A 112,608-nucleotide genomic window follows, 5' to 3' on the forward strand; every position below is an offset into this window, starting at 1 on the left:
CTCTGTGAGGGCATCCCATGGACTTCCGGTGTTGTCCCTGCGTACCATTACGTATTATGACTACCTCTGCCTGTGCAGCCATATGCATGACTGTGTTCTTGCATACAGGCCTGCAGGTAAGACTGTCTGTGTCTGACGGTCGGGCAGCCGTACAGCTGCTGAGGAGCAAGTGGCTCACTGCAGGCCACGTGACGGGTTTCTTGTGCTGTTACGGTGCGTGTAGCAAGCCCTAGGCCTTGGCGAGTGGGTTGAACGTGTGGCTGGCATCCCCGTACCAGCTTCTCTTAACCTTAGCATCCTCCTGCTGCCAACCCCTCTGCCCTAGGAGCCCGGCTCATCGCTCACCTACCCCAGGGAGCAGTCACTCTGAGCCAGCCAGCGTGTGAGAGCAGCCGGCAGAGCTGGAAGACAGCGTGTGTCTGTCTCCCCAGCCTCTTGTCTGGCAGCTCGGAACCCTCATCCTGATGCCACCTTGCCTCCCATTAGGGATCAGCTCTGTTTGTTTGGGTTTGATGTGTCTGTTTGGGTCCAAAGCTCTGCTCTTTCCACAGCAGTAGGACGTTGAGTTTCAATGTCCAGCCAGGCTTGTCCTTGTCCTTGTGATTTTCCCCCCCACCCATTGTACACACACACACACACACACACACACACACACACACACACACATACACACCTGTGGCAGAAAGGACAACAGGATCTGGGCATAGGGCTTCGCTCCAGATAGGACAGGCACACAGTCTGGCACTTGCTAGGGTGTGGCACCATCCCCCTTACTCAGGGGCGTCCCTCCCCATGGTGCTATGGGAGGAAAGAGTCCAGAGCAGCCTCTCTCGGAGCGGTCCTCTCTGTCTGGGCTCTGGCTCTGGCTTCCTCCTACACAGCCAGTTCCAGGAGCCTTTCCTCACCCCCTCCCCCTTTTATTTCTCTTCCTCTCTCCCACCATCATGGGACCCCCCAGTCCCTAGCTCCCAAATACTACCACTACCACCACAGGTTGGTATCTCTGCCATCTCTGCCTGTACATAGCCAGGGAGCCATGGGGAACAGGGTAGCCGCCATAAAGGTCATCTCTAGGAAGGAAGAGGAAGCCCCCTTCCTCTGATCCCCCCCCATCCCTCCCCCGGCACCTACCACCCAATCTTTTCCACATAGATAGTGACTCAGGACTTACACACACACACACACACACACACACACACACACACACACACACACACACACACACACACACAGAGGGGGCCTGGGATGTGGACGGAGCAGAATCAGTCACTGGATGGGTATAACAGATGTGACGGACAGACTTATGTCAACAGGTCGAGATGGTTACCTACGCCTCTCCCCACCCCACCCCTACCATGTGCACCCCTTCCCGGCCCCTCCCTAATCCCACCCCATCCCCAAGGTGGCCACCTCCTCTTTTCCACTCCATAGGATGCTCACCTCTCCAGATCAGTGGCCCTTTTTGCTTATCCAAGTGCACCGCACCCCCCCTACTCCCCCCCACCACACCCTGCTCCTGCCTGCCTGGAGGGTGGGCAGGCTGCGGGACACCTGCTGTAGTGCCCGGCTGGATTCAGCACCACGCGGCCGGCGGACAGCTCCCGGGGAGGGGAGGGGGGGTGTGGAGGCCCCCAGGGTTAGGTTCAAGAGCTGGGGATGAGGTGAGAGGGGCTGGGATCCCAGGGAGGGAGGTGGAGGATGGATGTTTGGGGGAGACCCAGAGTAAGGAGAGCCCTGGAGGTGGGGCTGGGGGCGGGCCCCGGGGAAGGGAGGGGGGTTGGTGGTGGTGGTGGTGGTGGTGGTGGTGGGCGGGGCAGGCTGCGATTGAAAGCAGCTGGGCGGGCTGCACGGAGAGCACAGAACCCTGCGTGCACCGAGAGCCGGGCAGCCAGGGAACCGGAGCCCCGTGCACCGCCTCCCCGCACCAGAAGAGCCAGAGAGCTGGGCGCGCCAGGTAGGGTGAGCCGGTGATGCTTCGCTCCCACGATCGCCCGGGCCCTCTGCCTATCTTGTCTGACCCCCTTACCCCACGTCCCCCTCCACATCCTGCAGAGGGGGTGGGGGAGGCCAGGGGGGAGTACCTGAGCCCCGGAACATCCAGAAGAATAGTCTCCAGGGGGGAGAGATGCTCATCCTGTCTTGTTCCCCCCCTCTCCTCTTCCCCCCCCTCCCCAGGTCCTCCTGCTCCTCCAACATCCTCGGGTCCTTCTGTCTGTGCGTCTGTCTTTGTCTCAGCCTCTCCAGCTGGCTGGTCCCCCAGCCCAGATCTTTATTTATTTAGTTAGTTTAAAATCCCTTAAGCTCTCAAACCCCACCTTGGGCTGCCCAGCCTCCTTCCCCCTGGGTCTCTGGTTCCATCTAGGCCTTCCCTGGCTGAAATCCTCACCTGAGTCCCTTGCCTCTCTCCTGTTTGCCCGGTTAAGCCGAGATATTTCTTTCGGGGTTCCCTCTCCGCCCCCCACCTCCAACACACACACACACACACAGAATCTCAGTCTCCTTGTCTTGTCACCAGTGAGGATCTCCTGTCTTCAGTGGCCAAGACCTGGGAGAGGAAGGGACCCGTGGGTCCTTCAACTACTTGCTGTCTTCTTCAGCCTCAATTTCCTCTTCTGCTCTGAGGACACGCGTCTATCCCTCTCCCAACCTTCCTAAGCCTGCATGAACCCAAAAGCCTGTGTGGGGTGGGTATTTGCAGTGGCACCTGGGGTTGTAGAGGCTAGAATGCAAAGTGGAAGAGGGAGGAAAAGGAGGGTCTCGTAAGGGGACAATGGGTACAGGTGACAGAGTGGCAGAGTGGAAGAGGAAGGAAGGAGGTCTCTAAGGGTTAAGGAGGGACGGTCTGGAGGCTGAGGTTGAAGAGGCTTGGAAATGCTGACTTTTCTCTGCAAAGTCACAAACATCATCCTACTTAGAGGTAGAGGTTCCAAAATTCACCTCAGCACTGTTGGCCGATTCTAACCCAACCACGTATTCCCACCCGCTCACCCGGGGTACACACACACCTTCCTATCTATTGTCCCTGTTGTGTTAGAACCTGTGGTTACTTGGCCATCCCCCCCCCTTTTTTTTTTGCCAGTCCTGGGGTTTGAACTCAGGGCCTGGGCGCTGTCCCTGAGATTCTCTGGCTCAAGGCTAGCGCTCTATCATTTGAGCCACAGCACCACCTCGGGCTTTTTTCTGTGTAGGTCATACTGAGGAATTGAACCCAGGGCTTCATGCATGCTAGGTGAGCACACTAACCACTGAGCCACCTTCCCAGCCCTTACGACCCTTTTCTAGAGTCCACCTCTTTCCAGATCTTAGAATCTCCATTCCTTTTGCAGTCAGGAAACTCTGGTTCTTTTACAGACCAGAGGCTGGCACTGTTGAGTGTCCACCCGGGCTCCAATCTTCCCAGAGTTAGAAACAGTCCCTGGGAGACTCCTTCTTTTTCCCTGGCAGGTCCCCCAAGCATCAATGCCTACCTCTTCCACTTCCCTAGATCCTTAAGTTTGTAACTCTTGACATCGGACCTCAGGCTCCTTGGAGGCTTGTGGAAGAATCCTGGGCAGACTTGGGTTTCCTTTGGCATCCACTGGGATTCCCTGGCCTCTAAATCTGTCTTAGGCCTCCACTTCCTACTTTTCTTCACCCCTCTGCTGAGTTTGGACGCACCACGAGCTCAGATCAGGGCAGGGCTGAGAGGCAGGTTCAAAAGGGGATGATCTAGGAAGTTCTGAGCCTGTTTAGTGACACCATCGTCTGCCAAGTTCCTGACTACCTGTGGGGAGGGGCAGAGTCCCAACAGGAAGCTGGAAAGAAAAGCCACTCGGGTCTCAGGTTCCATTTCTGTCTGTCTGTCTGTCTGTCTGTCTGTCTCTTTCTGCAGGAGCTGAGTCCTTTCTCATCTCTCTTCTTGTCTGTCCTTTGCCCAGCTCCTGCTCCCTCTTCTCTCTGCCTTTGCTGCTTCTGCCTGCCTATCCATCCCCTGAAGACCCAGGTCTCCTTTGTGGGGAGGGAGGCCATGGGATCCCTGCTTGGGCTCCTGGCCCTGCTGCTGCTCTGGGGTGCTATGGCTGAAGGCCCGACCAAGAAAGTGCTGACCCTGGAAGGGGACCTGGTGCTGGGTGGGCTGTTTCCAGTGCACCAGAAAGGTGGACCGGCTGAGGAATGCGGTCCGGTCAATGAGCATCGGGGCATCCAGCGTCTGGAAGCCATGCTTTTCGCCCTGGATCGCATCAACCGGGACCCCCACCTGCTACCTGGGGTGCGTCTGGGCGCCCACATCCTGGACAGCTGCTCCAAGGACACACACGCCCTGGAGCAGGCACTGGACTTTGTGCGTGCCTCCCTCAGCCGTGGGGCGGATGGCTCCCGCCACATCTGCCCCGACGGCTCCTACGCCACCCACGGGGACGCCCCCACCGCCATCACCGGGGTCATCGGTGGCTCCTACAGTGACGTCTCCATCCAGGTATGTGGAAGTGGCGACCCACATGAGAGGGAGGGAAGTTTGAGGTGACCCAGAATTCTTGCTGAGCTGGGGGTTCCTTCCAGGCTGGGATCAGCAGCTTTTTAGGAGTTTTAGAATAGAAGGAAAAGCAAGTTCCCTAGTAAGCCAGGCACCAGTGGCTCTGGTGCTGGGAAGGTGGCTCAGTGGTAGAGTGCTTGCCTCGCATGCATGAGGCCCTGGGTTCAATTCCTCAGCACCACAGAAGCAGAAAAAGCCAGAAGTGGTGCTGTGGCGCAAGTGGTAGAGCGCTCGCCTTGAGCTGAAGAGCTGAGGGACAGCGCCCAGGCCCTGAGTTCAGGCTCCAGGACTGGCAGCAAAAAGAAAAAAAAATGTCATATTTGGGGTCAAGATTGTCATACAATTTTAGAGATTATGTAAGATAAAAATAAAATAAAATAAATGGAACTGGGCACCGGTGGCTCACACCTGTGACCCTAACAACTCAGAAGGCTGAGATCTGAGGATCGCTGTTCAAAACCAGCTCAGGCAAGAAAGTCCAGGAGACTCCAAAAAGCTACCAAAAAAAAAAAAAAGCCAGGCGCCGTTGGCTCACACCTGTCAGCTACTCAGGAGGCTGAGATCTGAAGATCAGGGTTTGAAGCCAGCCCGGGCAAGGAAAGTCTGTGAGACTCTTATCTCCAGTGAACCACCAGAAAACTGGAAGTGTCGCCGTGGCTCAAGTGGTAGAGTGCTCACCTTGAACTGAAGAGCTCAGGGACAGTGCCCAGGCCTAGAGTTCAAGCTCCTTGACTGACCAAAAACAAAAAACAAAAGCAAAACAAAACAAACAAACAAAACCAAAGCCAAAGCCAAAAACTGCTGTGGCTCCGAATACTAGAGTGCTAACCCTGAGCGCGCGCGCGCGCACACACACACACACACACACACACACACACACACACACAGCTCAGGGACAGTAGCCAGGCTCTGAGTTCAAGCCCCAAGACACACACACACACACACACACACACACACACACACACACACACACGCACACAGCTCAGGGACAGTAGCCAGGCTCTGAGTTCAAGCCCCAAGACACACACACACACACACTAAACAAATAAATAAAGTCAGAGTTCTCAGTTCAACCTGTCAGATTGTCTCACCCAGGATTGGAGAGGGGGTGGCCACATCTTCACTGCCCATACCTAGTCTAGCCTATCGGAAGGTGAGGCCAGAACTGAGATCGGGGAACCATCAGAGGGGCTGTGGCTAGGGCCTCCACTTCTTTTAGGAAACTGGAAGAGGATCTTGCCATGGGAAGGCCAGGACCCCTTTCTTGGTGGCACTAATTGAGGAGAAATGAAGCAGAAGTAAGAATCCCTCAGGGGCTGGGAAGGTGGCTCAGTGGTTAGAGTGCTCGCCTAGCATGCATGAAGCCCTGGGTTCGATTCCTCAGTACCACATACACAGAAAAAGCCAGAAGTGGCGCTGTGGCTCAAGTGGTAGAGTGCTAGCCTTGAGCCAAAGAAGCTCAGGGACAGTGCCCAGGTCTTGAGTTCAAGCCTTAGGACTGACAAAATTTAAAAAAAAAATCCCTTGGCAAGGGGAGACCTGAATTATCTTGCTGGTACAAACTAGTAGAGATGGCTGGGTAGCAGCATGGACAAGCATGTCTGTGGCAGCATTTACATCGGTAGCCTGGCTGGCCCAGGGATGCGTGTTCAGGTACCTCTGGGGTGCTTTCCAGTACCCCTCCATTCACAGTTCTATTCAGGAAACCAATGCCTTCCTTCCTGTGTTAGAACCCCTCCCTCAACAGCAGCTTGGTTTTGTTTGCGGTTTTGTTTTAGTTTTCCTTGTCTGGATCCATGAGAGGCTCAACCCTGTCTTCTTAGACTATACCTGTCTATTAATGATTTCTCTTCCTTCCTGTCCTCTCTCCCCACCCCCCCCCCTTTTCTCCTCTCCACCTTAGAAACAGAAATTCCCTTCTACTGGTGGACAGAGGCAATATAAGACTCTGTGGGGTGTGTGTGTGTGTGTGTGTGTGTGTGTGTGTGTGTGTGTGTGTGTGTGTGTGTGTGTGTGTGTGTGTGTGTGTGTGTGTGTGTGTGTGTGTGTGTGTGTTTCAACTCAGGGCCTGGATTCAATCCCTAATCTTCTTTTGCTCAAGGAAACGCTCCATCACTTTGATCCACAGCTCCATTTCCAGGTTTTGGTGTGTGTGTGGGGTAGTACATTGGAGATAAGAGTCTCATAGACATTCTTTCCCAGGCTGGCTTTGAACCACGATCCTCAGGCTCTCAGCCTCCTGACTAGCTTGGATGCCAGATGCTGAGCCACCAGCTCCCAGTTCCCAAAGACTCTTGAAAGAGAGAACCCTCAGAGCTGTCCTGGGGGGGGGGTCGGGGAGCGGGACCGTAATGTGGGTGGCTTCTTCGGCCTCTGGACTCTGATCCTCACTCTCTCTCCCTCTATTCTAGGTGGCCAACCTCCTTCGGCTGTTTCAGATCCCACAGATCAGCTACGCCTCCACCAGTGCCAAGCTGAGCGACAAGTCCCGCTATGACTACTTCGCCCGCACGGTGCCCCCAGACTTCTTCCAAGCCAAGGCCATGGCTGAGATTCTCCGCTTCTTCAACTGGACTTACGTATCCACGGTGGCATCCGAGGGGGACTACGGGGAGACGGGCATCGAGGCCTTCGAATTGGAGGCCCGGGCCCGGAACATCTGCGTGGCCACGTCGGAGAAAGTCGGCCGGGCCATGAACAGAGCTGCCTTTGAGGGTGTCGTTCGGGCTCTGTTGCACAAACCCAGCGCCCGGGTGGCCGTCCTGTTCACCCGATCTGAGGATGCCCGTGAACTCCTGGCTGCTACCCAGCGCCTCAACACCAGCTTCATCTGGGTGGCCAGCGACGGCTGGGGGGCCCTGGAAAGTGTGGTGGCCGGCAGCGAGAAGGCCGCCGAAGGGGCGATCACCATAGAGCTGGCCTCCTACCCCATCGGTGACTTTGCCTCCTATTTCCAGAGCCTAGATCCCTGGAATAACACTCGGAACCCCTGGTTCCGGGAATTCTGGGAACAGAGATTCCACTGTAGTTTCCGCCAGCGAGATTGCGCCACGCACTCGCTGAGGGCCGTGCCCTTCGAACAAGAGTCCAAGATCATGTTCGTGGTCAACGCCGTGTACGCCATGGCGCATGCATTACACAACATGCACCAGGCTCTGTGTCCCAACACCACCGGCCTCTGCCAGGCCATGAGGCCCGTCAACGGGCGTCGACTCTATAAGGACTTCGTGCTCAATGTCAAGTTTGACGGTAATGGCGCTGGCGGGGGCCATCAGCCCGCTGGCCTTCACAGGTCCATAGGTGCCATTATGTGACTAAGAAAATAGGATACTTTACGTGGACAGATGGGCTGGGAAGGTGGCTTAGGGGGTAGAGCGCTTGCCTAGCATGCATGAAGCCCCGGGTTCGATTCCTCAGTACCACGTACATGGAAAAAGCCAGAAGGGGCACTGTGGCTCAAGGGATAGAGCTCTAGCTATGAGTAAAAGCAGCTCAGGGACAGCGCCCAGGCCTTGAGTTCAAGCCCCAGAACTGGCAAAACAAAACAAAAAACCCACAAAAAAACAAAGGTGGAGCTGTTTACCCCTTACATAAAAGATGAGGTAGTGTTTGCCAGCAACCTGCACCTGTCTCCCTGTTGACTTCAAATCAATTGTAGATTACTTATACCTAATATAATGCAAAAAGCAGTGTATTTGCAAATGCAAATATTCTATGGTTCTTATATATGTTATATATTATATATTTTTATTATACTGTATCATTAGTAATAACAAGAAAATAAGTCTATGCTTATTAGGTATGGCTACAACCATTGCAGGCCTAATCACTCATCTACATCTATCTCTAGCTCTATCTCTCTCTATATAGATATAGCTCCACATATCTATAGAGAGATTGAAATGTATAAAGCTAGATAGATCTCTATATTGACATATAGATCTGTCTAGATATAGCTATATATACATATTCAGACATTTTTATGTATGTATATATATTCATGTATACATATACAGATATTTCTGTATATAGACATCTATAAATACATAGATATACAGATATGTATACAATGAGTATGTATGTAGTGCAGTATTGGATTTGAACTCGGGGCTTCATGCTGTAGACAGGTGCTCTACCATGTAAATCATGCACCGGCCCTGTTTGGTTTCATTATTTTTTTAATTTTTTTTTTTTGGTCGGTCGTGGGGTCGGGCCTGGGCACTGTCCCTCAGCTCTTCAGCTCAAGGCTAGCGCTCTACCACTTGAGCCACAGCACCACTTCTGGCTTTTTTTCTGCTTATGTGGTGCTGAGGAATCGAACCCAGGGCCTCATATATGCAAGGCAAGCGCTCTACCACTGAGCCACCTTCCCAGACCCTTGGCTTATCGAGTGAGATGGGGTCTCTTACTGTAATCTTCCTGAGTAGCTGAGATTATAGGATTTTTTTTAAAGGCTATTTAATTTGGCTCTATAACTGTGGCACCTGTGATGGATGTAATTCCACTAAGATCTACACTTGACGTTATACTAGGATTAATGTCAGGATTAGGGTTGACACCTGGCATCTGAGCAGATGTCAGAGCAAATCCATAGTCAGCCTGCTGAGTTTGAGCTTGATACAGACATAGGGTCTAGAAAAACTTAGGCTTAAGCTGGGAAGGTGGCTCAGTGGTAGAGTGCTTGCCCAGTATGCATGAAGCCCTGAGTTCGATTCCTCAGTACCACATACACAGAAAAAGTTGGAAATGGCGCTGTGGCTGAAGTGGTAGAGCGCTAGCCTTGAGCCAAAGACGCTCAGGGACAGTGCCCAGGTCCTGAGTTCAAGCCCCAGGACTGGCCAAAAAAAAACCAACAAAAACTCAAGTTTGATATTGGATTTGGATTCAATAATTAGTGGTGATCTCTTTTGAATAAAAACGGCTGGAGTTGCTGGGTGCTGGTGGCTCACACCTGGAATCCTAGCTACTCAGGAGACTGAGCTCTGAGGATAATGGTTCAAAGCCAGCCCAGGCAGGAAAGTCTGCGAGACTCATGTATCCAATTAGCTATCTGGGAAGGTGGCCTAGTGGTAGAATGCTTGCCTAGCATGCATGAAGCCCCGGGTTCGATTCCTCAGTACCACAGACACAGAGAAAGGCAGAAGTGGCGCTGTGGTTCAAATCAAAATGTGTTTGAGTCAGTTGCTCTGGACAGGGGGCTGGGCTGTGGGGTCTCATGGAAGAGGCAGAATTAAAATTCCCTCATGCCAATCCCACCCATCCAACCCCTTTCTTCCTTCCCTCTCCCATCAGCCCCCTTCCGCCCGGCTGACACGCACAGCGAAGTCCGCTTTGACCGCTTTGGGGATGGCATTGGCCGCTATAACATCTTCACCTATCTGCGGGCCGGCAGCGGGCGCTACCGTTACCAAAAGGTGGGCTATTGGGCGGAAGGCCTGACTCTGGACACCAGCCTCATCCCGTGGGCCTCCGCCTCATCCGGGCCTCTGCCTGCCTCTCGCTGCAGTGAGCCCTGTCTCCCCAATGAGGTGAAGAGTGTGCAGCCGGGCGAGGTATGCTGCTGGCTTTGCATCCCTTGCCAACCCTATGAATACCGCGTGGACGAGTTCACCTGTGCCGACTGCGGACTGGGCTATTGGCCCAATGCCACCCTGACTGGCTGTTTCGAGCTGCCCCAGGAATATATCCGCTGGGGGGATGCTTGGGCCGTGGGACCTGTCACCATTGCCTGTCTGGGTGCCCTGGCCACCCTGTTCGTGTTGGGTGTCTTCGTGAGACACAATACCACCCCTGTGGTAAAAGCATCCGGCCGAGAGCTGTGCTACATCCTGTTAGGGGGCGTTTTCCTGTGCTATTGTATGACCTTCATCTTCATTGCCAAACCGTCTACCGCAGTGTGCACCTTGCGCCGCCTTGGTTTAGGCACGGCCTTCTCCGTCTGCTACTCAGCCCTGCTCACCAAGACCAATCGGATTGCTCGTATTTTCGGGGGGGCCCGGGAGGGGACCCAGAGACCCAGGTTCATCAGCCCAGCGTCCCAGGTAGCCATCTGCCTTGGCTTGATCTCGGGCCAGCTGCTCATCGTGACCGCCTGGCTGGTGGTGGAGGCTCCAGGCACCGGGAAGGAGACGGCGCCCGAACGGAGAGAGGTGGTCACGCTGCGGTGTAACCACCGGGATGCCAGCATGCTGGGCTCCCTGGCCTACAACGTGCTGCTCATTGCCCTCTGCACGCTCTACGCCTTCAAGACGCGCAAGTGTCCCGAGAACTTCAATGAGGCCAAATTCATCGGCTTTACCATGTACACGACCTGCATCATCTGGCTGGCGTTCCTGCCCATCTTCTACGTCACCTCCAGTGACTATCGGGTAAGCCACCTGCTGCGGGGGGAAAGGAGGGAGGGGGAGACGGGGAGGAGATCCCAGAGCCTGGCCTCAGTTTCCTTTGAGGCTCTAAAGAAGTGAAATGCTGCCAGGCGCCAGGGGCTCACGCCTGTCATCCTGGCTACTCAGGAGGCTGCGATCTGAGGATCGCAGTTCAAAGCCAGCCCAAGGCAGGAAAGTCTGTGAGACTCTGATCTCCAATGAACCACCAGAAAACTGGAAGTGGCGCTGTGGTTCAAGTGGTAGAGCGCTCGCCTTGAGCTGAAGAGCTGAGGGACAGCGCCCAGGCCCAGAATTCAGGCCCCACGACTGACAAAAAGAAAAAAGAAAGAAAGAAAAAGCCCAAGGCCATTTAGTCTAGAGTGCAGAACAGAGTCTAAAGAGACAGCCTAAATAATTAAAAGAGCAAAAGGGTTGCGGCACAAACCCTGGTGCAGGGGTGGGTTGGCAAAGCGCTGAGGGTGGCTGGGCTTGGCCGCCCTGCCTGCACCTGCTCGGGCCACCTGCTAGGGTTGAGGAAGGAATCTGCTCCGACTCAGCCTGCATTTGCATCTGATTTGCATTTCCATGTCAATCATAGGCCGCTGAGGGCTCACTGGAGACACAGCCAATACACAGTATGCAACCACACGTGTACATACACCCGAGCATGAACACCTACACCTGCATACCTGGAAACACACACATATACCAGTATACACACACTTCTGTCTATACACGCATCCAAACTTAACTCACCACCCAAATACTTGCACACCTATCTGGACACACTTCTACATACATGCTTGGATCTAGATGCGCTCCAGTCCTACACACACATACACACACACTTTTTTTTTTTTCTGTCATTCATGGGTCTTGAACTCTGGGCCTGGGCGCTGTCCCTCAGCTCTTCAGCTCAAGGCGAGCGCTCTACCACTTGAGCCACAGCACCACTTCCGGTTTTCTGGTGGTTTATTGGAGAGAAGAGTCTCACAGACTGAGAGTCTCACAGACTTTCTTGCCCGGGCTGGCATTGGACTATGATCCTCAGATCTCAGCCTCCTGAGTAGCTAGGATGACAAGTGTCAGCCACCAGTGCCCAGCTACACTACACACACACTCTTACACACGTGAGTGTTCACTCCACAGCTGATATCCTAGGAAAATGGTTCACTGGGCCTGATGCTTGGAACTATGTTCAACCTTTCTAGAAATTGCTTGGACTTTGTCATATATACCAGGACTCAAAGGATGTTTCCTGGCCAGGCATCGGTGGCTTAATGCCTATCATCCCAGCTACTCAGGAGGCTGAGATCTGAGGATCATGGTTCAAAGCCAGCCTGGGCAGGAAACTCCATGAGACTCTTATCTCCAATAAACTACTTAGAAAACAAAGTGGCGCTGTGGCTCAGGTGGTAGAGCGCTCGCCTGGAGCTGAAGAGCTGAGGGACAGCGCCCAGGCCCAGAGTTCAAGTCCCAGGATCTGCACAAACAACAATCAGCGTATTACCATCCCTGACTTGGGCCTGCTCTTCCTCCCCGGCCCCCCACAGGTGCAGACCACAACCATGTGCGTGTCGGTCAGTCTCAGTGGCTCCGTTGTGCTCGGCTGCCTCTTTGCTCCCAAACTCCACATCATCCTCTTCCAGCCACAGAAGAACGTGGTGAGCCACCGGACCCCCACCAGCCGCTTCAGCACCACTGCCCCCCGGGGCAGCTCCAGCCACGGCCAAGGTCAGCACCCCACACAACCATCCCCACCCACATCTTCAGGTACGGTGGCCGCTCCCCAGGTTGCTCAGATTGCTTTCTGTGCGGGGAGGGGGGAGGGATGGCGGGAAAGGGGGGGGTCCGGTAAAGGGGTACCCATCAGATGATTCTGGGCACAGAGGGAGATATAGGAGGGGAAGGGGGAGGGCCAGATGTCTTCTCCCCAGACCTCTACTTCCCTCCATGGGAAAACCTCCCCTCCCGCGGCCCCCCCCTCACCCCCAGAAATCTCTGCCTTTCTTCCCCTAGGCACTGGCTCCCAGTTTGTCCCGACGGTGTGCAACGGCCGAGAGGTAGTGGATTCTACCACGTCATCACTTTGAACACCCCTCTTTCTCTCCCCCACCCCCACTCCCTCCCCTATTCCTGCCCTGACATGGCTGCTCCCCTAAACCCAGTGTAGACCCATCATCATCCACGGCCAAGGAGGAAGTCAGCTGGAATTCTGCAATAATGCCCCGCTCCCCTATTTCCTACTGACCCATCTCTTTGCAATGCCCCCCACTCTCAACCCCTTTTAGAGTCAGAGGCTTGGGTCCAAACATTGGGGGAGCATCTATCTTCAATGGTCATCAACTACCCTTTGTAAGCTATGTCTCCGGCTTCTCAGGCCCAGGGTTGGGGAGACAAGGGAGAGGAAAGCCAGGGTCTCCTCACACCCCCCACAACACACACACACATGCCCTGGAACAAAGGTGATTGAGAACTTGCAGGTCCCGGGTTCTCAATGGGCACAGGTGCTTCCAAGCCCAGCCCCTCCCCCACAGTCCCCTCCCCCCCTCTCCCTCCCCCATCAGGCCTTTTTATTTATTTATTTATTTTATAATCAGTGACTCTGGGATGGAGAGAATGGATCTGATCACGCCCATTTCCTCCTCTCTCTCTCTCGACACAGTAGTTTGGTCCTGTGGTTTCTTTTGTATTCTCTGTAAATAAAGTGTCTTTGTTTAAAAAAAATAAATAAATAAAAGAACAACCCACTCTTTGTGGTTGGTCCTACAGCCTCACACCTTGCCGAACTTCCCAAACCGAATGTTTTTGGTTCGTCTTTTTTATTGGTGTTATGAAGGTGGTAGACAGAGTTTCAGAATATATTCAGAGTATACTTGGGGGGGGGAGCGGGTATAATGTCGCTAATTCCCTTGCTCACTCTGTTTTTCTCCCATCCTCACCCACTGGTTATACAGTTTTTTTTGTTTTTTGTTTTTGTCAGTCCTGGGGCTTGAACTCTGGGCCTGGGCGCTGTCCCTCAGCTCTTCAGTTCAAGGCGAGCACTCTACCACTTGAGCCTCAGCGCCACTTCCGGCTTTTTTCTATTTATGTGGTGTTGAGGAATCGAACCCAGGGCCTCATGCATGCAAGGCAAGCGCTCTACCACTGAGCCACCTTCTCAGCCCCTATACAGTTCATTTTCCACCTAGTATCTAGTGAGCACTACCGCTGCATTCGTTCACCCTTTGCCTCTCTATTTCTGGGCCCCCATTACCCTCCCAAAGACAGACAAATGAACAAGACAAAAAGGAGGGGCTGGGAAGGTGGCTCAGTGGTAGAGTGCTTGCCTTGCATGCCTGAGGCCCTGGGTTCGATTCTCCAGCACCACATAAGCAAAAAGAAAAAAAGCCAGAAGTGGCGCTGTGGCTCAAGTGGTAGAGCGCTAGCCTTGAACTGAAGAACTGAGGGACAGCGCCCAGGCCCAGAGTTCAGGCCCCATGACCAACAACAAAAAAAAAAAAGAAAGAAAGAAAGACAAAAAGGAAAGAAAGCTGGGTACTGGTGGCTCACACCTGTCATCCTAGCTACTCAGGAGGCTGAGATCTGAGGATCACAGTTCAAAGCCAGCCCAGGCAGGAAAGTCTGAGACTCTTATCTCCAATAAACCACCAGAAAAAGAAAAGAAAAGAAAAAAACAGCAAGAAAGAAAAAAAAAAAAACCCTCTTGTTTCTATTTCCTGGATCAAACCTAATATTTATTGATTCTGCTCTGGACCTTTTTTTTTTTTTTTTTTTTTTTTGTCAGTCGTGGGGCTTGAACTCTGGGCCTGGGCGCTGTCCCTCAGCTCTTCACCTCAAGGCTAGCGAGTGCTCTACCACTTGAGCCACAGCGCCACTTCTGGTTTTCTGGTGGTTCATTGGAGATCAGAGTCTCATAGATTTTCCTGCCCTGGCTGGCTTTGAACTTCGAGCCTTAGATCTCAGCCTCCTGAGTAGCTAGGATGACAGGCAACAGGTGTGAGACTCTGGTACCCAGCTATGCATTGTGCCTTTTACTAGGGAATGTCAGCGACCAGGACCAACCTAATGCTGCTTCCTTGGGTCTGTTTTCCAAATTTGCCATCTGGGGATCACCAGCAGAGGGCACCAATGCCCAGCCACGGCCTTGGGACTCAGGGTAAACCGTGGCTGCCCTCAAGTGGTCCAGAGGGTAATGAGTACTGAACCAGAAGAATGTGGTAACTTGAGGGCCTGCGATATAGCACGTGAGTGTGTGTGTGTGTGTGTGTGTGTGTGTGTGTGTGTGTGTGTGTGCATCCTGGGACTTGAACTCAGGGTCTGGGTGCTGTCCCTGAGCTAGAGCTCTACTGTTTGAGCCACAACTCCACTTCTAGCTTTTTCTTTTTCTTTTTTTCCTTTGTGTCAGTCGTGGGGCTTGAACTCAGGGCCTGGGAGCTGTCCCTCAGCTCTTCAGCTCAAGGCAAGCGCTCTACCACTTGAGCCACAGCGCCACTTCTGGCTTCTTCTGCTTATGTGGTGCTGAGGAATCGAACCCAGGGCCTTGTGCATGCAAGGCAAGCACTCTACCACTGAGCCAGCTTCTAGCTCTTCTACTTCTAGCTTTTTTTGTCATTAATTTGAGATCTCATGGACTTTCTTGCCCATACTGGCTTTGAACTTGAATCCTCAGATCTCAGCCTCCTGAGTTAGCTAGGATGACAGGCATAAGACACCGGCGCCCAGTGACATTTGTTATTTTTGAGTGAGTTCATTTGCATGCACAGGAGGCTGGTGAGGCTGTGGAAATTTGGGTTGACAATTTTAAAAAATGGAAACAAAAAAAAAAAAGGAAATGAAAGTAACAAGAATGGCCTCTCCCTCCCTCAACCAACATGTTGGGATGCAGGAATGAAAGCTAAAATGTTGAATGCTTAGTTAACTATGAAGGTCATAACCAATGAATATCTTTTTGTCAATCGTGGGGCTTGAACTCTGGGCCTGGGCGCTGTCCCTCAGCTCAAGGCAAGCGCTCTACCTCTGGTTTTCTAGTAGTTCATTGGAGATAAGAGTCTCACAGACTTTTCTGCCCGGGCTGGCTTTGAACTGTGATCCTCAGATCTCAGCCAGTCATGATGCTTGAACTCAGGGCCTGGGCACTATCCCTGAGCTTCTTTTGCTCAAGACTGGGACTCTACCACTTGAGCCACAGTGCCACTTCTGGCTTTTTCTGTTTATGTGGTGCTGAGGAATTGAACCCAGGGCCTCATGCATGCTAGACAAGCACTTTACCGCTGAGCCACCTTCCCAGCCGATCACGCTATATTTTCATCTGCTCATTTCACCCAGAATCCCCTGAGTGAATGTTGACCAGACCAATACTCACTCCCTCCTGCCACGCTCTGCCTTTACCTCTGCTCTCTGGCCTCTTCCTCAGATGTAAGGGATCATGGGAGGGAATGGAAGAGAGGAAGAAATCACCCAGGGTCTTATAGCCCTCTAAAGATGTCCCCACCCCAAGTTCCAGGCAAACAAAAAAAAAAGAGGGGAGTCTATTGCTCTTGCTCCCATGGTTCAGTATGGAAGTTAACACAAAGAACTGAGAACCTCTGCTGAGATCTGACAATCCAGTTCAAAGCCAGCCTGGGTAAGAAATAAAGTCCATGAAACTCTTAGCTCCAATGAATCACCAGGAAACCGGAAGTGGTGCTGTGGCTCAACGTGGTAGAATGGTAGCCTTGAGCTGAAGAGCTCTGGGACAGGGCAGAGAGAGAGAGAGAAATAGGAACTTCTGAACCTTTGGAAGAAAGTTGTTTTGGGGACCCCCAAAAGATAAAGCTGAGAAATAGGAACCGAGGATGGGGGGGGGGGAAGGTGATGTCAGACCCAAGAAGAACAAGGAAACCAATCTTGAAACCCTTAAAATGCTTGCCAAGAGGTTGAGTTGTTTTTCAATTCACATGAATTAGTGGTTTAGTACTGTTATTGAGGCTTGGATTCAGGGCCTCTTGCTCTTGTCTTTTTCCACCATACCTCCACTCTGGCCCCTTTTCCTTTTTCTTTTTGCTGGTTAATTAGAGAAAAGTGTTTCACAGACTTTTCTACCCAGACTAGCTTTGAATGTCGATCTTCAAATCTCAGCCTTTTAAATAGTTCAGATTCCAAGCATGAGCCACCAGTTCCTGGCTCCGATTTTTTTTTTTTTTTAAGAAAAGTTACTTAATTCTTTCTGGGGGAAAAAAAAATAGTATATGCTCCCTTTAAACAGTTGGGGCTTTGCAGAGAAGCACCAAAAAGAAAATCAAAGTATTGCCTCAAGTTTCAGGATACAAATTTAACCATCATTAACATTTCTGGTACAGCATGCTAGACATATTTCTATGCATTTTTTTACAGATAGAAAGATAGAAATATACCATATGTCTATTTTTTTAAGTGAAGGTTTAATTTTACTTGAGTCTAATTGAAGAATATGCATCTGAAGTAAAAACGGAAGTTCTAGAACTTTACATATATATATCCTCACCAAAAAAAAAGATATATGTATATATATACTTATTTTTCACCCTCTTGGAAGATCCTTCTAAGTTTAGGAAAAATGGAGGGTGACATTTAGAAGTAAATAGCCTTTAATCTCAGGGAATCTGGAGAGAGTTTGCAATCTATTGCTATTTGGGGGGGCTGGGAAGGTGGCTCAGTGGTAGAGCGCTTGCCTTGCATGCATGAGGCCCTGGGTTCGATTCCTCAGCACCACATAAGCAAAAAGAAAAAAAGCCAGAAGTGGCGCTGTGGCTCAAGTGGTAGAGCACTAGCCTTGAGCTGAAGAGCTGAGAGACAGCGCCCAGGTCAAGAGTTCAGGCCCCATGACCGACAAAAATTAATAAAAATGTTATTTTGGGATGTGTGTGTGTGTGTGTGTGTGTGTGTGTGTGTGTGTGTGTGTGTGTGCGCGCGTGCGTGTGCGTGTGTGTGTGTGTGTGTGTGTGTGTGCTGGTTACTGGGGCTTGAATTCAGATCCTTAGCGTTTTCACTCCAGACAGACACTCTACCACTTGAACCACGGCTCCACTTCCGGCTTTTTGCTGCTTACTGGGAGACAAGAGTCTCATGGACTCATCTGTCCTCGCTCGCTTAGAACTTAAGTTCCTCAGATTTCAGCCTCTTAAGTAGCTAGGATTACAGGTGTGACCCACCCGCACTGCATTTTTCCAAAACATTTCATTCAATCTCTCCCCACTCTACCCTCCCGTCCTAAGGAGGAGAAATGACACCCTGCAGTATTCCTCCCGAACAGGTTTACTCAGGAGAACACAAATTGGCTTAGACAGGAGAGCCAGCAAGGCAGAAGCCTGCTAGCCCCACTGAGGCAGGCCCAGCAGAGGGGAGGAGCCTGTGGCAGAGCCCCGCCCACCCCCACCCCATCTCTGGTTCCCCAGGGAGGGGAACTTCCAGGTGAGGGAGACACAGCTACAGCTCTTTCCTTCCAATTCTGCTCTGGCCTTCCCCAGGGAGCCTGGCTGGGGCCTCCTCCTCCTCCTCCTCCACCCTTTCCTCCCTACCCATGAGGCAGTGCGTCTCTTCTGCTGCTCTTCAGTGGAGGAGCCCTGGGCTCCCTGTCAGCACTTCATTGGCCCTCAGGGCCCTGGGGCCCAGGCTGTGGGTGGAATCCCCACACCTTCCCAGCTGGCTTTGGCTACAGCCCAGACTCCCTGGAGTTCTGTCCTGAAAGGAGATGAGCCACAGAAACATAAAATCAAGTTCTCCTCACACCGTGAAGGGCCCCCAAAATGAGGCCGACTGAGGGGTTATAACTTGACCTGGGCCCTGGAATCTTTCTTGTTTAATCAATCATGGGGCTTGAACTCGGGGGCCTGGGTGCTGTCCCTGAGCTCTTCAGCTCAAGGCGAGTGCTCTACCACTTGAGCCACAGCACCACTTCCGGTTTTCTGGTGGTTCACTGGAGAGAAGCATCTCAAAGAACTTTCCTTGCCCAGGCTGGCTTTGAACTGCCATCCTCGGATCTCAGCCTCCTGAGTATCTAGGATGACAGGTTTGAGTCCCCACCGGTGCCTGGCTTGGAATCTCTCTTGACTGATCATTTATGTCTAGCGATGGTGCTCACACCTGTCATCCTAGCTACCCAGAAAGCTGAGATCTGAAGACTGAGGTTCAAAGCCAGCCCAGGAAGCAAAGTCTACGAGACTCTAATTGCTAATCAGCCGCCGAAAAGCTAGAAGTGGAGCTGTGGCTCAAGTGGTAGAGTGCTAGCTTAAGTGGTAGAGTGTTAGCCTTGAGCACAAAAGCTCAGGGACGGTACCCAGATCCTGTGGATCTGGACCAAAAGAAAAACAAACAAACAAAAAGACTAATTATGACATTAGGAGCAGGGACCCAGAATGGATCCCTGGGTCCAGGAACTAATAGACTATGCTAAAGGAACTTTCTGGGGAAAGACAGAAATGTGAAGGCCTGAAGCTTCCTCCATAAATGGGGCTTGAACTCAGGTCCTGGGCACTGTCCCCAAACTTCTTTTTGCTCAAGGCTATCACTCTACCACCTGAGCCCCAGCACCATGTCCGGCTTTTTCTTTTTCTGCTCTTCAGCTCAAGGCGAGCGCTCTACCACTTGAGCCCCAGCACCACTTCTGGTTTTCTGGTGGTTCATTGGAGATAAGAGTCTCTCAGACTTTCCTTTCCTGGGCTGGCTTTGAACCACGATCCTGATATCAGCCTCCTGAGTGGCAGGCGTGAGCCACTGGTGCCTGGCTACTTCTAGCTTTTTCTGTGTATGTACCACCGAGGAATCGAACCCAGGGCTTTAGGCCTACACTCTCCCCCAATGAACCACCTTCCCTCCGGGGGGGGCCCCCGTAAATGAAATCTCCAATCTGTGATCAGTAGGGTCTTTATTGGGAGAGAGATCCAGTCTCCTCAGCTGCGCCAGCACCCCTCACACCTCCTTTAGGTCATAAGGATTTCAATGTCCAGCTCCAGCCGGCTGGCTTTGACCTCGTAGCGGCCCTGGATGAGGCCCCGGGTCTGGCGGCTGTACCATCTCCAGTGAGACTGGATGACGCAGGCCGCCTGGCGAACTTGGAGGAACCACCTGCGGGCCTGCCACATCCGAACCTGAGCCTGCATCTTCACCACGGCCCACTCCTGGCAAGAGTAGAGTCTTAACGCTAGGCGGCGTCTTTGCTCCATCGCCTTGGCCTGCAGGGATCTCCACCAGCATTGGATCACCCAAGCCCTGAGGGCCGCGTGTAACAGTGTCCGGCGTACCACGATACCTCGCCACCATGACTGGATCTTGATGGCTGTCTTCTCTAACTGATGAAGAGCGGGAGGAAGAATATGGAGACTCTCAGTAGGGCTATTCTGTTTTGTGGGTGCCCGTCCTGGGGCTTGAACTCAGGGCCTAGGCACCGTCCTTGAGCTTTTTACTCCAGGCTAGCTGCTCTACCATTTGAGCCACAGCGCCATTTCCAGTCTTCTGAGTGGTTTATTGGAGATCAGAGTCTCATGGATTTTCCTGCCCTGGCTGGCTTTGAACCATGATCCTTGATCTCAGCCTCCTGAGTAGCTAGGATGACAGGTGTGAGCCATCGGTGCCTGGCCCCTGAGCTTCTCTGTCGCAAGGCTAGCACTCTACCACTTGAGCCACGGCACCACTTCTGGCTTTTTCTGTGTATGTGGAGCTGAGGAATTGAACCCAGAGCTTCATGCGTGCTAGGCAAGCGCTCTACCACTAAGTCACATTCCTAGGCTGGCTTTTTTTTCCTTCTTCTTAATTAGAGATAAGAGTTTCACGGCCTTTCCTGTCTGGGCTGGCTTTGAACCACAATCCTCAGATCTCAGCCTCCTGAGTAGCTGGGATTACAGGCATGGCCATTGGTACCTACCTCGCTCGATGTTTTTGTTCAAGGTCAGCACTCTACTACTTGAGCCACAGTTCCACTTGTGGCTTTTTAGTAGTTCACTGACGATAAGATTTTCCCAGCCTTTCCTGCCCCTGATAGGCTTCGAACCATCATCCTCAGATCTCAGCCACCTGAGGAGCTAGGATCATAGATGTGAACCACCAGCACTCAGGGGCTCCATTTATTTCCGCTTCCACTCACCTTTAAATATTGCTCATCATCTGTTGGGTGGGCCTCTTCTGCAATGGTCGTACTCACAATGTTCGTGGTCATGTCCCTGGTCTTTGGAGTCCACTCATTTATCAGGTTGGACAGCTTAGTCTTCAGCCCCGCCTTCAACTGTTAGCCACACCCCCCCATCTTTGGACTCCGCCCACTGGCACTCAGGATCCACCTTCCCAGGCCCTGTCTGTCCTTTATAGCCTTTGCTGTGTCTCCATAGGGATTAACAGCTGCTGACCACTAAATTCCCATCAGGCCTCGGGGTGGACTACAGTTATATCCCTTGATTTCTGTTTATTTCTCAGGCCCAAGGGTCATCTGAAACCTTGCTCTTTCTTTTATTTTTGTTGGTCGTGAGGCTTGAACTCTGGGCCTGGGCACTGTCCTGAGCTGAGGCTCTTCAGCTCAAGGCAAGCGCTCTACCACTTGAGCCACAGCGCCACTTCCATCTTTTGCTGCTTGTGTGGTGCTGAGGAATCAAACCGAGGGCCTCTTGAATGAAAGGCAAGCGCTCTACCACTGAGCCACCTTTCTGGCCCCTTAAACTTTGCTCTTTCTACACTTTGTCATTATTTAATTCTGTTCCTCCTGGTGGCATTGGAGGGTCACACAAGAAATAAAGAGTCTTATTTGGAGCTGGGAAGGTGGCTCAGGGACTGGGAAGGTGGCTCAGTGGTAGAGCGCTTGCCTTGCATGCATGAGGCCCTGGGTTCGATTCCTCAGCACCACATAAGTAGAAAAAGCCGGAAGTGGCACTGAGGCTCAAGTAGTAGAGCACTAGCTGAAGATCTGAGAGACAGCACCCAGGCCCAGAGTTCAAAACCCACTACTGACACACAAAAAAGGTCTTATTTATTTATTTGTTTTGCCATTCCTAGACCTGAATTCAGGGCCTGAGTGCTGTCCTTGAGCTTTTATGTTCAAGGCTGGTGCTCTACTACTTGAGCCACAGCTCCAATTCTGCCTTTTTGGTGGTTCATTAGAGATCAGAGCCTTACGGACTTTCCTGCTCTAGCTGGCTTTGAACTGCAATCCTCAGATCTCAGCCTTCTGAGTAGCTAGGATGACAGGTGTCTGGCATTCTCTTTTCTTTTATTCTCTCTCTCTCTCTCTCTCTCTCTCTCTCTCTCTCTCTCTCTCTCTTTATATATATATATAATTTGTTAATTTGCTAATCCTGTCAGTTGACTTTTTTTCTTTCTCTCGACATTGTCATTTTCATCTCTTGGAAGTTCAATATGGGTCCGTTTTAAATATCTTCCATACCTCTATATTTAACTTTTTGACCATATGGATTTCCGTTACAGTAACTACTTCAGTGTCCTTGTCTTGTGAGTCTTGATATTTGGGTCAGTTTTGATTGACTGCTTTCCACCCACGCCACACATGCAGTGCACTTGGCATCCTTCTATCTCTTTGTAGGTCTGGGAATTTTTGAGTAGATGCTAGACACAGAATTGTATTTTGTGGGATGCCAGATATTCTGGCGTTCCTATAAATAGTCCTGTCCCTGTCCCTCTGTACCTAGAAGACCACAGTTGAGTTATTTGAAAACTGTTGGACCAGCCCGGTGCTGGTGGCTCATACCTGTCATCCTAGCTACTCAGGAAGCTGAGATCTGAGGATCACGGTTCAAAGCCAGCCCTGGCAAGGTAAGTCCATGAGACTCTTATCTTGAATAAACCACCAGAAAACCAGAAGTGGCGCTGTGGCTCAAGTGCTAGAGCACTCACCTTGAGGTGAAGAGTTGAGGGACAGCACCCAGGCCTATGACCCTCCCGCCCCCCCAAAAAAAGACAAATGGAGTTGTAGCTCAAATGGTATGGCACCAGCCTTGAGTCAAAAAGCTAAAGGATAGGCCCAGGAACTGAATTCAGCCCTAGTACCTGCACACACACACACACACACACACACACACACACACACACACACACACACATATACGTACGTGTACACACGCATATGCACACACACACAATTATGTATTTCCTGTAAACAGGATTTTTTTGTGTGTGGTTTTGGTTGTTGTAGAAATTTGAGTCAAATTTGGTTCAGCCTAGATCCAGTTATTGTTTGAGATGGAGTCTTTCTTTTTGTCTGGGATTATAGGCATGAACCACTATACCCAGCCTGCCTTCCTTTTTATATCTGGCAGAGTCTCACTGTGTTTTCTAGGCTGGCTTTGAATTCTACATCCTTTCCCTACCCCAAATAGCTAGGATTATAGGCATGCACAACCATGCCAGGCTGGGAATAATTCTGTAGGGGGAAAAAAAACCCCACAGAATTGCTAAAGCAAAGGGGCTGTGCATTTTCAGTTTTGGTAGGTATTGCCAAATTGCTATCCAAGAAATTTTTGCCGATTTACATTCTATTATCATATAGTACTATTTTTCTCCTCACTTGCCAGTACAAATGACCTGTCACCAATATGTTCATTTATTCTTTTATGTATAAGTTCAGGCAAGTGTGCATATGTTCAGAATATTTTTCTCCAGCTGTTTTCTTTTTCTTTCTTCTGCTCAAAGCAAGTGCTCTACCACTTGAGCCACAATTCCACTTCCACTTTTCTAGTCGTTAACTGGAGATCAGAGTCTCATGAACTTTCCTGCCCAGGCTGGCTTTGAACTGCAATCCTCAGATCTCAGCCTCCTGAGTAGCTAGGATTACAGGCGTGAACCTGGTGTGCCCAGCTTCTACTCTGAAGCTGTGTGCTCATGTTTATTGAATAAAAGGGTGGTTTTTCTTCTGTTTTGTGCTAATTTGAGATGTCTTGGTTGAATCTTTTGCCCTACAGTGATCTTGTGGTGTGGAGTTTTAACTCAGTTGCCTTAGTTATTAATTTCAATGGCTGCTGAAACTTCAAAAGGCTCTTATTAAGGCCTGAAACGGGACTTGAACACTGGTAGCTAGTACTCCTAGCTACTGAGAAGGCTGAGATCTGAGGATCATGGCTCAAAGCCAAGTCTGGGCAGAAAAGTCCATAGAGACTCTTGTCATCAATAAACCAGTTAAAAAAAAAAAAAAAAACAACCAGCAGTAGCCAGGCACTGGTGACTGATGCCTGTAAACCTAGCTACTCAGGAGGAGATCTAAAGGATTGAGGTTCAATCCTTAGATTGAACCTGCCTAGTCCCCAGGAGACTCATCTCCAATGAACCACTCAAAAACCAGAAGTGGTGCTATGGCTCAAGTGGTAGAGCGCTCGCCCTGATCATGAAGAGGCTCAGGGACAGCACTCAGGGCCTGACAATGGACAAAGAAACTTCCACAAGTGGAGGTATGCCTCAAATGGTAGAGCACCAGCCTTGAACAAAAAAAGCCAAGCAAAAGCACAAGGCCCTGAGTTCAAGTCCCACTACCAACACGCTAAAATAAATAATAATACCTGCAACTTGGAGGGAAGGCAATTTGATTGGTTTCTTCATTCAAGACATTTACTTTCCAGTCACATTCTTCACTTCCTGCCTAGGCTGCCTGGAAATCAGGATCCTCAGATCTCATCCTCCTGAGTAGCTAGGATTACAGGCGGGAGTCCAGGGTACCGAGTAACCTTTAGGTTTTTTTAATAAGTGGATTTTTTTAAGCAGTGAAAGGATTATATTTCCTACATTTTAGGTCTTCAGCTATGGGAATTTTTTATGAGTGAAACCACATTCCTCTCAGCCACAAAATTACAGAAAGAAGGAAATGTTTCAAAAAAAAAACAGCTGTTTTCTGAAAACCTTTTCCCCCAGTTACCTAAATTCGGCTGACCGCGCCCGCCCTCTAGTGGAGAGAATATATCAGCTGCAGAGTTTCTTCTGGTTGCTTGTGCTGTGTGTGTGTGTGTGTGTGTGTGTGTGTGTGTGTGTGTGTGTGTGTGTGTGTGTGTGTGTGTGTGTGTGTGTGTGTGTGTGTGTGTATACATGCACCACACCTGGGGCTTGAAATTCAAGGCCTGGGCACTGTCCCTGAGCTTCCTTTGCTCAAGGCTAGCACTCTACCATTTGAGCCAGAAAGCTACTTCCGGCTTTTTCTGTGTGTGTGGTACTGAGGAATCGAACCCAGGGCTTCATGCATGCTAGGCAAGCACTCTACCACTAAGCCACCTTCCCAGTCCTAGAATTGTCTTATTCTTGGTTTTAACACATGCCTACCACAGTACTTTGATACACAGGGGTTTTATCCTTTTTTTGGGGGGGGGGGTTGTGGGGCTTGAACTCTGGGCCTGGGTGCTGTTCCTCAGCTCTTCAGCTCAAGGTGGGCGCTCTACCACTTGAGCCACAGTGCCACTTCCAGTTTTCTGAGTGGTTTATTGGAGATAAGAATCTCACGGACTTTCCTGCCTGGGCTGACTTTGAACCTCGATCCTCAGATCTCAGCCTCCTGAATAGCTAGGATGACAGGCGTGAGCCACCGGTGCCCAGCCTTATCCTATTTTATGTGTGTACCAGTCCTGGGGCTTGAACTCAGGGCCTGGACTCTGTGTCTGAGCTTGTGTGCTTAAGGCTAGTGCTCTACCACTCAAGCCAACACCTCTACTTTTGGCCTTTTGGTGATTCATTGGCGATGAGTCTCATAGACTTCTCTGCCTGGGCTGGCTTCAAGCTACGATCCTCAGATCTCAGCCTTCCAGATAGCGTGTGCCTGGATGCAGTTCTCTTTTGCATATGGTACTTTGGTGCCAACCTCTGCCAAGTGTTGTGGGGCTTTGATCCAGGACCATGTTGGTACTGTATCTTCCAGATGGTTAGCCTTTTCCAGGAGAAATAAGGAACTATCTCCAACTAGAAGCTGGGTTCCACACTGAAATCCTGGTGAGAAAGAACTCCAGTGTGAGGGAGTGAGGGGGGGAGGGGAAAGGGGGACACTCTGGCTCTTTCCCCAGAAAGATCTGGATGGGTTTGTGTGTGTGTGTGTGTGTGTGTCAAACTTTCAAGTCTTCCCTTCTGCACGCCACCTTTCTGATATCAACAAAACAAGAACCCAATAAGCCGGGCAGCCGGTGGCTCACACCTGTCATCCTAGCTACTCAGGACACTGAGATCTGAGGATCCTGGTTCAAAGCCAGCCCGAGCAAGGAAAGTCCGTGAGACTCTTCTCTCCAATGAACCACTCAGAAAAACCGGAAGTGGCGCTGTGGCTCAAGTGGTAGAGTGCTCGCCTTGAGCTGAAGAGCTGAGGGACAGCACCCAGGCCCAGAGTTCAAGGCTTTATGTTGGACCTCGTCCAGCCCTTCACCCTCTGGGGCTGTAGAGCTCAGCTTCTTGCTCCTGCATCTCCTTTCAGGACAGAACTCCAGGGAGTCTGGGCTGTAGCCAAAGCCAGCTGGGAAGGTGTGGGGATTCCACCCACAGCCTGGGCCCCAGGGCCCTGAGGGCCAATGAAGTGCGTAGCAGGGAGCCCAGGGCTCCTCCACTGAAGAGCAGCAGAATAGACGCACTGCCTCATGGGTAGGGAGGAAAGGGTGGAGGAGGAGGAGGAGGAGGCCCCAGCCAGCCTCCCTGGGGAAGGCCAGAGCAGAATTGGAAGGAAAGAGCTATAGCTGTGTCTCCCTCACCTGGAAGTTCCCCTCCCTGGGGAACCAGAGATGGGGGTGGGGGTGGGCGGGGCTCTGCCACAGGCTCCTCCCCTCTGCTGGGCCTGCCTCAGTGGGGCTAGCAGGCCTCTGCCTTGCTGGCTTTCCTGTCTCTCCGTCGCTGTGGCTCCCTACCTCTCAGTGGGTTCTTAGAGTCCGTGCTGGCTTCAAGTCCCAGGTCTGAGGCCTGGGGAAGGGGCTATATTCTCTAGGAGGGATACAGGAGGGTCTCTGTAGGCCTCGGGTCAGGAGATGATTTCCTCCCCACTCCCAACCCCCCGAGTGAGCCTGGAGGATTTTTGTTTTTGCCAGTCCTGGGACTTGAACTCTGGGCCTGGGCGCTGTCCCTCAGCTCTTCAGCTCAAGGTGAGCGCTCTACCACTTGAGCCACAGCGCCACTTCCGGTTGTCTGGTGCTTCATTGGAGATCAGAGTCTCAGGGACTTAACTTCCCCGGGCTGGCTTTGAACCACGATCCTCCTATCTCAGCCTCCTAAGTAGCTGGGATGAGAGGCATGAGCTACCAGCCCCCACCTGGCTGGCTGGGCATTCTTCAAGCTCTGTGGATAGAAGATCTCACCAAGGTGCGGCGGACAACTCTGGGCTCTGAGGGGTTAAGTGAAGCACTGGGTGGTCTCCAGGGAGTCATTCTTTCTGCTCTATAAATGATCCAAAGATGCACTGGAAATGAAATCAGACTCTAAAGGGGGTGGGGCCATGGAGCATCTGCCAGGCCTGGGGTTTTAGATGGGAAGCCTGGAGGGGGGGGAGGGGAGGGGAGGAGGGGCAGGGCAGGGGCTCCACTTGGCAAAGCCACCTCCCAGGTAGATGGCACCTGCCAGAGGAGTCACAGAGCAGGTGACAAGAAGAGACAGGAAGTCACCCCCCCCATGTTTTCCCATGATCCTCAAAGCCTGTTAGACCTGCCACAGGGCAGGTAAAGGTGGTCTGTGGTCAGCCTGGGTTTGGGATGATTTAACTGGGAACAAGGGAGTGCTTGCCTAGCATGCATGAAGCTCCAGGTTCCATTCCTCAGTACCACATCCACAGAAAAAGGCCACACAAGTTGGGCTGGGAAGGTGGCTCAGTGGTAGCGTGCTTGCCTTGCATGCATGAGGCCCTGGGTTCGATTCCTCAGCACCACAGAAGCAGAAAAGGCCGGAAGTGGCGCTGTGGCTCAAGTGGTAGAGCGCTCACCTTGAGCTGCAGAGCTGAGTGACAGCACCCAGGCCCTGAGTTCAAACCCCATGATGGAAAAAATAAAAGTCAGCATAATCGTCTCCTCATTTTTTTCTCCTCCTGGGGCCTTTTGGCCATGGTGCTGTTCTTTCAGCAGGATAATCCTTTTTTGGTTTGTGTCTCTACAAGGGCTTGAATTCAATGCCTGAGGTTTTTTTTTTTTCCCTCAAAGCACCCTCTACCACTTGAACCCCTGCTGCATTTCTGCCTGGTTCATTGGAGGCTGGGAAAGGGTCTTATGAACTTTCCTACCCAGGCTGGCTTTGAACTGGAATCCTCAGATCTCAGCCTCCTGAGTAGCTAGGAGGACAGACATCCAGCATTTTTGTTTGTTTGTGTCGGTTGTGGGGCTTGAACTCTGGGCCTGGGCACTGTCCCTCAGCTCTTCAGCTCATGGCAAGCGCTCTACCACGTGAGCCACAGTGCCACTTCCGGTTTTCTGGTCGTTTATTGGAGATAAAGAGTCTCCCGGACTTTCCTGCCCAAGTTGGCTTTGAACTACGATCCTCAGATCTCAGCCTCCTGAGTAGCTAGGATGACAGGCGTGAGCCACCAGCACACGCTGGCACCCAGCTTTATCTCATACCTTTGAGCTTGGAACAGAGTCATAACCAGCCTTATGACATCATAGCCCTCGCCTTTGTCACCACCAGCGCTATCCTCGAAAGAGGACAAGGAGCAGAACCGAGAGGCCAATGATCCCTGAGCCACAACCCTCCCACTATGGGCAATGTGTTTCACGTAAGATTTTTTACTCCTCAGGGGTGGCAAGCTGTCAGTGTGTCAATCGAAGCTCAATGGACTCAGGCAGGGTGGGGGAAACTTTACCCAGAAGTCAGTCCTCATTTCTTTTTTATTTTTTGTCAGTCCTGGGGCTTGAACTCAGGGCCTGGGCGCTGTCCCTCAGCTCTTCAGCTCAAGGCGAGCGCTCTACCACTGGAGCCACAGCGCCACTTCTGGTTTTCGGGTGGTTCATGGAAGATAAAAGTCCCACAGACTTTTCCTGCCCAGGGCTAGCTTTGAACTGTGATCCTCAGCCCTCAGCCTCCTGAGTAGCTTGGAGAACAGGTGTGAGCCACCAGCACCCAGCTTTGTTGTTGTTTGTTGGGTTTTTTTTTTTTTTAACTTCTTTGGTATTTGGGATGGAACCCAGGATGTTGAATTTGCTAGGCAAGCACTTTGCCACTGAGTTACATCCCAGTTCAGTCCTCATTTCTGACATGTCTGTCTTCGCCCCATTGTTCTTACAGAAGCCTAGCCCAAAAAAAGAGCCGGAAAGAATGGAGATAATAAAGGTAGGTAAGAAAACAGAGACCCTGGAGCAGGGAAGGTGGCTCAGTGGTAGAGTGCTTGCCTTGCATGCCTGAGGCCCTGGGTTCGATTCCTCAGCACCACAAAAGCAAAAAGAAAAAAGCTGGAAGTGGCGCTGTGGCTCAAGTGGTAGAGCGCTAGCCTTGAGCTGAAGAGCTGAGGGACAGCGCCCAGGCCCAGAGTTCAGGCCCCACAACCGGACCCAAAAAAAAAAAAAAAAAAGAAAACAGAGACCCTATCTTTATGATCACAGAATCCTTGGCAACAGAGCAATCATCTTTAGCTTACATGCCTGTCATCCTAGCTACTCAGGAGGCTGAGATCTGAAGATCACAGTTCAAAGCCAGCCCAGTCAGAAAACTCCATGAGACTCTGATCTCCCCTGAACCACTAGAAAACAGAACATGGTTCCAAATGGAAGAACTCTAGCTTTGAGCCGGAAAAACCTCAGGGACAGCGCCCAAGGCCTGAGTGCAAGCCCCATGATTGATAAAGTCTTACGGACTTTATTGTCCTATTGGCCTCAAACTGTGATCCTCAGATCTCAGCCTCCTAAGACCTGAGCTGGGATTACAGGCGTGAACTCCTGGTGCGTGCCTCACCTTGCGTGAATGATGACCCATTCTCTGGCTGCCCTCTGCTTTTCTCGCTCAGTTGCCACCTGTAACAATAATCCCCCAAAAGATCGTGGCAGCTAGGAAGATTCAGGCCTGGTGGAGGGGCGTGTTGGTGCGTCGGGTGCTGCTGGTGGCAGCCCTCAGAGCTTGGATGATCCAATCCTGGTGGAGGGCAGCCAAGCACAGACAGATAAGCAAGTGCCGGCAGAATCTGCTGAGAGAGTACGCCATCCAGGAAACGGCAGCCGTGAAACTGCAGGCCTGTGTCCGTATGTGGCTGTGTCGACACTATTTCAGTCACCTGTGTACCACCATGTATGTGTTCCAGTCCACCAACGAAAGGCTCATCTGCCAGAAGGATGACTCTTGGCCCGTCCAATACAACGCGGTGGCCAGACCACCGGAGTTCCACATCGAGATCCTGTGCGTCTAGAATAAACAGGGCCTGCCATGATCATTGGCCCCAGTAACTCAATAAAAAAAAAAAAAATGTCTGGCCTGGATGGATTGTGTGCACACGTGAGCCTCCATGATTGTCCCAGAGATGTCAGCCTTCTGGGCTGGGAAGGTGGCTTAGTGGTAGAGTCCTGGCCTCGCATGCCTGAGGCCCTAGGTTCAATTCCTCAGCACCACATAAAGCAGAAAAGGCCACCAGTGGCGCTGTGGTTCAAGTGGTTGACTGCCAGCCTTGAGCCAAAGAAGCTCAGGGACAGTGCGCAGGCCCTGAGTTCAAGCCCCAGGACTGGCAATAAATAAATAGCCAGGCGCCAGTGGCTCATGCCTGTCATCCTAGCTACTCAGGAGGCTGAGATCTGAGGATCGAGGTTCAAAGCCAGCCTGGGCAGGAAAGTCTGTGAGACTCCTATCTCCAATACACCTCCAGAAAACCAGACGTGGCGCTGTGGCTCAAGCGGTAGAGTGCGCGCCTTGAGCTGAAGAGCTGAGGGACAGCGCCCAGGCCCAGAGTTCAAGCCCCGTAACTGACCAAAAAAAAAAAAAAAAGGAAGAAAGAAATGTCAGTCTTGTCCCTCCTATTCTATTGGGAGCAGGGGTATCTTTTAAGTCCACCCTGGAAAATGGCCCCTTCTCTCTGGGCAAAGATGCAGTAGATCCTTCCCCCCTAGAAGTCTGCCCAACACCTGTGTTACCCAGGTGACTGGCACACCGGGAGCAGTTACCTGCCCTTTCCTCTGAGGTCACATCCTGGACTGCCCTGGCCACACCCCCTTTGGCCTGTGGGAGGTTCCAATGCTCTGAGGTCACTTTCCAATCTGCTGTGGCCACTCCTCCTTCCTGCCCTCTCCCTATATATACTACCACCACCACCACCACCACCACCACCACCACTGTTCACAGTGCTTCCCGAGTCTTGCTTGGCCTGCCTTGTGTTCATAGGCATTCTTCATTATAGGCACAGTCCAGCCTGCCATTATGCAGACCCAACACCAGGTCTCCATTTTGTGTGTGTGTGTGTGTGTGTGTGTGTGTGTGTGTGTGTGTGTGTGTGTGTGTGTTTCAGGGCTCTGGGCTGTCCCTGAGCTCTTTGTACTCAAGGCTAATGCTCTACCCCATTGAGCCATAGCATCATTTCTAGTTTTTGAGTAGTTCATTGGAGATTAGAGTCTCACAGACTTTCCTGCCTGGGCTGGCTTTGAACCGCGATCCTCAGATCTCAGCCTCCTGAGTAGCTAGGATGACAGGCGTGAGCCACCAGTGCGTGGCTTCAGTGTCTGATTTTGTATGTGTGTAGCCTTCTGTCTTCTAGGAGGAAGATGAGAAAACAATGATGCACCTGTGGCTTCCTTGGCAAAGCCAGATTTTGCTGGATGCGATCTTACTACCCCTGTAATTACTTCATCCTGACTGGTTAACACCAGTGGCTCATGCCTGTCATCCTAGCTACTCAGGAGGCTGAGATCTGAGAATCTTGGTTTAAAGCCAGACTCGGCAGGAAAATCTATAAGACTTTTATCTCCAATTAATGAGAAAAAATAATATAGAAGGGCTGGGAAGGTGGCTCAGTGGTAGAGCGCTTGCCTTGCATGCCTGAGGCCCTGGGTTCCATTCCTCAGCACCACATAAGCAAAAAATAAAAAGCCGGAAGTGGCGCTGTGGCTCAAGTGGTAGAGTGCTAGCCTTGAGCTGAAGAGCTGAGGGACAGCGCCCCAGGCCCAGAGTTCAGGCCCTACGACCGGACCTCCCCCAAAAATAATAATACAGAAGTAGAGCTGTGGCTCAAGTGGTAGAGAGCTAGCCTTAAGCAAATAGATCAAGGGACAGAACTCAGGCCCTGAGTTCAAGCCCCAGGACCAGTACATACACACACACACACACACACACACACACACACACACACACACACACACACACACACAAACCCCATCCTAACCCTTATGTCATAATGAGATTATGAATTCATAGTTTTCCCTTCACTTATACTGGCCTCATGCCAGGCTCTGGGAAGCAAAGAAAGCAGGAGTAATGAACCATCTAGAAATAAGCCATGAGGCTTCGATTTTGCGTAAGAGATATAGCTGGGTGTACCTGGTGGGCATGGGGGGGGATGTGCTGGGTGGCACCCCAAATATCACCACAGGTCTGGGAGATGGGGGAGCTAGCAATACAAAAGCAGTACATGCCTTTGTACAGAATCCTACCAAGAACCGACGGTCAACTCATTTATGCACTTCTTGTTACATCTAATGACAGACCAAGAACACTTTAATTTTAGTTATACTCCATGATGAAGAAGAAAAAATAGGTCCAGAAAATCAGCCTATACAAAAGAAGAAAGCAAAGGTGAGTGGAAGTCCATATGGTTAAGAGCACTTGAGCCCTGTCATTCACACAGGTTTTCCTGGGTCTCTTTCTAATCCCTGGTTCTCTGGATCTGTTTTGGTTTGGTTTGTAGCATAAACAAAAATGGTTGAGCCTGGTGCTGATGGCTCACGCCTGTCATCCTAGCTGCTCAGGAGGCTGAGATCTGAGGATCCTAGTTCAAAGCCAGCCCGGGCAAGGAAAGTCCATGAGACTCTGATCTCCAATGAACCACCAGAAAACCGGAAGTGGCGCTGTGGCTCAAGTGGTAGAGCGCTCGCCTTGAGCTGAAGAGCTGAGGGACAGCGCCCAGGCCCAGAGTTGAAGCCCCACAACTGACAAAAAAATAAATAAATAAAAAAGAGCCATCCTTGAGCACCAAGGCTGAGGGAGACCTTGGCCCTGAATTCAATTATTTTGTATTATCTTTAGGAGGTTTCAATTCAACATGCCAATATAATATCTCTGTATGTGGGGGAGGGGGTGGAGATACTGGGACTTGAACTTAGAATCTAAGAGCTGTCCCATATATATATATATATATAATATATATATTATATAATATATATATAATATATATTATATATTATATATATTATATATATTATTTATATATATATATATATATATATATATATATTATTGGCCAGGGCCTGGGCACTGTCCCTAAGTTTCTTTTTTGCTCAAGGCTGGTATTCTACCCCTTGAGCCACAGCACCATTTGCAGCTTTTTCTGTGTCTGTGGTACTGAGGAATCGAACCCAGGGCCTCATGCATGCAAGGCAAGCACTCTACCACTGAGCCACCTTCCCAGCCCTTCCAGATCATCCCTTCTAGCATTCTCTCCCAACCCCATCCATTGCCCTCCACATCCCCGCTCCCACGTTCGCCTGTGTACATGGAAGATTCTGACTCTGTTCCAGAAAAATCTTAAGAAGGAAAGAAATGCAGCCATTCAGATCCAAGCCTGGTGGCGGGGCACCCTGGTGCGCCGGGCCCTGCTGCACGCGGCCCTCAGGGCTTGGGTCATTCAATGCTGGTGGAGGCTGATTCTCCTGAGGATGCTGGAGAAGAAGCGGCGGGAGAACCTCATTTCCTACGCCAGCCAGGAGAGGGCGATAGTGAAGCTCCAGTCTCTGGTCCGCATGTGGCGCGTGCACTGGAGATACTGCCAGGTGCTCAACGCCATCTATGTCATCCGAGGCCACTGGCAATGCCACAATTGCCAGATGTGTTCTTTCCTCCGTGCTCACTGCGTGATCACCGCCACTCACTTGCAGTTCCACATCGAGATCGTCAACAACTAAGGGCTGGCAAGAAGGAGGCCATTGGGCCTTCCATCCCCAGTAAAGGTCTAAGCTGGTCTTCTGGGTTTTGTTTGGTGTGTGTGTGTGTGTGTGTGTGTGTGTGGTGCACACACCAGTCCTGGGGCTGAAACTCAGGGTCTGAACAATGTCCCTCAACTTCTTTTTTTTTTCTAGGTCGTGGGGCTTGATCTCTGGGCCTGGGCGCTGTCCCTCAGCTCTTCAGCTCAAGGCGAGTGCTCTACCACTTGAGCCACAGCGCCACTTCTGGCTTTTTCTGCTTATGTGGTGCTGAGGAATTGAACCCAAGCAAGTACTCTACCACGGAGTCACCTTCCCAGCCCCTCCATGAGACTCTTATCTCCAGTAAACCACTAGAAAACTAGAAGTGGCACTGTGGCTCAAAGTGGTAGAGTGCTAGCCTTCAGTAAGAGCACCAGGACAGAGCCCAGACCCCTGAGTTCAAGCCCCAGGACCAATCAAAAGAAAAGTTTTACAGACATTTCTGCCCAGGCTGGCTTTGAACGGTGATCCTCATATCCCAGCTTCCTCAGTAGCTAAGAATACAGGCGTGAGCCACCAGTGCCCTGCAAACCTAGTCTTCCGTATCATGTTGATCTCAGGCTGGGGGCTAATCCTTCTCTTTTAGAGGGAACTTTGGGGAGATTTCCCACTGTTTCCAGGGGACCCCCAGATCGGACTGACAATGACCATATGTCACTCAGTTGTCAAAACAGAGACTGCAGCTGGACACTGGTGACTCACGCCTGTCATCCTAGCTACTCAGGAGGCTGAGATCTGAGGATCTCTGTTCAAAGCCAGCCCAGGGAAAGGAAAGTCAGTGAGACTCTGATCTCCAATGAACCACCAGAAAACCGGAAGTGGCACTGTGTCCCAAAGTGGTAGAGAGAGAGAGAGAGAGAGAGAGAGAGAGAGAGAGAGACCGATAGGTAGCAGACCTGATTACTCCTTTATTGGAAGGGCTACGCATTGTTGTACTTTGCAAGCCTGGGCACCCAAAGAGATTTGCAATTGAATACTCAAGCGGTTTTCTTTGATCTCATAGTTGCCTTGAATAAAGCCCCGGCTGTGGCAGTTATGCCAGCGCCAGTACACCTGAATGATGCGGACTGCATTCAGCAGGCGGCAGTAGCGCTGACGGATACGCCACATTCGAACCCAGGACTGCAGCTTCACCGCCGCCCATTCTTTCCACGTGTAGATCTCCAGCTCCATCCTCATCCTTTGGGTTATCATTTTGGACAGGGTTAACCTCCACCAGGACTGGATGATCCAAGCCCTGAGGGCCGCGTGCAACAGTGTACGCCGTACCAGGGTGCCCCGCCACCATGCCTGGAGGGCCACAGCTGCAGAGTCTTTGGTCATGATGGTCCTCTCTGGTGGGAATTTGACTTGCAAGAGAGAAAAACAACATTGGAATAATGCTGAGGGTGCAGGAAACTCAGGGTGATGTCCGCTAGGATCCCTGATCGAGGAGCAGGAAACCCTTTCCTCGCTCAGCTTAGCTCTGAGCAAACCCCAAACTCCAGGAGGCCCAGCATTGGTAGCTCACATCTTTGTCATCCCAGAAAGCCGAGATCTCTGAGATATAAAAGTCTGGGTATAAAAGTCCGTGAGACTCTTCTCTCCAAATGACCACCAAAAAGTAGAAGTGGAGCTGTGGCTGAAGTGGGAGAGCACCAGTCTTGAGCAAAAAAAAAAAAAATTGAAATTAAAAATTAAAACAAAAAAAGCCTAAGGGAGAGCACCCAGGATGAGTTCAAGCCCCGGTAGTGGCACAAAAAACAAACAGAGGCCGGGTGCCGTTGGCTCACGCCTGTCATCCTAGCTACTCAGGAGGCTGAGATCTGAGGATCGCGGTTCAAAGCCAGCCTGGGCAGGGAAAGTTTGTGAGACTCTTATCTCCAATCAACCACTAGAAAACCAGAAGTGGCGCTGTGGCTCAAGTGGTAAAGCGCTCGCCTTGAGACAGCACTCAGGCCCAGAGTTCAAGCCCCACGACCAACAACAAAACAAAACAAAAACAAAAACCAGCAGGCTTCCAGGAAACACACATGTGAACCCACTAAGATATGGTTTAGAACCTGGTTTAGAACCAGCATTCATTACTTCATTATTTCTGTGTGTGTGTGTGTGTGTGTGTGTGTGTGGTGTGTGTGTGTGTGTGTGTGTGTGTGTGTGTGTGTGTGTGTGTGTACGTGCATAGAGGCTTAAACTGAGGACTTCACCCTCTTGCGTTTTCACTCAATGCTGGTGCTCTACCACTTGAGTCACAACCCCACTTTCAGCTTTTTTTTTGCTAGTTCATTGGAGATAAGACCCTCACAGTTTGGTCTGTTTTTGGGCTGGCTTTGAATAGCAAGTGTCAAATCTCAGCCTCTTGAATAGCTGAAATGCCACCAAGTACACGACCCTCATTTTCTTGGATGATAGAAGAGTTCTTCCCCATCTTTCAGCACTTCAAGTTCATGAAGAAAAGTATCATAGGAGAAGGCAAGAGTGCTCAGCCTAGCCAGGCGCCGGTGACTCACGCCTGTCATCCTAGCTACTCAGGAGGCTGAGATCTGAGGATCACGATTCAAAGCCAGCCTGCGCAGGAAAAGCTGAGAGACTCTTATCTAACAATGAACCACCAGAAAAACGAAGTGGAGCTGTGGTTCAAGCGGCAGGGCATTCTCCTTGAGCTGAAGAGCTCAGGGACAACACCCAAGCCTGGAGTTCAAGCCCCACGACCAACAACAAAAAAGAGTACTCAGCCTAGCACTAGCTGTGGGATTGAGACACCTTTCTGGCCTTTTCTAGGTGGGGGAATCCCCACTCCCAGTTACTAGGGGAAACTTATTCTTTCTCGAAGATGGTTTCTTTTGGGGGGGAGGGACGGAGAGGTCAGTCACGGGGCTTGAACTCAGGGCCTGGGTGCTGTCCCTGAACTTTTTCTACCACTTTGAGCCACAGCTCCACCGTCTACTTTTCTGGTGGTTCATTGGAGATCAGAGTCTCACGGACTTTCCTGCCTGGGCTGGCTTTGAACAAGGATCCTCAGATCTCAGCCTCCTGAGTAGCTAGGATGACAGGCGTGAGCCAATGGGGCCTGGTTTCTTGGCCAATTTTAAAAAGTATGGGACATTCTTGAGTTGATAGGTTAGTATGGAACTCCCCAATTACCCATAGTTACAGCCTAGATGTTCACATCACCCTTCGGTCTTCTGGTCTCCTCTCCCACAGAACCAGTGGGCAGGGGAAAGTGGTGACATCATAAGAGCACTTATGATGTAGGAACTAGGCTGTCTTCCAAGTCAAGGCTGGCACTCTATCCTTTGAGCCACGCCTCTAATTCTAGCTTTTGCGTGGTTGGAGAATCGCACACAGATTCCTGTCCCAGGCTGGCTTTGAACCTGAATCCTCAGTTCTCAGCCTCCCTGAGCAGCTAGGTTGACAGGTGTGAGCCACCGGCGCCCGGCCTACCACAGCTTTTGAGAGTGCTGGAATTACAGGTATGCATTGCCACACCTGGCTCAGCCTTGTTTAACGTGATGTGTAAATGAACCTCTAATCTGTCTGACTTCTATGAGCTATCTATTGGAACTTCTGTGACAATATCTCTCTTCTTCCTTGAGTACTTCTATTTAAATTGTAGCAGATATTTTTGCAGGCTGAACAAATAAGTATCCCTAATGCCCCAAGCCAGTCCCCCCCCCAAAAAAAATCTTAAGCCAAATTTCCTTTTCCCTACCTGTTGCTTCCAGCAACTTTCTATATTGCTATCATCTGAGATAGGATGTATATTTTATGGAAATATTCCTATTTGGGGAGGGAAAATAATCTTGGTTATGACAATAAATTTTAGTGGAATCTGTTTGCATTTGTACACATTACTGCTTGGTTATGCTCTTGGATTTTTTTGGGGGGGAGGGGGTCTGGTCGTGGGGCCTGAACTCTGGGCCTGGGCGCTGTCCCTCAGCTCTTCAGCTCAAGGCTAGTGCTCTACCACTTGAGCCACAGCACCACTTCTGGCTTTTTTCTTTTTGCTTATGTGGTGCTGAGGAATCAAACCCAGGGCCTCATGCATGCAAGGCAAGTGCTCTACCACTGATCCACCTTCCCAGCCCTCTTGGATTTTTTTTTGAGTAGAGATTATATAAATACCATATTATAGCAACATGGAAACCTATTTCTTTTCTACTTTTGTACAGTATTTTAAGAGTTTTATATTTGTACTTATTTGTGATGGTGGTAGATCTTGAACTCAGTCCCATAGCTTTTTAGTGCTCTACCACTTGAGCCACACATCTATTTCCAGCTTTCTGGCCAGGCTGGTTTTGAACCTTGGTTCTCAAATCTCAGCCTCTTAAGCAGCTAGGATTACATATAGGAGCCACCAGTGCTGACATGGTTTTGTTTGCTTATTGTCATGGAGTTAACTTCCCAGAAACACTCTCAGACAAAGCTTAGAATTCATAAAAACATCTTCTCCTTGGCCCAGGTAACCTGGATGACATATTATTTTAAAATGTAGTCCAGGCACCCATGGCTCACACCTGTCATCCTAGCTACTCAGGAGGCTGAGATCTGAGAATCAATGTTCAAAGCCAGCCTGGACAGGAAAGTCCATGAGACTCTTATCTCCAATGAACCACCAGAAAACCAGAAGTGGGCACTGTGGCTCAAGGAGTAGAGCACACACCTTGAGCTGAAGAGCTGAGGGACAGCGCCCAGGCCCAGAGTTCAAGCTCCATGACTGACAAAAAAAAAAAAAGTAACTAACTATTGGGGCTCAGATTTTATTTTCAGAAGCTGGGGTGTTTCCCTGTTCTTGTTCACAGTGGTGAAAAGGTGGATGTCAACTTATTCCCTTGTATGTAATATGTTGATTTCGTTTCCTCTTGAACTGCCTAAGTATTTGATCAGTTATGACATTGTGCTGTGATCTGTGGCACCCTATCTGGTTTTCTTCATCTTCTGAGGTCACATGAGTCCCCTTAGGCTCTGGGAAATTCATTCATGCTTTAAACCCAGTGGCTGGTTGCCTTCATCTTTGTCAAGGACACTTTTTTTGTCAGTTGTGGGGCTTGAACTCTGGGCCTGGGCGCTGTCCCTCAGCTCTTCAGCTCAAGGTGAGCACTCTACCACTTGAGCCACAGCGCCACTTCCGGTTTTCTGGTGGTTCATTGGAGATCAGAGTCTCATGGAATTTCCTGCCCAGGCTGGCTTTGAACCTCGATCCTCAGATCTCAGCCTGCTGAGCAGCTAGGATGACAGGCGTGAGCCACGGGAGCCTGGCTTCATGCACACTTTGAATGTTCTATCTGCTAGTCACTGCATCTATTTGTATTATTTTTGTGTGTGTGTCTGTCCTTGGGCTTGAACTCAGAGCCTGTGTATTGTCTCCGCACTTCTTTTGCTCAAGGTTAGCACTTTACCATTTTGAGCCAACAGCGCCTTTTGTCTTTGTGGAGGATTAGTTAGAAACAAGTGTGGCTAATTAGCGCAAGTGTATCGTGGACTTTCCTGCTTAGGCTGGCTTCGAACCACAATCCTCAGAATCTCAGCCTCCTGAGTAGCTAGGATGACAGCAGTGAGACCGATTGGGAGCTCATTTTTGTTGACGACTTCTCCCTTAGTCTACTGGTGAGCACCACAATCCTTACCCATAGATTTCAGAGTGGGGGGGGGGGCAAGAGAGCGGGGAGGAGGAGGACGGGTCTCAGTGCGTCAGCAATATCTTAGTAGGAGTGTAACAGGCCCTGTCACTCCTGCCTAAGACATCTCTGAAAATCAAACAAGAAAATGTATACAGGAAGCCAGGCACTGGTGGTTCATACCTCCAATCCTTGCTACTCAGGAGGCTGAGATCTGAGGATGGAAGTTCAAAGTCAGCCTGGGCTGAAAACTCTGAGAGGATTCTTCTCTCCAATTAACCAGCAGACAAAAAATCAGAAGTGGGGGCTGGGAAGGTGGCTCAGTGGTAGAGCGCTTGCCTTGCATGCATGAGGCCCTGGGTTCGATTCCTCAGCACCACATAAGCAGAAAAAGCCAGAAGTGGCGCTGTGGCTCAAGTGGTAGAGCGTTCTCACCTTGAGCAGAAGAGCTGAGGGACAGCACCCAGGCCCAGAGTTCAAGCCTCATGACTGACAAAAAATCAGAGTGGAAATGTGGCTCAAGTGGTAGAGCACCAGCCTTAAGGGGGGGGAAAAACCCAAAGGAAAATTCTAAATCCTTCGTACTAGCACAAAAAGGAAGATAGAGGTTGATAGCTCATGCCTATAGTCTTGGCTACACAGAAAGCTGAGCTCTAAGGATCTTGGTTCAAAGCCAGCCTGGGCAGGAAAGGCGGTGAGACTCTCATCTCCAATGAACCACTAGAAAACCGGAAGTGGCGCTGTGACTCAAAGCGGTAGAGCGCTAGCTTTGAGCAGAAGAGCTGAGGGACAGCGCCCAGAGTTCAAGCCCCACAACCAACAGCAGCAGCAAAGAAAAAAAGGGGCAGGGGAGAATAGGAAGAAGGAAGAAAGGAACAGGAGGAGAAGCAAAGGAGGAAGATTTAGCCCTAGCAGGGCAAGAAGATAGAATCCCAGCGTGGCCCAGTTCCTCAGAGCTGGTACTGCGCGGGATGCTAAGTCTTTCCTATGACTTACTCTGCCTTGACACTTGTGAAACAAAAGTCTACAAAATGCCCCCTTCACTGCTTTATGGGGAGGGGAATACACTCAGACACCATGCAAGACCCCGAACCCAGCAAGATCTCCAACTTGAGCTGCAGATGATTGTCCGAGATCCGATAGTGACCTTTGATGGCACCCCGAGATGCATAGGCATGACACCTCCAATAGGCCTGGATGATGCGTACAGCCTGGAGCAGCCGACGATAGCGCTGGCAGACACTCCACATGCGGACCCACGACTGTAGCTTGACCGCTGCCCACTCCTCCCGAGAGAATGTCCTCAGGATCACCTGTCGCCTCTTCTCCGTGAGTTTCAACAGCACCATCCGCCACCAGCTCTGGATAATCCAGGCCCTGAGTGCTGCATGTAGTAGCGTCCGGCAGACCAGGACTCCCCTCCACCAAGCCTGAATCTTTACCACTGGTGTATTTTCTTCCTGCTCCTCTGGGTACTTGCAAGAAGAAGAAGAGAGAGAGAGAGACAAGCCCAGCGCCGGTGGCTCACGCCTGTCATCCTAGCGACTCAGGAGGCTGAGATCTGAGGATCACGGTTCAAAGCCAGCCCCACAGGGATGGAAAGCCCATGAGACTCTTCTCTCCAATGAAGCAGCAAGAAAAAGGTGGAAATGAAGCTCTGACTCACGTGATAGAGCTCTAGGTAGAGCTCTAGGCTTGAGCATAAGAGCTCAGGGACAGTGCCGAGGCTCCTGAGTTCAAGCCCCCAGGACTGCCACCAAAAAGAAAAAGAAAAAGAAGAAAGAAACATACCTGGGGTATTTCTTTTTCATTTGGTCAGTTGTGGGGCTTGAACTCTGGGCCTGGGCGCTGTCCCTCAGCTCTTCAGCTCAAGCTTAGCGCTCTACCACTTGAGCCACAGTGCCACTTCCAGTTTTCTGGTGGTTCATTGGAGATCAGAGTCTCACAGACTTTCCTGCCCGGACTGGCTTTGAACCGTGATCCTCAGATCTCAGCCTCCTGAGTAGCTAGATTGACAGATGTGAGCCGCCAGCACCCAGCATGTGTTTGTTTATTTCTGTTGTTAGCTCAGGACCATGCAAAGGGCATCAGGCACAAACTCCACGGCCCCAGAGCCATGGCTCCTCCTACCTTCAACTGCTTCTCTGAGGCTTTGGGTAGACCAGTTGACTCTTCCTGCTGAGAAGGTTCATTAACATCTTTTCTTTCAAGTTGACCTACCCCCTACAATCAATAGTTGTGTGTGGGGGGAATAGTGAGGCCATTGTCCACCTCCATCACATCCCCAGCTCCCTCCCAGGGCTTCACAAAGCCCTCTCTCTCTCTCCCCAAAGCTGCTAAGTCTGCCTCTCCCTCACTCACCATTGGTCACACGTGTAATGGGCATAGATGGTTCAAATCCCCTCGGGTTTCTGTTCCTTTAGTCTTGGCACGGGACGGAGAGAGAGGAGAGCAAGGAGACCCATGATGTCATAAGAACAACTATGACACAGAACACCAAGACGGGGGCTCTAGGAAGGTGGCTCAGTGGTAGAGCGCTTGCCTTGCATGCCTGAGGCCCTGGGTTCCATTCCCCAGCACCACATAAGCAAAAAGAAAAAAAGCCAGAAGTGGCGCTGTGGCTCAAGTGGTAGAGCGCTAGCCTTGAGCTGAAGAGCTGAGGGACAGCGCCCAGGCCCAGAGTTCAGGCCCCACGACTGGACCAAACAAACAAAAAAAAAAGAACATCAAGATGGCTCCCAAGGGGGGAAAAATAACAATTACTCATTCTTTTCTACCATAAATGGGCAAAGATTTGGCCTGAAAGCCAAGTTACCAGAAGTATCAGTCCATTGAGTTGAAGGTATATAAAGATAGCCAGGGCTGGGAATGTGGCTCAATGGTAGAGTGCTTGCCTAGCATGCATGAAGCCCTGGGTTCAATTCCTCAGTACATAAAGACAGAAAAACCAGAAGTGGTGCTGTGGCTCAAGTGGTAGAGTTCTAGTCTTGAGTAAAAGAAGTTCAAAGGCCAGGGGCCAGTGGCTCACACCTGTCATCCTAGCTACTCAGGAGGCTGAGATCTGAGGATCATGGTTCAAAGCCAGCCCAGGCAGGAAAGTCCGTGGGACTCTGATCTCCAATGAACCACCAGAAAGCCAGAAGTAGCACTGTTGCTCAAGTGGTACAGCACTCACCTTGGGCTGAAACGCTCAGGGATAGCACCCAGAGTTCAAGCCCCATGATCGACAAGGAAATAAATAAAAGCAGCCCAGGCCCTGAGTTCAAGTCTCAGAACTGACAAAAGAAAAAAAAAAAAGGTAGCCAGTCATTGGTAATAGCTTTTAATGGCAAAATTTTAATATCCATTAATAGGGAATTGATTTAGTGATGTTCAGTGCCTTTATAACTTAGATATTACATAATTACATTAAGATATTACATAATATTACTATTAAAAATAATAACATATTACTGATAAGGAAGTATATCCAAGATATTTTTTCCCCTCTAGCATTACTGTGTTTGAACTCAAGGCCTCATGACTGATAGGCAGGTACTCTTCTGCAGTAATACTAGTAGTGCTAGTACTGGGGTATGGACTCAAGGACTGGACACTGTCCCTTTTTTTTTTTTTTTTTGCCAGTCCTAGGGTTTGAACTCAGGGCCTGGGCGCTGTCCCTGAGCTTCTTTTGCTCAAGGCTAGTGCTCTACTACTTGGAGCCACAGCACCACTTCCAGCTTTTTCTGGGATTAGTAAGAGTCTCACAGACTTTCCTGCCTGGGCTGGCTTTGAACCTCAATCCTCAGATCTCAGCTCCTGAGTAGCTAGAATTCCAGGTGTGAGCCCATAAGGACCAGTTTGTCCCTTAAACTTTTTTGCTAATGCTGGCACTCTTCCACTTGAGCCATATTTCCAGTCCTGATTTTCCTCATTCTTGTCTCTACAAGTTAAACTCTGCACCTAGCAAACACTAAAAGAACTGCTCACTGAATGAACGGATGGATTTGATTATGTAAAATTGAGCCAGATTGCTTCCCTAGAGATTTCTAAAGACCATTCCCCCATTCCTTGGGGGCAGGGCCTGTCTTTATTTACTCTTACAGTGCCCAATGTCCCCGTACAAGGTGGGGGGGGGGGAAGGGGGAGAGGTGAGCAGGAAGTGACTGGGCTTTGTAGAGATGGAGTTCAGCACTAAGAACTGGACAGCAACCAGATAGAGGGTTGGGGAAATTAAAGAGGGGAGGGGCCTGGAAATGCAACAGAACTGTGATTGGTGAATTAGACCGGAAGAGGCGGGACAAAGGAGCTGATGGAGAAGAGCTAGCAGCTGTCCCAAGTGTCACCATACATGATCAGCTCCGGGTCAGGTGGAGAGGAGGGTCCCAGGCCCTCTGTCAGCCTCTAGCTAAGCTCTGGCGGTTCAAAGCCAGCCTGGGCAGCCAAGTCCATTGAGATTCTTTTTTTTTTTTTTTTTTTTTTGGAGGGGGTCCAGTTATGGGGCTTGAACTCTGGGCCTGGGCGCTGTCCCTGAGCCTCCTTTTGCTCAAGACTAGTGCTCTAAATTATTTTGAGCCAAGTAAGCCAAGAACAAAGAGACAAACAGGGGGCTGGGAAGGTGGCTCAGTGGTAGAGCGCTTGCCTTGCATGCCTGAGGCCCTGGGTTCCATTCCTCAGCACCACATAAGCAGAAAAAGCCAGAAATGGCGCTATGGCTCAAGTGGTAGAGCGCTAGCCTTAAGCTAAAGAGCTGAGGGACAGTGCCTAGGCCCAGAGTTCAGGCCCCACGACTGGCAAAAAAAAAAAAAGAAACAAACAAACAGCATATGGTCTCCCTGATATGTGCATGCTAAAGCCAAAATGCACGAAGATATGACAAACAGGACTCAAGAAACAAAGGACAGCCATTCGTTTTGTCGTTATCATTGCTAAATGACTCCATGTTCTTGACCCATAAATATATATATATATATATATATATACATATATATATATATATACATATATATATATATATATATATATATATATATATATGGTAGAGAAATGCACGCAAAGAAGAAGAAACAGAATAAGTGGGAAACAGAATTACACACAACAAAGGGGCCCAACAGCTGCACTGGACATAGAAGGAAAAGAACTAAGCAACCCAAAGACAGCGATGGGAAGGGAGGAATGAGAGGAAAAAACGGAACAGACTACACTAAGCAAAAGGAAAGAAATGGAAACATCACCTGATGGGGAAGAAATAATTAGTATTGTCAAAGCTTATAGAAGTCACCAACTGTGTAGAACATGATAATGACAATTTGCCTTGTGAAGGTTAAAATGTGTTTGTAACTTTAAGTATGACCATTCCCCTATGAAGTATGTGAAATTTATGTAATCACCTAATCTCAATTAAAGAAAAAAAGTGAGAGAAGGGATGGGTTAGGAGAGGTGGATAACAATGTTATCAGACACCTTGTACTCATATACTGTTTTAAAGACTAGCGCTCTTACCGCTTGAGCCACAGCACCACTTCAGCTTTTTCTGTGTGTGGGACTGAGGAATTGAACCCAGGGCTTCATGCATGCTAGACAAGCACTGTACCACTAAGCCACATTCCCAGTTGTTTGTTTTTTTACATTCCTAGTCCAGTTTTTTTTTTTTTTTTTTAAGGGAAATCTCACATTGGCTTAGTGGTAGAGTGCTTGCCTAGCATAGATGAAACCTTGAGTTTGATTCCTCAGTACTATATAAACAGAAAAAGCCAAGCTGGGCACCGGTGGCTCATGCCTGTCATCCTAGCTACTCAGGAAGCTGAGAACTGAGGATCTTGGTTCAAAGTCAGCCTGGGCAGCAAAGTCTGTGAGACTCTTATTGCCAATAAACCACAAGAAAACCAAAAGTAGTGTTCAAGGCTCAAGTGGTAGAGCTACTAGTCTTGAGCAAAAGCTCAGGAACAGTGCCCAGGCCCTGAGTTCAAGCCCCAGGACCAGCATGCATGCATGTGCGAACATGAACACATACACACACACACACACACACACACACACACACACACCCCTATTCATTGTCCTGAGTTCAAGCCCCAGGACCAGCATGCATGCATGTGCGAACATGAACAAAGACACACACACACACACCCTGTTCATTGTCTCCTCTCCCCCCCCCACACACACACAACCTGCTCATTGTCCCGCAGAAACCAAAGAGCCTCAGCCCCACCCCTGCACCCCTCCTCTCCCTCCTCTCTGGGGCTTTACCCTACATCAGGAGTGACTGCCTAACTGGTGGTCAGGAGGAAAGCATTTCTCTGACACATTTTCTTTTTTTTTTTGTCGGTCATGGGGCTTGAACTCCAGGCCTGGGCGCTGTCCCTCAGCTCTTCAGCTCAAGGCGAGCGCTCTACCACTTGAGCTACAGCGCCACTTCCGGTTTTCTGGTGGTTTATTGGAGATAGGAGTCTCATGGTCTCTCCTGCCCGGGCTGGCTTTGAACCGCGATCCTCAGATCTCAGCCTCCTGAGTAGCTAGGATGACAGGCGTGAGCCACCAGCGCCCGGCTTCTGACACATTTTTCTAAGCAGGGTCCTTGGCTCTGATCTAGGATTCACCCTGGCTGTCATTCAGTATTAGGACAGGGAACTTCCCAATTCTGACCTTGTCCCCACACAGTGAACCCCACCAGACTCTCACCTTGGGGGGGGGGGGAGGTAGGGGTGAGGAAGGGAGCAGTTCCCTAGGTAGACCAGTTGTCATCAGCTTGATCCCATGGGCACCCTCTGCCCACCCCCCCTGCCTCGTGTGGTGCCAGCTCTGATACAAACAATTGTGGCTTCTTGGCTGGGGGAATGGAAGGACAAGCACTGAGGGGGGACAGGAAGCTGGGAGGAGCCAGCTGAGAGATCACCCCGAGTTCCTTTTTGTCTATCATGGGGCTTGAACTCTGGGCCTGGGCGCTGTCCCTCAGCTCTTCAGCTCAAGGAGAGCGCTCTACCACTTGGGCCCCAGCGCCACTTCTGGTCTTCTGGTGGTAGATAAGAGTCTCACTGGCTTTCCTTGCCCGGGCTGGCTTTGAACTGCGATCCTCAGATCTCAGCCTCCTGAGTAGCTAGGATGACAGGTGTGGGCCACCAGCGCCTGGCCACCGCAAGTGCTTTTGGAAAAGACTAAAGGCCCGGAGACTAGCAGAGGGCTGAAAATCTATTAGAGCTCTGCCCTTCCCCAACGCAATTCACCTGCTACCACCTCTCCCTTCCAGAAGCTTCAAGAGACAAGGCCTCAGAATGGGAGGCGTTTAATACAAACAGTAGGGGCAGGGCCTGGGCAGGACTTAAATAAGGAGGTACAGGGTGTCAGGAGCCGGCGGCTGGGGGCACGGAGGTCCTGCGGAGGGGGATGATGCACACTGAGTTCCGGGCTTCTTTGAGTCGCCACCATCGGCCAAGCCTGCAGGAGGTGAAAGGGATAGGTAAGCTGGACAGCAGCAGCTCAGGCCTGTCATCCTAGCTACTTGGGAGGCTGAGATCTGAGGATCATGGTTTGAGTCCAGCCTGGGCAGGAAAAGTTTCTGAGCCTTTTTTTTTTTTTTTGCCAGTCCTAGGGCTTGAACTCAGGGCCCATGTACTATCCCTAAGCTGCTTTTTGCTCCAGGCTAGCCCTCTACCACTTGAGCCACAGCACCACTTCCGGCTTTTTTTCTGTGTCAAACCCAGGGCTTCATGCATGCTGGGTGAGCACTCTTACCAGGGAGCCACCTTCCCAGCCCGGTTTGGGAGACTCTTATCCCAATAAATAACCAAAGAGCCAAAAGTGACGCTGTGGCTCAAGTGGTAGAGTGCTAGCCTTGAGCAAAAAGCAGCTCAGGGACAGTGCCCAGGCCCTGAGTTCAAGCCCCAGGACTATCCCAACTCCTACCCAATGCCAACGATCTTTTCTCTTCCTATTCCATGGGCTGCCCAGCCTTGAACCCCCAATCCAGGGTCAGGAGCAGAGAAGGAAGGAGGGAAAAATCACAAACCTGTGTTCCTGGCCCACTCCAGCCACCAAAAAGTCCCCAGTGCTGGAAAACTTGAGGCTGTTGATAAAGCCCACCTATGGGGGAAAAATAAAAAAGGATGGGGTGAGATATCCCAACACCCCAATCCACCAGTGTCCCCCAACATCGCCCACCGTCCAAGATCTTGGTCGTCCAAAATCCCTGTCAGGGCTCCCAGGGCGGGGGGGGGGGGGGCGGTACCAAGAGGTCAGATCAAGGCCCGCTCACCAATGGGATGTCACACACGTGGTCCAATCGCCGGAAGCCTTCCCCGCACTGCCAAAGACGTACACGGGAGTCATGGGAGCCTGTAGCTACGAGGTCTGTGTTGAGCAGCGCAGTCACTGAAGACACCCAGTAGGGCTGCTCCAGCCCAGGCTCACCCCGTATCCCGTGAGCTTCCCGCTGCAGGGCGAGCGGCCGCTTCTTGGAGAGACCCCACAGGGCCACAGAGCTGGGGGTGGGAGGGTGATCAGTGGGTGGCGGAGGAGGGACAGGACAGAGAGAGAGGCACGGAGCGAGAGAGATCAAACTACCCATGCTCCCACAGTGGGGAAATGACACAAAGCAAGTTCAGGACTAACCCAAGTGGTCAGACATCCAAGAGCCAGTTTGGTTGTGTTTTTTGTCGGTTGTAGGGCTTGAACTCTGGGCCTGGGCGCTGTCCCTGAGCTCTTCAGCTCAAAGCAAGCGCTCTACCACTTGAGCCACAGCGCCACTTCTTTTCTTGTGGTTTATTGGAGATCAGAGTCTCACGGACTTTCCTGCCTAGGCTGGCTTTAAACCACGATCCTCAGATCTCAGCCTCCTGAGTAGCTAGGATGACAGGCGTGAGCGGCCGGTGCCCTACCCAAAAGCCAGCCCTTACCCATCATCAGCGCCCGACACCATATGCTCCTCGTTGATCAGGTGGACACAGTCGATGGAGCCCCTGGGGAAGAGAGGCCGTTGAGGGGGCGTGGCCCAGCCCTGCACCCCCAAGAACCCATCTGGTGCGGCAGGCCACCTTACTGGTGGCCATAAAAGACGAGTTGCGACTCTTCGGGGATCTTCCACACGCGCACAGTCCCATCCCGGCCTCCGGCGGTCACGCAGCATTCCCGGCTCAAGGCGTCCAGTGCGGCCACGGCATCCTGGTGCCCGAAGCTGGGGAGCAGGGAGGGCAGAGGAGGAGAGGTCATGCTGCTGAGACCCAGGCCCGCCCAGCCACGCTCCCTCTGCCCCCTCCCCCCCGGCCCTGCACGCACAGCGTCTCCACGTAGGAGTTCTCGGCCACATTCCACACCTTCACCGAGCGGTCGTGGGACGTGCTGTAGAGCTGGTGGGTGCCCCTGCGGAACGCCAGACCCTGGGGGAGTGGGGACAAAGGAATGACAGAAGGGGCCAGTGTGGCTCACGCCTGTCATCCTAGCTACTCAGGAGGCCGAGATCTGAGGATCGCGGTTCAAAGCCAGCCTAAGCCAGGCACCAGTGGCTCACGCCTTGTCATCCTAGCTACTCAGGAGGCTGAGATCTGAGGATTGTGGTTCAAAGCCAGTCTGGGCAGGAAAGTCCATGAGTCTCTGATCTCCAATGAACCACTCAGAAAACCAGACGTGGCGCTGTGGCTCAAGTGGCAGAGCGCTCTCCCTGAGCTGAAGAGCTGAGGGACAGCGCCCAGGCCCAGAGTTCAAGAACCCACAACCAACAAGAAGTTACAAAAACCCTCAGAGAATGGGAACCGAAGTCTGTCCCCCACTAAACACCCTCCAAGCAAGGCCCCAGATCCTCACCGACACAGCGTCCCGGTGCCCTGTGAAGGTATACAGGTGACGACAGCTCTGGGCCTCCCAAATGAAGATGAGTTTGCTGCGGTCACCAGAAGCCTGTGGGGATCAGGACAAAATGGCCACAGGTACATAGCACCCCTCTCCCCACCTGGCCCCCCCCCACATGCCCAGTGCCAACTCAGCCTTACCAGGTACTTGCCATCGGAGGAGATGGCCATACACAGGACATGGGTACTGTGCCCAGTTGGCTGCCCTTCTGTACCCTTCTTGGCTCGAGGTATCACGTGCAACTTCCGTCCACTCTCCACGCTCCCTAGCAACCCAGAGGAGAGACAGAGAGAGAGAGAGAGAGAGATGGGAAATCTGGGAGAGCAAGAAGGGATGGTGGAAAAAGCTCTATCCCTTTATCAAGGGATAAATGTAGAAATTGGATTATAGAAAATGCTCTACACTGGGCTGGGAAGGTGGCCTAGTGGTAGAGTGCTTGCCTAGCATGCCTGAAGCCCTGGGTTCGATTACCTCAGCGCCACTTAAAACAGAAAAAGCTGCAAGTGAGCGCTGTGGCTCAAGTGGTAAAGTGCTAGCCTTGAGCAAAAAGAAAGCTTAGGAGTAGGGCGCCGGTGACTCACACCTGTCATCCTAGCTACTAAGGAGGCTGAGATCTGAAGATCACAGTTCAAAGCCAGCCCAGGCAGGAAAGTTCATGAGACTCTGATCTCCAATGAACCACCAAAAAACCCATAAGTAGCGCTTTGGCTCAAGTGGTAGAGCACACTCTCCACTCTTGAGAAGGGAAAAAAAAGAGAAGGGGAAGAAAAACAAAAGGGAAAAGTTAAAAAGAAAATGAAGCTGCTCTTATCATTCTAGTTACTCAGGAGGCTGAAATCTGAGGATCAAGGTTAGAAGCCAGCCTGGGCAGGACATGAACATGGGGCATGGGTGCTGTTCCTCAGCTCTTCAGCTCAAGGAGAGCGCTCTACCACTTTGAGCCACAGTGCCATTTCTGGTTTTCTGGTGGATCATTGGAGATAAGAGTCTCATGGGGCCTTTTCTGCCTGGGCTGGCTTTGAACCATGATCCTCACATCTCAGCCTCCTGAGTAGCTAGGGTGACAGGTGTAAGCCACCACGGCTCTTTTGGTAGCAAATCTACCTCTACATGCTTTCCTTATCACAGTTCAGTGTGTCAAGACGAGGCCCCCTCTCCTCAGACCAACCCCCCCCATCCAGATACCCCACACAAGCCGTCACTCACACTTAATGATGGTGCAGTCTTTGGCAGCAGAGAAGATGGCCGAGTCATCAGGGGTAACAACCAAACACGTAATGGAGAGCTGGTGACCTCGCAGCACTCGAATGGCAGCAGGGTCTGGGGTCTGGATCTGGATAGGTATAAAGGATGGGTGGCTGGGGCTGGGAAGGTGGCTCAGTGGTAGAGTGCTTGCCTAGCATGCGTGGAGCTCTGGGTTCGATTCCTCAGTGCCACATAACACAGAAAAAGCTGGAAGTGACGCTGTGGCTCAAGTAGTAGAGTGCTAACCTAGGCCCTGAGTTCAAGCCCCAGGACTGGTTAAAAAAAAAGGGGGGGGGAGGCTACTGCATATGGCTCTTAAACCCTGTTAGGAGCTGGTGGCTCACGCCTGTCATCCTAGCTACTCAGGAGGCTGAGATCTGAGGATCCAGATTTGAAGCCAGCCCAGGCCAGGGAAGTCCGTGAGACTTATCTTCAAGGAACCCTCAAAAAGCCAGAAGCGAAGGTGTGGCTCAAGTGGTAGAGCACCAGCCTTGAGTGAATAAGGGATAGGGCCCTAGCCCTGAGTTCAAGTCCTAATGCTAGCCACGCTCCCTCTCCCTACGTGCAAAAACACACACATAAAAAATAACCTTTAACTCCACCATATCTGCTCATGCGTTTGCTGTGTAGCAGAGCAAAGACCCCATAAGCCCAGTGTCCCCTACCAAGCTCTTCCCTCTCTTACCTCCCGTGCCACGCACTTCTGCAGTCTTCCTCTCTGTTCAAGCTACATGGAGAGAGACGAGGAGTTGAGGTCCAGGAGAGTGGGACCAAGCCCCTCTCCCAACCTTCCCCAACCTATCCTCCCTTCCGCCCCCCCAACACTTACCACATCCTCCTTCAGACGCCCAGCCACCTGGTCCTCCTCAAACTCCCGGGCCTCGGCCTTCTCCTCCTCTGTGCAAATACACACCAGTCTATGTAATCCAAGGCTGGAGGGGGGGGGGTCTCTCTTGCCTTTCTTAACCCCACCCCAGGCTGGGTCTCAAATACATGGCTGTGGCATGCAGGAAGTTCAGGCTACTGTGGTAAAGGGGAAGGATTTTTTTAACTAGGGCTTGAACTCAGGGTGTAGGCACTGTCCCTTAGCTTTGTTTTTGGAGATAAAAGAGGCTCACAGACTTGGAACCTCCATTCTCAGATCTCAGCCTCCTGAGTAGCTAGGATGACAGGTCTGAGCCACCAGCCTCCAGCTTCCCTTAGCCTTTTTGTTCAAGTCTAGCACTATCTGAACTTGAGCCTTTTGCTGGTTTAATGGCAAATAAAGAGTCTCTTTATGGAATGGGCAGGTTTCAAACCAGGATCCTCAGTTCTCAGGACTCACCTTGCTGCCTGAGCTGTTCAAGGTAGAGTTTGGCCAAGCGCAGCTTCTTCTCCTGTGCGGTCTCTTCCAGCTCCTCTTCCTCCTCCTCCTCTGTCCTCTTCGAAGCCAGGCTTTAGGCAGGGAGGGAGAGGGGAGTTTAAGGGGCTCATCCAGCAATTCTCACCACTAGGATTACAGGTGGGAGTTACCGGAGCCCAGCCAACACATTTCCTCTTCATGTGTCTGTTCATCTCTGTTCCCAATAGTAAAGCCAGTGCCTGGCATGGGAAAGGGCAGAAAGGATGCAATGGACAATGTCACATTCCCCTATTTTCACCTATTTAGGAAGCTGATGTGGGAAGATGACTTCATCCAGGTCTCCAGGCCATTCAGGATAACACAGCTGAGACCCTGTCTCAACAACCCAAGAATCGCTAGACATGGTGGTTGCTACCTATCATCCCAGCCTGGGGGAAGCTAAGACAGGAAGCTCATGAATGTAAAGGCAGCCTAGGCTACAGAACAAGACCCTGTCTAAAAGAAAAGAGAGAGACACACACACAAAAACCTAGGAATTGTGCCACTTCAGGAAAACAACAAAAGGGTTGCGAAGGTGGCTTAGTGGTAGAGTGCTTGCGTAGTACCACATACACAGAAAAAGCCAGAAGTGGCTCTGGGGCTCAAGCCGTCGAGTGCCAGCCCTGAGCCAAAGAAGCTCAGGGACTGCGCCCCCAGGTCCTGAGTTCAAGTCCCGGGACTGGATGTATGTGTAGGAAGGGGAGATTTAAAAAAAAAAAAATAACAAGAGCCACACTCTGGACACTATAAAGGCCAGAGAGAATCCCACACTCTGCCCAGCTCTGTCCCGCCTCACCATTTCACCATCCTGGGCCTCAGTTTCCCCTGGCACCAGGTGACAAACAGCAGCAGCTCACCTCTCGGTCTCGGAGTCGCTGGAGATCTCTTCATTCATCCTGCCGCCACCCTTGGCCTTGGCTTTGCCCCTGTCCCCGGCAGACTCGGCCTGGGAAATTACATGCGTCCCTGTCGTGGGCCACCCCGGAATCGACCCAGGGACCCCCCCCCAAAGCCATGGCTGCTCATGACTGTGATCCCCAAGATCACAGTTCCAAGATCGGGCCCGGGGCCAAGTGAGGCCAACAGGAGGAGGCCCCGACCCCAAGGCCAGCAGCCTGCCCCGGGAAACGAGATCCAAGATCCACACCAGCCCTGGGAGAGCACCGGATGCTCACCTTTCTCCGCCGTTTGCCGGCCCCCGCAGCGGCCCCCACCCCCGAGCCCGACCGTCCCCGCTTCCGAGCTGCAGCCGCCGCAGACATGATGCGCCCAGCCTCAGCGCGCCGCCGCCACTGCCAGAGCACTCACGCGGCCGCTGCGCCTCGGGCCGCATGGCAAGACCCCGCGCCCTGATTGGCTCCCACGCTCCATCGGGTCCCGCCTCCTTCATCTCCATTGGGTCTTCCAGCCGATTCGGCCACACCCCCCAGCTCTCATAGGACAGACGCGTGAGGCCACGCCCACCGGTGTTCTGATAGGCTCCCTGGAAAGCCTCTCCCCAAGCGCTTCCGTCTGGAGCCCCGAGGCGCATGCGTGGTGCGTCTGCCTGACTTGGCAGCCTGGATCCAGACTCTCTTCTCTTGCGCCCTGCGGCCGCTGGGAGGCCGCAGAGATGCGGGTTTCCAAGTTTCCAAGTGTTGTAGGGCGGGGACCAGGGAAAAGGGGGGGACGGGATGGGGGGGCAGGGGGATGGGGGGGGATGGAGATCCAGGGAATGAGGCCACCCAGAATCCCTACCTGAAGGCCAAGGTCATTGGGAAATGATTGCTACGCAGTGGACTGACCAGCAACATCAGGAGCGGCCCTGGGCCTTGGAGATGTCCACGGTGTGTCCCTTCATCTGTGGACCAGGCCACCAACTTGGGCCTGGCTGCCTGGGCCTCTGACTCACCCCACTAGTGGCCAAATAGCTGGAATTCTACACCCTGGTCATTGTCCCTCTCAAGCTCTTCCTCTCCTTCTCCTGATCCTCCTCCTGATCCTCTTCCTCCCCATTCTGGGGAACTCCCTCTTTGAGCCCAGCCTCAAAAAGTTGGGTGGGAAGTTGCTAGAGAAGGATTTCAGACCCTTTGGGAGGTGCACACAGCAGTTTCTCCCCGCCCCCCCCCCCCGTGTCTCTTTCTCTCTCTCTCTCTCTCTCTCTCTCTCTCTCTCTCTCTCTCTCTCTCTCTCTCCCAGTGAGTTGTCCTGTGAGATTGTCCATAGCCATTCTGCAGGACCAAGCCAACACACTGGAACCTTGCCCGGCACCCCAGATCTCTTAAGTAGGTTAGGAAAAGGCGATCTGACCCAGAAGTACTGCCTATCTCCCCATGGCTGGCATGACTCAGCCCAGCAACCAAGCCAGGTCCCCAAGCTTTCCTGACAAAAGAGGGAGTGTCTGGCTGGAACAGGGAGGAGGAGGTAGTGCCTAGGGGAGATTCTCCTTTAACTTTTCCTCCCACTCCAGGACACCCTGGAAATCTGGAGGAGGAGAAGGGAGACAGCCTCTTCTTTCTTGATTGAATGGGAAGACTGGATGGGTCCTGACCTGATGCTTCTGACTTGGAGAAAGGAGTAGATCTGGGGCACAGAGGGCTGGAAAAGGGGTGGATCTAGGTAGCAGGAAGTAGAGAAAACTCTTCTCCACACACACACCTGCTACCCCCCCCAAAAAAAGGGCAAGGCTGGGGTGGGTCAAGTTGGTGGTAGCTTCATGAAGAGGCCCCTCTCCCCCACCCCCTCATCACCCCCAATCTAAGGGAAAGCCATGGCTCCAAAACAGAAGGCCATGGGGCAGCAGCAGCAGCAGCAGCAGCAGCAGCAGCAGCAGCAGAAGAAGAAGAAGAAGAAGAAGAAGAAGAAGAAGAAGAAGAAGAAGAAGAAGAAGAAGAAGAAGAAGAAGAAGAAGAAAAGAGAAGGAGGAGGAGGAGGAGGAGGAGAAGAAGAAGAGAGGAGGAGGAGGAAGGGGAGGGGGACGGGGAGGAGGAGGAGGAGGAGGAGGAGGAGGAGGAGGAGGAGGAGGAGGAGAGAAGAAGAAGAAGAAGAAGAAGAAGAAGAAGAAGAAGAAGAAGAAGAAGAAGAAGAAGAAGAAGAAGAAGAAGAAGAAGAAGAAGAAGAAGAAGAAAAGAGAAGGAGGAGGAGGAGGAGAAGAAGAAGAGAGGAGGAGGAGGAAGGGGAGGGGGACGGGGAGGGGGAGGAGGAGGAGGAGGGGGAGGAGGAGGAGGAGGGGGAGGAGGAGGAGGAGGAAGAGGCAATGGGGGGGAGGACAATTTCTGCTCCACTGTCAAGGGCCTTCGGACTGCACCTGCCAAGAACCGTACAATCCACGTGGACTCCCTCTGTCCATTCAACCAAAACCCTAACACCCAGGTGAGCTACAGCCCTATTTATGCCCAAGCCTCCCCCCACCCCCACCACACACACACACACACACACACACACACACACACACACACACACACACACACACACACACACACACACCTTAGGAGCCCAGCTCTAGTCAGGGGAGCTCAGGATCTCCAAGTAAACTCCACAGACCTACCACAGAGATGGGGGTCTAGCCATGCATCAATGCCTGTAATCCCAGCTACTCAGGGGGCTGAGATCTGAGGACCACACTGCAAAAAGCCAGTTGGGGAAGGAAAATTCTGTGGGATTCTTATCTCCAGAGAACCATTAAAAAAAAGCAGAAGTAGAGATGTGGCTCAAGTGGTAGAGCACCAGCCAGCCTTGAGCAGAAAAAAAAAAACAAAACAAAACCAAGTGCCCGGGCCCTGAGTTCAAGCCCCAGTACCAGCACCAAAAAACAAAAACAAAAACCATCTCATCAGATGCAAATGAGTTGGGCTTGGTCCAGGCAGACTTTCTCCACTGGAGGGAGGGGCCTGACTTTCTGCTACCCCCTTTCCACCCCCAAAGGCTCACCACCACATGAGACTCCTCAAATTAGCACCCTTCCCCATCCCAAGGCAGAATTCTGTTCTTCCAGAATCCCTGCCCTCCGACCCTTCTGCTAGATCTTAGCCACGTCCTTGACAATGAAGATCCTCAGCCTTCCTGACTCACCTCGCTTCTGTACAATTATACGATGGTACCTTGAACCAATCCAACAGCAGACGCCACAATCATAAGTTCTAGCTGGGCGTGGTGGCTCACACCTTTCATCCTAGCTACTCAGGAGGCTGAGATCTGAGGTTCACAGTTCAAAGCCAGCCCTGGGCAGGAAAGGCCATGAGACTCTTAGCTCCAGAAAACTGGAAGTGGCACTGTGGCTCAAGTGGTAGAGCGCTAGCATTGAGCTGAAGAGCTGAGGGACAGAGCCCAGGCCCTGAGTTCAAGCCCCACACCAGAAGGAGGAAGAGGAGGAGGAGGAGGAAGAGGAGGAGGAGGAGGAAGAGGAGGAGGAGGAGGAGGAGGAGGAGGAGGAGGAGGAGGAGGAGGAGAAGAAGGAGGAGAAGAAGGAGAAGAAGGAGAAGAGGAGGAGGAGGAGGAGGAGGAAGAGGAGGAGGAGGAGCAGGAGGAGGAGGAGGAGGAGGAGGAGGAGGAGGAGAAAGAAGAAGGAGAAGAAGGAGGAGAAGAAGGAGAAGAAGGAGAAGAGGAGGAGGAGGAGGAGGAGGAGGAGGAGGAGGAGGAGGAGGAGGAGGAGGAGGAGAAAGAAGAAGGAGAAGAAGGAGGAGAAGAAGGAGGAGAAGAAGGAGAAGAAGGAGAAGAGGAGGAGGAGGAGGAAGAGGAGGAGGAGGAGGAGCTAGTTCAAGTAGTAGCATCCTCTCCCCTACCCTCCCCCCCACACCAGGATAATGGGGCGCTAGATCTAAAGCCCGATTTCTTCATCCGTCTAGACATGAAGAAGATGCCCTTGGGAAAACTGAGCAGGCAGTAGATCACAAAGGGCTTGAGGCCTTAGATGCCCTTTGAAAAGCCTCCCTCCCCGCAACCAAGGCCTGGACAAGCTCTCCTCCCATTTCTACACGGTCATCCCACTTTGGCCAAACCTGACCTCAGCCCATCAACTCCCTGGAGATTCCGCAGGCCAAGAAGGACATGCTGCTGGTGAAGACACCACTCCGATCCCAGGCCAAGATGGAAGACCTGGGGTGGGTGACTGGTCCAGAGCTGGTAGCTCATGCCTGTAATTCCCAGCTACTCAGGAGGCTGAGATCTGAAGATCACAGTTGGAAGCCAACCTTGGCAGGAAAGTCTGTGAGATTCTTGTCTCCAATGAACCACCCAGAAAACCAGAAATGGTGCTGTGGCTCTCAAGTGGTAGAGCGCTCACCTTGAGCTGAAGAGCTGAGGGACAGTGCCCAGGCCCAGAGTTCAAGCACACACACACACACACACACACACACACACACGGAGCCAAGGGCAGATGTGAGGGAAGGGTATCTGGGCAGAGGGAACACAGAATATGCACAGACCCTGGAACATGGTTTCCACAGGTGAGATGAACAGCAAACTATGGCTAGACGTCCTATGGACAAGGAAGAAGATGGAAGCTTCAGGAGGGAATCTCAGGGAAGGCCAACGAAGGGGGTCACAGCCCCCCTCAACAGATTACAATACGTGCAGGGTTATGTGTCGTTCAACAGCCAAGCAGAAAGGGCACTGCAGAGAGGTCTAGCAAGAAGAACAACACAGGGAAAGAATCTGAAAAGATGCAACTGGATACTCGGAAGGTAAGCGACCTTAGGGAGTTACTTCCACCCTCAGGCTGTGGAACTAATGGCCGGAAACAGAATTCTGAGGCCTGTAAGTGAGGATCACTCTGCAGAACCCAGTTCCATGCCTGCTAGGCCCTTTCCCTAGGCTAGAGTCTCCAGCTGCCAGCTGCCTAGGACCCGTGGGCTTGGTGGTAGGCCGCCCTCCTCCCTCCCTTCCTCCCTCCCTCCCTGCTGCTCTCTGTGTCTCCAGAGGCCACCATCAGAGTGACAGCCAGTACCATCTCCACAGACGCTGAGCTCTTAGAGCTGGGCTGGGGCAAGGGGAAGAGACACTCAGCAGATTGAGCCTTGTATTTTTCCATCCGGGCCTCCACGGGCCCCCTCCCCGCTCTTCCCCACCCCCCCCCTCCAAAAACCAAAAGGGGATGACAGCCTGGAAATATGGAAGCCACCTTCCTGGATAGCTGATGAGGTGAGGAAGAGCTAGAAGAGCAAAGGGACAGGTGATGGAAATTTCCTTTTCTCTCTCGCTCTTGGGTTTTTTTTTTTTTTTTTTTTTGGTGCCAGTTTTGGGACTTGAACTCGGGGCCTGGGCACTGTCCTTGGGTTTTCTTCCAGGCTGGTTGTTCTACCACTTTGGGACTTTATTTATTTATTTTTTTGGTGGTTCATCGGAGATAAGCGTCTGCTGGACTTTTCTGCCCCGGCATTGAGCTTGGAACCGTGATCCTCAGATCTCAAGTCTGCTTGAGTAGCTAGGATTACAGGCGTGAGCCACGGCGCCCGGCTTTCTGTATGCGTGCATGCTTTCTGCAATCTTGGACCAGGCAGCTGAGCAGCTGGCTCTGATGGCCAACAGCACGGTACTGCTGCTGAGGATCACCCCTGCGGGAAGCGAGGGGGGCTCCATGGGGTTCATCCTGGCCGTGCTGGTGGAGGTGGGTACACTGCTGGGCAACGGGGCCCTGCTGATCGTGGTGGTGCGAACCCCGGGATTACAAGACGGTCTCTATCTCGTGCACCTGTGCGTGGTGGATCTCCTGGCCGCTGCGTCCATCATGCCATTGGGCTTGCTGGCAGCACCACCGTCTGGACTGGGCCGGATGCCCCTGGGCCCTGCATGGTGCCGGGCTGCGCGCTTCCTCTCTGCAGCTCTGCTCCCCGCATGCACGTTGGGTGTGGCCGCCCTGGCCTTGGCACGCTACCGATTCATTGCACACCCATTGCATCCGGGTATCCGACCCCGGCCCGGGCTGGTGCTCACCACCGTGTGGACCTCAGCCGGGATCCTGGGTGTCCTGTCTTTGCTGGGCCCCCCTCCCGGCCCGCCCCCTGCACCAGCCCGGTGTTCAGTGTTGGCTGGGGGGCTTGGACCCTTCCGGCCACTCTGGGCACTGCTGGCATTCGCATTGCCAGCCTTCTTGCTGCTGGGGGCCTATGGCAGTATTTTCCTGGTGGCTCGGCGCGCTGCCACCCTGAGACCTCCGGGACCCAGGCCTGGGGGTGCCCGACTCCGCTCTGACTCCTTGGACAGCCGGCTCTCCTTCTTGCCACCTCTCCGATCGCACCTGCCCGGGGGGAAAGCGGCTCTGGCTCCCAGCCTAGCCATAGGCCAATTCGCAGCCTGTTGGTTGCCTTATGGTTTTGCGTGCCTGGCACCCGTCACCAGGGCTGCAGAGGCCGAGACAGCCGTCACCTGGCTGGCCTATTCCGCCTTCGCCGTCCACCCGTTCCTCTACGGGCTCCTCCAACGCCCTGTGCGCCTAGCACTGTGCCGCCTGACCCGCCAGGCCCTGCCAAGACCCTGCGCGGCGCAAGCCTGGCACCCCGGGACCCTCCTACATCGCCTCCAGAGACCCCCTGTTCTAGCCCCTTGCCAGGCACCAGATCACATCAGCCAGCTGGCAGAAGGGCAGAGCCCTGTCAGCAGCACGCCACAGGCCACCTGAGACCCTCTTGCTCCTTCTGCTCTGGATAAAAGATGATGCCCAAGGGCCCAGCCCTGTCCCCCCCCCCCCCCCAGCCCCTGCCCCAGCTCAGGCCTCTGAAAATCTCCTGCCTCAACTTTTGGCTCTGTGGCAGGTAGTAAAAGTGGACTGGAGGTCTGGTGTGATCCCCAAGTTTCTCAGGACTCTGTGCTGGGCCTAACCTTAGCTGGCAGCCTTGGACACAAAACCTCCTTTATTTATTTATTTTTTTCTCCTGAGCCCTGTTTTACTCATCTCCCTTAAAGGCTCCTTCTGTGTTAACTGTTGGAAACTTACAGACAGTCCCTGGCCCAGGGAGAACAAAAAAGTGGGGCAGGATGACTAAGAGAGCCCTAAGGTACCACCAGGTCCTAAAGTTCAGCCAACCCAGGAGGCACCAGAGGACAGACTTCCAGCAGGACTTCCCAGAAAACCAGCAGCAGAGACAAGCTGAGGAAAAGCCACGGGAAAGCGCCATCTGCTTCTAACACATTCAGACCACCACTGGATCTCTTTTGACACAAGAAGCAAGAGGTTGGATAAGACACCTCTAAACTGGCACCCCTAAACTGGCATTAGGGATGGGGCTGCAACCTAAGAGGGAGCTGGAGGATTTTTGTGGTTGGTTTTGCGTGTGTGTGTGTGTGTGTGTGTGTGTGTGTGTGTGTCCCCACCCCAACATTAGCACCGTCCACAGTCTTCTGGTCGCTGAGAATATTTATTCAAAAAACAGGGATTGAAAAAAACTGTACAGAGAGTGTCTGCTGCTGAGAACGGGGCCCTCGTCCCCCACCCCCACCCCCTGCCCAGACCATGTCACCCCCTTCCCCTCCCCCAAACTCCAAACTCCAACACAGAGCCCTTGCTTTGGGGGTATAAATCCCTGACAAAGTCCACCTAGTCCTTTTCCAGTCGAAAGGGTTATCAGTGAAAGCAGCCGGAAAATGCAGGGGTGCGGAGGGGGGAGCGGGAGGGGAGCAGAGAGGTTTGTTTCCCCCTCAGCCCACCCCCTCAAGCCCTCCTCCTCCTCCTCCTCCTCCTCCTTCTCCTCCTCCCTGATTCCCCACCAGGGCAACCAAACCAGAAGCCCCCAGGGGGAACTGTTGATCTCCTAGTTTATTCGCTTGCCCTAGGAAGGTGATTGGAAAGTGATCGAAGGTGATCGGAAGCTCTAGGACTCGCTGGCAACTCAGGCTATTGATCTATATAGCCCAAGAGAGTTGGTGGGTCGCCCAAGTGACCTTCCTGCCCAGAAACCCTGGGCTGGAAACCAACTCCCTTTCTCTGAGAGGACAAACTCTAGAAAGCCCTGGGGGCCTGGGGTAAAAGTAGGGGGGATGCATCCATGCGTCTGGCATTCGGGGGGGGCGCTTGGGATGTCCCCCATGTAGACCTCCCCTGCCCCCACCCCACACACACACCAAAAGTAGAGTTTCCATGGGGAGCAGGCAGGATACATTGGCAGCTCCTGCCTGGGGAGAGGGCGGTGGGGAGGGGTGGGGGTGAGGTGGGGGGTCCTGCCTGTCCCCCACCCCCCTTCATCGTCTGTGCCTCAGCCGGCCTCAGTAGGGGGAGAATTTCTGCCGCTCAGCTTTCTTGCTGCCATTGGCTGCTGCCATCTTGGCCGTGTAAGCCGCCAGGCCTGGCGGTGGCCCCGGCGAAGCAGGTGGTAGAGCCAAGAAGGGTACGGGTTTGAGGCCGATGAAGTTGGAGAGGGAGATATAGGGTGTGCCCAGTAAGCCCGGGGGAGCCGTGGGCAGGGCAGTCAAGGGCGGTGAGAAGGGGGTGGGCAGGTCTGCGGGGGCTGAGCCCGGTGTACCCCCAGAGGTAGACTTGGCCGTCTCTAGACTGGAGAGAGGAATACAGAGGGGGAGAGGAGGGGAAAGAGAGGGTGAGATGATGTAGCCAGACGAAGGATCTAGTGCTGCTGTGTTTGGGGGGAGGGCGGGGGGAAGGTGGAAGGGCGAGGAGGGGAGACCAGACAGGTGAATCTAGCAATAGTGGGGAAGAAACAGGGGTTCGGGAAAACAAACGAACAAAAATCAGGAAAAAGAGCCAGCAATGGGCCTGGTGCTGGTGGCTCACGCCTGTCACCCTAGCTACTCAGGAGGCTGAGATCGGAGGATCGTGGTTCAAAGCCAGCCCGGGCAAGAAAGTCTGTGAGACTCTGATCTCCAAAGAACCACCAGAAAACAGGAAGTGTGCTGTGGCTCAAGTGGTAGCGTGTTTGCCTTGAGCTGAAGAGCTGAGGGACAGCGCCCAGGCCCAGAGTTTAAGCCCCATGACTGACAAAAAAAAAAAAAGAGAAAGGAAGGAAGGAAGGAAAGAAGGAAGGAAGGAAGGAGGGAGGGAGGGAGGGAGGGAGGGAGGGAAGGGAGAGAAGGAAGGAAGGAAGGAAGGGAGGAAAGAAGGAAGGAAGGGGAAAAAAAAAAAAAAAGAGCCAGGCGCCAGTGGCTCACACCTGTCATCCTAGCTGAGATTAGGTCAGGTACTAGTGAATCATGTTTATATAATCCTCAGCTACTCAGGAGGCTGAGATCTGAGGATCACAGTTTGAAGCCAGCCCAGGCACGAAAATCCATGAGACTCTTTACCTCCAATGAACCACCAATTAAAAAAAAAAAAAAACAAAGCTAAGGGACAGTGTCCAGTCCCTGAGTTCAAACCTCAGTACTGGCGAGCACACACACACACACACACACACACACACACACACACACACACACACACACACACACACACACACACACACACACACACACACACACACACACACACACACACACACACACACACACACACAGGCAGCAATGGGCAGCGGGGACATGAGCAATGGACACAGAGGAGGAAGCTGGGTAGAATGTCACAGTAGGACAGTAGGAGGGGCTTAGGGGAAGCAGAGGACCAATCCAGAGAGAAAGGAGGTGGGCCCTCCCCTCCTGCAGCCACTCCCTGCTCACCAGGCAGTGATGAGGTACTGGGCCAGGGCAATGGAGACTGGGGAGCCGGTGATGGTCACGTGTCGCTCCCCAGCACCCTCTGCTTGGTTCCCGATCTTGATATGCGCCCCTGACATCTGCCTGATCTCACTGATCTTGCTACCTTGGCGTCCGATCACGCAGCCGATCAGCTGGAGGGAAGGCAGCGTTCAACACTTGGATATAAGGCCCACCTTCACACCCCCCACCCCCAATACCCTGGGTCCCCCTACCCACCCTTCCTACCACCCCATCTTCCCATGCTCACGTCATTGGGAACCAAGAATTCCTGGGAGCTGGTCTGTGCACCAGGATCCAGTCCTGAGGTGGAGAAGAGAGACTTGAATGAGGTGGGTGAGGTGGGGGGGGAGGGAGAGGGGTGTCTAGGTCTGTCTGTTCAAGGGGGGGGGCTGCCCAGAGCCACGCCCATCATCCCAGCTACTCAGGAGGCTGAGATCTGAGGATCACAGTTCAAAGCCAGCCTGGGACAGGAAAACCTATATATAAGATTCTCTTATCTCCAATGAACCAACAAAAACTAAACAAAAACAAGCCGGAAGTGTGGAGCTGTGGCTCAAGTGGTAGAGTGCTAGCCTTGAGGGAAAAAATAAAAAAAGCTCAGGGACAGAGCCCTAAGGCCTTGAGTTCAAGCCCCAGGGCTGGCATACCTAAAATGACTAAGAAGGAAGGCTGCCCCACCTCCTCCTGCCGGGAGTAAACTCACCTGGCACCACACTGGGTGAGGCGAAGGGGACTGCGTGGCCTGAGAGCTGCTGGAGCTTAGTGACCTGTGGGGGGTCAGAGGTCAGAGGTCAAATGGTAAAGGTCAGAGGTCAGGCAGTTCAAGAAGAGAAGCCTTGGGTTGGTGGAGCAGGGGTCGACTCACCTCAGCAGGGGTCACTGCTCCATATTGACCCTGGACAGAGAAGCCCTGTAGGGACAATAGTGGGGAAGAAGCCGGAGAGGAGTTTGGGGGGGGGGTCACTGTGGCAGGTCGGGACACATCAGCCAAGGTCACGCCTGGCCTCACCCCCTAATTTTTATTTTGGTCGGTCGTGGGGCTTGAACTCTGGGCCTGGGCGCTGTCCCTGAGCTCTTCAGCGCAAGGCTGGCGCTCTACCACTTGAACCACAGCACCATTTCTGGTCTTCTGGTGGTTCATTAGAGTTAAGAGTCTCACGGACTTTCCTGCCCGGGCTGGCTTTGAACCATGATCCTCAGATCTCAGCCTCCTGAGTAGCTAGGATGACAGGCGTGAGCCACGGGCGCCCGGCTCCCCCCACCATCCCCATTCTTCCTGCTAGCCCCCTCCAATCATGCTTCCTTGCTCTCCTCTTGGGTCATTTCCCTCACCTGGTTGGCAGAGAGAAGGACAGAACCTAGGGAGAGGCTGGGGTGATAGGGGATGGTGGCTCCTTTGGGTGGGGACTGAAAGACACAAAGTACTCACTCAGCTTCTATTACCACACACACACACACACACACACACACACACACACACACACACACACACACACGAACCCAATAGCCTTAAAGCCCCCCCCCCAATGCCCTGGAGTTCAGAATCCACCCCTGCAACACTCCCCTACCCCCACTCCAATGTCACTGGCATCAACAGGACTAGGGGGCTCCCCTCTCCCCCCTCCTCTGCCCTTCCCCAGGCCAGCACCTCCAGGATAACAGCACAGATCTGGCGCACACACAGGATGATGGCATCCGGCACCCCAGACACGGTGACAGCACGCTCTGTGGAATTCGGGAGCAGGTCCCCTGCCACCTGCACCTGGGCTCCCGTGGTCTACGAAGAGAAAAAAAAATCAACAGCTACAGCCGAGCATGGTGGTACACACCTATGATCCCCACACTAGGGAGGAGGCTGGACAGGAGAAGTGAGAGTTTCAGGCCAGGCGAAGGCTGTAAGAGTGGCAGGAAGAGAGAGAAGAGGAGAGGGAAGGAAGAGAGGGAGAGAGGAAAGAAGCAGAGAGAGAGAGAGAGGAGAAAGGAAATACAGAGAAGCAGAAAGATAAATATAAGAGAAAGGAGAGAGCTAGATTGGAGAAAGGAAATACAGAGATAGATAGATAGATAGATTGATTGATTAGATAGATAGATAGATAGATAGATAGATAGATAGATAGATAGATAGATAGATAGATAGATAGGGCCATGGCTCACGCCTGTCAGCTACTCAGGAGGCTGAGATCTGAGGATCATGGTTCAAAGCCAACCCAGGCAGGAAAGTCCTTGAGACATTTATCTCCAATAAATCACCAGAAAACCAGAAGTGGCGCTGGGCTCAAGTGGTAGAGCGCTAGCCTTGAGCTGAAGAGCTGAGGGACAGCACCCAGGTCCAGAGTTCAAGACCCATGACCAACCAAAAACAGAAAGAGAGAGAGAGAGAGAGAGAGAGAGAGAGAGAGAGGAAGAAGAAGAAGAAGAAGAAGAAGAAGAAGAAGAAGAAGAAGAAGAAGAAGAAGAAGAAGAAGAAGAAGAAGAAGAAGAAGAAGAAGAAGAAGAAGAAGAAGAAGACAGAGGGGCAGGGGGGCAGGGGGGCAGTGGGAAAGGAGAGGGAGAGTAGAAAAAAAAAAAAAAATAAGGCCAAGGCCAAAGCAAAGTGACTCCATCTGGCAATTCTAATGGTCTAAAAGCAGCAGGACTGGCAGGCTCGGAGCTCCACCCTGGGGTTCAAGCCACAAGCCCAGTTTCCCCTCTTACCACTAGGCAGTGCCCCTGCTCCTCACCTCCCGGATCTCTTTGATCTTAGTGCCAGCCTTCCCGATCAGTGAGCCACACTGGCTGGCAGGGATAACAAGGCGTAGGGTCACAGGAGGCCTAGAGACATTGCCACCGTTTGTCGGAGCAGCACAAAGGTCCTGTGGCAGGAAGATGGGGCGAAGGGGGGGGGTTGGCTATGCACGCTTCTTCGTTAACTCTCTTCTCAAGTGCCACACCTGTCATCCATCCTGGTTACTCGGGACGCTTGGGATCTGAGGATCATGGTTCAAAGCCAGCCCCTGGGGTAAGGAACGTCCAGGAGCCTCTGATCTCCAATGAGCTATGGCTCAAAGTGGTAGAGCACTAGCTTTGAGCAAAAAGAGCTCAAGGACAGCACCTAAGTCCTGAGCTTAAGCCCTATGACTGACCAATAGAAACAAAAAGGGGGGGGCATACTGGCCAGGGTTGGACGCCCCCTCCTACCCACAGCCATTCTATGCAGCTGGAGTTCTTCCCAGACTACCTCCCTTAGGCTTTCTCCAGGCCCCGGCCTGCCCACGGACCTCATCCAACTTGAATGCGATCATAGAGACGGCGTGGAAGACAGCAGCTGTGGAGCCGGTGATGGTGGTGATGCGTTCTGGGCACGACCCCTCGGAGATGGTGATCCGGGCACTGCTCTGTGGATAGAGAAGGAGCCGCAGGGCAGCAGGGCCGCCTTCCCCTACCTCGATTGCCAGCAAGCCCACCGGGCCTTCCCGACGGGCCCAGGGCAGGGATGCGGTAGTGGGGAAGCTCCTTCTGCACACCCCCATCCACACACCCTGGGGCTCCCTCCCTTCCCACCCTCTCTGCCCCATCCTCACCTGCTCCCGGATTCGTTTGACAGTCTCTCCCTTCTGTGGGATGGATACGAAACAAACAACGGGCTCTTTTAGCTTCCATGGCTAATCACCTCTGAACCCTGGCTTCACCCACAAGCACCTTACCTTCCCAATGATGCTGCCCACTTCCTGCAAACAAGACCAAGGGTGCAGTCAGATGGGGACCAGCCCCTTCCCTTCACTCAGGCAGGGACTCTTGTAGGAAGCCTAAGCCTTGGCCTGTCACGGAGGCCCCGCCCATGCACCTGCCAGACCACGCCCCCTCATACATGCCAGACCACTCACCATGCCAGGCCACGCCCACCGCTCTGCCCAACCACGCCCCCTCACCATGCCAGGCCACGCCCACCACTCTGCCCAACCATGCCACCATGGCCCATCACGCCCCCTCATACATACCAGGCCACTCACCATGCCAGGCCACGCCCACTGCTCTACCTAACCACGCCCCTCATCATACCAGGCCACGCCCACTGCTCTGCCCATCACATCCCCTCATACATACCACGCCCCTCACCATGCCAGGCCACGCCCACCGCTCTGCCTAACCACGCCCCTCACCATGCCAGGCCACGCCCATTGCGCTGCCCGACCACGCCCCTCACCTTGCCATGCATCAGCATCCTCAGCGTGAGGGTGATGCTGAGCTCCGGCTCCTCCTCCAGCCCCGCATCTGAGCCACTCATCGTGTCGGGCGGGGCTGGGGCCGCAGTGGCCTAGGAGTGTGTCCACGCTGTGACCTGCTCGACTCTGGCAAGGGACAGGAAAAAACACACCCAGTGTATTAGCACTGGAGACAAGTGCTGGGATCATCCCCAGCTCCTGGAACCTATGCCGGCCCCAAGTTATTCCCATCGGTAATAAAAGGGCTATACCAAAATGCTACCCCATTCCCCCCAAAAAAGTTATGCGAATTAAAATGAGACACATTGAAATCAGGCACAGGAGGCTCACGCCTGTCATCCTAGCTACTCAGGAGGCTGAGATCTGAGGATCGCCGGTTCAAAGACAGCCCCAGGTAGTAAAGTCAGTAAGACTCTTCTGTCCAATTAACCATCCAAGTGGAGCTGTGGCTCAAGTGGTTCAACACCAGCTTTGAATGGGAAAAAGCTAAAGGACAGTACCCTGGCCCTGAGTTCAAGTCTCAGGACCAGCACACATGCATGTAGTCTGCACACACACACACACACACACACACACACACACACACACACACACACACATACACACAAGTACTCAGCCATTCTGAATTACCATCCCTTCTTCATCACAGATATCTGTGTATCTAGAAAGAGTGGGGATATAGCTCAGTTCGGTGGTACCCTAGGTTTGAACCCCAGCACAAGAAGAAGGTAAAAGCTAGGCACCGGTGGCTCATGCCTGTCATCCTAGCTATTCAAGAGGCTAAGATCTGAGGATCATCGGATCAAAGCCAGCCCAGGGCAGGACAGTTCTTAAGATTCTTATCTCCAGTGAATCACCAGAAGGCCGGAAGTGGCGCAGAGTGCTAGCCTTGACCAAAAGCAGCTCAGGGGCAGTAGCCAGGCCCTGAGTTCAAGCCCCAGGACTGGCAAAGGTGGGGGGGGGGAGGATCTTTCTTTCACCTGCTGCCTGGTAAAAGCTTGGCAATCCCCAGAAGAGGCTCCCTGAAACCAGCCAGCATTCAATACTGGACTCGGGGTTCAACATGGGAGAAAGGTCAAGAATCCACCCAGTGTTGGTTCCCTCCACCCCAACACAGGAAAGAGGTAAGAAGCTTCCAAGGCTAGCTACATTCTCTACCCAAACAGTCACTTAAGCTTGTGGGTCTCAAGTCCTGGGTGGTGGGCGAGAGAGCGATTTGGTGGGCTGAAGGAATGGCAGGGCCATGAATGCCGAAGGGAGTCGGAGCCTGAGATTAGCTTCTAGGATTAGCTGGCTACCAACCCTCCCCACCCAACCCTTTTATACACCCCTTAATCCCAAACCTTAATCCTTCTCAGAAATCCTCCTCCACCAGGTTTTCAGGCTGGATGGAGCTGAGCTAGAAGACCATAATTCAAGAAGGGCAGGGTGTGGGACTAATCAGGGAGGGGGAGGTTGGGGGCAACTGTGGGCCTAGACTAAGTTCCAGCTCTCCAGATTCCTCCTGCCAGAGACAGGAGATGTGGTTTCAAATGCTTCAGTGTGCTTGCATTTGGGGGCACTTTAGAGGCCTCTGGTGACATTTTTCCTCAGCCCCCCTAAGCTTTCTTTGACATCTTGCTAACCAGCTTGGGAGAGGAAAGGGGGCTCCCTGGCCTGGCTTGATTTTGATTTGGGTGCCAGTCCTTTGGGACTTGAACTCAGGGACTGGACACTGTCCCTGAGCTGTGTGTGTGTGTGTGTGTGTGTGTGTGTGTGTGTGTGTGTCTGTCAGTGGTGGGGCCTGAACTCAGGGCCTGGGCACTTCCCCTCAGCTCTTCAGCTCAAGGCTAGTGCTCTACCACTTGAGCCACCGTGCCACTTCCGGTCTTCTGATGGGTCATTGGAAATAAGAGTCTCACAGACTTTCCTGCCCAGAGCTGGCTTTGAACCACAATCTTCAGATCGCGCTAGGATAACAGGAGTGAGCCACTGCCCCCATCTGTCCTTGAACTATACCTCCACTGCTGACTTTTCTTTCCCCCTGATCCTCAGATCTCAGCCTCCCAAGTAGCCAAGGATTACAGGTGTGACTCACAGGGCACTGGGCTTGCCTGGCATTTTTATAGAAGTCTGCGTATGTCATGGAGGTGACAGCCCTTCCCTCCCCCCACACCATGCCATTTTCCCCCAGCAACCTGCTCCTCCTTTGATTTGACTTCTACCATAGGCATCTGCCAAAGGGTGGAGGCCAGCAGTAGATTTCAGAGCCTGTGGCTCTGGGTATCCCAGCCAAACTCATGCTGGCTGCCCTTGCTAGACATTTCTCTGGCTGCCTGCACTTCCCCCAGCAAAGCATTTGGTGATGACGTGTTTGGTTGTGTCCCTGTGGACAGCCAGCCCCAGAGCACCTTAGAGCAGCGGGGGACAGCCTTGTCACTTTCTCCTTGTGTCCCCAGGGCTCTCAGTTCACAGCGAGGCCACCGTGAACACTGCTCAGACATAGAAGGGGAAAATAAATCTACACAGACACAATCTATCATCTGATCAAGGTCACAGCCCTGCTTGCTAGTGCAGGCCAAGAGCAAACTCTCATCTGTGTCTCCTTTTGGGGGGTGTGGGGGGGGACAGGCAGGGGAGAAGGAGATGGATCCTAGGGCTTGAACTCAGGGCTTGGGTGCTGTCCCTGAGCTTTTATCCTCAAGGCTAGTGCTCTACCACTTGAGCCACAATTCCACTTTCTGGCTTTGGGAAGGGTTCATCGGAGGTGACTCTTATGGATTTTCCCTGCCTAGGTTGGCTTCGAACCATGATCCTCCCGAGTAGCTAGGATGACAGGCATGAGCCACCGGTGGTGGCTCTGTACCACCTTTGGACATGCTTCAGTGTGGATCTATTTGTCTCTTTGTCTTTTCGCTGCCCTGGGAGACCCTTTGCCTGGTGAACAGATGGAATGGCAGCTTATCCAGAGCTAGACCCTTAAGCTCCCAGATTTTTGGGGTGTGTGTGGGGGGGTTGTCCAGGGACACCTAGAAGGCAAAAAGTCACCAGCGGGAAATGTGATCACCCCCACACCCGCAGTGCCCCCTCTACCCACATACCACCTCATTTATTCAGTGGTACCAGGAGAAATGGGGAGCCGATCGGAACTGGAGTTCTTGCTGAGGAAAAAAGTAGACCCCCCCCCCAATTGCGCTCAATCCCTACCAGGCCTTCTTCCGCCCTGAGCCTTGCTGTGATCCACCTGGGGCGAGCGAACGAGGAGCCCCGAGACTCTGCCAGGCCACATTGTGCCACACTGACCTCCAGCTCACCTCTGAGGGTGCCTGGCACCCTCCCCTTCCTCTCCCCCCCCCCCGCCCCCCCAGCTCCGGTCAGCAGGCTTTCCCTGGCAGGGCATCACCAGCTCAAACCAAGGTTCCTAACCTCGGCCTGCCCTTCCCGCTTGTTCTCCAAGACCCCTTCCCCAGACCCAGTACCCACTTTCTTTCTGTGGCTGGCTTCTTGCCACTCAGGCTGGAAAGTGGGGGGGGGGGGAGAGAAAAGACAGCTGTGTAAGCAATAGAGGCTAGAGAGTCTACCCTCTTCCTGCCCCTCCCCCCCAGCTGTCTCTCTCTCTCTCTCTCTCCTGACAGCTGCCCAATCAAAGAGGGGGGGGCTTAGCCAGATTCCCCCTCCCCCCCCCCCACTACACACACATACAGGGATCAAGTGTCCAACCCTGGCTTTGTTCTGGAGTAAGAACAATCCTGGGAGGGGGGAGGGGGAGGGGAGGAGGGGGGAGGAGGGGAGGGCTCTTGGGAGCCAGCAACTCAAGTAGACTGGGCCACCCCCTCCCCCGGGGGATGCCCTGTTCTCTTGGCCCAGTGTCTGGACCAGTCAGAGCTCTCTGCACACCTACCTGAATTCAGAAGAGAGGGGAGATACAGGCTCCGCCCATATCACCCCTACCTGATATCATAACCCCCCCCCCTACACACACACAGTGATCCCAGCCTTCTGTACCTGATGGGCTGGACCACACCCAATGAGGCTAGTTTAAGAGCCACAGGCCAGGCACAGGGTGTGGCAGGAGGGTGGGGGTGAGGAGTAGGGGGGAGTAGAGGCGGGGGGACTTGGCATTGAAGGCTGCCTAGGCGTCTGCCCATCCTCTACTCTGATGCCGCTAGTCTGGCCTCCACCAAAACAAAAACAAAAACATAGCCCAGCATCTTCTGGCCCAAGGCCTGGCCTCTTGGGCTTTTAGCCTCTCAGAATGACCGATCAGACCTAGTTTGGGGGTGGAAGGGGGGCACTGGGAAGTAGCCCAGGGTCTACTTCTCCTCTAGCTTCCTGCTTCTTGATTCCCATTCCATTTCGTGAAAGTGCCAGAAGAGCAAACTGGCAGGGAGCTGCAATGCTACATGGGAGTATCATTAACCAGCACCGCCCCCCCCCAAAAAAAACAGTCTTCATTGCCAAGGGAAATCAAGGCAGGCCCAGGCCTCAACTGGACTCTAGGAAGAAGACCACAGCCTCACTCCCTGAGGGTCACTCCAACTGGGAAGAATCTCTTGCTTCCATTCTCCATGCCGAAGACTTGCATGTTCACGCCGCGGCTGCTCCACAACCATCTTGGGGCTCCCCAGTGCCCCCCAAGAATGGAAAGAGGGAAGCCTGAGCTCCATGGCCAGGCAATCAAGGCCTTTCCTTGTCCAGCTCCTGTCAGCTTTTCTTGTCTTCCCTTTTATGCCCGTTTTCCTCCCTGACCACGCCGTGCACGCCAGGCCTAGCTCTTCCAAAACCTCTTAGGTCTTCACCAGCTCACCCCAGCTTGAAATGCATGCCTAAATCCACCTTCCAGAAGCTTCCAGAATCAGATGTAAAGCCCTCTTAGGCCTCTGTGTCCCCCCCCCACCCCCCACCGCCACCAAAAAGATGACTACTCAAAAGTCACAAGATTCCCAATAGGGACCTTTGGAGTCTGTCTTTCTGCTAAACAGAGGGGAAATCTGAGACAGGCCCAGGTTCTTTCCGTGCATAAGGAGAAGTTAGGGTACCTAGTAGTCCCTGGGGGGAGAAGTGTTAAGAGATCCTTTAGGCACAGAATCCTGGCGCACACACACACACACACACACACACACACACACACACACACACACACACACACCCCTTCACAGGGGCAGACAAGATCTTTACACACACACACACACACACACACACACACACACACACACACACACACACACACACACACACACACACACACACACACACACACACACACACACACACCCCTTCACAGGGGCAGACAAGATCTTTCCAGATCCTTCCTCCACATCACAGCCCATTTGCATTCTTTCTCCCAAGCCCAGGGGCATTACTGCTATGAGTTTCTAGGGGACCACAGTGGGAATCTTCTCCCCGAATCTGATGAAGGCTTTCAAAGAGTTGGGGGAAATGTGAGCCCGAGTTGAAGAGACTTAAGTGAAATGATTCTCAATGCCCAGGAGGCCAGGGACAAGCCGGGAGAAACCTCTCCCTCTCCCTCTATCTGCACCAGCCCGACCAGACTCTCTCCTTAAGAGCTGAGCACCGAGTTCTGCTGATGGAGGCTGGGGGAGGGAGGCAGTCACCGGAGGAGGGAAAGTGGATAGAGCCCCGAGTCTGGGGATTCAGGGTGGGGCAGGCCAGACTTCACTGCAGCCTCTGGGCCTGCCAGGGTGTGTGGGCCGCCTGCTCCCAGCCCCCCACCCCCGAGTGTGCTAATAGAACAATCCCCTTGTGTTTGGACAGCCTGAGACTGAATGCTGATGAAGGCTGGAGGGGGGGGGGGAGAAGCTGGGGATGGGGGCGGTTTGGAAGTTGATGATGGTGGTGATGGGAAGGGGGGGGGGGGAGAATGTTCCAGGACTTGGGAGAGATCAAATCTTCCACTAGGGAAGACAATAAAGCTCCAGGAGCTGGACCTGAGACCATAAAGTTGACCCACAGGGGAAAGCAGAAGGCCAGAACTCAGCTTCTCAGGGTCTTACCCCAGCTTTGTGAGAGTGGGGGGGGGGGGAGAGGTGGTGGAGGGGAGGGGAAGAAGAGTCACATGTTCTGTGTGTCCAGCATGAGGGTGATCATGGGGGAGGGGAGCTTGATGGAGGAATCCAGTCTCTCCCCCCTCCCCACATCCTGAGGGAAGGGCCAAGCAGCCCAGAGTGCATCCATCCCTATGGATGACCATTTCTCTGGGTGCCAGGGTGGGGTGGGGCCTTGGGTGCCACAGGTCTCAAGATGGCAGTGCGGGGGGGGGGGGGGGGGGGAGGGGAAGGGAGGGCCTGGGATAGGAAGGTGGGTACCTCCCTTTCTCTTCTGCACGAGGCCCAGGCAAAGCCCCCCCTTCCCCACCCTAAGACCCCCCCCAGGCCCACCCCCTGCCTTCCACCACCACCCCCAGTGCGGAAGCTAGGTCACCACTGGGGAGGTAAAGAAATCACAGGGCAGGAAGGGGTCGGTTGGGTTTGCCTCTCTCTCCCATCTTTCCCCTTTTATTACCCCCTGGCTGGCCTAGCTGGAGGTTTGAGTCTGTGTCTGGCTCTCTTGGGAAGGACTGCAGGGTTGGGGGGGGGGGGACAGATGGAAAAAAAGGGGTGTGTGTATGTGAGAGAAAAAGAGAGAGCGTGCGCCAGGGGGTGCAGAAAGGAAGCTAGGAACCACAACCTGCTTGTGTGTGTGTGTGCATGTGTGGATATGCAGGGGAAGGGGGTGCAAATCTGGTACCCTAAAGACCCAGCACCCCCCCACCCCCACGTCCTCAGCTCCTCTAGCCAAAAACCAGTGGTTTCCCCACTTACCCCCCAACTTCTCCCACACCTGTGCAGGCCTTGGAGGGATGGGACAAGGACCCCCCCATCAGTCTCCTAGGACCCCTCTACCACCATCATCATCATGATCATCATCATCACCCCATCCTCATCACCACCTCTTGAGAAAGCAGGGGGGGACCCCTGCACGCAGGCCCGGCCTCCCCGCACCCCCCTTGAGTCCCACTCCCCCCCACCCCATCCCCCCCAAACTTCCCAGCCTCCCCCCCCCCGCCCCGGCCCCCAGGCTCACCCCGCACCCTACCTCTCCGGGGCTGTCCTGCGGCGGCGGCGGGGCCGCTCAGAGCCACATTGTCCCCCGGAGAGGCGGCCGCTCACAACTGCGGGTGACATCAGCTGCGAACAATGAGGGGTTTGACAGGCGCGGCGCGCGGAGGAGCCCGGGCCCGGCCCGGAGCCCGGCTCCGCGCCCCCCCACCCCGCCCGCCCGCCCGCGGCCCCCTCCCCCCCACCCGCCTCCTCCCCCTCCTCCCTTCCCCGGATCCGATTACAGCGCGCGGCCCGGCCCGCCCCGGACGCCCCAGTGCCGCAGCCGCGCGTGCGCGCGCGCCCCGCCCCGCCCGTCCCCCCCCCCCCTCCGCCCCGGCTCCTCAATCGCCTCAGTGCGCGTGCGCGCGCGCTCCGCCCCGCCCGTCCTCTCCCTCGTCCCCCTCTCTCCTCACTGCGCGTGCGCGCGCGCCCCGCCCGTCCTACCCCCCCCCTCCTCATTGCGTGCGCGCGCGCGCCCCACCCCGCCCCGTCCTCTCCCCCGCCCCTCTCTCTCTCCTCATTGCGTGCGCGCACGCACCCCACCCCGCCCCTGTCCTCTCCCCCGCCTCTCTCCCCTCACCGCGCGTGCGCACGCACCCCGCCCCGCCCCGTTCTCTCCCCCTCCTCTCTCCTCACCGCGCGTGCGCGCGCACCCCGCCCCGCCCTCTCCCCCGCCCCTCTCTCTCTCCCCATCGCGCGTGCGCGCACCCCGCCCCGCCCCGCCCTCTCCCCCGCCCCTCTCTCTCCCCATCGCGCGTGCGCGCACCCCGCCCCGCCCCGTTCTCTCCCCCCCCCCCCGCCCCTCTCTCTCCTCACCGCGCGTGCGCACCCCTCCACGGCCCCCCCCTGCGCCTGTGGCTTCCGGGAGGGGAGGGCTGCGGCGACCCCTCCTGCCCCCAGCCCGGCCCTGCACACCTTCCCAGCTGCACCATCTCACCCCCCACCTTCTCTGTCTGTGTTTCAGGATTGGGGAGGGTGAGGTCCGGATCTTCCCCCTTCCCCTCCCCTGTTCAGCTTCTGATCCCCCCCCACACACACACACACACCCCGCCCTGGCTGCCAGGCTGGGTTCGAATCCCGGGCTCCCTGGGCCTTTGCTGCTGCTGCACCCGGACTCCCCCCCCCCTGCACCCCACCCTCCCTCCCTCCCTCCCTCCCCGCGCCCATGTCAGCTCCTGACCCCGGGGCCCTGCTGCCCCCCCACCCCTGCACCCCGCCTCATCTCAGCTCCAGTGCTGACCCCGGGCCCCTGATGCCCCCCCACCCCTGCACCCCGCCTCATCTCAGCTCCAGTGCTGACCCCGGGCCCCTGATGCCCCCCCACCCCTGCACCCTGCCTCATCTCAGCCCCACCTGGGTCCCAGTGCCGGCCCCGACCCCCCCCACCTCCCCAGCCCTGGGCTGGGGGGGGGCCTTGCGTGCCCCAGGAACTGGGGTTCTCCTGACCAAGCTGGAGTGAGGAAAGCGGGGAGGCCTGAAGGCCCTGCTGGCACCCCCCTCCGCTGGATGAGTCCATACACACACACACCCCAAAAAAGAAGAAAGAAGTCTACCTCCAGAATTCCTTTTGGGGCGCTAAGGTCGCTATAGGGATGGGGCACCGCCAGGCCAGGCCTCCACGGGGAAGGGATGAGGGGGGAGGAGGGGCGGGGAGCTGAGCTGTTTCCAAGTCCTCTGCCCCTCCTCCCCCCCCTTTGTTCCCCCCTCTGTAATCGGCTCAGCCTGGTCCCCCTGACCTCCCCTCCCCCTCCCCCTGCCCTCCCCTTCCCTCCCCTCCCTCTTCTTCCAGCTGAGTCTCTTGGCACCTGAGCCTCTGTGTGTGGGGGTGGGAGGGGAACCCAATCTCTCTTTTCCCTCCATCTGGCCTGGTGGACAAAGGGCAGTTGGAGGAGGGGAGGGGGGGGAAACCATCTGGTCCTGCCAGGGTGGGGGAGGGGCCTCCCTCTCAGGCAGTCCCCAAGGGGCAGGGGGTGGGGAGGGGAGAGAAGAAGAGAGGGGAGGGGAGGGGCTCAGGACACAGCCACAGTTGGTGTGTAGGGGGGGGAGGGTGGCTTCACTTTATTTCCACTGATTTCCATAATCTGTTAATGTACACACACACACACATCCCTTCCATCACAACCACTACCAAAATCAAACCTCAGTAGGAAACAGGTTTATCTGAGAAAGATCCAAGACTTGGTAACCTAAGGGAAATAGGGGTACCCCCCACACACACACTCTACCCCCAGGAAGAGGAAAAGCAGAGATCTGAGAGACAGAGGTGTATGTGTATAGAGCTTGTCTGTCCTTCCCTTTAGGGCTGAGACCTGTTGCAAACTATGGGTGGGTGGGGCCTTGGTTGGCCACACCCCTTCAAAGTCTGACAAGGTAAAGGGTCAGGTTCTAGGAAATTTCCCCATTCCCCCCCCACACAACCTTCCTGGAAGGCTGGCTTATGCAAATGAGGCAAGCCCTTCTGTAAGGTACAGAGGATATACCTGTGTACCTCCCCAGGTGAGGGATGGGTATTTATCTATGGTCTACATAAGAGAGGAAGGCAGGGCAGAGAAGGAGAAAGCCAAGCAAGAAAGTGAATGGGAAAAACAATTCCTGAATTACCCTCCACCAGATGACTTCCTTGAGTTCCTGAGTATTGGTTTAGTTTCTTTTTTTCCACTTGATTTTTTTTTTTTTACCTCCTTTAGTCTCTGCAAGAGAAAGAAGCACCCAGAGACTAAGAACCCAGAGAGACACAGACAGATGCACCTGCTGCATGGACATGATTGAGCCAGAAGTAAAGGAATGAGAGAGAGAGAGAGAGAGAGCCCAAGGCAGGCTGGCAGCCCACCCCATCAGCAGGGCTGAGTCTCAAGCTAGTCCCTGCAGGAAATCCAGCAGCCCTTGATGCCACTGTTCAGGTTTGTCCAGGTAGCAGGGGTGCCCTGCTCCCTCCATCACCAACACCCTGTGGTTAGGCAGCTGCTTCAGGTGTTCAAAGCTGCTGGATCCCATCGGGTCCTGATCACCATATACAATCAGAGTCGGTGTCTAAGAGAAGGGAAAAGAAGGAAGATTCAGCAGGGATCCAGCCTCTTCAAGGCCGAGACAAGCCTTGGGGGGGGGGCACCCCAGGACACAGCTGGACACAGGGGCTTGCGGCACAGTAGTTTGCTAAGTGAACCAAAAGGCTGGGGGCGGGGGGGGGGTCAGTTCCTCCCAATAAAGTCACCCCCTTGGTTTCCCTGCCCCAAGATGTGAATGATGAAGACTCGGAGATCAAACCTTCCTTGCCACCGTTGCCGCCTTTCCCCTCCCCGCCCCCAAACAGGAACATCTCAGCTTTCTAACACAAGGTACCTTCACTCTGGCATAGTCAACAGCGCTGATCTTGTCTGTGCAGATAGGAGCCACCGGCACATAGCCCCGGATCTGGGAGCCAGGGGTGGTGAGGAAGGGCAGAGAGTACATGCCACTTAAAGAGGGGCTAATAACAACGGACGGGCCCAGTTCCAAGGCATCCACCACAGCCATCAGAAAGCTGCCAGGGGCCAGCTCCCCAATAGGGGCAGGAGCCGTTGCTTTCTTAGAACGCCCCAGACCTGCAAGAATATATGGGTATGGGAGAGATGAAAACAGGAGTCATGAGTGGGAAAACATGGAGTCTCTTCCTCCAGGAAGCCCTCTTAGATTAACCTCTCTGTGCTCAGCTTTCTTTCTTTTGTGGGACTTGAACTCAGGGCCTGGGCACTGTCTTTGCATGTTTTCACTCCAGGCTAATTAATGCTCTACCAGTTTGAGTCACAAGTCTGTGAGACTCTTATCTCTACTGAACCACCAGAAAACTGGAAGTGGTGCTGTGGTTCAAGTGGTAGAGTGCTTGCCTTGAGCTGAAGAGCTGTGGGACAGCGCCTAGGCCCAGAGTTCAAGACCCACACATGGAAGAAAAAAAAAAGGAATTAAAGAGCTTGTCATTTAGGACTATTGTAAAAACAAAGTTAACTGCTTACAAAGGGACTTGGCCCTGAATTGGCACAGGGTGTTGATCCCAGAGGACTGTGGCCAAGTTAGGGAGGGGAAGGGGAGGTGTGCTTAGCAATCCAACTTCCTCCTTACCTTAAACAACAACCTTAGCTCCCAACCTTTGCCCTGAGGTCCAGCCCATCCCACTGTGGGAACCAATCAGGCTAGGATGACAAGGCCTGTTCTTGAGGCCTGGCATCATAGCAGCCCTGGTATGATTTGGCCCAGGAGGGGATCAGATCAGCCATCAGCCAAATCACCCCTTCCACACTGGATACCAAGGGCTTTGGGCCTGGACGGATTGGGTTATAGATAGACAGTCAAGGCCTATGCATGTGAGACGCTGACTAGGAGCCAACCCCAAGGTGTCAGGAGACTGGAATCTCACCTCTCAGGCTTTCCAATAGATTGCCAATTGAATATGTTTCGGTCCAGTCAGCTGAGCAACCATTACTGCCTGCCATGTACTACCGTGTATATGGCATGTATCATGTAGGATGTGTATTACACAGCGTAGTCTCACACAAATAATCTCACTCCAGCTTCCCCAGGGCCAACCCCAAATGTGAATGTAGCACTTTCCCTTGTAGATAAGGAAACGGTGGCCAGGGGACAGTGGCTCACACCTGTCATCCTAGCTACTCAGGAGGCTGAGATCTAGAGGATCATGGTTCAAAGCCAGCCCGGGCAAGGAAAGTTCATGAGACTCTGATCTCCAGTGAGTCACCAGAAAACCAGAAGTAACACTGGTTCAAAGTGGTAGAGTGCTAGTCTTGAGCAAAAAGCAGCTCAGGGACAGTGCCCAGGCTCTGAATTCAAGCCCCAGGACCGACAAATAAATAAATAAATAAATGAAACAGAGGCTCAGAGACACAAGAGCTACCTTCCATACGCCAACAGTAGGAAGCAGAGCTTGCTCTGTGCACTGGTGGCCTGTCATCCTAGCTACTCAGGAGGCTGAGATTGGAGGATTGAAACCCAAAGCCAGAAAAGGCTGAGAGATTTTTATCTTTGGTTTGACCACCAAAAAAAAAACTCCCAAAAAACAAAAAACGCAAAATGTAGGTTTGGTTAAGTGGTAGAGCACCAGCCTTGAGGGGAAAAAGGGATAGCACCCAAGCCCTGAGTTCAAGCCCCCATAACAGCACAAGTAATAATAACAGTAAAACACTAATAATAATAGTAATAATAATAATAGCAAAGCCAGGTACCAGTGGCTCACACCTGTCATCCTAGCTACTCAGGAGATCTGAGGTTCACAGTTCAAACCCAGCCTGGGCAGGAAAGACCATGAGACTCTTCTCTCCAATAAAAACCATCAGAAAACCAGAAGTGGCGCTGTGGCTCAAGTGGTAGAGTGCTCACCTTGAGCTGAAGAGCTGTGGGATAGCGCCCAGGCCCAGAGTTCAAGACCCACCACTGACAATAATAATAATAATAGCAATAATAAGCTGAACAGTGTCCTACAGTGTCCTAGGCAGAGATCAGAGAAGCTCAAAGTTCTCTTGCAATAGTAGGCATCCAACTCTGCAGCTCAGGGCCTACGCCTGGCTTGGTCCTCCATTCTCCCAGCCCCCCCCGGCCCTGAGTCTGCAAACCCTGACCCAGTACCTGCCTTCGATTCACCTACCTGGCAGGTCAATCGCCACAGCCCGGTAGCCAGCCCCAGCCAGCTTGTGGAGAGTACCCAGGTTCTGCCAAGTCTCCGAGGAGAAACGAATACCATGCAATAGTAACACAGAGAAACGAGCAGCCTGTCCATTGCCCGGCCGGGCCTCTCGGTAAAACAGCGCCTGCTCCTGTACCTGGACGGTACCATCTCGCTGCTGTATGTGGGACATGCCCGCCGCAGCCTCTGTCCTTGATCGGAGAACCTGTAGTTCAAAGCCAGGCTGATGAGGGAAGGACCACGCTGAGTATATTGTTCTGATGGAGCCAAGAGGAGGAGCCAGGAGGCCTCTAGGGACCGTCTTTAGACACCTGTACCATGCAGGTGTTCTACCCGCCTCGGGCCGCTCAACTGAGTAACCTCCCCCTCAGCTTCCTCAATAGCACAATCAAGGAAGGATATAATTGTGAGTTGGAGAAAAGTGAACTCAAGAGGTGGGTCTCCCCTTCCAGCTGATCGGGCCCTGATCCTTTTCTAGAAAGGAGGCAATTCCATTGAATTAGTTCTGAGGCACTGGATAGGATTAAATGGGGCCACCAGCAAACAGGCCCACGCCTGTCATCCTAGCTATTCAGGAGGTTGAATCTGAGGATCACGGTTCAAAGGTGGCAGCCCCAGGCAGGAAAGTCCATGAAACTCTTATCTCCAGGGAGCCACCAGAAAGCTGCAAGTGGCGCTGTGGCTCAAGTGGTAGAGCGCTCGCCTTGAGCTGAAGAGCTGAGGGACAGCGCCCAGGCCCAGAGTTCAAGACCCACGACTGACAACAAACAAACCAACACCTCTGACACTATGCTTAGGATATAGTAAGTGCTCCATCATGGACTGTAATGTCTGGCCTATGGACCTCATCTAGCCCAATCAGGCTGGTCCAGGGTGGGCGGGAGGAAGCCCAAGCGTAGGGTTTTAAAGGGCCCACAGGCCCAAAGGTGGAAATCCAAGCAAACAGCAGGGCAGGCCAAGACCTCTGGGGATTCCAGCCTGCAAGAACACAAGAAGAAGGACAGCTCCAAGGGAAGGAAGGGGAAGCCCAGGGGGAAGGCGAGAGTGGGTCCTGATTGGAGAGAGGAAGAGATGATCAGGGGGTGCAAGGTGGGTACCTGTGGAGCGCAGAAAAGCAGGCGAAAGGCCGGTGTGGATGGGGCAGGAAGGGCAAGGAAGGAAGAGGTTGGTCCAGGGGGTGGGGTAAGGGGTGGGACAGGGGAGCCATGCGCCCGCGTGCGCCATCTTGTGGCATCAAGCTGCTACTGCATGCGTCCTCACCTCCAAACTTCTTAGAGCAGCCTCAGTTTCCCCAAGCCATTCTGTCTCACGTGACCCAAGAGCAGGAACTCTCAGTGACCAGCTCCCTCTGCTACGTCGTGGTCCGTCCCCAACTTTGAGTAGAAGAGTTCTTTGGGATCCAGATGTTCTCTTTTTTGGGGTGCACCTGGTATACTGTCATCATCAATCAGGTTAAGAGCGCAAGGCTAGCTGGGGCACTGGTGGCTCACACCTGTCATCCTAGCTACTCAAGAGGCTGAGATCTGAGGATCACGGTTCAAAGCCAGCCCAGGCAGGAAAGTCCACTCAGAAAACCAGAAGTGGCGCTGAGGTTCAAGTGGTAGAGCACTAGCCTTCAGGTGAAGAGCTGAGGAACAGCACTCAGGCCCAGAGTTCAAGGCCAATGACCAACCCCCCAAAAAAATGCAAAGCTCAGTGTCTCGCACCTGTAATCCTATTCAGGAGGTTAAGAACTGAGGAGCATGGTTCGAAGCCAGCCCCAGCAGGATAAGCTGTGAGACTCTAACTTCCGATTCATCATGTAAAAGCTAGAAGTGGAACTGTGGTTCAAGTGGGTAGAGCAATAATAGCTTTGAGCACCAAAGCTCAGGGAAAGCGCCCAGGTGCTAAGTTCAAACCCCAAGACTAGCACCAAATTAAAAAAATATATATAAAAGAGTACAAGGCTCAGCCAAAGTCCAGCCAAAGATGCTGAGCCTGTTTTTCTGCTGGTAGGATTGCCAACTTCTGCAAAAGAGGTGAGCTGGGTGGGCTATTCACTGCTGAGCCTGGAGGTACAGCCCTGAGTCTAGACACACCAGAATTTGGTACCCACCTCAGTTCTGACTCTGTGTGTGTGTGTGTGTGTGTGTGTGTGTGTGTGTCTGACTGTAGAGTGTAGATCCAACACTTAATATTTAGCCTTCACACAGTTTCTGAGTCTTTTTTTTTTTTTTTTTGGTTGGTCATGGGGCTTGAACACAGGGCCTGGGCGCTGTCCCTCAGCTCTTCAAGCTCAAGGTGAGCGCTCTACCACTTGAGCCACAGCGCCACTTCTGGTTTTCTGGTCCTTTATTGGAGATGAGAGGCTCATGGTCTTTCCTGCCCAGGCTGGTTTTGAACCGTGACCCTCAGATCTCAGCCTCCTGAGTAGCTGGGATGACAGGTGTGAGTCACCTGTGCCCGGCTAAGTTCTGAGTCTTGGACGACTACCCTAAGTGCTGTGATGATCCAATGAACCGAGAGTTTTCCTGTATTTCACAGAAAATAGAGGCCTGATGTCAGTGGCTCACACCTGTCATCCTAGCAACGCAGGAGGCTGAGATCTGAGGATCTCTGTTTGAAGCTCAGCCTGGGTAGGAAAGTCTATGAGATTCTTACCTCCAGTGAACCACCCAAAAGACACACACATAGGAATCTGGATGATTCTTTTGCCAGCTATTGGGCCAAAAACAATCTGAAAACAAAACAAAACAAAAGTTGTGGATGCAGCAGGAGAGATCACGATGCTCTTTTGGGGGGAGCCTCCCCTGGGCCCCCCTCCTGTGTGGGCATTGTTTAGTAACCCAGCCACTAGGCGGGCAGAGGACTGCGCAGGCGCAATTCATTCCCCGCCCACTCCCTCCCCACACACACCTAGCAGCCAATCAGAACCCTGATGCTGCTCTGAGGGCCCGCAGGACTCAGCTGGGCAGGGCCCAGGCCTGTCCCGAGGTAGCCAGCCTGAGCACCCCACACCCCCACACCCCCATCGGCTGGTGAGTACCCCCAGAAAGAGGACCTGCAGGTTGCGTGGAGGACGGGCCATCCTGTAGCTGGCCTGGAGCAGGGGCAGGAAGAGTCTGTGTTTATGTGTGTGCTTGTGTCTTGGTGGTGTGTATGTGTGTGTGTGTAAGACTGGGTCTTGATTGTGCAGATCAGGCTGGTGAATCAGCCCTCCCAGCCCTTACCCGTGTCCCTTACCCATGTGTGTTTGTTTCTAAACATTTATTCGGGGCGGGGGGCAGTATTTTCCTTTATCTGTCCACTGGTGTCAGTGTCTGTCTGTCTGCAGTGCCTGTCTGTGTACGCGCATGTGCACGTGTGTGTATGTATATTTCTGAAGGTTTCATCTATCTTCTGTATGTTTCTTATGTGTGTCACTGTATGCGCATGTGCGTGCACACCTAGTAGTGACTGGGGCTTGGACTCAGGGCCTTGCACGCTTGTACCCACTCTTAGCTTTTTTGTTTTTTTGCCAGTCCTGGGCGCTGTCCCTGAGCTGCTTTTGCTCAAGGCTAGCACTCTACCACTTGAGCCACAGTGCCATTTCCAGCCTTTTCTGTGTATGTGGTACTGAGGACTCGAACCCAGGGCTTCATGCATGCTAGGCGAGCACTCTACCACTGAACCACAGATCCAGCCTCACTCCTGGCTTTTTTTTTTGTAAACTCAGGCTGGCATTTCTATCCTTTGAGCTACATTACCACTTTTGGCTTTTTTACTGATCACTTGCAGATATGAGTGTCTTTGACTTTTCTTCCTGGGCTTGGCTTGTTTAAAACTGCCCATCTTCAGATCTCAGCCTCCAGAGTAGCTAAAATTACAGGTATAAGCCCAGCTGTTCACTGTTCTTTCGAGGCTCCTGAGTCCTGGATATGGAGCCTACTGTCATAAATGCTTCACGAGCAAAAGTGCCCCAGTTTAGGTGGCCCAGTGATAATGGCAAAGATGACTCTTTGCCCAGATCTGGGTGCTAGTGGCTCTCGCCTGTCAGCCTAGCTACTCAGGAGGCTGAGATGTGAGGATCGCAGTTCAAAGCCAGCTCGGGCAGAAAAGTCTGTGACACTCCTATCTCCAAGAAACAAGCTGGAAGTGGAGCTGTGGCTAGCTTTGAGCAAAAAAAAAAAAGCTCAGAGACATCATCCAGGTCCTGAGTTCAAGCCCCAGGATTGGCATGTGCGCGCACACACACACACACACACACACACACACACACACACACACACACACACACACACGTCTTTGTCCAAAGCAATGGTAGGAGCCACAGCTCTGGCCGGCTTCAGCTTCTTCGTCTCTCTTCCTCCTGACTATGTTGTAGGCTTCCATGAGCCGGTACCAGGCGGCAGTGCTGGGCCTTGGCCTGCTCTTCTTGCTGCTACTGTATGTGGGATTGTCGAGACCCCCTGAACAGGCTTCCTGGCTCTGGAGAGACCCCAATGTCACAATCCTGGCTGGCGTCACCCCAGGCAGCTCTCCTATCTTTTACCGAGAAGTGCTTCCTCTCCACCACGCACGCAGGTGGGTGCTGATCTAAGTAAGGGTCTAGTGAAGGCACCCCAGTCTGATTTGGGGGTGGGAGGAGACCCTGGAAGGACAGTGGAGAAGCCTAGAAAGAAAGGAAAAGGGAAGCCGGGCGCTGGTGGCTCACGCCTGTCATCCTGGCTACTCAGGAGGCTGAGATCTGAGGATCGCGGTTCAAAGCCAGCCCTGGCAGGAAAGTCTATGAGACTCTGATCTCCAATGAACCACCCGAAGTGGCGCCGTGGCTCAAGTGGTAGAGCGCTTGCCTTGAGCTGAAGAGCTCTGGGATAGCACCCAGGCTCAGAGTTCAAGTCCCACGATGGACAAAAATTGAAGGAAGGAAGAAATGGGGAGCCTTTGTAGGTCCCACACCCCACGTTTTCCCCTTATCCCCATAGGTCGGAGGTGGTTTTGCTCCATGGAAAGGCCTTCAGCTCCCACACGTGGGAGAGGCTCGGGACCCTGAAGCTTTTGTCCCAGCGGGGCTACAGGACCATAGCCCTTGACCTTCCAGGTGAGTACCCTATCCCTGTGGCTAGGAGATCAGGCTGCTTCAGGAACTTTCCAGAAGGAGGACATTGGAAGAGGAGGGAAACCCTAAGGTTTGATAGTAAGATGTATACTGGTGTTTCACAGCACAAGATGGTACCATGGAAAAGGTCTTGTATTCTATTTGAGTGTGTGTGTGTGTGTGTGTGTGTGTGTGTGTGTGTGTGTGTGTGTTGGTTCTGGGGTTGGAACTCAGGGCCTAGGCTTTCGCTTAGCTTTGTTGTATAAGGCTGGCACTCTACCACTTGAGCCACACTTCTGGCTTTTTGGCAATTGGACGTAAGAGTCTCACCTGGACTTTACTGCTGGGGATGGATTTGAACTGTGATCCTCTGATCTCCGCCTCCTGGGTTGCTAGGATTACAGGTGTGAACCACTTGCTACCTGGCAGCTTCCCCCCCCCCCCTTCCCCATTGGTTACTTTGGAAGTGGAATCTAATGAGGTGGTTTTTTTGTTTTGTTTTTTGTTTGTTTGTTTATCAGTCGTGGGGCTTGAACTCTGGGCCTGGGCACTGTCCCTCAGTTCTTCAGCTCAACGTGAGCGCTCTACCACTGAGCCACAGCGCCACTTCTGGCTTTTTTTGAGTAGCTTTATTGGGGATAAGAGTGGCAGTTTCCTGCTTGAACTAGCTTTGAACTGTGATCCTCAGATCTCAGCCTCCTGTGTAGCTAGGATTATAGGCATAAGCCACTGGCTCCCAGCTTAAGAGTAAATGAATTAATATATACTACCTTACCTTCCATAAAGAGGGTATAGATTTATCCTTCCGTGACTGATGTATGAAAGGGTCTATTTTCCCACATCTTCTAACATTGGGAATCTTTTTTTTTAATATTATCCCCTCCCCCCCAAAAAAAGTTTCTGGGCTGGGAATGTGGCCCAGTAGTAGAGTGCTTACCTAGCATATATGAAGCCCTGGGTTCAATTCCTCAGTACCATAGACACAGAGAAAGCTGGAAGTGGCGCTGTGGCTCAAGTGGTAGAGTAGAGCAAAAGAAGCTCAGGGAAAGCTGGGCGTTGGTGGTTCATGCCTATAATCCTAGCTACTCAGGAGGCTGAGATCTGAGAATCGCAGTTCAAAGCCAGCCAGGTTAGGAAAAATCTGTGAGACTCTTTTCTCCAATAAACCACCAGAAAACCGGAAGTGGCGCTGTGGCTCAAGTGGTAGAGCGCTCGCCTTGAGCTGAAGAGCTGAGGGACAGTGCCCAGGTCCTGAGTTCAAGCCCCAGGACTGGCAAAAAAAATAAATAAAAGTGTTTCTGGGAGATTTGGGGGTCTCATATGCCATGTGGCATTGCTCCCCGCCGCGGTAGTGATCAGGAAGTGCTGGGCATTTCCTAACTCCTCTGTGGGCATCTGCTTTTCCTGCCAGGCTTTGGGAACTCTGCAGCTTCCAGGGAGGCCAGCACCGAGGCCGGGCGGGCGAGGTTGCTAGAGCGTGTGCTGCGGGACCTCAAGGTGCACAACGCGGTGCTGGTGAGCCCCTCGCTGAGCGGCCTCTACGCCCTGCCGTTCCTCATGCAAGGCCATCTCCAGCTACGAGGATTCGTGCCCATTGCACCCACCTCCACCCAGAACTACTCCCAGGAACAATTCTGGGCTGTGAAGGTACTAGAACCTTCACCCTGGTATGCACCATGGTGGGGGTGGGGGTGAAGGGTGGATTTAAGTCTTCCATGGAGGGGGGGACAAGGCTCTTGGATGAAAGAGATGGGGTGAGCCAGGAGCTAGTGGCTTCTGCCTGTCATCCTAGCTATTCAGGAGGCTGAGATGGGAGGATCACACGGTTCAAAGCCAGCCCGGGTGGGAAAGTCTGAGACTCTTTTTATTTGTTTTTGTCGGCCGTGGGGCTTGAACTCTGGGCCTGGGCGCTGTCCCTCAGCTCTTCAGGTCAAGGTGAGAGCGCTCTACCACTTGAGCCACAGCGCCACTTCCAGATTTCTGAATAGTTTATTGGAGATAAGAGTCTCATGGAGTTTCCTGCCCGGGCTGGCTTTGAACCATGGTCCTCTGATCTCAGTCTCCTGAGTAGCTAGGATGACAAGTGTGAGCTACCGGCACACGGCTTCCTTGAGACTCTTATCTCCGATGAACCACCAGAAAACCAGAAGTGGTGCTGTGGCTCAAGTGGTAGAGTGCTCGCTTTGAGCTGAAGAGCTCAGGGACAGCGCCCAGCCCTGCGTTCAAGCCCCAGGAACCAACAGTAAAAAATAAGGAGATGGGGGATTGGGGAAAGGCTCCCTACAGACTTAGCTTGGGGGTCAGGTGATCATCAGACCTTCCCCTAAATCATGACCTTTACTTTGTCCTACAGACTCCAACCCTCATTCTGTACGGGGAACTGGACCATATCCTGGCCCCTGAGTCTCTGCAGCAGCTCCGCCACCTGCCCAACCACTCCGTGGTAAAGCTGCCTAACGCAGGCCACGCCTGCTACCTCCACAGGCCGAGAGACTTCCATCTTGTCCTCCTTGACTTCCTGGACCATTTGCCTTGAACGGATGACCCGGTTCTCATCCAGGGAGACAGTCCTGAGCCTCCAAGGACCGAGGGCTGAAGGGCTCAGACTCAGTCCGGACTTGTTCATGTCATTTCCCGGTCCCAATAAAGGAAAGCTTATTTGTCTCACCTGGAAAGTTGGCAGGGGTCGTTTCCTTGTGTGTTTTGGGAAAGGTGGGGATGGAAGCAAAGTCTGGGATTGGAGGAGGTGCTCCAGGAAGCTGCAAGTCTAAGAATACGCCTCGTTCTTTCTGATCGTCTCCGTGCCTCCATTTTCTTCTCTGTCAAATGGGCATGATGGGCTGGGCAGTGAAGGTTTACAGCTGTTGCATGGCCAGGGGCCTGGTGTGGGGGGGTCTGAGAAGCTGAATGGAGTGGGTAAGCAATGAAGATCGTTGTGGGATGCTGCTGGTTAAGGCCTGTCAGCTACTCGAGGCTGAGATCTGAGGATCAGAATTTGAAGTCTGTCCAAGCAGAAAAAAAATGCTGGAGATGCTTATCTCCAGTTAACCAGAAAAAAAAAAAAAAAAAGGCAGAAATGGAACTATGGCTCAAGGGATAGAGTACCACACCAGTCTTGAGGGAAAAAAAAAAAAAAAAAAACGAAGCAAGAACATGAGACCCTTAGTTCAGGGCAGTCCTGGAACAAAAATAGAAGCTCAAATGTGTATTTGTGGCTAGTTTTGTCCTCTGTTCCAAGGACTGAGCTAGCCTGGGCAGTGACAGGGCTCACAGACTTCAACCCCTAGCAACAAGAAGGCAGGTTAGGAGTGTGAAGGAGGGGTCTGACACTCCGCATTCCTGGGGTCGAAGTCCCTGACCGATCATTCATTTCTAATGAGAGAGCAACTCAGCAGGGTGTTTCCCCATCCCCACATTTACATGCTTGGCTCTGTGTGTGTGTGTGTGTGTGTGTGTGTGTGTGTGTGTGTGTACTGGGAGCTTCCACTCTCTTCTTGGTTGTATCACTCAGACTGTGCAGGAGGCTGAAATCTGAGGATCACAGTGGAAAGCCAGGCCTGACACGAACTGTCTTTGAGGACTCTTAGCTCCTATGAACCATCAAAAAACTGGAAGTGGAGCTATGGTTCAAGGGGTAGAGTGCTAGTCTTGAGTCAAAAATAAAATAAAGGGATACAAACAAAAAGGTGCAATGCCTGTGAGCATCTGATCGTGTACAATAATATCTATTGAAATTAACTCTAGGGAAAAAAAATTAACAACAGCAGCTAAAAGGTCAGGGACAATGCCTGGGCTTTGAGTTCACGCCCAGGACCTCACAAAAGAAAGAAAGGAAAGAAAGAGAAAGGAAGAAAGAAAGAAAGAAAAAAGAAAGGATAGAAAAATCCAAGGCAGGTGCTGGTGGCTCAAACCTATTATGCTAGCTACTCAGGAGGCTGAGATCTGAGCATCATGGTTCAAAGCCAGCCTGGCCAGGAAAGTCTGTGAATAAAGCAGGAAGTGGCGCCGTGGCTCAAATGGTAGAGAAGATCAAGAAATAAAACCCACAGCAACTGTTGCCACTTTGAACCACAGGGCACGCCCCTTTCCCTCTCGCCCTATCAGGAAGCTGGAGGAGAAAGGTGGAGTCGTTTGAGGGCGGGACTATCCTGAGCTCACGGTTCACTACCTCGGACAGGAGCGCGGGGCGTGGCCTGCGGGGAGGTTCTATGGGCGTGGCCCGCGGGGAGGTTCTGTGGGCGTGGCCTGCGGGGAGGTTCTGTGGGCGTGGCCCGCGGGGAGGTTCTATGGGCGTGGCCTGCAGCGGCTCTCTGGGAGTGGCCCGCGGGGGTCCGTAGGCGTGGCCTCGCAGGAAGGGGCGTGGCCATCCCTGAGCTCGTCCCTTTCGGGGGCGGGATCCCGGATCGCGGGTTGCAGTGATCCAGTGGAGGCCTCGCGCCAGGGGCGGGCGGAGACGTCGGCGCGCGGACAGGCGGGCGGGGGAAGGCGGGGGACGGGCGGGGACGGCCCTCTTCGGTCCCCGCCCAGCGGCTGGGGCCACGTGGTGGGGCCGATCGCCGCTGATTTGAGCTTTAGACCTCGGTGGACCCGGAGTTCAGGCCACAGTCCGGGGCGGGCGGGCGTCGGAAGGCCAGCGCGGGTCGGGGCCGCGAGACGCCAGGTGAGGGGTCTCCGGGGAGGACGGGGGATTCTGGGGGGGTTGACTGCGGGGGGAGGGGGACTGGGGAGGAAGGGGGGGAGGACGGGGGAGGACGGGGGAAGGACTGAGGGTCCTGGGGAGGACTGGGGGGACTGGGGAGGACGGGGGGGGAGTCTGGGGGCCTGGGGAGGACTGGGGGGCTGGGGAGGACTGGGGGGCTGGGGAGGACCGGGAGAGGAGGATCTGGGGGGTTGGGGGCCTGGGGAGTACTGGGGAGGGTCTTGGGGTCCTGGGGAGGACTGGGGAGGGTCTTGGGGTCCTGGGGAGGACTGGGAGAGCGGGATCTGGGGGGAGGGGGTTAACATTGAAAGCCAGGCAGTGGGAGGAACGGTTTGCAGAGAGTGGGGAGTCAGTACCGGGATTCAAACCAGGCTCACCCCCACATCTCTCAGGGTCTCAGCTTGCCTCTCTCTAAAACGGGTATTTGGCAGTAGGACCTTCTGCTGGGCCCCCGCGTGGGGGCGCAGGGGGCTCACGCCTGGAATCTTAGCTATTCTGGAGGCTGAGATCTGAGGATCGAGGGTTGGAAACCAGCCCAGGCAGGAAAGACTATGAGACTCTTATCTCCAATGAATTACTAAAGACACAACAAGACAAAAAGAACCCCAACAATCTGGAAGCAGATCTGTGGCTCAAGTGGTTCACTGCCAGCTTTGAGCAAGGGGGGAGACCTCATGGACTTTGAGATCAAGTCCAAACAAAATTTAATAATAAGTGGAACACTTTACTCGTGTTGAAAGTGGCCGGACACGAATAGAAGCTTCAAAGCCTGGTGCCGGTGGCTCACACCTGTCATCCTAACTACTCAGGAGGCTGAGATCTGAGGATCACAGTACCAAGCCAGCCTGGGCAGGAAAGTCCTTGAGACACTTATCTCCAATGAACCACCAGAAAACCAGAAGTGGCATTGTGGCTCAAGTGGTAGAGCGCTCGTCTTGAGCTGAAGAGCTCAGGGACAGCACCTAGGCCCAGAGTTCAAGCCTCACCCATGACCAGAAGAAAAAAAGAATAGAGGCTTCAAAACCCGGGGTCCTTGTCTTAACAGCAGGTGTGGGGGGGGTCTTCCTGGTCATTACTTATTCCCCACCCTCATCCCCCAGCTCATCTCCAGCACAATGGCCAACCAAGGTCCTGAGGGCGAGCACCCATCTGTGACGCTCTTCCGCCAGTATCTGCGCATCTGCACTGTCCAGCCCAAGCCGGATTATGGTGAGAAGGCTGGGCTGCAGAGACCCGGATGGGCCTTTGACATCCAGCTGTACTCTACCTTTGCTTCCCTTCCCTCCCTCCCCCAGTGGCTCAGCCACATCTGTAGCCATTTACTGAGTCAAAGACAGCCCTTAGGGGCAGTGGATGAGCATTATAGAGGCTGTGATGGAGACAAATGGTTTATACCCCACAACTAGTTAAAAGATCACCTTACCCCTCGGGGTAGGAGTGGCATAAAGGTACTGGGGTAGTTACTGAGACACCCCTCCACACACACACACACACACACACACACACACACACACACTCACACACCCAGCCAGGAGTGTACAAAGGCCATAGTTCTTAAGGAACCTAGATTAACGACTGGGAATTGTATACGTGCTCTAAATCCCTGCTGTGAGATTTAGCAACTTCTTCTTATCTTGGGGTTCTCATTCTCACACACACACCCCAATTTGAGGAAGATAATAATAACCAGCCGCACACAGGTGGGTCATGCCTATAATCCTAACTACTCAGGAGACTGACAGCTGGAAGATCTCAGTTCCAAGTTAGCCCGGGCAGAAAAGTCCAAGAGACTCCATCTCTACATAGCAAAAAAAAAAAGCCAGACTAGCAGCATGGTTCAAGTAGTCAAGCACCAGCAAGCTGTACTTTCTCCAGCGGGTCACTGATGCCCCAAATAGCTTGTTCCTTGGTGACAGCAATACCAAATGTCTCTGAAGGAATGTCACCTTGTACTGGGGGGAGGGGGTGGGCAACACCTCATTTCTTTGGGCTGTGGGAGTCATGGGTAGACAGAAGCAGTCCCCTCTCCCCCAAAAGCCCTCTGTACCCCCACCCCCCCAGGGGCTGCTGTGGCCTTCCTTGAGGATAGAGCCCACCAGCTGGGACTGAGCTGTCAGAAAGTGGAGGTGAGCCTGGCACCCCACATGGAGAAGGGGCTGGTGCTTACCCAGCCCTGACCAGCAACCTTCCTGATGCTCTCTCTAGGTAGCCCCGGGCTATGTGGTCACAGTGCTTACCTGGGTGGGCACCAACCCCGCCTTACCTTCCATTTTGCTTAACTCCCACACGGATGTGGTCCCCGTCTTCAAGGTAGGTACAAGGGGGGGCGGGGCTTGTGCCAACCTGGAGAAGAGAGAGAGCTTATTATGTAGATTACAGGATGGATTTCCCATCCCACGTGCATGCTGGTCCCATCTCTACCCATTCCTCCACTCCAGCAGGTGTGCTGGGTGCCAGGGTTCGGGGTGGAGATCGAGGTGGGGGAAGGGTGCTCTCTGGTCCCCCTCACGACCCCGCCCATCACCCCGACTCCGCAGTGTCCCCCTCTTTCCATCCCCACCCTCAGGAACACTGGAGTCACGACCCCTTCGAAGCCTTCAAGGATTCTAAGGGCTACATCTATGCCAGGGGTTCCCAGGACATGAAGTGCGTCAGTATCCAGTGAGTGGGCCTCCATCCCCGCAGCCCAAGGACCCCACGGACTCCCCTGGAATGTAGGGACATGACTGGAGACCCTGGAGGCCAAGGAAAAGCTTGTTTTTATTTTTGTCGGTCGTGGGGCTTGAACTCTGGGCCTGGGCGCTGTCCCTCAGCTCTTCAGCTCAAGGCGAGCACTCTACCACTTGAGCCACTGCGCCACTTGTGGCTTTGGCTGTGTCTGTGGTGCTGAGGAATCGAACCCAGGGCTTCATGCGTGCTAGGCAAGCACTCTACCACTGGGCCACCTTCCCAGCTCTTTCTTTTTCTTTTTTCCTTAAAGCTAGAACTCTACCACTTGAAACACAGCTCTAATCTTAGCTGTTTTTTTTGGTGGTGCACTGGAAATACGAGTCTCACCGACTTTTCCTGCCCGGGACTGGCTTCCAACCACGATCCTCAAATCTCCACTTCCTGACTAGCTGGGACTACAGGCGTGAGCCACCAGCACCCAGCTCAGGATCTTAACTCTTGCTATTGGGCAGGAATGACTACCATATCCATTGCATAGAGGGGGAGACTGAGACCCAGAGAGAGGAGCAGGGACTTTTCTAGAACCAGCCTGAGCAAGCTCTGGCTTCTGGTCTCCTACAGGTACCTGGAGGCTGTAAGGAGACTGAAGACTGAGGGCCGCCACTTCCCTAGAACCATCCATATGACCTTTGTGCCTGGTAGGGGTGTCGCGGGCAGGGGCATCTTCGGGAAGGGGGAGGGTTTGCGGGGAGACAGCCCCAAGCGGTCATCTCCCCTCCCTGCCCCTTTTACAGACGAGGAGGTCGGAGGACACAAGGGCATGGAGCTGTTCGTGCATCGGCCTGAGTTCCAGGCGCTGAGGGCGGGCTTTGCCTTGGATGAGGGTAAGCTGGTTGGTTGGAGCCCGGGTCAGGGTGGCTTGTTGATAGCAGTTGGATCATTCCATCCCATCAACCTCCTTTCTCCATCAGGCCTGGCCAACCCCACCGATGCCTTCACTGTGTTTTACAGTGAACGGAGCCCTTGGTGTGAGTATAAACTTGGAGGATGGGATCATGACAAATAGGAGACTAGACCAGAGGAGGACGGGGATTAAAGCAAGATTTGAACCCAGAGCTCTACCTTCCTTTCCTACATAGACGTGTGTGTGTGTGTGTGTGTGTGTGTGTGTGTGTGTGTGTGTGTGTGTGTGTGTGTGTGTGTGTGTGTGTGTGTGTGTGTGTGTGTGTGTGTGTGTGTGTGTGTGTCCCTGAGCTGCTTTGTGCTCAAGGTGAGTGCTCTACCACTTGAGCCACAGCACCACTTCCAGCTTTTTCTGAGTAGTTTGTTGGAAGTAAGAGCCTCATGGACTTTGCTGCCCAGGCTGGCCTTGAACCGTGATCCTCAGATCTCAGCCTCCTGAGTAGCTAGGATGACAGGCGTGAGCCACCAACACCTGGCTTGTGTGTATTACTTTTTAACCATGTTTTTTTTTTTTTTGGTTTTGGTACTGGAGATCAAACCTAGGACTTTGAACTTGCTAAGCAAGAGTTTTGCCGCTGAGCTACATCCCAGCCCTGTGTTCTTGTTCTTTTTTTTTTTTTCTTTTAATGCCAGTTTTGTAGTTTGAACTCAGTACCTTGGTTGGCATTGTCCAAGACAGGTGCTTTACTACTTGAACCACCGCTCTGCTTCTGGGGTTTTTTTTGGCTGATTATGGGGCTTGAACTCTGGGTCTGGGCACTGTCCATGAGCTCTTCAGCTCAAGGAGAATGCTTTACCACTTGAACCACAGTGCCATTTTCCAGTTTTTCTGGTGGTTCATTGGAGATCAGAGTCTCATGGACTTTCCTGCCCGGGCTGGCCTTGAACCATGATCCTCAGATCTCAGCCTCCTGAGTAGCTGGGATTTCTTCCAGAGCTGGGAAGGAAGGGGACTTCTGGGTGCCCCAGGTTGCTTGTCTGTGCAGCCCTCCTCTCCCCTCACATCGCCCCAATCTCTCCAGGGGTGCGGGTCACCAGCACAGGGAGACCAGGCCATGGATCCCGCTTCATGGAGGACACAGCAGCGGAGAAATTGGTGGGTGGGGAATGTGGGGGTACCCCAGAGGACGGGGTGCTCAGGAGGCCCTGGGCCTCGCTTACATCTTCCCCTCACACCCCTTCTAGCACAAGGTTGTGAGTTCTTTCCTGGCATTCCGGGAGAAGGAAAGGCAGCGGTAAGACGGCACCCCCAAGAAGGGGCTGGGGGTGGGGGTGGGGGCTGTGGAAGCTGAACTTCCTTATTTTTGCTGGTCGTGGGGCTTGAACTCTGGGCCTGGGCGCTGTCCCTCAGCTCTTCAGCTCAAGGTGAGCGCTCTACCACTTGAGCCACAGCGCCACTTCTGGTTTTCTGGTGATTCATTGGAAATCAGTCTCCCGGACTTTCCTGCCCGGGCTGGCCTTGAACCATGATCCTCAGATCTCAGCCTCCTGAGTAGCTAGGATCCCAGGCGTGAGTCACCGGTGCCCAGCTGAACCTCCTTCTTTTATCCGCTGCTCCCCACTGCAGGCTGCAGTCCAACCCTCACCTGAAAGAGGGGGCAGTGACTTGCGTGAACCTGACTAAGCTGGAGGGGGGCGTGGCCTATAACGTGGTACCTGCCACCATGAGCGCCTGCTTCGACATCCGTGTGGCTCCGGATGTGGACCTCAAGGTACCACTTCCAGCTGGGGTTGAGGGGGGCAGGAAGGAGCAGTCTGGGGCCTGGGGCCTGTCTTGCTCTAAGGGTTCCAGGAAAGCCTGGGGAGGGGCAGGCTTATCTCTTTTTGTTGTTGGTCCTGGTAAGATTTGAACTCAGAGCCCGGGCACTGTCCCTGCGCTCTTCAGCTCAAGGCTAGCGCTCTACTACTTGAGCCACAGGGCCACTTCTGGCTTTTTCTGCTTCTGTGGTGCTGAAGAATCGAACCCAGGGCCTCATGCATCCAAGGCAAGCGCTCTACCACTGAGCCACCTTCCCAGCCTCTTAACTCATCTCTTTTTTTAGGCTTTTGAGAAGCAGCTACAGAGCTGGTGCCAGGAGGCTGGTGAGGGGGTCACGTTCGAGTTTTCCCAGGTATGGACTTGGACCTCTGATGGCCAGAGGTGTGACATGTTGGGAGTGTTTGGTGTATCTGCATTACATCCAGGTTTTCTTTAGCTTTGATAGACATTAGATGCAACCAATCAATGGTCATTAGCTGTGGAGACCAGGAGGATGCTGGGGAATGAATGCAGTTAAGGAGTAAAAGTAGGCTCAGGACCCACCTGCATGCACCCTAGAGCATGAAGTGGAGAGACATATTAAATATTGAGATAATTACTCTTTTTTTTTTTTTTGCCGGTCTTGGGGCTTGAACTCAGGGCCTGGGAACTGTCCCTGAGCTGCTTTCTCCCTATCGAGTTCAGGCTGATTTCTCAATTCTGCTGGGTGTTTCCTGAAGGCTGGAATTACAGGAGGGAACCACCATACCTAGCTCTGTGATATTACTCAGATATGAGTTATACACACAGGAAAGAATGGGTCTTTGTAATGTGAGCACATGTAATCAGGTAATCCCACTACCTATCTAAGAGGCCTGAGGAGCAATCTTAAAGCAAGGGCGCTTGGGGTAGGAGGGAAATAGGTCGGTGGGCTTGTAGGTGCCCTGGCTACCTGGATGTCTGATGGAGGGGTGAGTGAAGGTGGGGTGGGTGGGGTATGAGAAATACAGGACAAAAGAACCCCTTGTGTCCTGAGCCTGTCATTCTTTGCCTCCCCCAGAAATGGACCCAACCCCAAATGACACCCACTGATAGCACAGACCCCTGGTGGGCAGCCTTCAGTGGGGTCTTCAAGGACATGTGAGTGTGGACAGCCCTTCTCCGGTAGCCCAGCGCCCCCCCCCCCCCCTTTGCTCTCCCCTCTTCACTAACTGCTTCTGATTCCCCTGCAGGAATCTCACTTTGGAGCCCGAGATCTTTCCAGCTGCCACTGACAGCCGCTACATCCGGGCGGTGAGCTGTGGGCGGGGCGGTGGGTGGGCTTTTCTCAGCTGTCACTTTTTTTTTGTTGGTCCTGGGGCTTGAACTCTGGGCCTGGGCTCTGTCCCTGAGCTCCTTAGCTCAAGGCTAGTGCTCTGCCATTTGAGCCATAGCGCCACTTCCTCTTTTTGTGGTGATTAGAGATAAAAGTCTCAAACTTTGCTGCCCAGGCTGGCTTTGAACTTTGATCCTCAGATCTCAGCCTCCTGTGTAGCTAGGAAGACAGGTGTGAGCCACCAGCACCAGCTCGTTTGTTTCTGCTGGTTAATTGAACAGAAGAATCTCTTGGGGCTGGGAAGGGGGCTCAGTGGTAAGAGTGCTTGCCTTGCATGTATGAGGCCCTGGGTTCGATTCCTCAGCACCACATAAGCAGAAAAAGCCAGAAGTGGCAGTGTGGCTCAAGTGGTAGAGCACTCGCCTTGAGCTGAAGAGCTGAGGAGCAGCGCCCAGGCCCAGAGTTCAGGCCTCATGACCAACAACAACAAAACACCTCTTGAGCAGAGCACTGGTGGTTCACACCTGTCATCCTAGCTACTCAGGAGGCTGAGATCTGAGGATCTGTTTGAAGTCAACCCAGGTAGGAAAGTTCATGAGATTCTTCTAATGAACTACTCAGAAAAGGCTGGAAATGGCACAGTGGCCTAAGTGGTAGAGTGCTAGTCAAGCAAAAGCAGGAGCAGCACCCAGGCCCTGATTTCAAGCCCCAGGACAGGCAGAGAGAACAGAATAGAGCCAGGCGCTGGTGGCTCACGCCTGTCATCCTAGCTACTCAGAAGGCTGAGATCTGAGGATCACAGTTCAAAGCCAGCCCGTGAGACCCTTCCATCTCCAATAAACAACTAGACAACTGGAAGTGGTGCTGTGGCTCAAATGCTACAGCGCTCGCCTTGAGTTGAAGAGCACAGGGAGAGCACCCAGGCCCAGAGTTCAAGCCCCACAGCCGACAGAAAGATTGATTAGTTAAAAAAAAAAAAAAAGCCTGGGCTGGTTTGGAACTGCAGTCCTCAGATCTCCGCCTCCCGAGTAGCAAAGGATGACAGGCGTGAGCGCCGACGCCCGGCTTGGTGGCAGCTTTTCTGTCTTTGCAGGTGGGGATCCCAGCTCTGGGCTTCTCCCCCATGAACCACACCCCTGTGCTACTGCATGACCACGATGAACGCCTCCACGAAGCCGTGTTCCTCCGCGGGATTGACATCTACACACGCCTGCTGCCTGCCCTGGCCAGCGTGCCTGCCCTGCCCAACAGCAGCTGAGCCGCAGGCTCCCTCCCTGCGCCCCTGGAGCTTCCCATGCAGCCGGCACGGCCGGCGGTGCCGGTGTCTCCTCTTCCCTCTGCCCACTAATAAAGCCTGTGAGGGAAGGGATACTTCAGCGTTCCCATTAACTACAGACACCGAGGGCAGGGGGCATGCATGGCTCAAGTGGTAGAGAACCTGCTTGCTAGCAAGTTCAAAGCCCTGTGTTCAAAACCCCAGTATTTCAAATTCAACACACACACACACATAGCCAGGTACCGGTGGCTCACACCTGTCCGGATAGTTACTCAGGAGGCTGAGATCTGAGGATCGCGGTTCAAAACCAGCCCAGGCAGGAAGTCCCGTGAGACTCTCATCTCCAATGAACTCCCAGAAAACCGGAAGTTGGGCGCTGTAGGCTCAAGTGGTACAGCACTAGCTTTAAGCTTAAGAGCTGAGGGACAGTGCCCAGGCCCAGAGTTCAAGCCCTAAGACAGGGGAAAAAAAAATCAAAACCAAACCAGCCGATTAAGCGCCTTGGGGATCCTGGGTCAAACTCAGAAGGCTCTGAGATGCAATCATTTGCTTTAAGAGCAGAGGCCTAACAGTTGGGCTGTAGTTGTGTCAGCCCTCCACGGGTTCCGGGCTGATGTGTTAAAAAGTGTTACAACCATCCTCGTTCTGACCACTTTTACCCAGCAAGTGGCTCACCATGCATTGGAAATTACAGGCACAGGCATAAAGGAGTCAGGCTGGTAGCTGATGCCTGAAATCCCAGTTACTCAGGAGGCTGAGATCCGAGAGCGGCTGCCTGAAGCCAGCCTGGGCAGGAAAGCCGGGGAAAAGTCAGGGAGACTCATCTCCAGTGAACCACCAGAAAACCGGAAGTGATGCTGGGTGGCTCAAAGTGCTAAGAGCGCTAGCCTTGAGCAAGAGCTCCACTTGCCAGGTTGTGACGGACGCCCCACCCTAGGCATGGGACAACAGACATGGGCCACCAGAGCCTGCTTCAGGTTTATTGGTAGAAACGACAGAGGCCACCGGCCCACCCTGAAGATGGCGGCCAGGGAGCCACAGCAGTCCATCCGTGCTCAGGCTGGCAGACAAGAGGTCTTCATTGTGGGGCCTTCCCGGGGCCCTGGGCTCCTTTGGAGGCTGGAGCCTGGGCACCCTTGGGAGCTGCAGCCTGGGCACTTTTGGGGGCTGGAGCCTGGGCACCCTTGGGGGCTGGAGCCTGGGCACCCTTGGGGGCTGGAGCCTGGGCACCCTTAGGGGCTGCGGCCTGGGCACCCTTAGGGGCTGCGGCCTGGGCCTGAGCTGTAGTAGTGGCTGCAGCCTGGGCCTTGGTTTGTGCCTTGGCCTTGGCCTGTGCCTTGGCCTGCAACTTGGCCTTCGCTTTGGCTTTGGCCTTGGCCTTGGCCTCGGCCTGGGCCTTAGCCTTGGCCTCGGCCTTAGCCTGAGGCTGGGCCTGGGCCTGCGCCTGCGCCCTGGCCTTTGGGGTGGTGAGCCTGCGCCCCTTGGCAATGTAGGCCCGAATGCGCTTGCCCAGCTTGGGGTGGGCGATGTAGGCGAGTCGCTGGAGCTTGCGGGTGGCCTGCTCGGGGAGCTTGCGTTTGTTGTTCACTGCTTTGGGTTTTACCAGGGTCTTGATGGCCTCGGCCCGCGCGCTCATGGCCTTGGCGTTGTTCGCCTGCATCTTCTTAAAGCCCTTCTTGTTGTGCTTCTTGGCAAAACGCATGTTCCTCAGGAACTTGGGGTCCACCTGGAGAGCAGGAAGGGATTAAGTGACGAGCAAAAAGGCTCCTGAAGCCATCACTTCCCCCTAAGTCACGGGCATTCTACCAACAGCAGAGCCGGGTGCTGGTGGCTCACACCTATAATCCTAGCTACTTGCAAGGTTGAGATCTGGGGATCGAGGTTTGAAGCCAGCCTGAGCAGAAGTCTCCATGAGACTCTATCTCCAATTAACCACTCAAACCCAGAAATGGGTAGAGTGCCAGCTTGGAGCACCAAGAGGCTCAGGGAATCACACACCCAGGCCTGAGTTCAAGCCCCACAACTGGTCAAAATATAAAGCCAGGCATTCGGGTGGTGGTTCACGCCTGTCATCCTAGCTACTCAGGAGGCTGAGATCTGAGGATCACGATTCAAAGCCAGCCGGGGCAGGAACGTCTGTGAGACTCATCTCCAATGAATCACCAGAAAACCAAAAGTGGCACTGTGGCTCAAGTGTTAGAGTGCTCACATTGAGCTGAAGAGCTGAGGGACAGCGCCCAGGGTTCAAGCCAGCAGCCAATGGCTAATGTCCATAATCCTAGCTACTCAGGAGGCTGAGATCTGAGGATCATAGTTCAAAGCCAGCCAGGGCAGTAAACTCTTGAGACTCAGATCGCCAATAAACTACTCAAAAGCCAGAGGTGGCACTGTGGTTTAAGTGGTAGAGGGCTTGTCTTGAGCAGAAAAAAAAAGAGGAAGAGTACAAAGCTGAATTCAAGCCCCTAGTACCAGCACAAACAAAACAGCACACGATCTTACATCTAACTGTCCAACCCTGGAAAATTATTTCCAGAGACACACCAGCATGAACCCCAATAAGCCAACATTCCACTTGGCTAAGTGGGGTACTGACCACTTTCAGAGTCTCTGGCTCTGGTAGGGTTGCATGTGAATGTCCTATAGCAAGTCAGCTGAATAGTTTGTACTCTGAAATCTTTCAGGGCTGACATCTGAGGATTGCAGCTTGAAGCCAGCCCAGGGCAGGGAAGTCTGTGAGACTCTTATCTCCAATGAGCCACCAGAAAGCTGCAAGCAGAAGAGTAGCCCAGGTGGTAGAGTGCACTAGCACTGAGCAAAAAAAGCTCAAGGACAGCACCCAGGCCCTGAGTTCGAGGCCCAGGACTGACAAAACAAAATAAACCCCAAACCCAAGCAACTATGCTTTCCCTGTGGGGCTCTGGCAAAGCAAGGAAGGTGGTAATCTGGTCATACCACAGGTTGGGGGGGGGGGGGGAAGCCAAGGAAAACTGCTATGAGTTTGCAGCATGGAGCAAGAAAACCATAGGCTTTGGGAGACCAAATTAAGTCATGAAGTAGTTAACAGCATTCAAGCAGACTGGAGGGGAGGGAGAGGAAGACGATGACACAGAAGATTCTGGATAGGAAGAAGTGACATTGAGCAAGATGCGTTACCTCCATAATCTAACTTTTGAGTCAAAAGTCCTTTGTACAGCAATTAGAAAAAAGAAACTCACTGATAGTACTCAAACCCCCAGGTTCAAACCCGAGGACACTAAAAAATAAAATTAAAATTAGACAACACACCTTAGACCAAAGATCTTTTTTTTTTTTTGGTCGTGGGGCCTGAATTCTGGGGCCTGGGTGCTGTCCCTCAGCTCAAGGCGAGCGCTCTACCACTGGAGCCACAGCGCCATTTCTGGCTTTTTCTGCTTATGTGGTGCTGAGGAATCGAACCCAGTGCCTCATGCACGCAAGGCAAGTGCTCTACCACTGAGCCACCTTCCCAGCCCCAACCCAAGGATCATTTTTATGGTTTGGCCAGCACACTTACCCCCTTCAGCGATTCGTATCTTTGTGATCTGGGTTTCTTGATACCATTTCTGTGCCATTTCCGGGCTGTGGAAAGGGAAAACAGGAATTAACTTATTGAAGAAAACAAAACCCACAAGTAACTACATCCTCTAATAAGAACCCCATGCGCGCCCAGGTAAATAAACCATTTACATCCCAGCCTGGCTGCCTGGAAGCTGAGAAACATCGAAGGCAAAAACACTGTGAGCTTCTTAATTAGATCCTCATCCCCTCCCCACCCCCCATTACAGCTTCAAGACAATGGCCAAAAAGAAAATGGCCAAGCTGAGTCGCCTAGGGCTCATACCTATAAACCCTAGCTACTAAAGAGGCTTGAGAACTGAGGATCAGAGGTTCGAAGCCAGCCTGGATTGGGGAGGGGGGGTAATTCTACCGAAACTCTTATTTCCAATCAACCAGCCCCCATGCCCCCGCCCCCAAAAGAAGCCGGAAGTGGAGCTGTAGGGTTGTGGGTAGACGGCTAGCCTGGAGCCAAAAGAAAATTCAGGGACGGCATATTCAGGCCCTGAGTTCAAGCCCCAGGACTGGGGGGGTCTAAGAAAGAAAAAGCAATAGGAGGGGAATGTGTCCACTCTGCTCTCTAGTACGATGCTCATCACTCAATCCTCTCCAGGCAGAGGGGTGCAAGGTGGACCCTAAAAACAGACAGACACACAGACACACAACTTACACTGGTTGTGCGTGGTGTGGTTCTTGGACTTAGCCATGTCTGAACCTGCAAGACAAGAAGTGTAAGATGAGGGTTGAGGAGTGCTGGAAAGGCCCGGGCTACCTCTGATGACACCCCAACCCTCAGCCCCCCCCAGATCCGGTGGTTATCCAGGCCAGAGGCCTAAATACACAGATGTGCCAGCTGCACCGGCCATCTCTGCCCAGGCAATGACTGAACGAACGACACCCCCCCCCATCCCCGTCACGTCTGGCTTCCGCAGCCCCCCCAACTCCCCACAGCCCCACAGCCGGCTGCTCTGTCTTCCCCGAGGCCGCAGGCCCACGCTTCGTGTCCCGCCACAGCCCACGGGGGGAGGATGGCATCGGATACCACGCGCGCAAACACTCACCGCCACCCCGCGGGAGCCGACGCGCCTGGAGCCGGAAAAGGAAGGGCAAGGCTGCAGTGCAGCATGGGAAATACGGTCGATGACACCGGAAGGTGCAACTGGAAAAGGCTTCCCTCAGTACCACGAAGAAAGGTTCCTAGGCCTCGAAGGGCGCCAGGGGTGGGCTGGCTAATTGAAGGTAAGAGTCTCATAGACTTTCCTATCTGGGTTGGCTTTGAACCTTTGATCCTCACAGATCTCAGCCTCTCGCATAGCTAGGATGACAGATAGGAGCCACCAGTACCAGGCTTCTGGGTTGCTTTTGTTTTTTTGGTGGTTGTAGGACTTGAACTCAGAGCCTGGGTGCTATCCCTGAGCTCTTTTTTGCTCAAGGCTAGTGCTCTACCACTTTGAACCATGGCGCTACTTCCAATTTTCTGGTGGTTCATTGGAGATGAGTCTCTCACAGCGGCTGGGAATGTGGCTTAGTGGTAGAGTGCTTGCCTAGCATGCATGAAACCCCGGGGTTTGATTCCCCAGTACCACATCCACAGGAAAAGCCAGAAGTGGCGCTGTGGCTCAAGTGGTAGAGTGCTAGCCTTGAGCCAAAGAAGCTCAGGGACAGCACCCAGGCCCTGAGTTCAAACCCCAGGACTGACACACACAAAAAAATAAGTCTCATGGATGCTCCTGCCCGGGCTGGCTTTGAACCACAAATCTCAGGTCTCAGCCTCTTGAGTAGATAGGATTACAGGTGTGAGCCTTGAGTACTCAGTTTTTTGTTTTTATTTTTGTTTTTTTTTTCCAGTCCTGAGGCTTGAACTCGGCCTGGATGCTGTCCCTGAGCTCTTTTTGCTCAAGGCTAGCACTCTACCACTTGAACTACAATGCCAATTCTGGCTTTTTCTGTGTATGTGGTACTGAGGAGTCGAACCCAGGGCTTCATGCATGCTAGGCGAGCACTCTACCACTAAGCTACCTTTGATATTTCTTGAAACAGGGTTTTATGTATCCCAGTCAGGCCTTACAACTGGCTATCCAACCAGTCTCAGACTCCCCAGGGCTGGGATTACAGGGATAAGCAACCATTCTGGTTTGCCCTCACCCCTCGTCTATCTTCTGTTCCTCTAGTACCTGGATCACTGAGCTATGTGTCATTAAATCAAGATCCCTTTCAGGATCTTGTAGCCCTGCCACCATGGAGCATGGCTATAATCCTAGCTACCCAGGAGGCTGAGATCTGAGGATCACAGTTCAAAGCCAGCTTGAGCAAGAAAGCCTGTGAGACTCTTATCTCCAATAAACCACTCAGAAAACCAGAAGTGGCGCTGTGGCTCAAGTGGTAGAGCACTCGCCTTGAGCTGAAGAGCTGAGGGACAGCGCCAAGGCCCTGAGTTCAAGACCCACGACCAACCACGAAAAAAAAAGAAAGAAAGATACAGAGAAAGAAAAGGAAGGAAGGATGATAGAGACAAAGAAAGAGAGAGGAAAAAAAGGAGAATTCCTTCCAAGAGTTCACAGAGTTAGTGAGCTCTGGAACCTGGCATTTACAAGCAGCACTTACATAACTGAGTTTGTGGTTGCAAAAGGGACTAAAGGGCTGGAAAAAAATAAATTCTTTTTTTTTTTTGTGGGGGGGACAGGTGAAAGGTACTAGGAGTTGAGCCCAGAGTCTTGTAAGTACTAGGTAAACATTATACCACTGAATTAGATCACCAAAACCCTTCTCCCCTCCAATCAGGATCTCACTAAGTTGCCCAGGCTGGCCTTGAACTTACAATCCTCCTGTCTCTGCCACCTTCTATAGTTGAAATTGCAGGTGTGCGCCATGGCTGGAAAATAAAAACCCTTGAATTCCCTTCCAAGAGTCTAGGATTCAAAGCTTCTGGGAGAAGAAAATGTGTCCAGGGCAGTGTGCGGTGCCAAAAATGGGGTTGGGGCTCAAGATCTGTCCGTTCCAACAGTGGTTGAACAGGCAAGGGCAGCCCCTAGCTCAGTCACGAAGCCAATCCAGCCCTCTAGCCCCAGACATCTGACTTTTCCCTCTTGGGAGAGGAAATGCAGTAGCCAGAGCTGGGAAGGATCTCCTGGGTCCACCAGGGGGCAGCATGGGACCACAGACAGACTACTGAATTTACAGAGGGCACACAAGTCACTCTCCCCCACCCCCCCTTTCTGTCTTCCAGATTCATTCCCAGTGGGATCTCCATGATTGATCTGGTCGGCCTGGCATCTGAGCTTCTGGGTGGTACTGTAGTAAGATGTCTTCCTTCAGAGAAAGTGTCTGGGAAGCCGGGCACCAGTAACTCAACACCTATCATCCTTGCTACTCAGGAGGCTGAGATCTGAGGATCACGGTTCAAAGCTAGCCTGGGCCAGGAAAGTCCATGAGATTCTGATCTCCAATGAACCACTCAGAAAACCGAAGGTGGCACTGTGGCTCAAGTGGTAGAATGCTGCTCCCCTTGGGCTGAAGAGCTGAGGGACAGCGCCCAGGCCCTGAGTTCAAGTCCCACCATTGACCACAAAAAAAAAACTGAGAGAGAAGGGACAGAATTAGGTGGGCAAGAAAGAGGGCCCCCCAAAAGCCCTGTAACTCCCTGCTCCCCCCCCTCCCCAGCTACAAAATAATGCTAAGGGGAACCTTTAAAAGCAAATTAACAAAGAGCCTGTGATCAGGAAGAATGAAGCAGAGGCTTGAGAAGGATGGCCCTCTCCCTTCCCTCCCCAGCAGCCTCTTCTGGCCCCAACAGGCTGTTGCCTTGGCAACCTCAATCCCCCCTTCCAACGCCCCCCCCCCACTGGTCTCCTTTAACCCTTTCCTGCCCGGGCTGCCCCTTGAGCCTGAGCCCTTCCCAGGCCCACACTAGAGAGATGGAGAGGAGGTGAACAGTTGGGGAGGGGGGGTGGGCGGCTGAATCCTTGGCTGAATCCCAGAGCTCCCCCTTTCTGGAAATCTAGATGAAGGGGAAAGATGGGTGAGCTTTGAAAGAATTCCTCTGAATGAACAAGGAAGGGGGTGATCCTCTTCCAGGTCCCAAGTTTCCAAGGAGACAGGCTGTGACCCCCCCCCCACACACACACACACTCCTACTCACCCATAAGAACCCTGGAATAAGACTTGAAAGTCATCTTGTTGCTCATTACTTTCCCAAGTGGATGAGAAGGGAAACTGAGGGCTGGTGGGACAAAGGGCAAGATCAAGGGCAAGCCAGGTGTCGGTGGCTCACACCTGTCATCCTAGCTGCTTAGGAGGCTGAGATCTGAGGATCTCGGTTCAAAGCCAGCCTGGGCAGGAAAGTCCCTGAGACTCCTATCTCCAATAAACCACCAGAAAACCGGAAGTGGCGCTGTGGCTCAAGTGGTAGAGCGCTCGCCTTGAGCTGAAGAGCTGAGGGACGGCGCCCAGGCCCAGAGTTCAAGTCCCAAAGGCATCCAAGCAGGGGACAGATAGATAGACTGGTCATGAGAATTACAGGAGGTCTGCCATGACTCCTTTCTGGGTTCTGGGGGAGCTCTTGCCCTGTCTTTGTTTGTATTGCTTTGCTTTGCCAGTCCTGGGACTCGAACTCAGGACCTGTGCGCTGTCTCTGATTGGTCGAGCACTCTGCCACTTGAGCCACCGCGCCACTTCCAGTTCTCCAGTGGTTCATGGGAGATCAGAGTCTCATGGAGTTTCCTGCCCAGGCTGGCTTCAAACCACAATCCTCAGATCTCAGCCTCCCCCTGAGTAGCTAGGATGACAGGCGCAGCAGGCTCTGATTCATGAGAAGCAGCAGTGAGGGTTACCTGGAGATCCTCCTCTCCCCGCATTCTAATCCCTCATCAGCACCCCAGGACCAACCAGCTGGGCAAGGAGCGGCTTCTCCTCCCCCTCTGCCTGTCTGGATACCCACTGCCAGCCTGGCAGCAAGCCCTCTCCTACCTCCTGGTTTTAATCGATTGCTTTCCACCAGGGCGCGGGGGTGGCTTCCCCTTCCTTGAATCTCGGGGCTAAAAATAACTGGAATTACTGCGCTCTCCAGGCCTGCCAGCCCTAGCACAGAGGCCTGATGGGGTGGGAATGTGGGAGGGGGGGACGGTGCGGGGGTGGCACCCCAGGAAAAGTGGCATCAGCCAGAAGTGGGGAGATCCCTGAGAGGAAATGGAGCCGACGTGTGGGCTGGCAGGTGGGAAGGGGATGTCGTTAGTGGAAAGGAAGTTTGGTCCTTTCTTCTCCTCCACACACACCCTCCCCCCCCCATTTATTTTTAGATTTCCAGGGCATTCTGGATGGTTCTAGAAACAGGGCTGAGGGGTAGGGGTAGGGGGACAGGATAGCCCCTTAGATCTCTGCTCATCCCTCACTAAGGGGACCAACAGAGAGAGGTACAACAAAAGAGACGGAGGGGGGGTCCAGACACCACTTCCGGCTTTTTCTGCATATGTGGTACTGAGGAATCGAACCCAGGGCCTCATGCATGCAAGGCAAGCGCTCTACCACTGAGCCACCTTCCCAGCCCCGAAACGTCTTGAAAGTAGAAAAAAGCAGGGAAGTAGTTAGTCTGGGAAATTTTAGACTAGAGATGATGATGTACTCCATTCACAAATACATTTGTGGCTGGGCGCCGGTGGCTCACGCCTGTCATCCCAGCTACTCAGGAGGCTGAGATCTGAGGATCGCAGTTCAAAGCCAGCCTGGAAAGTCTATGAGACTCGTATCTCTACGAAACCACTCAGAAAACCAGAAGTGGCGCTGTGGCTCAAGTGGTAGAGCGCTGGCCTTGAGCTGAAGAGCTGAGGGACAGCACCCAAGCCTTGACGCGCCCGGCTGGAGCTCAGGCAGAATGGAATCTCAGGGCAACCAGGTCCCACTGGCCCAGGAGCTTGTGGGCACTGTCCCCACCGAAGCCAAGCTCGTGTTACAATCTTTCAGGAACAGCCAGTCCTTGAGGGAGCAGTGAACTAAGAGCCAAGGAGGCGTTGACCACCCTGGCGCTACCTCCCGCAAAGCGGGACGTGTGAATGCTCACATTCAAAGGCTCCCAGTCAAGCCAAGGGCTGGGCCCAGGAGAGTTTCTGGGCAGCTGGCTCCAGGCTTAGCGGTGGGGAGGAGAGGGCAGGTTTGGCATAGACAAGGAACAGCTAAAAAAAAAAAGGTGGCAGGGGAAAAGGGAGGCTGGGAAGGTGGCTCAGTGGTAGAGTGCTTGCCTCGCATGCATGAGGCCCTGGGTTCGATTCCTCAACACCCCATAAGCAGAAAAAGCCAGAAGTGGCGCTGTGGCTCAAGGGGTAGAGCGCTCGCCTTGAGCTGAAGAGCTGAGGGACAGCGCCCAGGCCCAGAGTTCAAGCCCCACAACCGACAAAACAAACAGACGTGATGCGGTGGCTCAAGTGGTAGAATGCTAGCCTTAAACACAAAGAGGCTCAGGGACAGGGCCCAGGTCCCTGAGTTCAAACTCCACAAAAGCTAAAAGACAGTGCCCAGGCTTTGGGTTCAAACCTCAGTACTGGCATTCTTCCATCCATGCATCCACCCATCCATCCACCCACCCATCCACCCATCCATCCATCCATCCATCCATCCATCCATCCATCCATCCATTCATCCATCCTCCCTTCCCATCCATTGAATAAGCATTGACAGAACCTTCCCTCTGTGTGTTAACCATTAAAAGAGGCTGACACAGAGCCCGGCCCAGGGCCTGCCCTTGGAGATCACGGGTGTGACCATGTGGTCAACAGAACTGGTGGGGATGGTATCTATAATAGTAGTGCCCCGGAAGTGATCAGGACGCCATCCACGTCACTGAATAATAATAATGCAGCGAGGCAGCTGGATAGTCAGAACTTATGGATAGGGTATACGCATGCGTGTGTGTATACAGGTGATTGTGTGCATATATGTGTGTGTGTGTGTGTGTGTGTGTGTGTGTCACAGAGCTCCAACACTCTAGGGAGCAGTTGGACAAACCCTAAAGGCGCTGCCATTTTTATAATAATGGCAACATGGCAAAGTAATGTGTTGGGTGGGAAATCTCTGGGACCTGAGCAGTTAGGAGGTCTGGGAATTGACAGAGGAAAGGAGATTCACGGCTGGATTTCTCCCAGGCTCCTCCAAGCTCCCAGCCTCCAGCTACATTTAATCTAAGAGATTCCAGCATCTAGCCAGGGATGAGGACCTTTGGATTCTTCCAAAAGCCATTTGGGATATGTTACAGTCTCATTCATGGGCTGTATGAAATAATCAATGCCCGCCAGGCGCTGGTGGCTCACACCTGTCATCCCAGCTACTCCGGAGGCTGAGATCTGAGGATCATGGTTCAAAGCCAGCCAGGGCAGGAAAGCCTATTGAGACTTTTTTTTTTTTTTTGGTCAGTCGTGGGGCTTGAACTCTAGGCCTGGGTGCTGTCTCTGAGCTCTTCAGCTCAAGGTGAGTGCTCTACCCCTTGAGCCACAGTGCCACCTTCTGGTCTTTTCTGTTTATATGGTGCTGAGGAATCCAACCCAGGGCCTCTCATGCATGCAAGGCAAGCACTCTACCGCTGAGCCACCTTCCCAGCCCCACCACTGGGACTCTTATCTCCAGTTAACCAGCAAAAAGCCAGAAGTGTATGCATGTCTTAAGTGGTAGAGTGTTAGCCTTGAGCAAAACAATCTAAGGGACAGCACCTAGGTCCTGAGTTCAAGTCCTGGTACTGGCACATGCACGCATACCACACACACACACACACACACACACACACACACACACACACACACAGATATAGGCAGTACAGCTTGGGACAAACCCTTCAGAGGCCACCCTAGAGTTGAACCTAGGGTCCAGGATTGGCATGACTCCGTGTGTGTGTGTGTGTGTGTGTGTGTGTGTGTGTGTGTGTGTGTGTGTGTGTGTAAGGGCTTAGAGCCTAAAAAGGGAGAGCTGGGAAGGTAGCTCAGTGGTAGAGCGCTTGCCTTGCATGCCTGAGGCCCTGGGTTCGATTCCTCAGCACCACATACACAGAAAAAGCCAGAAGTGGCGCTGTGGCTCAAGTGGTAGAGCGCTTACCATGAGCTGAAGAGCTGAGGGACAGCGCCCAGGCCCAGAGTTCAAGCCCCAGGGCTAGAGGTTGGGGCAGGGGGTGGTAGAGACCCTACTCTAAGTCTCTTGTCTTTGCAGCTTGTACCAAGGTAGGAGTGGAGGGTGGAGGAGATGGCAGAGACTGGTCCTCTCTCCAAATCCAGGTCATTCCCAGACTGCTAGGCAGCAGTTCGGTAATTAGGGGACAGCAGGACGTGGGCAGGCGGGTGGCAGTAGGCCTAATTGTCTGATTTTTCAGGTAATTAACGGGCGGCTGTCTGGCCTGCCCCACGGGGCTCAGCATCCACCCCCCCACCCCCCTGGGCAGCTCTAGCTGTCTAATGAGACCAATTACTGAATGGGCCTATACCTCCTTACACACTTGGAAATGTCATAGGAGACTGGCACTAAGGGGATTGGACTTAGTCAGCCACGGTGGAGGCTAGACCTTGGGAGATTGGGGTACACAGACTGGGGGGGGTGTGCCAGTCTTTGCTACTGCTCATTTGAGAAATAGGCCATCTGAAGGCTAGGATCTGACTTCTCACCTCTCTTCCTGTGGGGTGTGTGTGTGTGTGTGTGTGTGTGTGTGTGTGTGTGTGTGTGTGTTGGTGATAACTGGGACTTGAACTCAGGACCTGGGTGCTGTCCCTTACCTCTTGTTTTTTGTTTTTTTTGTTTTTTTCTGCTTCTGGGTGGCGCCTTGCCACTTGATCCACAGTTCCACTTCCAGGGTTTGGGTTTTGTTTTGTTTTTTGTTTTTTTTTTGGTGGCTAATTAGAGATAAGACTTTTTTGACCAGGCTGGTTCAGAACCGTGATCCTCAGATCTCAGCCACCTGGATAGCTAGGATGACAGACATGAGCCACCCCTGCCTGGCCTTACCTCTCTTCCCAAGAGGCTAACTTTCGGTTAAATATTCTCCCTGGCCTTCGATTTCTGGGCACCAGTGGCTCACCCCGGTCATCCTAGCTCCTCAGGAGGCTGAGATTGGAGGATCGCAGTTTGAGGCCAACCTAGGGAAATGAAATTCTCTGAGACTCTTATCTCCAATTAACCAGCAAAAAGCTGGAAGTGCAGGTGTGGTTCAAGTGGCAGAGTGCAAGCCTTGAGTGAAACACAGCTCAGCTGCAGACTGCCAGTGGCTCATGCCTGTCATCCTAGCTGCTCAGGAGGCTGAGATCTGAGGATCACGGTTCAAAGCCAGCCTGGGCAGCAAAGTCCGTGAAACTCTGATCTCCAATGAACCACCAGAAAACCAGAAGTGGCGCTGTGACTCAAGTGGTAGAGCGCTCGCCTTGAGCTGAAGAGCTGAGGGACAGCGCCCAGGCCCAGAGTTCAAGCCCTAGGACCGCCCCCAAAATAAAAGAATCTCGCAGACTTTCCTGCTGGGGCTGGCTTTGAATTGTGACCCCTTAGATCTCAGCCTCCTCAGTAGCTAGGATGCTGGGCGTGAGCCACCAGTGAGTGTGTAGCTTTCCCGCGTCTTTTCCATGCTGGGCCTGGTGTAGCCAGACTTGCAAGACTGAGGTCATGGCCCCAGTGGAGAGGCTGGACTACATAAGTCACGCAGGAATGAGGGGTCAGGGCTGCAGCGGGAGACTTTTATCACAGGCTCCTCTGTTCTCAGCTCCCACAGGGCCTAGTCACAAACCAGCCCCAGGCAGCAGCCCAGCAGAGCCTGGACTCAAGACTTCTCTCTCTCCAGCGGGGACGGACTCACCCTGTCCAACCCAGGCTGGAAGCAAGACCTCTGGAGTTTGGCTGTGAAAATCCTTGTCACCTCCTCCAGCTGAGCTATTAATACCGGGCAGGACCCACGCACTCTTCTTGGGAGGACGCCAAGTTCCCGGGGTGGGAAGGAGGGGAGGATGGGGGGAGAGGGGGGGAAGGGGGGGGCTAAAAACAGGTCTGGGATGGGGGTGGTTAGCCTTCCTCCCTCTTTTCTTGTCATAGTTGCTGGGCCCCAAAGCTAAGCTAGCCTGGAAAGGCGGGTGGGGGTGCACGGGGTAGAAGATAGTAGAGAACTAGAGGCTGATTTCTGAGGGTGGATTTTAGGGGGGACACCATGTCATTGTGAAGAGGGATTTGCAGGTGTTCCCAACCCCAGGAAAGCTTTTCGGTCCCCATCACGGCTTTCTCTTCTCCTCGGATCTGGATGGGTCACCAGGTTGCAGTGGGGAGAAGGAATCAGGGGTGGGGGATCGGAGTGTGGCTCAGTGGTAGAGCGCTCGCCTAGCATGCATGAAGCCCTGGGTTCCATTCCTCAGTACCATAGACATAGAAAAAGCTGGAAGTGGCATTGTGGCTCACGTGGTAAAGTGTTAGCCTTGAGCCAAAAAGAAGCTCAGGGACAGTGCCCAGGCCCTGAGTTCAAGCCCCACATTGGCACCAAAATAAAGAGCCAGACACTGGTGGCTCACGCCTGTCATCCTAGCGACTCAAGAGGCTGAGAGCTGAGGATTGTGGTTTTAAGCCAGCCCAAGCAGGAAAATCCAGGGGACTCTTATCTCCAATTAACTATAGAAAGAAGGAAAGAAAGGAAGGAAGGAAGGAAGGAAGGAAGGAAGGAAGGAAGGAAGGAAGGAAGGAAGAAAGGGAGGGAGGGAGGGAGGGAGGGAGGGAGGGAGGGAGGGAGGGAGGAAGCCGTAAGTAGAGCTGTGGCTCAAGTGGTAGAGCACTAGCCTTAAGCCAAACAACAACAACAACAAAGCCAAGAGATAGTCATAGGCCCTGGGTTCAAGCACACACCTGTGCACACACATACATACACACAGACACGTGTGCATGCACACACACTCCAAAAAGAGATGCCCTGATGTGTTGGGCCGACATAAAACCAAATGCTTCCATCAAAATCCCCTGGTTGTTGACGTAGGCCTGCTGGACCTACTGAGTCAACAGTAACCCAGGCCCTGGATTGGTCCCCTGCACAGGCTGAAGCTCCGCCCCCTAGAACCAGAGCCACCACTCCTGTGGCTTGTGGGCGTGTCTCCCTGTTGGACCTCTGGGCTCAAGGCCACACCTACCTAGCCACCTGCTCCCAGCTGGGTCCCCTTCTTTCCATTGACAGATGCTCCCAAGGTCCAGACACGGACCCCCAGAAGAGTGTGAAGACTCGGCCAAGAGATTCCAGACGAGAAAGTGGCTGAGAGGCCTACCCTCCTCCACCTGCACCGGAAATCCCAACAGCTGTCTGTCTGGCTAACAGGCCCTGGGCACTAAGCCCTGACCCAGGGCAGACAGCCAGGGGCGTGGGGGGGAGGGGCGCCCCCGTGTCAGGTATCTAGAAAACTTGGGGGGAGCCAAGGGCAGTCTGCTTGTGGTTAGCAAGCCGTCAACACTTCCTCTATTGCCAGCCAGGGCTGGGGGAGGGGTCCTGCCCTGACCTAGAAGATCTGGGGTGGAGGAGGGATGAATGGGAGGTAGGCTCTCTGTGTGTGTGTGTGTGTGTGTGTGTGTGTGTGTGTGTGTGTGTGTGTGTGTGTGTGTGTCCTGGGATTTGAACTCAGGGCCTGGATGTTGTCCCTGAGCTTAATTTTTTTTCCCCCCTCAAGGACTCTACCACTTGGAGCCACAGTTCCACTTTTGCTGGCTCATTGGCGATAAAGAGTTTCCTGGAGGCTGGGAAGGTGGCTCAGTGGTAGAGTGCTTGCCTAGCATACATGAAGCCCAAGGTTCGATTCCTCAGTACCACAGACACAGAAAAAGCCAGAAGTGGCG

The 112,608-nt window shown here is 53.1% G+C and overlaps 13 protein-coding genes across 18 annotated transcripts; 6 read left to right on the top strand and 7 right to left on the bottom strand.

The window, feature by feature from the left end:
* Positions 1-1,879: 1,879 nt before the first annotated feature.
* On the top strand, positions 1,880-13,009 carry LOC138815890 (metabotropic glutamate receptor 2-like). Of its 2 annotated transcripts, none has more exons than XM_070005272.1 (6): positions 1,880-1,954; positions 3,918-4,456; positions 6,925-7,762; positions 9,806-10,881; positions 12,432-12,651; positions 12,898-13,009. In XM_070005272.1, exons 2-6 carry the CDS (start codon positions 4,007-4,009, stop codon positions 12,969-12,971), a joined length of 2,658 nt encoding a protein of 885 aa, XP_069861373.1. In that variant the 5' UTR covers positions 1,880-1,954; positions 3,918-4,006; the 3' UTR covers positions 12,972-13,009. The 2 variants fall into 2 exon arrangements, with proteins under 2 accessions (XP_069861373.1, XP_069861374.1); XM_070005273.1 differs by having other exon boundaries at positions 12,432-12,612.
* Positions 13,010-19,756: 6,747 nt separating this feature from the next.
* Positions 19,757-21,071, bottom strand: LOC138815891 (IQ domain-containing protein F6). Its single transcript, XM_070005274.1, has 2 exons — positions 20,978-21,071; positions 19,757-20,186 (listed from the first exon to the last, which is right to left on the bottom strand). Exons 1-2 carry the CDS (start codon positions 21,047-21,049, stop codon positions 19,818-19,820), a joined length of 441 nt encoding a protein of 146 aa, XP_069861375.1. The 5' UTR covers positions 21,050-21,071; the 3' UTR covers positions 19,757-19,817.
* A 7,375-nt stretch (positions 21,072-28,446) lies between these two features.
* LOC138815892 (IQ domain-containing protein F3-like) lies at positions 28,447-30,217 on the top strand. The gene is made up of 3 exons (XM_070005275.1): positions 28,447-28,537; positions 29,047-29,091; positions 29,762-30,217. The coding sequence occupies exons 1-3, from the start codon at positions 28,520-28,522 to the stop codon at positions 30,155-30,157; spliced, it is 459 nt and encodes a 152-aa protein (XP_069861376.1). The 5' UTR covers positions 28,447-28,519; the 3' UTR covers positions 30,158-30,217.
* A 1,939-nt stretch (positions 30,218-32,156) lies between these two features.
* LOC138815893 (IQ domain-containing protein F2-like) lies at positions 32,157-33,898 on the top strand. The gene is made up of 3 exons (XM_070005276.1): positions 32,157-32,245; positions 32,434-32,523; positions 33,465-33,898. The coding sequence occupies exons 1-3, from the start codon at positions 32,228-32,230 to the stop codon at positions 33,846-33,848; spliced, it is 492 nt and encodes a 163-aa protein (XP_069861377.1). The 5' UTR covers positions 32,157-32,227; the 3' UTR covers positions 33,849-33,898.
* Positions 33,899-34,808: 910 nt separating this feature from the next.
* LOC138815910 (IQ domain-containing protein F5-like) lies at positions 34,809-35,231 on the bottom strand. The gene has a single exon (XM_070005290.1). It carries the CDS (start codon positions 35,229-35,231, stop codon positions 34,809-34,811), a length of 423 nt encoding a protein of 140 aa, XP_069861391.1.
* Positions 35,232-40,545: 5,314 nt separating this feature from the next.
* LOC138815911 (IQ domain-containing protein F1-like) lies at positions 40,546-40,854 on the bottom strand. The gene has a single exon (XM_070005291.1). It carries the CDS (start codon positions 40,852-40,854, stop codon positions 40,546-40,548), a length of 309 nt encoding a protein of 102 aa, XP_069861392.1.
* Positions 40,855-46,659: 5,805 nt separating this feature from the next.
* LOC138815952 (U3 small nucleolar RNA-interacting protein 2) lies at positions 46,660-53,219 on the bottom strand. Its single transcript, XM_070005361.1, has 14 exons — positions 53,126-53,219; positions 52,808-52,896; positions 51,894-52,003; positions 51,399-51,466; positions 51,255-51,296; positions 50,531-50,657; positions 49,465-49,589; positions 49,280-49,372; positions 48,755-48,855; positions 48,519-48,653; positions 48,376-48,438; positions 47,736-47,961; positions 47,490-47,563; positions 46,660-46,918 (listed from the first exon to the last, which is right to left on the bottom strand). Exons 1-14 carry the CDS (start codon positions 53,210-53,212, stop codon positions 46,825-46,827), a joined length of 1,434 nt encoding a protein of 477 aa, XP_069861462.1. The 5' UTR covers positions 53,213-53,219; the 3' UTR covers positions 46,660-46,824.
* A 5,179-nt stretch (positions 53,220-58,398) lies between these two features.
* LOC138815912 (G-protein coupled receptor 62-like) lies at positions 58,399-59,544 on the top strand. Its single transcript, XM_070005292.1, has one exon. The coding sequence runs from the start codon at positions 58,399-58,401 to the stop codon at positions 59,542-59,544; it is 1,146 nt and encodes a 381-aa protein (XP_069861393.1).
* An 832-nt stretch (positions 59,545-60,376) lies between these two features.
* On the bottom strand, positions 60,377-75,414 carry LOC138815953 (poly(rC)-binding protein 4). Of its 2 annotated transcripts, XM_070005363.1 has the most exons (14): positions 75,396-75,414; positions 73,838-73,929; positions 66,745-66,889; positions 66,245-66,268; positions 66,122-66,154; positions 65,819-65,935; positions 65,282-65,413; positions 64,210-64,338; positions 63,894-63,968; positions 63,427-63,471; positions 63,265-63,328; positions 62,809-62,861; positions 62,523-62,692; positions 60,377-61,410 (listed from the first exon to the last, which is right to left on the bottom strand). In XM_070005363.1, the coding sequence occupies exons 3-14, from the start codon at positions 66,823-66,825 to the stop codon at positions 61,125-61,127; spliced, it is 1,209 nt and encodes a 402-aa protein (XP_069861464.1). In that variant the 5' UTR covers positions 66,826-66,889; positions 73,838-73,929; positions 75,396-75,414; the 3' UTR covers positions 60,377-61,124. The 2 variants fall into 2 exon arrangements, with proteins under 2 accessions (XP_069861464.1, XP_069861463.1); XM_070005362.1 differs by lacking the exon at positions 75,396-75,414 and having other exon boundaries at positions 73,838-74,006.
* Positions 75,415-75,874: 460 nt separating this feature from the next.
* LOC138815956 (putative protein-lysine deacylase ABHD14B) lies at positions 75,875-80,669 on the bottom strand. Of its 2 annotated transcripts, none has more exons than XM_070005369.1 (4): positions 80,611-80,669; positions 79,475-79,718; positions 77,182-77,423; positions 75,875-76,872 (listed from the first exon to the last, which is right to left on the bottom strand). In XM_070005369.1, the coding sequence occupies exons 2-4, from the start codon at positions 79,683-79,685 to the stop codon at positions 76,693-76,695; spliced, it is 633 nt and encodes a 210-aa protein (XP_069861470.1). In that variant the 5' UTR covers positions 79,686-79,718; positions 80,611-80,669; the 3' UTR covers positions 75,875-76,692. The 2 variants fall into 2 exon arrangements, with proteins under 2 accessions (XP_069861470.1, XP_069861471.1); XM_070005370.1 differs by having other exon boundaries at positions 79,475-79,736; positions 80,611-80,649.
* A 1,767-nt stretch (positions 80,670-82,436) lies between these two features.
* Positions 82,437-87,244, top strand: LOC138815955 (protein ABHD14A-like). The gene is made up of 5 exons (XM_070005368.1): positions 82,437-82,530; positions 83,856-84,055; positions 84,457-84,572; positions 85,981-86,216; positions 86,923-87,244. The coding sequence occupies exons 2-5, from the start codon at positions 83,862-83,864 to the stop codon at positions 87,103-87,105; spliced, it is 729 nt and encodes a 242-aa protein (XP_069861469.1). The 5' UTR covers positions 82,437-82,530; positions 83,856-83,861; the 3' UTR covers positions 87,106-87,244.
* Positions 87,245-89,151: 1,907 nt separating this feature from the next.
* Positions 89,152-97,338, top strand: LOC138815954 (aminoacylase-1A). Of its 3 annotated transcripts, XM_070005364.1 has the most exons (16): positions 89,157-89,229; positions 90,078-90,297; positions 90,369-90,477; positions 91,330-91,394; positions 91,474-91,578; positions 91,835-91,929; positions 92,560-92,636; positions 92,733-92,822; positions 92,910-92,966; positions 93,924-93,997; positions 94,087-94,136; positions 94,469-94,613; positions 94,944-95,012; positions 95,700-95,779; positions 95,872-95,932; positions 97,048-97,338. In XM_070005364.1, exons 3-16 carry the CDS (start codon positions 90,384-90,386, stop codon positions 97,210-97,212), a joined length of 1,227 nt encoding a protein of 408 aa, XP_069861465.1. In that variant the 5' UTR covers positions 89,157-89,229; positions 90,078-90,297; positions 90,369-90,383; the 3' UTR covers positions 97,213-97,338. The 3 variants fall into 3 exon arrangements, with proteins under 3 accessions (XP_069861467.1, XP_069861465.1, XP_069861468.1); XM_070005366.1 differs by lacking the exon at positions 90,078-90,297 and having other exon boundaries at positions 89,152-89,229; XM_070005367.1 differs by lacking the exons at positions 89,157-89,229; positions 90,078-90,297; positions 91,330-91,394 and having other exon boundaries at positions 90,390-90,477.
* Positions 97,339-98,189: 851 nt separating this feature from the next.
* On the bottom strand, positions 98,190-101,928 carry LOC138815957 (large ribosomal subunit protein eL29-like). The gene is made up of 4 exons (XM_070005371.1): positions 101,865-101,928; positions 101,474-101,518; positions 100,763-100,827; positions 98,190-98,956 (listed from the first exon to the last, which is right to left on the bottom strand). The coding sequence occupies exons 2-4, from the start codon at positions 101,508-101,510 to the stop codon at positions 98,309-98,311; spliced, it is 750 nt and encodes a 249-aa protein (XP_069861472.1). The 5' UTR covers positions 101,511-101,518; positions 101,865-101,928; the 3' UTR covers positions 98,190-98,308.
* Positions 101,929-112,608: the final 10,680 nt, after the last annotated feature.

The sequence above is a fragment of the Dipodomys merriami genome, unplaced genomic scaffold (genome assembly GCF_024711535.1).
Source record: "Dipodomys merriami isolate MVZ:Mamm:240054 unplaced genomic scaffold, mDipMer1.0.p SCAF_68, whole genome shotgun sequence".
NCBI lineage: Eukaryota > Metazoa > Chordata > Mammalia > Rodentia > Heteromyidae > Dipodomys > Dipodomys merriami.

What these genes read in the sequence shown, in the direction of transcription:
- LOC138815893 (XM_070005276.1), top strand. An exon ending in TACAAAAGAAGAAAGCAAAG is followed by an intron (nt 32,524 to 33,464) that starts GTGAGTGGAAGT and finishes ACTCTGTTCCAG; the next exon opens with AAAAATCTTAAGAAGGAAAG.
- LOC138815952 (XM_070005361.1), bottom strand. Translation starts at nt 53,212, where the DNA reads ATGTCTGCGGCGGCTGCAGCTCGGAAGCGGGGACGGTCGGGCTCGGGG. An exon ending in TGAACAGCTCAGGCAGCAAG is followed by an intron (nt 51,467 to 51,893) that starts GTGAGTCCTGAG and finishes GTATTTGCACAG; the next exon opens with AGGAGGAGAAGGCCGAGGCC. An exon ending in CTCGTCTTTTATGGCCACCA is followed by an intron (nt 48,439 to 48,518) that starts GTAAGGTGGCCT and finishes TCTCTTCCCCAG; the next exon opens with GGGCTCCATCGACTGTGTCC.
- LOC138815890 (XM_070005272.1), top strand. Translation starts at nt 4,007, where the DNA reads ATGGGATCCCTGCTTGGGCTCCTGGCCCTGCTGCTGCTCTGGGGTGCT. An exon ending in ACAGTGACGTCTCCATCCAG is followed by an intron (nt 4,457 to 6,924) that starts GTATGTGGAAGT and finishes CCTCTATTCTAG; the next exon opens with GTGGCCAACCTCCTTCGGCT. An exon ending in ATCCCCACCCACATCTTCAG is followed by an intron (nt 12,652 to 12,897) that starts GTACGGTGGCCG and finishes TTCTTCCCCTAG; the next exon opens with GCACTGGCTCCCAGTTTGTC.
- LOC138815892 (XM_070005275.1), top strand. An exon ending in AAAGAATGGAGATAATAAAG is followed by an intron (nt 29,092 to 29,761) that starts GTAGGTAAGAAA and finishes TTTCTCGCTCAG; the next exon opens with TTGCCACCTGTAACAATAAT.
- LOC138815912 (XM_070005292.1), top strand. Translation starts at nt 58,399, where the DNA reads ATGCTTTCTGCAATCTTGGACCAGGCAGCTGAGCAGCTGGCTCTGATG.
- LOC138815910 (XM_070005290.1), bottom strand. Translation starts at nt 35,231, where the DNA reads ATGACCAAAGACTCTGCAGCTGTGGCCCTCCAGGCATGGTGGCGGGGC.
- LOC138815955 (XM_070005368.1), top strand. Translation starts at nt 83,862, where the DNA reads ATGAGCCGGTACCAGGCGGCAGTGCTGGGCCTTGGCCTGCTCTTCTTG. An exon ending in CCTCTCCACCACGCACGCAG is followed by an intron (nt 84,056 to 84,456) that starts GTGGGTGCTGAT and finishes TTATCCCCATAG; the next exon opens with GTCGGAGGTGGTTTTGCTCC. An exon ending in AACAATTCTGGGCTGTGAAG is followed by an intron (nt 86,217 to 86,922) that starts GTACTAGAACCT and finishes TTTGTCCTACAG; the next exon opens with ACTCCAACCCTCATTCTGTA.
- LOC138815957 (XM_070005371.1), bottom strand. Translation starts at nt 101,510, where the DNA reads ATGGCTAAGTCCAAGAACCACACCACGCACAACCAGT. An exon ending in CCACACCACGCACAACCAGT is followed by an intron (nt 100,828 to 101,473) that starts GTAAGTTGTGTG and finishes CCCTTTCCACAG; the next exon opens with CCCGGAAATGGCACAGAAAT. An exon ending in GATACGAATCGCTGAAGGGG is followed by an intron (nt 98,957 to 100,762) that starts GTAAGTGTGCTG and finishes CCTGCTCTCCAG; the next exon opens with GTGGACCCCAAGTTCCTGAG.
- LOC138815954 (XM_070005366.1), top strand. Translation starts at nt 90,384, where the DNA reads ATGGCCAACCAAGGTCCTGAGGGCGAGCACCCATCTGTGACGCTCTTC. An exon ending in ATGTGGTCCCCGTCTTCAAG is followed by an intron (nt 91,579 to 91,834) that starts GTAGGTACAAGG and finishes CCCCACCCTCAG; the next exon opens with GAACACTGGAGTCACGACCC. An exon ending in CGGGAGAAGGAAAGGCAGCG is followed by an intron (nt 94,137 to 94,468) that starts GTAAGACGGCAC and finishes TCCCCACTGCAG; the next exon opens with GCTGCAGTCCAACCCTCACC.
- LOC138815953 (XM_070005363.1), bottom strand. Translation starts at nt 66,825, where the DNA reads ATGAGTGGCTCAGATGCGGGGCTGGAGGAGGAGCCGGAGCTCAGCATC. An exon ending in TGGGCAGCATCATTGGGAAG is followed by an intron (nt 66,155 to 66,244) that starts GTAAGGTGCTTG and finishes TCCATCCCACAG; the next exon opens with AAGGGAGAGACTGTCAAACG. An exon ending in TCCTTCTCTCTGCCAACCAG is followed by an intron (nt 63,472 to 63,893) that starts GTGAGGGAAATG and finishes TTGTCCCTACAG; the next exon opens with GGCTTCTCTGTCCAGGGTCA.
- LOC138815911 (XM_070005291.1), bottom strand. Translation starts at nt 40,854, where the DNA reads ATGGTGCTGTTGAAACTCACGGAGAAGAGGCGACAGGTGATCCTGAGG.
- LOC138815956 (XM_070005369.1), bottom strand. Translation starts at nt 79,685, where the DNA reads ATGTCCCACATACAGCAGCGAGATGGTACCGTCCAGGTACAGGAGCAG. An exon ending in TGTGGCGATTGACCTGCCAG is followed by an intron (nt 77,424 to 79,474) that starts GTAGGTGAATCG and finishes ATATTCTTGCAG; the next exon opens with GTCTGGGGCGTTCTAAGAAA. An exon ending in TTGACTATGCCAGAGTGAAG is followed by an intron (nt 76,873 to 77,181) that starts GTACCTTGTGTT and finishes CCCTTCTCTTAG; the next exon opens with ACACCGACTCTGATTGTATA.
- LOC138815891 (XM_070005274.1), bottom strand. Translation starts at nt 21,049, where the DNA reads ATGACCACGAACATTGTGAGTACGACCATTGCAGAAGAGGCCCACCCA. An exon ending in ATGATGAGCAATATTTAAAG is followed by an intron (nt 20,187 to 20,977) that starts GTGAGTGGAAGC and finishes GCTCTTCATCAG; the next exon opens with TTAGAGAAGACAGCCATCAA.